Raw genomic sequence first — 144,179 nt, 5'->3', positions numbered from 1 at the left:
CTCATTTTTTTCCATTCCTAAGACCTCACCTCATTACTCATCACTATACCTTTATGCCATCATTACTTGCACTTACTTATTTTTTCCCATTTCTAACACCTCACCTCATTGCTCCTCACCATACCTCTCACTTTTTTCCATTCCTAACACCTTCCCTCTCCTCACCATATCTCTCACTTTTTCCCATTCCTAACACCTCACCTCATTACTCCTCATAATTAACCAAGGCCATACCCTCACAATTAACCTTAATTAACTTCATAATCCCATTTTTGACTTTGCACAATCCTCAAATATCGAATTAATAATTATTAAGATACTTAAAATTCAAGATTGAAATTTCAATTTACTCGGTAAGTACGTTTTTGCTTCAGTGTCCACACAAGACTTTTGTTTCATCCCAATATCACTTTAGGATTGTTCCTTACATAAAACTAGAACCTTTTTCGGGTTCCGTTGACTTTTTGAAAGTCCCTTATAATTATTCGATTTTTCAGGCTATATCTTAGCAATACCAAAAACTATCTCCGTTTTGATTGCTTTCAAAATCATAAATCTCGTCTCAACACACTCATCAATGATATACCATTTTCTTTAGACATTTACGTTCCGGGGTATTCCCTTTCATTGATTCAGCTGTTTAAAATTATTAAACTGTCTTCTAAATCTTTGACTTGACTCTTCTAACATCACAAAATATGAGAGATTACTTATTTTGATTTAGGATATTACACTTCTTGTCAAAACAAGAAAATACTATAGAATTGATTGTTGATTCAAGGGCATTCGACCACATGACTGGGTCATCTGCTCTCTTCTCATCATATAAACAGTGTAATGAAAAGGTAAAAATTAATATGGCTTATGTTAGCTCTTCAATTGTGGCTAGAATTGGTAATCTAAACCTATTCAATTTAAAATTGAAATCTCTCTACACATTTGGAGCTTAAAGTATAATCTCATATCTACCAATAAATTAACTAAAGATCAACACTATGTAGTAATTTTTTTTCCTACTCATTGTGAATTTCATGATTTTTCTTCGGGATGATGATTGGCATTGTTGAGGAATGAAATTGCTTTTATTATTTCTGTAATTCTCCTTTTAAGACCTAGTTCACTAAAAAAAATTCTTTGTCCAGTGTTTCAGATTCCTATGTTTTCCTTTGGCATAACCACCTTTGTCATCTTAATTTTACTTATTTAAAATACTTGTAGCCATACTTATTTAATAATAAAGATGTTTCTTTTTTTCAATTGTGAGCATTGTATTTTTGCTAAACAATCTCGAAAAATCATCCAAATCATTCTTATCGTGCATCCAAACCATTTCATCTCATCCACAATGACATTTGGGGGCCATCTCGATTCTCAAATATTATAGGACCTTAATGGTATATTACCTTCATAAATGACCATACACGTGTGTTCTAAATTTATCTTGTGAACGAAAAATTTGAAACCAACACCATATTCAAACAATTTCATAAGCTTGTCACCAATATATTTTAGTCATCTATTCAAATTCTTCATACTAACAATGGCAAGGGTATTTATCACATGAGTTCAATAACTATCTGGTTGAACATGGTATTTTTCCTCAGAGCTCTTATACTCATAATCCTCAACATAATGGTATTGCTAAGAGGAAAAATTAGCATATTCTTGAAGTTGCCCACTCTCTTATGTTTACCACTAATGTTCCAAACCATTTTAGGGGTGAAGCCATTTTAATTGCTACTTACCTTACCCTTCATTTTCAAACTCTTCTCAATTGTTTGAAAAAAGTGTTTCCTTCTGTCAGGATTCTTGATTCTCTTCCCTCGAAATTTTTGGGTGCACCATCTTTGTCCATAACCCCAATCCTACATGAGGAAAACTTTATCTGGAAGCTCATAAATGTATTTTCCTACTCAGAAAGGGTATAAGTGTTATTTCCCTACTTTTAGATGGTTCTACAACTCCTATGATACCACCTTCTTACAAAATCAATCTTTCTTTTCCAATGCTTCTCTTCAGAGGGAGAACTTAACCAAAGAAAATCATTGAGATACATATATTTCTCTTCCAATCTCACTCTGATTGTCTATCCCATCACAAAAAGAATTACTTGACCAACAATCTAAATTTGAACTCATATAAATGACTAGTTAAGGGAGAGAATTTGAGAAAATATCCCAAGATGAACTTATAGTTTTCTCAACAAGAACACGAGTTCCTATGCAAAGCCAACCATCGGACCTGGAGCCAAATCAAGTTGAAGACACACAGTTTGGGAAAGGTAATTGTGCAGTTGATGATCTTAATGTGTTTATTGCCCTCAGGAAAGGAGTAAAGTCTTACACTTAGCATTACATATCCAGTTATCTTACTTATTCTAAGCTCTGTCTCCCAAGTACAAGCCATTTACTTCAAAATTTGATCACATGGAGATTCCTAATAATGTTTATGAAGCACTCTATGATAAAAAATGGAGAGCAACTATAATGGAGGAAATGACAACATTGAATGAGAACAAGACTTGGGATATTGTTAATTTGTCACTCTTCCCGAAGGAAAGAATGTTGTAGGGTGCAAATGGATCTTTATCACAAAACTAGTTATCGATGGGAATATAGATAGATACAAGGCAAGGCTAGTTGCTTAGGGTTACACTCAAACTCATGGTATAAATTATGAGGAAACCTTTGCTCCTGTTGCCAAGCTGAATTCCATTAGAGTTCTTATTTCTCCTGCTACCACTCTAGACTAGGAACTACACCAAATGGATGTGAAGAATGCATTCTTAAATGGAAGCTTGGAACAAGAACTATATATGAAACTGGCTCTGAGATTTGAAAAAGGCAAAACTAACATGGTATGTAAGCTGAAAAAATTCTTATATGGACTGAAGCAGTCCCTTAAAGTGTGGTTTACTCAATTTAGTATAGCTATGAAGCAATTCGATTACATGCAAAATCAAGCTAACCATACTCTCTTATAGTCTATGTGGATGATATAGTTATTATTAGTGATGATACCAAAGAAATTATCAAACTTAAAAGTTGATTGCAAGCATAATTTAAAGTAAAATACCTTGGGCACCTACAATACTTTATTGGGATGGAAATAGCTAGAAGCCAAAAAAGTATTTTTATTTCCCAAAGAAAATACACCCTTGATTTGTTGAAGGAGATAGGCAAATTGGGGTGTAGACCTGCAAGAACACCCCTAGATTGAAATTGGAAGTACAAAATTACGAAAGAAGATCCACGAGTTGAAATAAAGAGATATGAACACCTAATAGGGAAGTTAATCCACTTATCTCTCACCAGACCTGATATTGCTTATAGTGTTAATGTGATAAGTCAATTTATGCACTCTCTCAAAAAGAGACATTTAAAAGCAATAAGTCAAATTCTTTGCTACCTAAAGAATACTCAAGGGAAAGGTTTACTATTCAAGAAAAATGACTATTGAAGTTTTTAGTGCTATGTAGATGCAAATTGGGCTTGTTCAGTTGAAGATACAAAATTCACTATTAGGTATTGCACAAAAGTACGACAAAATGTAGTGTGACCTAGAGAAGCAAAAAGTAAACAATTGTTGCAATAAGTAGTGCTAAGGTAGAATACAGGGCAATTGCTCGAGGAGTTTGTGAACTAACTTTGATAAGAAGGTTATTATAACATCTATCTATTCCACTGGAAGAACTTATGAAGTTATACAATGATAGCAAATTTTCCATCAACATATTTCATAACCCTATTCAACACGACAAGATGAAGCATATGAGGATTGACATAAACTTTATCAAGTCAAAAATTGACAATGAGATATTCACCTTACATTATGTGTTAACAAAATTACAAGAGGTTAACATTCTTACAAAAGCCCTGCTGAAGTCAAATTTTGAGTAAAATATTATCAAATTGAGAATGTTCGATATCTATTCATCAGGTTGATGAGAAGAGTTGGAAAATAAGATTCTGAATAATTTGGAATTTTGACATCCCATGATTTTGGGATTAATATTAGAGATCTATTTCTGTTTTTTAGTTGTTTTCCATTTCTAGTCTGTTTCCTTCTTTCCGTTGTTTTTTAGTTTAGAGGTAGAGGATTTATTATTTTCTAAATCAATTTCTTAATTTTAGTTTTTTCTTTGGTTATATACTGTATCTCTGCCCATGAATAAAAGTAGATTAGAGGAATTGCTTCAATAAGTTTTCGAAAGCCCTTAAAAGTAATCATAATGAGCTGTTTTATTGATTTGAGTCCGAGAATTTGAAAAGTGAATATTATGATAAATTTTAAATAAGTTTTAAGTAATTATTTCTTTTAGTTTCAAGCACCAAAAGCATGAAGGAATTTCAAATCTGTGACCTATAAATTCTCCAACAATGGAAGGAGCAACTCCACTTAATGTACGGATCAAAATGCATTTGATGGTACAATAAAGAAAATACGGAATGCGATGATTCAATGAGATTTTGCAGTGTTATCCTCATTCATGTAGGAAGATTCAAGCATGGAAGGCAACACAAGTGGAGATAACAGAGGGATCGGGTCTTTACTGTGATAGTAAGCAGCAAACGGAGAAGAGGAAGAAGAAGAAGGCGGCAACGACTTCGAAGATGGCGGCGGTGGCGGCGACGAATCTAAATTGCGTCTCTGCGAATTTGTCGAACTGTTGGATTCAATAGAGCCGCCGGAAGGCTTAAGCTGGAGAGGCGGAGGGGCTCGCCTCTGCAACCGGCTAATAGGCCTTCTAGATACGAACTCATCCTTCGGAACAGCGGTCTGGAAGCCTGGAAATTCATCGTCAGATCGCGCCTTTAACATGGCCAAGCATTCAAGGTCAAGTCTACTTGCCTATGTACCTAGAAGATGAACATGTCAAGGCTCTGAATCTCAATATATTCAACCAAATCTGGTCAGTATCCTCTGATAATTCCAGCCTGTAACAACTACATGTTAGGGCTAGGGGTTCTTCGAATTAAATATGGCATGAACGAGCAGCTCATGTGAGGAGAAGTTACTGATTCTGCAAGAGAGTATGATATCTTGAAATCTAGCAATTCATGTGATCACTGCATAGATTCAAATAACAAGGTTTTCAGTGACAGAAGCTGCAGAAGCACATGCCACATCCTTAATTAATTTTATCTGAACAATCAAGATCAAAGTTCAAGGTTGTTTTTCAATTTTTTTTTTTTTTTTGTTGTGTGTTGAGAGTGGCCTTGATTTTGCCAAAGAGGGATGCCCACTTAAAACCATTAATTGGGTTTGGGATCTATTAAAGAAACAGCAGCAAATGGGGAACCTCATTGTCTATTGACTGAGGCACGGAGTGCATTTATGGTTTGTTAGATTCATGCATATCTGTCTGACGCATTCAAATTTCAGAAAGCATCTTCTTGTAAAATTCGTAGTTCACCAACTAATTTACAGCTACAGGACATAATTTGCCTCTGGATTAGGCAATGTCACTCTCCGATGAATTGAACAACGAACAGTTTTGGCTTTGCCATGCCTTGAATTCATTTTTGGAGGATCGGGCAGTTTGACTTTCGCTATTATAGATGATAATTTAGTGTTCATCCGGACCAAGTGGAGAGACTTTCAGCATCTTCAATGAATCCTTCGACGTTGTATTTAATCAAGAAGACACTCCAATGGTAGAAGTCAAATAAAATTAAGGAGAGAACAAGTAATGCTATTAGTTACAAAATAACAATCACGAGGAAGAATTGCATCTTATACTTGTATACTAGAGGAGATCTAGTTTGATGGGAGTCAAGTCTCCAAAAGGTCTAAACGTCACTCCCTTGTTTATTGCTTAGTTTCCTCATCTTTTAAGTAGATTGACCCATATTTTGAATTGTCATTATTTAGTACATTTTTATGGAGCAAGTCCCAAAGGCGGTTCCCTATTTTTCTTTGTAGCCTTGGGGGGTGCCAATGGGATTGCGGCACACCAAATCTTTAGGTTTTATCATTCTTGTGTGCACATGGTCATGCTTGTGTACTTGGGCAGTGGGTCACTGTTAGGCCTATAAACGTATTTGAATCAATATTTACCATATTTGTTATCAGATTTGAACTTAGTTTTGGGTTTGTCTATTAATCGAATGTATTATGGAGAGAGATCAAGAGAATTGATTGAATTTGTAAAATGAGAAGTTATAAATTATAATATAGAGAAAGAGGAGAGGGGAAGACTATATGACATTAGGGTTTGAATTTCAAATGAAATGGATTTAAGATAAGAGATAATGACAATAAACTTTTTTAACGAGTTAAATAATTAAAATCTCTTTTAATTATTTATAATTATTTTTTTTTTCTATTTTTGTTATACATTTAATTTTAAGATAAATTTCACATGACACCTCTTGAGATTTGTTTAAAATACACCAACTTTTCTTATATTTTTTAAAATGTACTAACATGTTAAAAACTACATCAAATTGATGATTTGAACACTATATTTAAACCATTGCTCTCTTTCTTTCTATCTTTTCTTTCATTTTCTTTTCTTTCTTCTCTTCTTGTTATTTTTAGTTGAATCCCTCGTTGCCAACCACCACTAACTACACCATTGGTCATCATTGGTTGGATAATCCAAATTTTGGATTTGAAGGAGATTGAGAGAGAGAGAAGTTGTTTTCATCTTCATCACTATTATTTACATTTATGGTTCTCCTCATTGTCTTCAACGATCAAGGTTTGTCGATCGTCAATCATTTTTTCAAATTAAAAAGTAATATGTGTAATTTAGACAAACTTAGAGAGTGATATATGAGCCGTTTATTATATTATAATTAAATCTAAAATGGGTCCATACTTGTTCTCCAACAGACCCATTCTATTTTACAAGTCTAGTCATCGGTCCATGTGCCATATAATTAAATAGCAATGACTTTCACCACATTAATGAACAATTAGGTGCCTGTCATCAGTCCATGTGCCATATAATTAAATAGCAATGACTTTCACCACATATCTGAGGTAATATTTTTCTTTTCTTTTTTTTTTTTTTCATTCAAGTTTAAGATTAATTGTGGTAAGGGAGAACACTACCAAAGAAAATTACTCAGAAGGGTTGGCTTTGGCTATGTTGCTCTCAAACAGTTGGTTCAGAATTATGTTAAAAGCCGCCAAAGTGCATCAACAACAACTTGATAAGCAGTTCAACACCACATTAATGAACAATTAGGTGCCTGTCCCATTCACAAACAATGAGTCTTCAAGGCAATCAAGGCCATGAATGTATCATTTAAAACACACAGCCGCCTTGGCAACCTCATAGCTTTTCAAATCTTTAGGGGAATTGGTTGGTCAAGTTTGGCAGTTTTCACCACGGGACTTCGATGACATCGATCCTGGACATTTCTTAGATCATATTCGACCCCCCCTCTCTCTCAAGTCACCATCATCCATTCCACAAAGGATTGTATTGAGCAATCAAAGGACTGTACTGAACAACTACTTCCAAGTCTTCCCATCAATACCAAAAGACGATGGCAAAATAACAATACATCAATCTTTTATCAACGAATATAAGGTCAGTCAGCTATATAAATTTTAGCTTGCTAGTCGGTTTTATCTACAGTCCATCGAATGAGGATGACGATAAAAATAATAATAATAATAATAAGCAGCAAGAAACAAAATGAAGAGATTTGACTAGAATATAAGGCCATAACATTAGGAGCTACGATGTACAACTATTTTGCTCTGAAAGCATATTGCAGCCCAAATGAAGCGGGCTTTGTGGGGAGATCCAACGTGGCGTTGGATTCACACTAACAAATAAGGCTAAGGCAAACGCAAATGGGAGATATTTACAGGCACTTCATTCTTTTAAGTCTACCTTCACATCCTGGGAAGAAGGGGCTTTCGCACCTATCTTCCTGGGTCACAACACATCCTACTACTAAAGAAGTAGGACTTAACCAAGCCACGATTAGGCTCTAAGAGTAGGACTTAACCAAGCCAAAATTACAAAAAGATCTGGATTTGAAGAAACTGCCAAAGAGGAACCTGGTTGGTGATTCTTGTGGAGATTGGCTCACTTCTTCAAGGCTGCCTTTCACCTGCAGTATGGTCTGGCCAATTTCTTGCCGAATGGAATCGATTATCTTGGCATCAACAGGGTACCCTGATGCCTCCCGCACGTAAAATGTGTTAACGGCTTTGCCTGCTCTAGTTGTCACTTCTGCTCTGGTCACTGAGAGGCTATTCTCACGGAAGATGCGAGTGACGTCAGATAGCAGCCCTACTCTGTCAGTTGTGCATAGTTCCAGTTTCAACCCCTGCATCATAAAGTTAGAAAGACAACTGTAAAGAAAAGAAAACTTGTGTAGAAAATCATTTTTTCTAGCAATTTAAAGATGAACGGTCCTAGTTCATCCACTGAAGACTATGAGACCTTCACGCCAAATATGACAATACATCTCTTAACTCCCAACCCAATTGGGGAACATCATCTGTTAAGCACAAGAGGTTAGATAGCACTAATAACATTGGTAATAATCGTGGAACCACAAGCTCAACAGATTTAGTTAAAAGTAGGTATCATTAATATATTAAAAAACACAGTATTTAGAAGAGAAGCCAAAACTGTTCAACCATGAGACAAGAATTTCGGATTTGGGATGGGGGGTTTAAAGTTGTTACCTCAGATACTCTTCTTTCTATTGCTGCTTCAAGACAATGAATCAGCCGCTCTCTCTCCGGCACGGAGTTAAGCGGGGAACCATCAATATGTCTGATACAGTATTCCTTCAAATACCACAAGAAAAATATTCCAGTCTCTACAATTAAACTATCAGAAAGCCCATTTAACAAAATGCTCTGAGATGTGAATGGATTTTCTTGCTACACCTGCTGCTTAACCATATGGAATTGTGGAAGATGTACCTGATAAGCTTCTGGCCCCTCAGCATCGACATGTCCATGGAAAACAACATATTGCATGTCTGTCAAAGTGCAAACTGTGTCGAAAAGAAGTTTCGGTCTATCCTTACACCTGATAGTAACTACTGAGTAGTCTCTGTCATTCCAATTAACAACATTAACTTCAGGTCTTTGCTTTTCATCTAAGGCTTCATTGGCAGGTCTTTCATAGTCCCGGTCAGCAAACATCAGCTGGTGAAGCCTTCTTTCGGTATGGGTAATTCCATGAGACACAACAGTCTTGACTTCTCTGGAAATGTTGCTACCTTTGAGCACATTGCAGAGGAGTTGCTTGATCATGGAGAGCCTCTCCGGATCAGTAATTGCACCTCTAGTTTCCTCATCTGTGACTTGCATCACGGCTGCAGCCCGAGTGTTGTGAGTCCACACCTCAGCGTTTACGACATTGCATCTAAGGTCAGTAAGAACAGCACTCACTTCAGAAAGTAATCCCGGCCTGTCAGTTCCTATGAGTTCAATTGAAGTGTGGTCCATTGACGGTTTAACCCCAACAGATCTTCTGACAGAAGAAGTAAAGCACGAATCTGGTCCAAGAGACTGAACATAAACCCAAAAGATCAAGTCAGTTTCTACATAAAATTCAAGGAGATGGAATGGTTAACAAACCAAACACACCTTCTGAATATAATCCAGAACCTCTTCATCTGTAATCTTGTTCCCAGTTTGATCAGTTACATTGAACACTGTCAAAAGCTTGCAGCAAGTCATTTTCCTTCCTCACAGAAACGAAAAACAGGTCTAAAATAAAAAGAGGTGTTTATTACCATCCATGAACCAGCCTCCATCCGACGAAATATAAGCTTTAGTGATGATGAGATTAAGATCAGTGAGGACTTGAACCACTTCCAAAAGTATTCCATGTTTGTTAGCACTGTCCACCTGCCTCAAATGAATAGAAGATGTTCACCCAACAAGCTCACAAAAAACAGGGAAAATCCATTGAAGATAATTTTAAAAAGACAAAAAAAAAAAAAAAACTTAAGATACCTGAACAACAGTTGCATTTTTGCAGTAGTCATTATCGACTACAACTCTGACCAAACAGATAAAAGCAACATATTAATGACCAAACCTCCAAGATGTGACGCTAACATTCATGGGACAACCACTATCAGAAAGATCTAGGTACCTCGGTGGATTCATTCTTTTAATGAATTTCTCGTACTCATCATCTTTGTTCTGTGAAAAGCTCGTGGTAGATTCTGAGGAAACAAACACAATATCCAAGATAAAGCATAAAGACATAAGGAGCCACCATTGCCAATCACAAAAGTACTGAAAGTTTGACACTAGAAGTGTGAAGCAAGTAATCCGAAAGTTTCAAGAAAAGAAAGAAGGAAAAAAAAGAAAAAGAAAATGACGCCAAGGAGAATCTAAAGAAAGAAAGAGGTCCAATTAAGAAGCCTAGACCTAATTAAAGACCAGAAGACCAGAACGTAAACAGAGATTAGGTAGACCAAACATTGAATCAAGACAATAAGGACGAAAACACAATAAGATCAACCAACCAACCCACCGCTACAGAAAAACCAAATCCCAAGAAACATAACCCAGAAAATGGTTTTAATCCTCAACTCTTCTTGGAGCAGAAACGAAACATGGAATCACTCAAAACCAGAACAAAGAAATTAACAAAAGGAACAGGGAATTTTTGAACGCCCAGAACCCCAAAAACAAGCAAAAACGAGAACCCAGAACAGGAAACGAGAAACAGGAGGAGGAAACGTGGGACTTACCCATTACAGTTCTTGTTGATTGGTGATCTGTTAACCCCAAAAAGTCTCTTGATTCTCTACAAGCTGGGCCTTAATAATAAAGTCAAATTAGGACTAAAATGGAAGAGATCTCACTCTCTCTATATCCCCTAAATCTAATCTCCCTGTATACTAACAAGAAAGCAAGAAAGGGACTTTTCTCCAAACCCAGTGTTTCTTTCTTCTGATCTCTCGCTATATCTCTGCAAATCTAACCGTTCCCTGATATTTATACAAGAATATACTAGTAGCAATCAAATCTCTCTCTCTCTCTCTCTCTACTTTCTAATTTCAGTTTGTTGAGTAAATTAAGATTTGGGGGATTAAAAATAGGCCCTAATCCGAAGATCAAGAGAAAGGGCAAAAGGAAGAGGGATGGGCGCATCTCATGAACTGTCCAGCGCACTTTACCAACGATCCGACCTGGCAGGGAGCAGTAATCCACCGGCCGAGGGTAAACTGCGCTGGCAGTGAACCCATTTTACCCGGGGGTTAATAATAATAATCAATCTCCCAGGCTTCTGGAGAGAGGGGGAGAGAGAGTTTACGGTACAAAGATAAGCAGTCAATGCAGTGTTGTAACGGTATTCATTTTACTGAAACCGACTCCAAAGAGGGAAGGATATATAATCAGAAAGAAAAAAAGAGAGGAAATAAATGAATTAAGATATATAAGTAGAGGAAATATTTCTCAGCATTTGGGATAAAAATAGTTTTGTAAAAATTTAAAATAAATTATTTAATATAAACCTCCTCTAAAATTATAAACACGTTTAACATTTAAATTATATGTTCCAATTTTTAAATTAAAAAATTAATTTCCTTCACTTTTAACATTTAAACACGTGATGTGATGAGGGAAAAATTTCGAATATCACAGCTACCTTAACGTCACCGTGAATTAGTCAATAGACAAAGGACACCCAATGGACAATTGAGAATTACTATCTAGTTTAAGATGGGAAGGGTGTATCCGAATAGTCTTAGAGAATACCCAAAATTCCAAATCTAAGTTTGATGAGCGTATCCTAGTATCTTTGGCCTTTGTGATTCTCCTAAATCCTCTAAAGGTGATTGTTGTCCCGTGATTCTCAAAGATGATAGGCATATTTGTTTCTCCCAAGATCGTGGTTTCTAAATTAAGGGGATCATTTAGGGGTGTGCGTGGTGCGATTTGATCGATCTGAATCATTTTTAGCACGCCAAACTGTTGGTGCAGTTTTCCAATTAAACTAGACCGATCCGGTTTAGGTGCGGCCAAATCGCACCGTATTTGCGATCTGGTTTGATGCGATTTACCGTGATTTGAAATACTACTTAAAACCACTAAAAATGATATTTAAAAATGATAAATAAAGACATAAATATTGATAAATAAAGACAATCAAAGGTAAATAAATAAGAGCAAAAAATAAAAACAAAATAGTGTAAAAAATAAATAAGAGGGGGCTGCCGATTATTAGATTTTTATAATAATAATTTTTTTATAATTTTTATTATTATTTTCTTAGGCGGTTTGGTTTGAAACCGAACCGCCAATTGTCCAAACCGCAAACCGCAAACCGCGCAGTTTGGACAGGATCCAAACTGTTTTCGACCGCAAAAAAAAAAAAAAAAACCAACCGGTTTGGTTTGATCTGACCGGTTTCTGCGATTTACCGATTTTTTTGAACACCCCTAAGATCATTATCCCAAAATGCTCGGAAGATAACTTCTCCTTTACTTGTGGAAACAAACTCAGCAACAAATCTCTCCGCAATAGCAGGAAGTTTCCAATGGAAAAGAGGGAAACTCCTATCTCTAGCAGATGACCCTCGCTTCTCATAAATATGAGTGAATCCACACAGGTAAAGGGGATCATTTCTTCTGTTTCTACTAAATACTTCAATTTTGATAACCTTATAAACTGACTTGAGCGTTAGAATGATCATGAGGGAGTGAGTCCACGACTCATTTTGCAAGTACTTGGGTGAGAGACAAGAATGGTGATCGTCCCCGCATCGTCAACACGTTTTTCAAATGTTATATTAAAACTAAAACAAAAATTTAGGTTTAGGATTTAATTAGTATAATATCCAAAAAGGGGTTTCATTTGTGACATGAAAAAGAGTTATTTTTTGTATAGTCAACAAGGATTTTTGTTTATTTGATTTATGTAAAGACCTCAAAAGACAATTAAGAAAGAACACACTTATTAATGAACTTGAAAACAGTATACAAATGTCACCCAAAAGTTTTATATTTTTGAAAACATTACTTACCTTTTGTTTACCCAAGTCGATGCGGCATAATATATGTAGAGAGTTTTGTGGGTTTAGCGCCTGTGCCGCCACTTGGTGAGGCAGGCTGCCGGCATGAATAAAATTTCGCTGATGCTGAAGAGTGAAGACTGAGCGAGTGGCGGAGCACCACCGTGTCTTACGCTGGTGCTGCCCCATTGTCCCTCCCACATGGACATGCTCACCCGACCCATCTTATTTCTGCTCTCTTGTTTTAGGGTTATTAATTAGTTTTATATATATATATATGTTGGCTCTCCAATTATTAACAAGTATGATATTTTGTCTTTTATTGATTCATATTTATCGTTAGTCTTTAAATTAATATTTTTAATTTAAAAATTAACGATTGTTAAAGCATATGAAATCGTGCTATTCAAGACACATGAAGGATTAGATTAGTGTTAATTAGACAGTTTGAAATAGTATGGGTGTAAATTTTAAAATATAAAGTATTTCAAACTACGCCCTTAAAATAAGAAGGCATATGGGGGGGGGTGGACTATCAATACAATCAAATTTGAGGGCAGATTTGAGTGGGACATGATTTTATGACTGGAAAATGTACATGGCTGTGATTTAAGTGGGCATGTATGTCATGGCCACATCCGCATGCATCCATTAATTGCAATTTGCAGCCAGCCAGTGACCTCAAATACTGGAGCAGCAATGGCAATGGCAATGGCAATGGCAATAATACCGCAAAAATCCAGGAATTTGTCTGTGCGATGAATAATGAAGTCTTCACCATTACCTCTTCTTATTGCTTCCCATTTCCATGGACATCATCATCCAAGTGACATCCTCATCACCCCTTTCTTTTGGAATCTGATTGACATGCATTGCCTCATGACCCATCCCACATCGCCCTCCTCCTATATTGGATGCTTGCCTCAGCCCTTTACCCATCCACTTTAAATTAAATTTAACCATTTTTTATTTTCTTTACTTCGTACTTACGTCATAAATTAATGTAACATTTATAATTTTGTGATTACTAAGAGTTTCATCATTTGCTCATGATCTAAATATTTATATTTATATAATAATAATGGTAAGCAAAGATAAATTCTATTTTAAACTTATCAAAATCACCAACTATCACGCTAAAAATAACTCTTTATCTTAAATATAATTATTATTCATCAATAATCCACTTCTCCGAACCCAAAGGATGCCTTAGGTAAGAGTTAATTAAACCCGTCCGTCTTAAGTAAGTCAATGGTCAGACGGAGTGCAGTGGAGTGGAGTGGAGTGGAGTGGTGGGGACCAAGGTGAGTGAGTGAGTGAGCGACTGAATGTAAAATGTGCTTTCCAAGCCTTGGACGGAGTACCCGTCGACGCACGTGACACGTGACAGACAACCCCCAGGTTAGATAGTGGTGCCAAATGAGTATTTGCCACGTGTCAATCCGGCCCACTTTGTTACCTTCTTTTCCTTGCCTTTTACCCTTCGCTTTTGGAGTCCCTGCTTCAGCTCAGCCTCTTGCCTCTTTGAACTACCCAAGGGCCATTTGGGGACAAGTGCCGCCACATTTTTTTGTTTTTTTAGATAAGGAATTCATAAAATAAAAATGGCTACAAATTAAGGTGAAGACATATTCTAAATCATCAAAAAATTAGGGGCAATAACACATTGATGATCACTTTCTGGGTCAAAAAATAAAAATAAAAATAAAAATAAAATAAATAAAATAAAAATAGCATATGTACAAAATATACACTAATTATAAGATAAACGAATAAAGACTCATCAAATGACTAACTCGAAATAGAGGGGCAACAACAAAGCATAAGCACAGAAGGAATTGACACAGAGTATGAGACTTCAAGATCATAGCAACCAACCTCCAAAGACAAACAAATGGCATCTCAATGGAGCGTAAAGGTCTGGTCCATTGAAAGTCGTCAAACATGACGAAGAGCATAACTTTGAAGAGATGACCTAAATTGGACAATCGTCAAATGGGCTCACATAGTGCACTGAATCTGATGTGATGTGCCAACCGTGAGACAAATCTCTCTTGATCTTGAAAGTACCCGTTGATGCGTTCACTCCAGATGAAATACACCAATATGTGAAGAACCAGCTTATTCGCCACTTGTCACGAGCTCCTGCCACTTCATCTCGCAACTGCCCAAAGCACACCAGTATCTCATCGATGCCAAGGCCGGTTGAATTTCTTCAATCTGCAAAAAATGGTCAGCACCTCTCGAGAATAGGGGCACTCGAAAAACAGATGGTTATGTCTCTCTGTATTCAACTTGCAAAGAAATCATCTGTTCAGAAAAGATAAGAACAAGTTAATATGGTCAAAAGTTGATAAGCGCTCCCAAATCGCTAACTAGAGAATGAAGGAATGAGTAGGGATTCCCACAGACGACCAAATTAATCAATACCAAGGAACCCAGGGGCCCTGGGCCTACAATTCTTGGAAAGTGGCCCTAATTGAAAACACCTCTTTCGAGGCCGAGAGCCAACAAGGCTCATCACAACACTTAAAACAATGAAGGCTAAGAAGATGATTTCGAATAAGATCTAAAGGTAGAGAAAAAAGTCTCCAGCCAAATCCAAGAACTATCCTTAATAAAGTCCAAGACCTTAGCCAAGGATGAAATGTCGAATTGTCGAGGCAGCTGGCAAGAGAAACGATCAATGAGTACTCCCAAATGATGCCACTAATCCTACCAAAGGAATGTGCTACGACTATTCTCAGTCCTCCACCCAAATCGAGATCTCAGAGTCCCCCTTAATGAGAGCAGTTTTATCCAATACTATGGGTAGGCATAGGGTACTTTAAAGAGCCAGAAGCACTCCCCATTTACCCTATAGGTATGCACTTATTTCACCCACAAGGACTCTTTATCACCCACATGTGAACGCCAAATAAGCTTGGCAACCAAGGCTTGATTCTAGACATAAAGAGACTTAAGACCCAAGCCTCCCTGTTTCTTAGGGCATCAAATCTCTCTTTAAGCAACTTTCACTTTATTGGGTTCGTCTCATTGCTATTCCATAAGAAATTATGAATAAGCTACTCAATCTCTTGAACCACCATCTTTTGAAGGATAAACATAGACGCTTAATACACATAGATGGTAGAGAGAAGAAACTGAGCCAACTGTAGGCGCCCCCCTCCCCTCCCCCCCAAAGAGAACAACTTGTTATGCCAAACACTGATCATATTCTTCATTTTATCAATGATGGGCTGTCAATTCCCATATATGATAGCTTGGTAGAGAGTAAAGGTACTCCCAAATATCTTATAGGTAAAGCATCTCTTCAGAACCCTGAAGCATTAAAAATATCCTCTCACAAGAATTCATCCTTACTTGAGACGAAGTAATCACTCTTTGATGGATTGGCTCTAAGGCCAAACAAAAAAGAGAATCTCTCCAAGAATGATTTCAAAATACTCACCAAAGCAAGATCACCATGAGAGAACAAGAGTAAATCATCCGCAAACATAAGCATCATAAGCCGAGTTTGCTTTGATTTTCAATGGAACTGGAAATCAAAGGACCTCAAGTGGTGGCTTACAATACCATGCAAGATCTGCATCACGAGAATAAAAAGATAAGGGGACAGGGGATCCTCTTGCCTTAAGCCCTGACCCTTGGGACTTTAAATAAATGTGTAATGTCGACCAAATACTTTTACATGGGCTACCACACATCATCAATGTTCATCACTACTGGAGATAAATAGCATTACTCAACAAAAATATTAGAATATAGTAATTAGATATAATAAATACATAATATTTATGCATTTTTAGACAATATATATATGTTATATCTTATGCCACTATCCTAACATTAATCCTTTTGATATATATCCATTTTAAGTTTTGCACATAGTAGGAGTTAATATTATTTGATTAAAATTAAAATTTTAAACTGGAACAATTAATTTTAATTTGGGTTTTATTAAATTTTATAAAAATATTTAATTTTTGCTTCAATTTTAACACTAATATACAATATCTCTGCTTTAACTAAGTGAATTGAATTGATTGAAATATATAATTATTTAAAAAATATTATTAAATTTTAAGTTGTCTATGAAATTGCCACCAAAATAAATTTAGGTTGATGTTTATCACAATAATTGCACAAAATTTCTATTGAATATTCTCAAAATCGGTTATTTTAATTAATTTACAGGGACTTTAGTTAACTCAATTTTTAAAAATTTTAGTTAACTTCAATTTTGTTTTTATAAGTTTAATTAATTAGGTTCAATGGATAAATTACTCTACAACAAACTAAAATACTAAAATAATCATATACTCACTCATAAGGTTATGTCTTGGAGGGGAGGGAAATAAGGGGTTTGTAAAATTAAAAGAAGGGAGGGAATGAGGGGGAATTAATGAATATTTTTCTTATTTGAGAGTTTAAGTAAAAATGGTTATAATATTATAAATTTTTAATATAGTGCATATATTTTATATATCAGTATATAACACAAAAGGTTAAAAAAGTAAAATTTTAATTAAAAAAATCCACACAAAACTTATATTTTTTTACCCTTTACATATAAGAATTTATTTCTAGAAGGTGAAAACATAAAAATACTCTTGTACTTTGTTAAAAAAATAGTGTGGCACTCAAAAGTCAAAACTTTTAAAACATCTAATTAGACTATCTTACTCTAAATAAGTGAAACTATTAAATATTTCATTAAACAATAATTAAGAATATTGCCAAAAAAAAATCTAAGAGGGGAGGTAAATTGGGTTTTTTAAAAGTAATTAATAATTTTAACTTTTTTAAAAATTCTTAAATTTATTATCTTAATATGTGGTGATTGCAGTAAGATTAATAAGAATAAAATCACACAATCATAAGAAACAAGAAAAATTTATAGAGGTTCGACTCTAAAGAGTCTAATCTTCTCTCTCAAGATTTAGTTTGAGGTTTCACTAAGGAGAATCAATACTAATTTTTAATTAGAGCTAGAACCAATATACAATCCATTGTCTAAGCACGAACCACTAGCATACTACTAGCAAATATAATCCCATCACACAACAAGTGAGTAAAAATAACAAACTTACAACCAGAGACAATTGCAAATAAGTCACCAACGATTGAGAATTCTACCAGACAGCACATTTCTAGCACTCCAAACATTCTCACTCTTATTTGAATGCTCTATCAAGTTTGTTCTACCTTGAGCCTCCATACTTACCATATATATATACATATTCTAAACACACTAGTCATTAAAAAAATGTTAATATGAAGTTTGAAATTCAAAAAATGTTTAGACTTTCTCAAACAATAAAAAAATATGTTTCACCTTTAATTCAAAATAAATTTACTTTTTGCATGAAAAATCAAGATTTGAAAATTCAAATATAATCTTTTGAGACATAAATTATTAAAATAAGAAAACATGTCTAAAACAATTCTCTTTTAATTCAAAATAAATTTACTTTTTGCATGAGTAAAAGAAAATATGTTTAAAAATAATTTTCCTAAAATTCAAATCTAAGCTTTTTAGACATAAATGATTAAATAAGAAAATATGTCTAAAAGTAATTTTCCTTTAATTCAAAAAAATTACTTTTTGCATAATTAAGAGAAAATATGTCTCAAAATAATTCTTCTTTAATTCAAAATAAATTTACTTTATGCATGAGTAAGAAATGCATTTATCAAAATATGAAAATTTAAACATAAACTTTTGAGACATAAATGATCAAAACAAGAAAATAAATCTAAAAACAATCCACCTTTAATTCAAAATAAATTTACATTTTACATAAAAAAAATACATTTATATCATAAAAATATTTTTGTTAGCATTAAAATCATATTTACTTACCTTTGAGCTTAACAAAGAATAAAGTCTCAACGTGAAATAGACGCACGTAATTAGGGAGCGTGAAAGCATAAAAATACCCCTGTACTTTATCAAAAAAATTGTGTGGCACCCCGAACTTTCAAAACGTCCCATTAGATACTTCTACTCCCAAAAAAAGTAGAACTATTAAACATTTCATTAAAAAATAATTAGGGATAAAGTCTCAACGCGAAATGCATGTGCGTAATTAGGGATATGCTCTATACTTTAACATTTTTCTATTCTTTTCCTGTTCTAGAATGTCGGAACTCGTCGAGTCATTCTATTTCCGTCGTCGAGCCCCATCGAGCCGTTCCACTCTCTTTGTTGAGCCATTCTTGTCGAGTCGTTTCATTCCTGTTATCGAGTTGTTTTGTTCTCGACATCCAAGACAATTAAAATGTCATCGAGCTATTTGGTTCCTATTGTCGAGCCGATCCATTCTTGACATCCAAGACAACTAAAACGTCATCGAGTCGTTCCCTATTCCTTCAATCAACTATTGCTCTAATATCTCTTTCAATGTCATCATTTAGTCAATGACTAATCTCTGATATCTAATCTCAAATCTCCTTGTTGTTCAAATTGAAGCAAGAATCGACTATAGGTATATATTCTAGTTTCTATTCCTTGTTGCTCAAAATGGTGAGTTTTTTGTTATTAAGATGATAAATCTAGGGCTTTTTTTATTAAAGTGAATAGTAAACACTTTTTTTAAATAAGTAATATAATATGGTAGTAATGTGGCATAAGCAATACAAGTGGCATTCATACAATCTAATAAATTAAAAATATATATTTTTTAAAAATAAATGCTATTACTTTTTAAAACATAAAAAATTAGTACATATTTATTTATAAAATTAGAGTTGAAAAAGATATTTCCTAAAACTAAATGTAACATTAGTTTTTTTATTTTTAAATTAGAAATTTAATTATTTAATAAAAATTTAAAAAATATTTAATAAATTTATTTTTTAAATAAGAATATTTAATAAAACGTTTTAAAAATTTAAAGTCGAGAAGTATTTAGATATACATATATATGTAGAGGACCCTTTATATTGTCCATTTTCCTATGGCTTGGGGAGCCGTAAAGATGAGGCAGCCAAGTCATGTCCCACAAAGCAGGGAAATCCCAAGTTGCTCTTGAATTTTGTTGGAGGGACAGCCAAAAAAAAAAAAAAAAAAGGAAAGAAAAAGCACAAATGTCAATGTTGATATGATATTGCATCAACATGAGGTTGGGCGCACAATTTGTCATGGGCCACGTCCGACAGAATTTATATCGGGTAATAAGTTGATTTTTTATATTTTATTTTTTTGTTATTATAATTATTAAGTTTTTGACTTTATTATTATTTAGTTATTTATTTAACAATTTTGTTACTTTGATCGAGAGGCTTGTTGAGAGACAATCAAATAATCAAAAAAATACCCTTCATTCATTTGTAAATTTACTTCTCTGTTACCTTGGCTGTCTTCTTTCTCCTCTCTCTTCTCTTCCTATGACTGTCTCCAGCAATCGCCTTTCTCTTATTAGAGACGACTAAGAAAAGAAGAGTAAATTTGTAATTGGGTGAGAAACATTTTTGTCATTTAAGCACCTCTTGGTACGTTCCTCGACAAGCCTCTTGAGCAAAATAACAAAATTGTTTATTTAACTTTTCATTTATATCTAATAGTGAATTTGACACTGGAAATAAAAAATAAAAATAAAAGCAAAAAAAAAAGTAGATGACTCAAAAGAAATAACCATACCTAGCGTACGTTTGTTTTGAAAATACTTTCTGTATTTTTTTAGTGTTTTCGGAGCAGGAAACCATATGAGTCACTAAAAACACTTTTCAGACAACAGATAACCAGCTTTTCAAAATCCAACTCAACACTGCCACACACTTGTTCCAGCTCTTTCGACTCAATTCTTTTCTTCGTCTCTGTTCGTCTGCCTCGACTTTCGTCATCTAGTGTCCTCTGGAGCTCTTTTTGTTTGGTCTCTTTCTTTCTCGGGCTGTATGTGTGTGTTCTGTCACAAGTCACAACAAGTACCAAAATCCTCAAGTGGATCGTCGCAGCCACCAAGCAGTATGTTCTGACCACCACAGCAAGGGGTAATTAAGAAATTGTTTTTATTCTCTCATCTGTTGTTTGAATTGATGATTTATGCTTTGGGGCTTGAAAATTTTAGGCTTTGTTTCGGTTTCATTGCTTGACAAATTTATGATTGAAAAATTTTGTGATAGGTTTGTTTCAGCATCTCTGTTCCATTTCTATTTCATAGGTACTTATTCAAATTGTGATTTTTGAGAATGAATTTCTTGGGGGAGATTTGTAATGTTGTTGTTGTTGCTACTAATGCTCCATACTTCTTGTTGATTGTTGTTGATACTCCATTCTTGCTATTAGTGATATGTTCTAATGCTAGATCTATATAACATCTAATTAAATAGGTATTTTGATGTGTTTTCGTACATAATAAAATGATAGTTTATCTTCATTCACTACTCTCTAATTTTATATGAATGAGTTTTTAGATTTTTTGTTAAACATCTCATTTTTAAGTCGTTAAGAAAATATGGATGAGATTTTTTAGCATAAGAAATCTTAATTTTTTTAGTTCTTAACTTCCTTAAATGAGGACTTTAATCAAGTGAGTACCACTAACATGAATTTACTACTTTAGTATAAGAAATATTAAATTTTCTAGTTCTTAACTTCCTTAAATGTGGACTTTAATCAAACGAGTGTGGACTAATGGATATTTGTTACTTTGATTAGTATGAGATATTAATGATAAAGAGTGATGAGTCACATGACACAAAATATGAGATACTCATAGTAAACATATGGGTGATTGTTGGTTGAAGAACGCATCGAACATGAAGTTGATAACAAATTACATGGCTAACAAATTATTAGTTAATTTTGTGCAACTGATTCTCTAACTTAAAGCAACACGGTTGTCTTATGTATTGGTGTGTGAGATTTTTCGATGATACGGACTCACCTAAATGTGAGGTGGGAATATTCATTGTGTGGTCTCATTCAACTAGTATATGGAGGCATATGTTTACCAGATAAGATCTATTACCTCCAATGTGAGTCGAACATTCTGTGCAATCTTTTGTTAGTCAATGATAAGGGAAGTCCTTGACCAATGCATGAATGATTGAAAATGAGTTTTCAATGTATCGTCTTATCACATCAATTGAGATTTATCGCATAGTATTGAGTTAGTGAGTTTAATCAGTTCATGAATCTTATTCAGTTGGGACGTTAGTAATGGAATGATTGAATTATACGATAATCATTAACAAAATAACTTCACTCTGAATTGACTTCATTATCATTTAAATTATGTTGAGATGTTGTTAGATATCACTCAAAATCATTAAGATGTTTTGAGAAACTATAGAGATTCTCAAAATAGATAAAAGAGTTCGAGTGACATCAAAGGAGTTTGATGTTTTTGATTGTTATTTGGCAATGAACCTAGAAAGTCGCACTCTCAAAAGCAAAGAGACCGAAATAAGAATTATGAGACTTGTGTTATGATCTCGATGCCATCAAGAGTTACTAGAGAGTTTAATTGTCATTAAGAGATAATGTTACATTTGTATGCAATTGAGTAAGGGCCTTGCATTAGTGATTTTTGTAACTACTATATCTTTTAATATTTGATTTCTTTGTGAAAAGCCTTTTCTTGTTCAAGTTGTAATACCCTAAGTTATTATGAATAAAATTAATACTATACTTAGTTATACTTTTATTTAGATGATGCTTATATGATATATTTAATTAGCTTAATATGATATATAATTAAGTTATTAAAGTGTACTTATTATATAGGTATGTGTAAGTATGTCAATATGTAAAAATATGTAAATGAAAATAATATGATTTAAGATGATTTATGACAGAAATTATAAGTATCTAAAAATAAGTATAGATGTATGTATGTCGTGTATATATGGTATATATATGTAAAAAAAAAAAAAGGAAATCCAAAAAATCCGGATTTCTACAGAGCAGTGCGCGGCCAAGGCATGGTCGCGCCTACAATCGGATTTCAAGGGTGAGGGGGCCATTAAATGGCCGAAGCGACGCCGGAGTGACCTGGGGGACGCGTGGCCATCCATGATAGGACAAGTCACGTCGGATTTGGGCTATAAATAGCCTCGTTCGAGTGAAGCAAAGCATCAAAAATTTTAATTCAAAGATTGGCCGATTGGGAGAGAGTTTGACAGATTTAAAAGTGGGGTTCTGATCTCCAAGTCGTGGGCATCATTTCTGTTAAGTTTGGTGGCCAACGGAGCAGTGAAGCGAAAGACCCAAGCATCACCAAAAAATTGCGCCTTCGCCGGAGCCGCGCCTTCGATCGAAAAATTAAGGTATTTTTAATGTTTTTTTCTCGTTTTTAATAGCAAATTTGGATTCAGAGGGTCGAAGATAGGGGGGGAGAGCTTCGTTTCGAAGCTCAGAAGCTCGGAGGGGCCGCCGGCGGCGAAATGGCCGTCGGAGAAGGCAACTGCAATCGGGCGCGTGGCAACACGCGCCCACGAGTGGGAAGAAGGTGCTTGCTGTTCACGCGCCCGACAGAAAAAAAAAAAAAATAGAAGAAATAAAAATTTTGAAAATTTTTTATTAAATCTGGAATATTGTTTAAGATTTATTGGTGAAGAAATTTCCTGAAAATGCTAAAGTTATTAATTATTTAAGTGAATTTTTCTATTATGGAAATAAAGAAAAAATAGGATTTTAATTCAAAAAATTTCAAGAAAATTTCAGAGAGTTATAAGTATTATTTAAGAGATATTAGTGAAAAGGAATTAAATAAAATGAAAGATTAGGTAATTATTATGTAATAATCACATATTTAGCTATTTTGAAATAAGGGAAAATAGGAATTTAAATTAGAAAATTCCAAAAAAAATCCAGAATACTGAAAATATTACTTAAGGAATATTGGTAAAAAGAGATTAAATTTTTATGAAACCAGGATAATTATTATGTGATTTCGAAGAGATAAAACTTAAAAACAAAAGAAAAAATGGAAGAAATTATGAAAAATAGTAAATGGTGTTCTAAAAATAAATTTATGTTGTAGGAGTCCTTGTGATCAAGGAGATTAAGGAATAGCTGCTCGACACGTTGTTCGAGATAAAATAGCAGTAAGTGTACCGCATGAACTTAGTACAGTTATAAATGTTAATGCTTTTACCATATTGGCATGTTATGATGTGCAATCAACACGTAGACTGCATCAATGACATGATTATGAAATGCATACATACACATTGATACTGTTGATCACACGCATATGAGGCCGTAGAGAGTACGAACTGGCACCGCTGTCTTATCAAGGGTGCACCCATACACCCCGACTTCGAAAAAGGTGGCAGCTAAAATGGTAGGCAGCATGAGGGGTACAGTTGACACCTACGATTAAAGACATTGCATACACACATGACATGACATTATGTACCTTACTTAGATGACTCATCATCTAACTTAGGTTTTCGCCCCTGGAACATTCGACGTTCCAGTCGAGACTTGCAGAGATGATTCCGAGATTGGTGATGAGTAGTGTCGCGAGACGACAAGATACGAGTATATGTACCATGATATGTTGTAATATGAATAGTTTAAAGAATTGTGTACATTGTATTTATCAGACGCTTATACCTTGTAATGAACGCCATGTCCAGTTATTATTATCGCCATGAACAGATTCGATTCAGCTTCCGCTTTGTATTTATTCTCTAGTATGGATATCCCATCTAGCACTAGATACAGTCTTAAGGAATTTAAAAAGAAAAAAAAAATATAGACCAAATTTTCTAAGATATAACACGCCCGAAAAGGTGGGCTGTTACACAAGTGCTATATTGTATAAGTTTTTCTGAGTGATCCAACTATATCATTTCTTAGCTTGTTTAAGTTGTAAAAGTTTGTGCTCGAGCCATTAAAAGACACCTTATAAAAGTTTCAACTACTCCATGTAAAAGTTGTGTAAGAAGTTCTAGCTTATCTTACTAAAAGCTAAGTAGCAAGTTGTTTGAAAATTCTTTTCAAAGAGTTAAGGTAGTGAACATAAGCAGTTGAGGCCGAACCACTAAATGCATTTAGTGTACAACATAAATGAACATAAGCAGTTGTTTGAAAATTCTTTGCATCTCAAATGATATGTTATTATAATATAAGACTACTCCTTGTACTTTGATTTTGACTGTTCTGATTACTTGTTCCCCATCTATTAATGACCTTGATTTGCAATTTCACTTGCAAATAATCTAATTAAGGGGAATACAGAAGTCCTCAAAGGAATTCTTATCACCTTAAAGGAAAGATCACAAAAACTGGGAGAGTGGATGATTTCTTAAAAAAAATCATCCACTTATTCTTTTTGCTAATGATGAAAAAGGGAGAGAAAATGGAACATTTGGGTTAAATGTTCTAATCACATTAAAGTTTTGTCATCACAAAAAATGGAGAGATTATTGAATTTGATTTTGAGAATGTTTTGATGATGTGAATCCAAATATAAGACTTTAATAAATTTTCTCCATTAACTATTAAATACTTGGAAGACACAAGTTTCTATAGGATTATATATAGGCTTTAATAGGATTAACTTTAATGTATTATTCTAGGTTTTCAAGAATTAACCTAAGTGTCCATCGCATACAAGTGAAAACAAATGACTTGTGATGCTTAAAGTATACTTGAACTCGTTTGAATGACCTAAAATGATATCCTAAGTGTTCAAATATGTGTTAATTGAGTAACAAAATAACATTACTCGAGTAATCATCTTAATACTTGAAGTTTGTAAAACTTAATTAGCTTTAAGAAGGGGTGAATTAAGATTTCACCCTTTAAAAAAAATTAAATAACTTAAAATTGAAAGTAAAAATAAATTATAAGATAACAGTACACTAGGATTTATAGTGGTTTGGGTATACCTACTCCACTACATTGGCTCCTTATTAAAGATTTAGTCAACCAACCTTATTTTGGGTAGGTTTTAAAATAGGCTCACTTACAAACCTTTACAATTGATGATTTTTAAACAAGATCAGCGACAACCAATGTCTTTTATAAGAATCAAGCTTAACTTATACAATTTTACAAGAGAATGTGAATAAAGAATGTAAAACAAGGTATAAAATAATACAAGATTAAAAACACTTCTTTTGGGTTTACAAAGAGATAGACATAGAGAAAATGATGTGCTTAATCTCTTTTCTCTTTTGATGGATGTAAAGTAATGAAGCACTCTCGAAGGCTCAAGATTCTTAAGAAGTTCTTTTTGTTTTCAAAATCTCATCTTTTTGTTTTTCTTCAAACCTTCAACTCCTTATATAGTATTCTGGTCTTAATTGCCTTTTTTTTTTTTTCTATAACATTTTACAAAATAGTTAGAGCATCAAATTTCATGTACAAATTTTCTATATCTATCAGCATTTAATGTTTTGAAAAGTAGAGACTGGTTGCATTTAATGCTCTGTAACGATTATAAAGTTCAAAATCTGCTAAACATTACTTGATTAAAAATTGTCATTTAATCGACTAAGTTGAATGTTTAATCAAGTATAGAAGATTTGTACTCGACTATTTTTCTGACTTACTCGATTATAAATTGTTTTCACTCGATTAAAACTTTGAGATAAAAAATTGTAAAGATTGCTCGATTGAAATGGTTTATTTAGTCGAGTATAACTAAAATTTTACTCGATTATAATTTCAATTACTCAACTACATCAAGGTGCTTGATACTTAACAAATTTCTGAAAGATATATACCCAATTACAAAAGAGGTTTACTCAAGTACACTTAGGTGATTACTTGATTATAATTTTTAGGTACTCGATTTATTTTGTTCGGTTAGAAGAGTACAAAAGCATATTTAGTCGAGTATAGTTTTATGCTTACTCGAATACACTATAACTTGTAATCGATTATCTTTTAGACATAATTAGCTTACTCAATTACAAATGAGTTTTACTCAATAAAAATGATATGCCATAGTTGAATTGGCTTTAAGGCTTCTTTAAAGATATCACTAATTGAGTATACAATATTGTTCCTCGAATAAAAGACTTAATTTAGAAAGATACTCGATTAGATAGAACTTTATACTCGATTACAAGAACAAACTTTCTGACTTAATATGATTAACCGATACATTACTCATATAATATGGATTTGTACTCGATTAAGAAAATTGATTTACTTGATTGATTTATAGACATTACTCGATTATTTTTGTTGACATCTACTATCCCATACACTGTTTTAATCATCATCATTACCAAATATTATCCTATTTCTTCCTCAATTCAAAACTTAACAAATTACTCAACAAGATTTAAAAGAAGATTTGAATACTTTGAATATTTGAGCAAAATCATTTTGATATAAAGGTCTTTAAGAATGAATGAATGCATACTTAAGTGATATAATTCATTCAATATAATAATACTTGAGTTTTGGAAGACCATTTGAAAGTTTAAGGAGTTTAAATTGACTATTTGATGTTTAGAAGGAAAAACATCAAGTATTTAATGTAACACCCCAAATTTTTTAGGCGTGTTATAGTTTAGGATTTCAAGAATATATTTTTTTTTCACACTGCAATCACTGACATATATCACACAAATTCTCAGAAACCCTAATTTTACCTTCTCAACATATCAAACCCCATAATCATATAGCTAAGACAGGTGATAATATTACAAATGCAGAAGTTAGATCGAACCTGATATGGTACATAACCATAATGATTTATTGATCATATAGGAAATCATTTCAAGATGTCTACAAAATAGATTACATGGATATCATCTCTCAAATGTGATACTCAAACGCCTCAAACATAATCGAATACATACTAAGGTTCGCATCAACTAAATTTCTCATACATACATAAAGACATGCTAAACATGCTACCAACAGCAAAATGAGCTTATTCTTCAACTACCTCATTTCCCTTAGAGCTGTTTGTCGAACCTGAAACGTTTGAATATTCCAGGAACATAGTCCAATTAGAAGATGAATCTTCTAGTGAGAAACTCCAAAACAATTTATATACATGCATGAACAGGTATAAAACGTATAAGGAAACAACGAGGACTATTCCGAAGTGTCTCGTGAACATGTCAGCCTTCTCCAATGAGAGTTTTCTCAATGGCGCACGCATAGCGCCTCTCGGGAGGTCCCTAACCATGTCACCTCGGCCCGACCTCATAGAACTCATGCAAGCACCACATCCGTTGTCCTTTAGGCTCATGGTCTTCCCCATGAGAGCCTTCTCGATGGCGCACACATAGCGTCTCTCGGGGGATATCCGACTTTTGCCTTTCGGCCAACAACAAATAAGTACAACAGTATGACCACATGAATTTTATAAATGTAATAGTTAAAAACTAACAGCATGTATTTCCAAAAAACACATTTCATATATGCAACATGATTTCATGTAAAAGAATAATAGGATTTTTTGTACCGGATTCTTACAAAACATGTTTCATGCGATAGAAGTCTCACATAATAGAACAAAAAATAGGATTTTGAGTATAGAAAGTTTCACATAAGAGAACAAAAATAGGATTTGCAACATAGGAGTCTCACATAAGAGAACAAAAATAGGATTTGCAGTATAGGAGTCTCACCTTGAAGGTTTATCTCTTGGAAGTTACGGTCTCACTGCAAACGACCTAGGTTTTTGCAGAAAACACGATTTTTTGTAAACTTAATCTCCAATATTTTTGCATAGGGTTGAGAAGCATTAAATATGGGTTATAACTCAAAATTTTCAAGGAAAATGGGCCCTACACGCACCCTGGGAAGGTGCCTTATGCTCAGTTTCTTCCCGGCGCATGTATCTCATGCGTTTCCATAACCGCACTACATCACTTTCGTATTTCGATCATATCTCCCTCATTTAACTCTAATTCGACCCTCATTTGAACGAATGGGTCCCTCTCTTCCCCCTCTACAGGAATATTAAAAAAAATCAGACATACCTTGCCATTGTTCTGACTATTTGGGACGAATTCCAACAAACATCCGAAACTCTGACGATGCTCGTTCTCCTTCGAAGCCTTTCCTTCTTCTTGTAGAATTTTCTCCCTTCTTTCAAGAACAAACTCCTCACCTTAGAATCCTTCAAGCCTCAAAGTCCCTTTAAATGATTTGAGAACAACCCATGTTCCTTATTTATAGATTTCCTGGACCAATCATGTGTCGCCACTTGTCCCTTGATAAGCTTTGGATTCCAAAGACTCAAAATTATAATTAAATGTTGCTTGAAATCCAAAGGCATTTTGGATTGAGTTTTGAAATCCAAAGGTAGAATGGAATAGATTTGAAATCCAAAGCTAATACCCCAAACTTATTCCAAATGCCATTTTGACCCTTATTTTAAGTCTTCAAATTTTGATATTTTACCACATGAACTCCTAATTTAATCCTTATTTTGCTTGGGTAATTCTTTAATTGCAATTACATTCTCAAACATCAAATTAATTTGTATTACGATACATAAAATACAAAATTAATAACTCCAAGCTTGCTTGATAAGGATGATTTCATCTATGCACCCTCACAGGACCTTTGTTTCATCCCGAAACCACTTCAGGGTTGATCCTTACGTAAAACTGAAGCCTCTTCAAGGTTCCGTTGAATTCTCGGAGGTCCCTTACGATCATTCAATTTTTTTTAGGCTTAATATATATTTTAGTCCCTAGACTAATCAAAAAATGGTTTTAAGGATATCAACTAAATTGTGTTCACTATTCATCACTGGACTAAATAATTTTATACACTTTTAGTTCTTGATTTAACCGACGTTAACTTTGACTTGTCACTGACATGTCACTCCTCTACACTGCCACGTCACCACGGCTTAAGACATTTTTTAGTCTCTAGACTAATAAAAAAAATGGTTTTAAGGATATCAACTAAATTATGCTCACTATTCATCCCTGAATAAAATAATTTTATACACTTTTAGTCCCTGACTTAACTGACGTTAACTTTACCTCGTCACGCTGCCACGCCACTACCACGTCACTCATAATATCCACGTCTATTGTCCTTATTTTTATTAAAAAAAAAAAAAAAGTCTCCTCAATTAGGCTCCCCGACCACGGCCATAGGGACGCTGAGTTCCTCGACCCAGCTATGGCCGGGACCAGGAACCTAGCGATCGGGCAGTTAGCCACCATGGTCGTCGGCTGTTGAGGGTTAGGGAACCCCAGAACCTTGGTTCCCGACCGCTGGGTTTAGGGTCCCCGACCCTCAGTCGTTTCGAGGCTACCGACAATGGCTAAATCGATAACGGGTGCAGAGGCAAGAACGGTCCAGAATGATAAGAAAGGGAGAAAGGGGGAAAAGGGCTCCCCATGGTCGCCGGCAGCCATGGTTGGGTGTGTGTAGACATTTTGTTTTATTTTTATAAAAATATGAACATTATACGTGGATATTATGAGTGACGTGTCAGTGACGTAGTAGCGTGATGAAGCAAAGTTAACGTCGGTTAAGCTAAGAACTAAAAATGTATAAAATTATTTTATCCAGTGATGAATAGTGAGCACTATTTAGTTTTTATCCTTAAAGTTATTTTTTTTATTAGCCTAGGGACTAAAAAATGTATTAAGTTGTGGTGGCGTGGCAATGCTGAGGAGTGACGTGTCAGTGACGTGGCAGCGTGATGAGGCAAAGTTAACGTCGATTAAGCCAAAAACTACAAGTGTATAAAATTATTTTATCCAGGGATGAATAGTTAACACAATTTAGTTAATATCCTTAAAATCATTTTTTTTATTAGTTCAGGGACTAAAATATGTATTAAGCCTTTTTTTTAAACTCGAATTACAATTGTACCGAAAATTGTCTCAGTTCTGATTTCTTTTAATACTATAAATTCCACCTTGAGACACTTGTCAATGCCATACATTTATCCTCAAGTATTTACGCTCCAGCGTGCTCCCTGCCGTTGATTCGATAATTTATTTTACTATTAAACCACTTTTTTAGTATTTTAAACTCACTTAAAATACGTGGCAATCTAATAAAAATATAGGGTATTACACTTTAAGGTTCTTAATATTCTGATAAATTCATTCAAATGTTTGAAATTTATTGATATTGGAAAAACACTTGAAAAACTTAAAAGGTTAAGGGCACAGGTCAAGTGGTTGGATCGCGATAAGTTGGGATTCGCACTAGTAGGTCGTGGGTTCGACTACTTGCCTTGCACAGTGAGGCAAAGTCTCCACCTGTAATTTACCTTCTTTGTTGAAATCGAGAGCACAAGCGACGAGGGACTGCGTAAGGACGGTAATTCCAAGGTTAAGGACTTGTTTCTTGATAAACAAATCATTTAAGTGTTTCAAGAATTTAAAACATGAGCTTCAAAATAATAAACATGTGCTTAAATATAATAAAAATATAATTTGGTGAAATAAAACTAAAAATAGAATGTTAATTGAGTAATAGTCTAAGTTAATCCATTAACATGGGGATTACCCGATTATAACATCATATTAATTGAATAATTATATTAGGAAAAATCAATTTTAACTGACATTCAAATATTATTTGAGTACAGCTGTGTGTTAATCGAGTAATTGTAGGTAATGTCAGTTTTAACTAACTTTCAATAATAAATATTATTAATCAAGTAAGGTATATTAGGGTTTGAAAGTTTAAATAGATTAATCAACTAACATAATTCATTTTTAAGAGTAAAGGTCACGTATTTTATTTTGTAGATAAAATATATATTATTTTTATATATAAAGTGTATTTAGTTTCTAATTATTAATCATAGAAGCAAAGTGATTTTAAAAAAAATAATTTTTCTTAATAAATATGATTTTTATTAATTTTTTAAATTTTATTTTTATAATAAATATATTTTTAAAACTTAAATTTATACTTTTAATTTCAAAAGTTAGAAGTTACTCACTTCCATAATTCAAATGTAATTTAGCCGCTAATTTATTTATATAATTCAAATATAAATTTGATTCTAATTAAATTATGGATCGATTGATTTTTACACTTATTTTAAGATAAATTAAAATTTTATTTAAATTTAATTAAATTATGGATCGATTGATTTTTACATTCAGTTGAATATAAATTAAAATTTTATTTAAATTTAAAAATAAATAATAATAAGAGTCATGATTAATGACGTGAGTTATATGACGCATCTTTATTGTCTATTCTATCTAACACCTTTTTTAATGAGAATACAATATATGACTGATGACAATAATAATTTATAACATTATTCAAATAATAATTAATTGTTACATTTTCTTATTTTTTTATTTTTTCTCAAATCATAGAAGTAAAGAAATCCTAAAAAAATAAATTTTTATTTTTCTTAATAAATATAATTTTAAAATATATAATTTATTAATTTTTATTTTTTATAATAAATATATTTTTTAAACTTAAATTTATACTTTTAATTTCGAAAGTTAGAAGTTACTCACTTCCATAATTCAAATGTAATTTAGCAACTAATTTATTTATATAATTCAAAGATGAATTTGATTCTAATTAAATTATAAATCGATTGATTGTTACCCTTATTTCAAGATAAATTAAAATTTTATTTAAATTTTAAAAATAATAATACTAGAGACTATGGTTAATGATGATATCATCAGTCATATGATATTTCTCAATTATTTTCTTTGTTTAGCACATCATCTAATAAAAATGTGACACATAACTGATAACAATCATAACTCCTAACATTACTCAAATGATAATTAATTATTATATTTTTTAACTTTTTTCTTCTTTTTTTTTGTCCTCAAATCATCCATTCGTGTCGCTTTTATTCAATTAAGAGTAAATTTAGTATTTGTATGTTTATAATTGTTCAATTAGGGTGCTGTTGTTATTTTATTTTTACATACAAAAACAACAATAAGCCAAAAAATAAAACAAACTACCATATTTGTAAATATTAGTATTTTCAATTAAAGTGGAGATAGCTTCTAGAAGCTTTCATAAATAATAATAGCTTTTAAAATTCAAGTAGGAATAAGCTTTTCAATAATTGATTAAATTGTAGGTGCAAATAAAAATTGAAAAACAAAAATTATTAACATGGGAAAGGGAAGTAACTATCAAATAAAAAAAAAATACTATAATTTATCAACAAAATAAAGCCCAATTCAAATTTAAAAGTGGTATATTTTACATAAATTATTTTAAAAAATACCATACTTAATATCTATATGCATTTATAGTTCAAAAAATACCATACTTAATATCTATTTGCATTTATACTTAATATCAGGGAGAAAAGACATGAATAGATGAAGTATAAATCTCGAGAAGACCATTCAGCAGAAGGTAGCTTAGTTAAGCTTTCCCCATCACAGAATTATGGAAATGGCTGAAATGGAGGCGGAGGGAGGGATGGGAGAAAGTAAATACGGGTACATACTACAGAAGAAGTAAAAACAGGCTTCCAGGAGCTGATAAGTGGTACCATATGATGTATCATTCCACGTCAGGCACCCCCATTGAGGAGTAACTCGGGACGTCGTCAGATCCAAGCAATGGAATACCCTCTGATCCTCTCACATGGACGCTGAAACAGGCTGCAGAATAAAATTGAAAGAGCAAAATGAGTGGTTCACCAACAGAAAGAAAGAACTGGCCTTATCAGGCAAAAGTACGAAATTGAGATATCAACCACTGATTCACTTCACAGCTTAAAAAAAATAAAAAATAAAAAATAAAAACCAACCTATTCACTAAACTATACCTCTTTTAGGAAGGATTCCTAGAACGCTGTGCAACTGAATTTTTCCTTTCTCTTTTCAGATTCCATTTTCAAGTTAATTCTGATATTTATCAGAGTAGTTGGCTTTGGCTTTTGAGTACTGGGGTTTGAGATTTAATTAGTAGATTAGTTAGCGAAGTTTTTTTTAACTTAGCTAACAGACTAACTACAAACAACATGCTTGCATTTTGTTAAATAATGCAACTACTAGCAACATACCATTTTCTATCTTGATGACACTTTGGAGCATGGTATCCATCTTTGTTTTCATGTCATAACTGTCATCCATAATTGGGGCAAGAAGGATCAGCTCCCTGTGGATTTCACGTACAAACCTGCATATCTTCTTAGCAAATTCAATTTCACCATCTGAGATTCGACCAATTGCCAACCTCATGAGCTCACCAGTCAAGTCTGCAAGCTAAATCACACTATTTAGCAGTTAGCACCGCCTCTAACTCTAGTACAAGATAATACTACTAATATAATGGAAGGCAAAAAAGATGGGGAAAAGACTGAAGATTATTATGCATGAACTATGTTAAATATTCTTTTGTTCTAATTAATCACAACTTCACAAGGGATGTAGAGGAAGGCTAAGGGAGAACTAGAATCAAATACTATTCCATGTCGAGTTATCTAATTTTATTATCATGGAGGAAGCTCCGACCTACCATGCACAAGTACAACACCAAACTATTGAGTCCCCACCCCCCAAACCAATATATATGTGTGTATACATACACTATCTTTTCTAGCTATCGTCTCATCTAAAAGGTTAAACTATTAAATAGAGAGTTAACTGTATTTTTAATATTATTATTTTTTTACTCTCACACACCCCTCAAGTGTGCCCAGATGAACTTCACTACATAACTCGTCCAACCACATGCAACAAATTAGATATTGGGCTAGCAGTGAGATTTAAACTCAACACATTTGTCTGCTTTAATACCATGTTAACTTATTAACCACCATCTCATTTAAAAGTGTGAACTGTTAGATAAAGAGTTAACTTCATCTTTTATATAATTATTCTTTTTACTCTCAACAGATCTATTAGATAAATCAGATGGAAACTGGATCAAGGTTGAGGTAGTTACCCCCAAGATATAGTCAAGAACATTAATCTGCAGTGGCTCCTGAGAATGATCACTCAATGGTAACAAGACAGCATTAATCTCATCAAGATTCAAAAGATTTCCAGTTTTGCAGAATTTATATAGTGTGGCAGCCTCAACATATTCCTGTACCTGCAAAGATCCCAGAGCAATTTAATTAGCCACAGTTTTCTGCCTTAGCAGGAACAGAACAAAGGCACAACCCCTGGAGAATATGCTCGCCGTAGCTTCCAAAAATCAGTTCCTCCCAGTTCCTTAACTAGCCTGGCCACATATTGATTGGTCACAGCTGCTAGGTCCTTTTCTGCCTTCTCAAGGACCTCTTCTTGGTTGTGTTTACTTATTCTGTTGTTGGAAAGAGCAGCAACATCAGAAGCCTAGCAAACCTTCTTTAAGGCAAGATCATGAAACTGAACTGAACCAAAGTAAATGTAGATTAAAAACACAGCCAGAAAGGGAACAGAAGGTAAGACACACAGCAGCAATAGCAGCATATCATTGATGACGAACAAAAAACACAGGTGACATTCACTTTTAATGATTAAATTTTTATTGGAAAAGATACTGTGCAACTTTCAGAATAAAGATGAGAAAATAATCAGGTCAAACCGACTTGTGGAATTGATTAGCAAAATTAAACTCAAGAGATCATTTGATAAAGACCTATAAAAAATGTATAAGAAGGGAAAAATCCTTTGCTACCTGTGCACCTGAAATATGACTTTTTTGCTATTCATGGTGATATCCCGACTTGCTTTTACGATCCTTTCCCGTTTGTCATTCTATAAGACAAATTCATAAAGATATAAGTTCCAAAGTATAATTTTAATACATGCCAAGCACATGACAAATGAATGGTACCATAGCAGCAACTTCAACCAACATTTGAGAAAAACATAAAGAATGGACAGCCAAACATACTGCAGGATTTGGGAAGGTCCAAATGTGCAACTCGACAAGAACATAGCATATCTAAGCAGCTCGTTTTTTTTTTTTTTTTCCTCTTTGTTCACATTCACATACAAAGATGTCACCAACATGAAGCTGGAATTCTGATGATTGATATGTTGGGCAACTTCTGTTTATTGATGAGCATTGTTTAAGAACATCAAAAAACTGGCTCATGCTTTTATTCTTTTTGTTCACGTCCAAATACAAAGGTGTCACCCATGTGTAGCTGGAGTTCTAATGATTGATAATGTTGGTTGACAAGCATTACTTGTCATGGTCCCAATGAACCATGGCACCAAGCAGGTCAATGGAAAATGTGGTCCTAAAAGAAGCAGGATGGTGATCAAATTTTTTTTAAATGACCCCACAAATAGGATAAAGTGAGTTTGATCAAGTTAAGACGAGAAAGCAGTTAAATACTTCATCAATGATTATCGTGAATGAAATTAGATATTTTTGTTTTGGTAGAATACATAATTATTACTTTAAACCCATTCTTCCAATTGGCTCCATGTCATGTATCTAGGGTTTAGAATGGAATTTGGGAGAAATCGGAAGAGATCAAACAGCAATATAGGGAGAATTAGAGCAGAAGAGAGATAACAAACAAAATTGAGAGGGAACAGAGGTGATCGAGAGAGAATTGAGAGGGAATGATAGAGAAATCAGAGAGGAATTTGAGAGATAATTGATGAGAGAGAAGACTAAAACTCAAATACCATTCAACAACATACATTCTCTAATTACTCTAGCCTATTTATAGGCTATTCTCTCCTTTCAATTACAATATAACCGAAAGGTACAAACAGGAAAGCAGCAAAGCACAACACAGTTTTGAAAGGCGCGAGGCGCAGCGAGGAGTAAAGGGTCCTGGAGCCTGAGGCGCGAGGCGCGCGAGACGAGGTGCACCTTTGTGAAGCAAGGGGCACCTTTTAGAAAAAAAACTCAAAATCTTGTAAAATCATAAAAAACTATCAAATTATCAATAATAACACATGCATATCATTAATGATTCATTATCTTTAAATTCTAAACTAACATCATCAAAGTTGATTCATTCATCATGCAAATTCTAAACTAAAAACATCATCAAAGTTCAAACTTAAAGTCTCAAACTCAAACAAGTACCAATCATCATGCAAAGTTCTAAACAAACATATAAACACTACAAGTCCACAATCAATAAAGAAGTTTTAATCAATCATCATCAAGGAGATCATCAACATCAAGGTCAATATCTCCATCATCCCCTTCAATCAAGAAAATGTTTTCATTTTGAAAAATGCAATTTTTCTAAGTCCGGAAGATTAGCGCATTATAAGGAGACATATAAGAAAATATTTTCATTTTGAAAAACTATCTCTCAATATTTTGATAGCTAATATTCATTGTTGTTAAAATTATTTTTAATGAATTTTTCAAGAAATAGTAGGTATGTATTTTAGGGGTGGTAAAATAGCTAAATCCTAAGTTTGTACTAAAATCAAAATTCTATTTTCTTATTCTTATGGATTTTGATTTTTTAGATATTTTTATTGAATCCAAATGAGGGGTACTTTCTTATTTACATTTATGTATTAAAGTAAATGGAAGGTAAAATATAAATAAAAGAAAATGTGGACATTTACTTAAGCTAAAGAAATGTAAATATGTTGTAATGTATACATGTTGGAACTGAGAAGAGGGGAGGAATTGGGCTACCTAGATTTTAATTAAAACCTAGGTTTCATGAGGTGCGCCTCTCGCCTCGACGCCTCACCGTGCAAGGCGCACGCCTCACTGAAATCCCCTCGCCCCGGCCCAGGCAAGGCGTTGAACTAGCGCGTTAAGGCGCCTTATGCCTAGGCACGCCTTTAACAACTATGGTACAACAAGAAGAAAATACACGTATTATATAATTCCTAATATATCCTTATATTGTGACAATTCTCCCCTCCTTGAGAGAGTTCTTGTCCCCAATAACTTACAACGATTGGCCACAATTCTTCATTCAATCCCTGCCTTTGCTATCTGATTTATCCGTCTTTCTTTCTTTCTCCTTCTAAGCCTCATCCTCTTAACTTTTATGTTCCTTCTCTTTTGTTTTTCCTGCAATATAAAATGCAGTCCTCAAAGATATCCATGATAAAGCTCCCTTCACCAAATGATCTGCAAGTTCCAATAATTTCATGGACTTCAGACAAAAATTACGCCTTTCTTTAGCTTCTTTCTTTGGTACAACTTCATGCAGTCATATCTCGATTTAGACCTCCTGTAATAATTTTCTAGAGTACAGATGTACAAAATTCCTATTTAGACCTCTTGTAATAATTTTCTGGAGTACAAATGTACAAAATTCCTATTCTGAAGACTTCATCAGCCTCTTGCAAATATAAATTGCGATCCTCACAGATCTCCTTGTTCAATTTCTCTTCCTCACCAGAGTCTTGAGTTACCACTGGCTGGTCTACTTCCGATTGTGTCAAGCCTCAAGGCTGAGACTTGGATAGTTTCCGGAATTAAAGAAGAACCGAAAGGAGAGGATTTGATAGGAGGGAGAATTAAAGGAGAGAAAAGAGAGGGAAAAAGAAACTTTGTATTCCTTTCCAAAAAAAAATCCCCTCATCCTCTCTGCTTAGCCTCTTTATAGGCTTCTTTTCAGTTATAATGTCTAACTAAAATGTACAATCATTTCCAGCACTAACTGAAAGGAACAACATAGGTTAGGTATTACAAGCATAATGACTAGGTTACCCCTGGGGTCGTGACAATTCCCCCCACCTTAAGAAAGTTCTAGTTCCCAAGAATTTGCAGCGACGAGCTACGGCTCAACCAATCCCTACTTTCACTACTTGTTGTATCCTTCTCTCTTTCTTTCTCCCTTGCTTTTCCTCATTGAGGAGTTGAAGTGTAGCAGTGTTCATAGCCTTTGAATGTTCTTCATTTGCTTTAGTCATTTCTTTGAATTCAACAGCCTGTATGGAATGCAACGATGACTTTTGAGCCCCTTTCTATAATAATTTCTACAACTTCTTCCCAGTGATCACCTTGCACTCAGCAATTTCTTCTTGAAGAACAACCTCTTCGTCTTCTTCTTCTTTTTCATCTAGTCCTTCCATGTTCAATAACAGTCTTCTGCATTGGTGGCCTGGACAAAATTTGGCATTTATAGCACGATCCTAGCCACCACCTCTATTTTGGCATATAATTTTTTATTGCATTAAGGTTAGAGTAAACCTCAGGTTTTCCTTCCAACTGCTAACTAGTGGCAGGATTATAACTCGAAGGGGATTCCGTGTTTTTTAAAGATTGCTTCTAGAGCAAGCTCCTACTTCCTTGCCTTCTGTGCCGCCTCTCTCACCGTAGTAGGCATCATCATCTTGACCATGGACCTTAGTTCATCCTTAAGGCTACTGATAAAGCTTGACACAAAATATTGCTCCGTGAGGGATGGTTTGGAGCTCCACATTAGAGCCCCTATCTCCTCAAACTTCTCCTGATAGTCAACCACCGATCCCTACTGCTTCAGCTTGTTGAATTCCTCAATTACATCCGTCATAATTCTCTCTCCAAAACGTTTGCAGAGTTCCTCAACAAAATCAATCCACTTGGTTTTAGTCCCTCTAGACTTGGTCCACCCTTGGTATCAAGAATCAGTCATATCATTCAAATAGGCTATTGCCAAGTTAATCCTTTGGTTTTCAGCCACATTGTAAAATTGGAAAAAAACGCTCACACCAGTAGATCCATCACCTTGGCTTTGATCCATCAAACAACGATATCTCCAACATTAGCATAGGAGTGTAATTGGAAGTATGAGAAGTTAATTCCCTTACCTGAACTCCTTGCTCCATGTCTGGCATCTCCTCCGTCCTTGTGGCCTAGGGAGGATGCCCTGACCGGACAAGCCTGAATTAGAGACTACTCGGGGAGGAAATTTTGGTGGTAACCAGAATTGAGGGAGGGATGACAACATATTAAACATGTTGTTAATCCTATGGTCATACTGCTCCATCATCTCCTGATGCCTCTCCAATTCTTGTTGCATACTCTCTCGTGTGGCCGTCAGATCCTCACGCATGCTCTCTCTAATCGTAGCCACATCCTCCCTACTTTGGGTGACTGCCTCATGCGTCTAAGTCATTCCAAACTTCAACACCGCCATCCTCTAACTCCAAATGCCTCAACCTTGTTCCTTCTACCATAGTTTTGATTCTGGTCTACTTGTAGGTATCGCCTCCAATCACAATCGAAAGTCACTTAGCTCCGCTTCACCTTCACATTTCAAACAAGAATTGTCAAAATTCTCAGCCAAGAATCGTTGGCCTATTGCCAAGTTAATCCTTTGGTTTTCAGCCACATTGTAAAATTGGAAAAAACGCTCACACCAGTAGATCCACCACCTTGGCTTTGATCCGTCAAACAATGGTATCTCCAACATTAGCATAGGAGTGTAATTGGAAGTATGAGAAGTTAATTCCCTTACCTAAACTCCTTGCTCCATGTCTGGCATCTCCTCCGTCCTTGTGGCCTAGGGAGGATGCCCTGACCGGACAAGCCTGAATTAGAGACTACCCGGGGAGGAAATTTTGGTGGTAACTAGAATTGAGGGAGGGGTGACAACATATTGAACATGTTAATCCTATGGTCATACTGCTCCATCGTCTCCTGATACCTCTCCAATTCTTGTTGCATACTCTCTCATGTGGCCGTCAGATCCTCACGCATGCTCTCTCTAATTGTAGCCACATCCTCCATACTTTGGGTGACCGCCTCATGCATCTGAGTCATTCCAAACTCCAACGCCGCCATCCTCAACTCCAAATGCCTCAACCTTGTTCCTTCTGCCATAGTTTTGATTCTAGTCTACTTGTAGGTTTCGCCTCCAATCACAATAGAAAGTCGCTTAGCTCCGCTTCACCTTCACACTTCGAACAGGAATTGTCAAAATTCTCAGCCAAGAATCGTTGGCCTATTCCAATTTTTGGAGTTCTATCACCCAAAATGTGATGTCTACAAGCATTTCTTACCAACAAATGCTGCAAGGTTAATTGAATATAGAGAGCATCCTATTTGGGTCCAAAAGTATTGCCCTTTTCATGAATTCAATGGGACTCCCCATTGTTGCAGCTGTGAGCGAATGGAACCTAGGGAAACAAGATTTGTTGTCCCAAAAGATGGTCGGAAATTCTGCCTAGAGTGTATTGATTTGGCCATAATGGAAACTCATGAAAGTCAGCCCTTCATTCTGATTTGCAAGAAATTCATGAAGAAATTGAAGTAGAAGAAAGGATGATAGAAGAAAAAGATGCTACAGGGATAGGATGAAAAAGGTGTAGCCAATGACCATGATTTCTTAGGGACAAGAAATCTTTTAAGGGGGAGTGAATGTCACAACCAGCTTGTTATTTTTATTTCCATTTTCACTTATTTTGCTGAAGTAGTTAGTTATTGCTTTAATTATTTGATTATTCTTAGTTATGGAGTAGTGGGGAGGTAGTGAAGTAATTAAAAGAGCAGTTACTAGTAGTGGAAAAGTGGTAACTGCTCTATAGAATTGTGGGTTGCTTATATATAACAATCATGACCCTCATGGCTCGTTATCAATGTATGAATTATCAAGTTTATAGAATTCTCTTTGTTCTCCCTCAAGTTCTGTCTATTTTTCTCTCCCCCCCACCCCCCCCAAAAAAAAAAAAAAATTCTCTTGGATTCTCCCTTAATTTCACTCTGTTCCCTCTCAATTCTTGCTATTTCTTCCTCAATTTCTAGTGCTATCTTCTAAAGAAACATCAATTAGGACTAGGGTCTTGACATTTCCATTCACCCTTTGCCACTTAAGAGTATTTCTTCCTAAAGCATCTAAGTTTGTTCAGAATCAAAAAGTCATCTAGCTTTCAATTGAGGATAGTGAATTGTCCTTGGATTCATATGTCCATTGCTCATCTCAGAAACTACTTCTAGTACTTGCCTAACCCTTAGTTCAGCAAACACAAACTTGGATCCACCTCAGCCACTGCTTCAGGGAGTCGCCTAGACCTTATAGGAACTTAATCCGCCTCAGAGATTGAATCCACTAAGAGCTAACTGATAATCAATCGCCTCACAAATCGACAACCTAGGATCTGTTGTTCTAATTAATTTATAAGGACTACCTAGATCAATCCACAGAGAATTGTCGGCTCTGTTGCAGTTTTTTGAGAATTCAATTGACTTTAATAGCACCTCTTGAATCACCTGCGGCAACTGTTTCCTATACTCACCGGGATCAACACTCAATTGATTCTTGTTGCAATCTTCTGAGTGTTCGATTGACTTTGTTGTAGCTTCCTGAGAGTAGATTGGCTATGTTGAGCTTCCTAAGGATCGATAGACTCTTGTTGCAACTTTCTTGAGAATCGACTGCTATTAAATGCAACAACTGAGATCCGGTCAATCTATATCAAGAACTGAATTTCACCTTAATCTACTTCGCCTTCAAATTCCGAGCCTCAATTATCAGTCGAGAATCAATCTCCTAATTCCACTTGCTGAAAATTCGATGCACTCTGTTGCAGCTAAGTGAGTTTGCCGAAATCGCCTAAATGTTATCTAAAAATTGCTTTGCTCACAGCCAAGAATCGATCGGCTTTGATACCAATTTGTCATATACCTAGGGTTTAGAATGAAATTTGAGAGAAATTGGAAGAGATCAAACAGCAAGATAGGGAGAATTAGAACAGAATGAGAGAGATAGCAGACATAATAAGAGGGAACAAAGGCGATCGAGAGAGAATTGAGAGGGAAGAATAGAGAAATCAGAGAGAAATTTGAGAGAGAATTGAAGAGAGAGAAGACTAAAATTCAAATACAACATACATTCTCTAACTACTCTAGCCTATTTATAGGCTATTCTCTCCTTTCAGTTTCAATATAACCGAAAGATACAAACAAGAAAGCAGCAAAGGACAACAAGAAGAAAATACATGTATTAGATAATTCCTAATATATCCTTGGGTTGTGACACTCCATTGCTAGTGGAAGTAAGAAGGGAAAGGTCATCGACTCATTGAATGCTTCAAGGATCTAAGAAAACCTTAGTTACAAACATGGAAGAGATAATAGGAATATGAATTATTTTATCCATTTTTTTACATCATAATACCCTTATATAGGTCATAAGTATCAAGCTATTTCATTTAAAAACGAGACACGACCTAGAAATCAACCAAAAGCAAGGAAGTTATTAACATTATTGCTTCAGTTCTAATTTATAGAAGAAACCTTTTCCTTGAAGAGTGCACTCCAAAATGATCATTCCTAGAAAGAAGTGCATTTGGAAAAGAAAATGCCACCAACAAAGCCATGAAAAAGTAATTTATCTCAGCTTGCAAAGCATGCTTAAGAGTTCCACCAACCTTGGCACTTTTACATTCACCTGCTTCAGTAAGTACTTATTAGCGAAAATATATAATAAAACTGAACACCAACTTATGGAATGGAAATCCCCAGTTTCCTTTCTATGATTCTCCATGAAAGAAATAAAGTAGTAGAAGAATTTCCCTCCACAAGGCATGGACTCTGAAATTATCACTTTTAATGGTAACTTCACGTTGCAATAAATCCCCTTGTTGAAAATATAGCTTCAAATTACATGTTCAATTTCCCCAATCTAGTTTATCTAAACTCATTTCCACTGTAATTATATTTTGCACATCCAAGGGAACTTTTAGGTTCTCTCAAGCTACAATCCACCAATGCATCTGTTTGACCTTTTGTTGTACCCTAACACTCCATCTAGAACTATGCCCAAGTACATTATAGAGACATGGCAATATGTCAGGAGTAGTAACGATAACTTTTTTGTGAAACAGTATCCAGTTACACAACCAAAAACAAAACAAAAATATGAACGTTGTTAATTTGCTAGTCAGATCTAGCATGCCAGCCACACCTTTTTCCACTTCGGTGTATTCCATAAGATTCATAGAAAAAGGCAAATGAATACAATAAAAGAGATAACATATAAATCTATCGGTGCATTTCTTAGTCTCTCGTACATATAGAATATCAAATGACAAATAAAGCTGTCATCTAACACTTGAATGTTTTCTCTGGACCTAAGACCTGTCAAACAAAAGGGGGGAAAAAACAATAAATTACTTATACGCTTACATTTGTTATAGATTAAAAGCCAAAAATGAATTCTTTTTACAGTTATCGATTATCTTCTTCTTATTTTCTAATCCATGCATATAAATAAAAGGCACCAGCATCCCTTCATCTATGCATTCCTCTCTTTTTTCCTTTTCTAAATTTGTCCTTCACAAATGTTCCAAACATGAAGTTAGCAATCCTAAAACCAAAAATTAGAAAAGAAAAAACAATGAAGTCCCCAGTCGATTGATTGCATTCGACTTTCGAATTCCCCCACATGATATTCCAGGGAGAACTAAACCAATTAATTGAAAACTCCAAACAAATATGAAAAGCGAATCAGCGAATTGGGGACACTGAAAAGTGAAGAAAGCTAACAAGGTCATTGAGGTAGTCTGCGTATTCGGCGAATGCGCTCCTCATGGAGGAGGACTCGGCGGCTACGGTAGTCATCGTCCTCGGCCTCTTCGCCGCGCTTTGCAGAGTCGTCTCTGCAGCTGCCGATGTATACACTCAAGGCATAAATGTGCGTGATTCGATGTGAAAATTTAGAGTTTAACAGTCGGTGAATTTGCACCGACTCCTTCAAATAAACATGTAGATATATTATACTAAGATATGAAGAGGGAAAGGGAGAGAGAGAGTACCTCGATGAAGGCGGTGGGGTTGCTTGGGTGCCATGAGAGAGATCTTGGGGAATGCTCGAGCGCTGAGCATCTGCCTCCGTTCCCAGACAAATCAACTCATCAAGACGGTGAGGGCTTTTGCAATTTTTACTTCGTAAAATTTGGGACAAAACTACCCACCGCTTTTGAATCGGGAAGCGGTGGCAAAGAGGATGAGACGGTATATAAACAAATTAAATAAGATAATAAAATAATAATTTTAAAATATATTATTATTTATTTGTTTTTATATAACATTTTAAATAAAATAATTTATAATATAGTAGTAAAGTTGGTTCATAAATTAACTATTTTAATGATATTAGGTTTAAATTTTGTTAACATAATTAATTTTTATTTGTTATTCTTTAAATATATATAAATATATTTAATAATAATGCAGAAAAGTGATTTTCACTTTTGTTTATGTAATAATGTACGAGATAATTTTAAACCAATCACTAAGTTATAATACATGGAAACATTTTGGAGATGTCGTTTTAGCATTTTTGAAATATTTTCGTATTCAAAATGCCAAAAATCGTTTCCGAGCTATTTCTGTAATTTAAAAAACGTTTTAGACTGCATCGTAATATTAGAAAAATATCATAAATAAGTTTTTGATTTAGAAACGCATTTTTGTCTACGAATAAGTTAGAGATGGAATATTTTATGTCTCTAAGTTAGAAATGAAATTTTTTCTATCTCCATTTGTAATAATTCGATATTTTGGAAAAAAAATAATGAAATTAAATAAGTCAATTGCTTCCATTGTGACTCGCTAGCTATTTGTGGGCTAGGAGGAGGATCGCATGTTGAGTTTGAAGATTTAAGTAGTTAATTGTGATGTCAGAAGTTCTAAGTTTAAGGAGGAAAGAAATATAAGAAAGCCAAGCAAAAGGAAATTGTAAAAGAGTGGGATCTAGAGTAATAGAAGGCAAATAATGAAGCAAAGATGTTGAATGTTGAGGGGTCCAAGTTGGAGGTGTTGGGAAATAGGTTGCTAAGGACGTTGAAGGAAAATAGGATTAGTCGGTCGACAGATGGAGGAAAGATTATCGATAGATTGGTGAAAATGATTATGTCTGTCGACAGATGGGAGTAATCTGTAGACATATTGCAAGGAAATGAAGGAATCTATCTACAGATGGGAGTGGATCTGTCAACAGGTTAGAAAGACTAGCTTTTAGTAGTCAACAGTTGTTTTCAAAGCTATCGACCGATTATGGCTAGACACGATTTTCTAGGCCATTTAGCTTATAAATTTAAGTGAGATGGGGGAGAGAAGTCGGTGGAAGCTTGTAGAAGGTGGGAGAGGGGCGAGAGGCGATGAGTTATCTTCTCTTTTCCTCATTTGGTTATTGGTGCTTCAAGAAGGGATTTTAGGGAGAAGTGACTAATTTTCCATCACCTTCTTCATTCTCTTGGGTGGTTTCTTCTATGTTGGTGAAGATTTGATTCTTATAGTAGCTCTTATTGAGCTTAGATTAAGGGTGAAGTATAGTAAAGCAAGTTATTCTTCCTCTTATCCTTTTTTATGAGATAAGATCCAATCTTTCTTTAAGCTCATTGACTCTTGAAGCAAAGATTTTTTGTGATTTAATTACCAAAACCTCATAATTTTTTAGAAGAGTTATTGGAAAGTATGATGTGAACTGTAAAAATGCAAAGTTAATGGTTGTCCAAGAGCATGTAATTTCAAGTCTTGGGCCAATTACTTGTTCAATGGCTAAATAATTTCAAAAGGAACTTGAGTTATTTATTGGAAATACTCTAGCACATTTGGAAGACTTAGAATTCAAAGTAAAAGAGTTAAAGTCCAAATTAATTACATTACTCACTTGCTTGGAAGCCCAAGACTAGAATGCAACCTAGGTACTTCATGATGAAACCCAAGCAGTTAGCCCATCTGTCAGGCCCAAGTCTTTCCAACAAGCCCAAGTCTCCTAACTAATATCATGCATGATGTCACCCTTAATTTGTCATTTATGTTTGAGGGTGTTTTGTCTTTTATATATCATTATGTTTTATCATCATAATTCCCTTTGTCAAAAGTGGCATAATGATGTTTTTCTACTTTATACTTTTTGTATGTCTTTTATCATCATTAGCCCAATTTTGTCAAAAGAGGCAATTATGTTTGTCTTGAATCATTGTAATTTGTCAACAAGACTAGTATTTATATACGTGATAGTATAATGTTTTAGAATGAACATTTTTATGAATAAAGTGCAAAGAACATTTTTATCTTAATTCTTATCTACGCAATTCATTTGTTTAGTAACAAATTTACTTGATTTTTATCACTCTTCCTTCTTCTATCTTAGAGTGTGGCGAATCAAAACTAGTATTTTATTGTTTATAGTAAATTTTCTTATCAAACAATGAGTGCTAGTTTTTCTTTTGTATTTTGGGCACATCAAAGTATCTATGTAAAAAGGATTGTAAATCTCTCTCAATCTTTGTTTATTCTTGTTTAAGTGTTTGGGAACTCAAAATAAGGTTTGTTCTACCCTATAATCATTCGGAAATTGTGTGGTTTTTGTTAGGGCGTAGATCATATAAGCATTTTTTGAAAAACTTGCATATTGGTGTGAAATTTCAAGTGGCATTCTATCGGTCGGCAAATGTCTAGGAATTGTCAATCGATTGGCCAAAAATCTTAAAATTGCCAATCGATTACAAGAGGCTATCGACCGATTTTGCTTTTGTTTTTCTATAAAAATCAAGTTGTTTTATAGGTGTGTAGGTGAGAAACCCTAAGGCTTAAGAATTCGAGAAACAAATGAGAGAGAAACTAATGCACTAGAATCTTATTAAGAGAATGAATTAATAAAATCTAAAACAACTAACATAAGTTACTTATATATGCAACTTAAACAGATAAAAGGCATTACCAGCTCATACTAATAATAACATAAAATAAAAAGCTAATACAAGTTAAACAATCAAAATTGCCAACAAACAGCAAGCCGAATACTATCTCAATGTTATGTTTTCTTCAACAAGGTGTTCTCCTCTTGAATATATCTCTTGGTTAGATGTATTTGGAGAATAAATATGCTTGTTTGGGCATACCATCGGATTAATATTAAGGTCATTATGAGTTATGAAAGGCATTTAATGTGCACGATTTCATTTGTTAAGTTTTACATGATATGACACATATATGCTATGATATTGGACCGTGGGTTACATTCATTGGGGTTATGCTTTGTATTTATTGGGAGAGTGAGCATTAGCATGAGACGGTTAGCCTGTTGAGTGTTGATTCGTGTATGATAACCGAACATATGCATGTAGAGCATTTGCATGTGTGAATTATTACGTGGATGTACCATGGCCCGATGCTTGGTTTTATGAGGACTCTGCCATCACATTTATGCTGCAAAAACCATTACATTTTCTTATGTATTGCACTACATGGTTAGCGATACGTGCAACAGATTTATCCGAAGGGTACCCGCAAGCTTGGCTCGTTATGTTATGATGATATTATACGAGCATCAGCTCGAGTTTATGTTGAGAGTTCGACTCATGCTTCTATTATGGTGTTGCAAGGGTTGTGGTTGTTACAGAGTTAGTGGACTTGATATGGGGGCTTCGACTAATGATTTTGATATGCTAGCTAGTTCATGGCAACTACAAGTTTGTATTTCGAACCTTGGATGCCATTGGATGTGTACCTTATGTGGACCTCAAAAATTATATATGTGCATTTCTGCATCTATACCGTTGCTTTGATATTGTGGTTCATGGTATGGCATAATGCATTGATCATGACTTTAATTGAATAAGGTTTAATTATTGAGTGAGTCAGCTTCTAACTCTGTTATATTTTCTTCTATATACACTTCTCGGGTCTTGTGGCTTTGCTTATCACCATTCTAGGTGTAATACCCGAGAAATTTGGGTTAATTAAAAATAAGCAATTTATTTGAGAAATGGGATTTCAGAGAAAATTGGTATCTGAATAGCCCAAAAAATTGACCAAGTCGACTACTGGGAGTGCCCTGGAGACGAGATGCCAAAGGAAAATGATGTGGCATTATCAAGCACCCCGAGATAGGATTTATGGTGTCAAAAGAAATTGATCGGGAACAATTTTCGGTACAGCAAAAATGCAGCTGCCAATTAGGCTGCAATACCAAATTTTTGTAGACAACTTCCCGAAGTCAAGAGAAGCTTGAGGGGGCTTCGATTTTTCATAAGGAACAACCATTCAGTGGTTTCAGGAAGAAACAAAGAGGTTTAGGGCCAAAATAAAGATTTGGGCCTAAGTGTAGTTTTTTCGAAATTACTAGAGGGAGGCCGAAACGATATTTTTTTCAGAATGCTCAAGGGTCAAATGAATGTTTTAGGACTTGAGGGACTCAATGACAATATTGGAAAGTTCAAGAGTTAAGTGAAATGGGCTAAAGTGATAATAGCCAAAACTTGGAGGGGCCAAAGTGCAAAAACAACAAAGTTTGGCCATAGGATTCGATCAACCCACCAAAAGTCGCCGAACGACCAGCTGGAGCACCAGGGCTGCACGAGCAATGGTCGGGGAGCAACTTTTGTAAAGGAATGTCTGACAAAAGCCATCGTGGTGGCCGAATTTTGAAGAAAAAGCAGCTGAAAGTTGGCTGATTTTGGTGCGCCTGCAACTTGCAATTCTTGTCGGATAAAGCTCGATTGAGGGCCATTTGAGAGAGGTCAAGACTCTAAGAGGCATGGGTAGGTCGGCCAAAGGCATTTGAGGCATCGAAGATGCCTATAAATAGAGGTTTCATGAAGCCGAAAATAGGGAGAAATGGAGCTTCAAATCGAGGGCTTAAACGAACGAATTAGGCAATGAGAATAAGGGGCTTTTGTTACCCATGAGAAGAGGAAGATTTCTGGAAAAAATGAGCCATTTTGGTCGAGGTTTGATGGTCGTTCGAAGGTCATCGGAAAAAGGGGGCAGTCCGCTGACCGAGCTTTCAAACGGCCGGTTGGCCGTGCTCCGATTGTCCTTTGAAGCCCAAAGTGGTGCCATTCGGATCGAATAGAGGTAGGCTTTCGAGTGGTGGAGCTATCTCATATCGTCGGCGTCGCCGTGGCTGGAGAAGACGACCGGCGCGTGCCGATCACGCACCCCCTTCCACGCGCGCCCACTCGCCCTAGCATGTTGGGGCGCGTGTGGGCGCATGTTATGCTAGAAAATTCGGGAAAAAATGCTGAAAATAGAGAAAAATATTTTATGAAGGTCCGTGCAAAAAGTTTTGAAATTAGGATTCCTAATGTCTCGGTTTTACCATCAAAGAATCTCGTTTTGCGTGAAAACGCAATATTCGAGTAAGTCTAGTATTTTTCCCTTGAAGTTCATAGCCTATAATGAATTTTTGTGAAATTAGATTTGAGAAAATAGTCTCGAGGTATTTATTGAAATTTTCGGAAAGGAAAAATGAAAGAAAATGAAGGAAAAATGAAATAAATGGAATATTGAGGATATTTTGTGATTAAATATTATTTTATGATTGAGGTGATCGAGATGAGGTGATTGGTGTAACTTTTGAGAGTTGGCACGAAAATCGAGGTGGGACATGCATATCGAGGCGATGCACGCTTTTCGAGAAAATGCAAGTTTATCTCAAAAGGTGAGTTGTTCTATCCTAAGTATGATTTGGTGAGTAATTTTATCCTAAACATGGTTTTGTGAGTTATCCTACCCTTATATGATATTTATGTGATGATTGTTTATATGCATGCTATTTATGAATGCAATATTAATTTTGCCATATTGTATGGAAAGTCGTGATAATTGCATGGCACGATATTATTGTCATATTGATATCTGTGCATGGGAATGGGATGTCGCCCTCAGAGTGTATCCGTAATTCCCCTAGGGCAATGATGGAATAACGTTAGGTTTATCCTGTAGAGATTTGTGATTTGCCTAGGATTCCGTGCAAGGCTAGTGGGCTTGGGAAGTTACATTAAGGGCAAATGTTGTTCATGTTATTGCATCATCCATTCGTATATATATGTTTTGGACCCTCACTGAAAGTTTCATCTTTTAATGGGTTATGCCACTAGAACATTCCACATTCCAGTTTTAGACTTGCAGTTAGGGCAGGGAGCAGGTTGAGATATGACGGCACGTGATGGCGTGGCCGATAATTCAACAAGCTGTCTCGGAGAGGTTTTAGTTGATGCTCTATTGATGATTAGCCTTGTTAGAATATTATAGATTCTTCATGTATTAAGGCTGTTAAAGTTATGATGTAATATATGGTACGAATTCTTTATGTTATAAATAAAGTGATTTGATTATGTACCATATCAGGTTTCAATTATCGCTTTCGCATTTTTAATGATTTGCTGGGGGTTTTTGTTCGGGACTCGGTACTTTAGGTTTAAGTTATGTACCGTGAAAGAAAAAAAAATGAATTATATATATTTTGGGCCCCAGCATAGTGACACGCTCAGTAAGAGAAAAAGCGGGGTATTACACTAGGTATTGGCAAGGGTAAGGATAGGAATGGCCTGTGAGGAGTTAGATAGTTGGGGTAGCAGTGTATAGAACTCACCAGAACAAAAGACACTGAGGTGTCATCTTGTTATTTTTAACGAGACTAACTGATCTTTTGTGATCTAGGCCAATTGTACTCTATGTTTGGAGCCTAATATGTTGTAAAGAATGTTATGTATTTTATTTCGAATGTCAAAGGTAGTACGTGAAAGAAAAATAGTGTTGGATTTCTAATGTGTATTATTATAAAGTTGAATGTTCTTGATAAAGTTCTTATTTATGTTTTCATTCTTTTAGCGTTCCCTCCTGAATTCCTCGCTTATAGAGTCTTTGGGAGTGGGGTCGCTACACCAACTCTAAATTTTTAATTTTTTTGGAATTTGTTTGAATGTAATATGAAATTTACGATATTTTTAAATTGAATAATTATTGTTTTATAATTTTTATATTAAAAATTATATTTACAAAAATACTTTTATATTTTTTTATTTACATATTTTCCTAACATTTTTATTTCCTATTCTTTTAAAAAATAATAAGTATCTATTTTTTACTTTTCTTCATGCTCAAAAAGAATGAATTAAGCTTTCAAATAAATGCATCCAAATTATAATGAAAAAATATTAAAGTAGTATTAGCCGGTACGATTGATCAAGCATGCGATGCTGTGGTGTAGTGGTTATCACGTCAGTCTTACACACTGAAGGTCTCCAGTTCGATCCTGGGCAGCATCAATCACCAAAAGATTTTTGGCAATTGATAATAAAGAAAAAACTAATAAAAAATTTATGTTGAAAAACTCTAGATATAAACTATAATACTTTATAAAATATATAAGTATTAATAAAACTATGTGATAAATTAAAATTCACATAATTAATCTCAGATTATAAAATCAAGATATCCAAGTGTGCAAATTTTGGTCTACTCGTAATGACCAAAATGAACTAATCGAAATTGTAGATTAAGTTTTTTTTTTTTTTTTAGAAATTCAATTTTTTTTTGATTTTTTATATATAAATTTCAATTTTTGGTTCCGGTTAGGTTTTTTGATTAAAATAATTTTATCGACCGAAATTATAAAACAATATCATTTTTGGCCTAATATAAAAGAATAATAACAGGAATGGAAGAATCAAACCAATGCTTCAATCATTTTGCCTTTCTCTTTCTCTTTGTCTCCCTTCGCTGTCTCTAATCCATCCTATTGCTCCCTTTGACATCGACGTCAACCTTTCTCTCTACCTCAATGTTAATAGCTGTCAGTCTTATCCCAATTGACTATCGTTACCAACATTTCTCTCTCTATCTCTCTCTTTCCCTCCGATTGTTTCCTCTTACCACAAACCATTGACTCCGTTGCACGATTCACACCACTATGCTTACCCATGCACACCACCTTAGCAGTCGCCATTGCCTCAAATGTTGCCTCTATTTTCTTCAGCGATTTATAACATAAGGGCTTCGGGCCATTTGACAAGTTTTCGATGATCTTCATGTGGGTGGGTATTATTATACATTAAAATTTATATCTACTAAAATTTAACCGTTAAATTCTTTTGATTTTCAAGTATGTGGATCGCTAAGCCAAGGCTAATTTGATGATCAATTCTGATTGTTAGAATCCACCGTAGATGATGGCCGACAATATTTTTTCAAAAACGAGTTTTGACAATAAAATTAATTTTAGGTCTACAAAAAATTGATCATGATATCAAACTCATTTTTAGATATATGAACTATCGTGATTAGGGGAATTCGATGACCGATTCTGATGGAATCACTGATTGGCGATAATAGTAAGGTTGAAAATTAGTTTTTTTTTTTTGGGTTCGATTTTACAAATTTTGTTCAATTTTTTCAATTTTTGGTTAGTTCAGTTTTTTAGTTTATTCAATTGGTTTAATTCAATTTTGTACAACAATTTAGTTTTTTCAATTATTGAATTTCGAACCTACTTAAAAAAAAATCGAACCCCTAGCCATGGTGTTGTATTATTAACATATTAGTTATATTTATTAATTAATTTCATTGTTGTAGCCAATAATAATACAATAAAATTATGAGGAAATTACACCATTAGTTTTTATTTTTTTTAAGTTTATAATAAATTAATTAATATATTTTAATTTTGATCACTACAATTATTAGATTTTAATTTATCTATAATTTAGTTTTTATTAAATTTGATTAACAAGTTGAGTAGGCAAATACTAATGTTAACCCTAAAATTACTTTAATTAACTTAAATTTCATAACCAACAAATTTGAGGGTTATATTAATACATTTTATTAGTGTTGTATGCTTTGATACTAGATTTGTATGACATATAGCAGGTTTGTTATTTTATGTATTTATTGTATCTTTGTATAAATCTATAAAATATAATGTTTGATTCATTTATATTTTCTTTAATTAATTATATAAATAAATCCATAGATTTTTTGTGTGAGAATCTTATTCTCGAGGTGTTGAGAATATGTGACAGAATTTTCTAATAATAAAACTTCTTAAATTATTTATAGCCCTTGGATTATTTGGATAAGGACTTTGATTAATTAAGTATAGACTAGCATATGGGTTACTACATTGTTCGGTATGGAGATGCCGATGAGAAGATGGTGTGTCATATGCTATATGACATGAGATGTTGCTAGTAGACCTGTAGGTGATCGTTGGAGAACGATTAACCGAATGTGACATCGATGACTGACCATATGACCTGATGGATAATGGTCTCATCATGTTGTGATAGTGTGTTGATCTAACATGATGGTGTGTTGATCCTTAGACTTGAACTAACATGGTTGTTTTGTGTATTGGTGTGCAAGATTTGTTAATGAATCGAACTATCTAATTGAGAGGTGGAAACGTTCATCTATATGGTTCTGTATTAATAGTATATGGAGATAGGTGATGGGAATAAGATCCGTCGCCCTTGTCGGTATTTGATGGGTGAACGTCTTATGTGGTTTATTATTTATATAACGGAATAGTCCCTAACCATGGTAGATTGAAAGTTGAGAAATGTGTTTCTTGAGGTGTCATATAGTTACATTAATGAGATCTGACACATAATTATTAAGTTTGTAAGTTTTTCACTCCATAACTCTTGTTTAGTCGGGATGTTAGGTGATAGAAGAATTATAACACATGATAATTGTCAATTATAATAAAATTTTACTTGAACTGAGACTTTACTACCATATATACTGTTATAAACTGTTGTTAGGCGTGATTTATAAACTCTCGGAACGTCGTTGGAATTTGAAAAAGTTTTAGTGATGGGTTAAGAGGTCGATCGATACTGAAAAAGGTTTAAGTGTTATCTAATTATTAGCGGATAGTGAATCTAAAAAGTCACACACCATATAATGTTTCGTTTGATATTAATATTGTGTGACTAAAATGTCTCTAAAAGTGATTGGTTAAAAGTTGACATTTGGCCCACATGTTAATAGTGCATAGTAATGGTACATAGTATATAGTGCCATGCATTATTGCACTACATTATTAAAGGGGGTAGATGTGAGAAAAAAAAAAATTGGGAAAAAGGAAGGAAAGGAAAAAGAGAAGGGGAATTCCTTTAATTGAAAGAGGCAAAGCCCTTAACTTCTCTCTTTTATCTCTTCTTTACGTTGCTCTTTTCTTTTTTTCTTCTTATTCTTTTGCTTCCTCAAAAAATTTTCAGTTGTCATATAAATTATACGTGTAATTGTTATGTGTTTAATTTTAAGACACGAGCACTGATAATACGTGAAATCTCTGTATTTAGCATGGGAAGAGGTGATCGTAATAGTACCATTTAACATACTAGGTATTGACCAACTAGGACCACTATATTTTGAGGTAAAATTCAGTTTCAATACAAAAATCGTCTTTGTACTCTATTCTTACATCACATTGGTATGTATTTACTTATATTCAATTATTAAATATGCGTGCTGCTTGAATACCTAAGTTATTATATAATGTGTATGTTATATTTCACTGCATATATTTGATATATAATAAAAAATTTATTTTTACCCATAGTACACGTGATTCACTTTGCATACCAGATTAATAATTTACATGAGTTTGACAATAAACAAACAAACGTGGGATACAATTATAACAAAATTTAAAATTTAGTAATTATAGAAATAAAAATATAAAGTATAGCGATAAAATTATTGTGTAGTACAAGTTTAGTGATTACCCTTAAAATTACATTACAGTTATATAATTTATTTATCTAAAATGTTCTTAGTTATTTTATTTTTTGCATTGATATTTGTCGACGTTCGATTTCGGCTGACTGTGATTCGTTTTGGGCCGCGATGAGTCAATCCAAAAATACCGAGAAGGAAGGAAAACCCCTCCCCCAAAATTCCAAGCGTGTACACCAGAATCTTTTACGTGGTTCGGCCAGAACTATGCCTAGTCCACGGTCGCCGTCTGATTATTCTATCAGAGTGGCGGTATCTGATTATTCTTTTCGCCGCTGCCCTTCATGGTCTCTTTGATTCCCATTTATATTGAGGGGCTTTTACAATTTAGATAATATATAAAAATACAGTGATTGTATAATGGGGGACAAACAGTTCTTATTGCCTTCAGTGAGATTCTCATTACGAGGGGCATGGGCTGTTACAGATAAAGTGATCGGACCCTACTTCTGATTTCTCAGCAGCTTTGCCACTCATGCGAGCTGGAGGTTTTAGGACAGCGACCTGGATGGGCCAGCGATCTGGAGGATATTTCAGGAGCTCGTTAGTCGATTGCTTGGAGCTCGTTGGGGGATTACCGGGAGCTCGCCATATGCTCGCTTTACGAGTTCCGGATCTTTGGTGGAGGCTGGACTTTCCTTGACGAGGTCGTCCGGGCCTTCTTGGCCTTGGGTGATTGGGCCGGTCTATCGGACCGAGTCTGGCCCATGCGGGGTGATGCGGGAAATACATATAACAATATTTAATATGAATATAGGGAGTAATGATTTTGATAAATAGAAATATTAAAGTTATAGATATTATTAGGTGCTGATTTTTATTTTGACTTCTAGAGTTTTTTGATTTTTTTCCAGAATACATTTTTATATTTTATGAATTGAATTTATTTATTAATTAGTCTTAAAATTAAAATAGACAAAATTGTAATATATAAAATACATTTAAAAAAATTCAAACATTAAAGTGACAAATCAAAAGGATAAAGAGTCAAAGTTAACTTTTGTTTTTATTTGCATAGGGTGTCCGAGCTTCGCTTGACAAATTTTCAGGAGCGAGTTGCCTTCCTTTTTATGCATTTTTAGGTAAATTTAGATATGAATACAGTTATATACACTTAGACCTTAGATATTCAATATAGTCTATATATGATTTAAATCTTTCAATAAGTCTTCACATTAATTCGAACTCTGATACTTTATGTAAAATTTTAAATATTTCATCACTTTATTATTCTTGTGTCAAAGTTAACCTTATCTTTATAATTTTATACTTACCGTAAAAAAAATAAAAATGAAAATGAAAATGAAGCAACAAATAAAAATGGAGTATGAAGAGGATGAAGAGAGAGGAAAGTAGCCAGCGGAATTGCGAAAACAAGCGGCGCCTAAAATTTAATCAACGGGCTTTTAAAGGGCAAAGCTTCCATTTGCAGACAGCTGCCAGTGTTCATCTTTACCACGGCTTGTGTCATTGTGTGTTGGATAGAGGGCAAGCGGAAGGCGAAATCTGAGAACAGCATCAGTGTGGACGGAGACAGAGAGAAGATGGTGAAGTTGGTGGTGGCGACAACCACCGATCCGGCCTCGATAGGCCCGGCCTCCGCCTTGCTCGCCATGCCAGGATGGCAGCCCGGTCCCTCTTTCCAGGTTTGAATTCCCCTCTCATTTGATCCATTTTTTCTCTTGTGGATGCTTTCTGATTCAATTGGAAATCCGGAAGGGCATAAGAAGTTTCGAAAATGAGACGTGAGATTGTTGCATCACGACAAAGGCATAGTGGAAGAGGATCACCTGGAAAGGCGTTGGGAAGAAGCCACTTCGGAGTCCGTCGAAGAGCTCATTTTCCTCAGCAAACACACCGCCGTCTCCAACCGTCCAGCCCTCACTGTTCACCCTATCGGTATTGACTATTGAGTGTATCTGTTTGCTTTGCTTTATTGTAATTGTTAGGGCTATGAATTTTATTGTTTTTGTTATCTTGGATGTGCAGGAGTTCCACATTTGCGTGAGGGGGATGTGCCACCGCAAGGCGGCAAGCCTGGATGGGCGGCGCCGCCAAGTCCTCGGATTGGACCATGGCTCAAGCTCTTGAATAAAATTGCCAAATCTCATGGCTTAGTTCCCGAGTTTGAGGTATACTTGCATTTCGGTATAGAAATTTGAAGCAATGAGAAAAGCATTACTTATGTCGTACATTCAGCCCCGTCATGTTAAGTTTTGTCAGTTTCTGCCCCAAATTATTAATTTGGAGTTGATGAAATCTAATGCATGATAAATGGATATCCTTATTCAATACAAATTTAGTACGATTTTATGGTGTATTGTCTTGTTAACCTAGCATTACTTGTAGTTTCTAGCTCAGTAATCAACAGATGATATTCCCATTTTCTAGTTTTACCTCACATAGTAATGTTGTGTGAAAATTGTGATGTAGAGGGGGTACTCAAGCTTCATTATGTGTGTTCCTTCCATGTATATTTTCCTTTTGGAATTCATGTAGTCTTTATTTATCAGAATTCTGCAAAGTAATACAGCTCAAAGAAAACATTCAGAAATCAGAAGTGACCAAGAGGTCCTGATGCATGTGCTTAATGCAGTATATTTGTGATTACTGACATGCTTTTGTTCAACATAGGTTACCTTGGAGGCTACTCATCATGGACCAGTTACAAATAAACCAACATTGTTTGTGGAGATAGGTAAGCTGATCACACTTTTTATGATGGTTTTCCAATTGTAAGTATCCTCACCTAGTTGCTCGATAATTTTAACATTGCATATAACAATTTTACTTAAGAAATATCTGTTCATTTTCTTTTACCTTCCTCAACTTTCACCTAGATGACATTGCACATAAAATGTATGATAAAAGTAGCAAAACAAGTGATAATAGTTTGTCTATTTATGGTCTTGCTTGTTTTTTCTTTCAGGTGTGCATTGTTACTCTGTCTTGGTTCTTGATCTGGTCATTAATATGGAGTTCTTATTGAGGATGTACTGTGCATCAAATAAAATACAAGTTCAAGCTCCTTCAGCTCCTTTCCCTGGGGGCAGCTTTGAACAATAATTATTTATGCCAGTGCAATTTCGAAACTTGTGTATTTGGTATCTTTGCATTGTTTTGTTCATCATATGAATTATTACCAAAACTGCATGTCTGAAAGTTTGAAATTCTAGCTCTTGCAATTGAATATGTCCTATGTTTTTGTAAATACAAGGAATACTGAAATAAGCCAAGTGAAAGTTTTGCTTCCAATCTCCCTCTCTCTCTCTCTCTCATGGAAAAATGAAAAAAGAGAAAAGATTTATCTAGTACTTATCCAGGTGTACTAATTTCCTTTACACTTCATCCATATCATGAACACTCAGTGCTTATAATTATGCAGGTGTATGATTGATTATACTTCTTGAATTCATGATCATCCTTGTTAGTACAGTCTAAGCTATAGTCCTCTTTCTTATTCCAATTTCCTTTTAGTTCGTTGATATCATCCCTTGTTGGCTAGTTATTGGTCTTGCTTTGCACTACCACAGCCTCGAGGGAATGTACCTAACCAAAGTGTAGAACAGCTATACTGCTAGGCTTCCCTGCCATGTTGGTTGTTGCACCAGCTTCTACTTGGAGCAGGAAGCATAAGTAATTCCAACTGGAGGGTGAAAAGTAACACTACACCTCAAGGATGGAATGGTTGTAGTGGTTGATGATGGTTAGGGATTTTGTGCTACAAAAGTAGGCACAACATAGGAGGGGGGGATCATTGCTAATGGTTGTTTAGGTGCTGTAGAATTGCTTGTTGAAGTTTCCATGACAGGGTGGTGCTGCCCCACAAGAACGAGAAGTCTGATTAAGTCTAGCTTCTTGTTGTGTTGACATGCTTGAAGATGTTTGGCTCTGTATGGGAACCTTTCCTTTCTCTCTTCACATGATCAAGAAGTGGATACGTGAACCATGTGAAGTGAGAGGTTTGATGGAGCAGCTGTTGATGTAGTGGACTGGATAAAATTCCCATCATGATGGATCTTACCTTTGTAAATGAATTCTTGAATAAAATGCCTAGATGCTGTGCATCTTTTAGTGCCCTGCACAAAGTCACAATCAATTTTGCAAAATTCATTGGGATGCTAGCCTAGCAGCTACACGATGCAACATTATTGCTCATTTATTCTCAAGTTATTCCCCTGTGGTGCTCTGCTGAATCTATGTGAATGCTTTGATTTCTGTTTTCATCATTTCTTTCCCTTGGCATAACTCATACTTATGCCAACATACTTGCTTTTGGCTGCTAGTGCTCAATCTCTTTTATTTATTTATTTATAAGAATGTACCACTCGTGACCTAGACGGGGAACAACTGAGGCTCACGAGACTCAAACTCAAGACCTCAAGTTCACCACTGCTACCACCTACCACTAGGCTGTTTGGTCTCATTTTGTCCTTGGTGTATTTGTTTCTAATTGCTTCAGGAATGGATTTTTTTGCTATAAATGTCTTGGGTTTGGAGGTCTTTTATTCATTATGGATTATGATGATTTGTTTATTTCCCCAAAAGGTTGTATAGTACTACGTGTGGTCTGCTGGACATGAATGACAAACATCAATAAAAAATGTAGTACATATGAGTTTAGTATTGTTTATTGTAAAATTGACAACTTGTGTTGTAGTTATGTCTAAATTATTTTTTCTTGATATAGGCAGCACAGAAGAGCATTGGGGGAGGGAGGATGCAGCTCGTGTCGTTTCTCTAGTTGAGTAATCTCTCTACATTTTTTAGCTATGATCTTTAGCATCTTGGTGTCTCAGTCTTGTTCTTATTATGTTTTTCTTCAATTTGGGGATTACCCATGATGTTAGATCTGATTTTCCTTCACTTTGACATCAATAATTTTACGTAGAAGTATTATTACCCCTTTTGATATTAACTTTTCGTGGAAGGGAAAGCTGAATAAATTGGAATGTAGAAAAACACTAAATGCAGCTAAGTTTGGCATGCAATAAATACTATAGCAATCTAATAACTACATTTAATGTTCCATATTTTCAAAATTCATCTTGCACTTGAGTATTCAACTTAATTTCTATATGTTGTCACTCTGCAAATTTGACAGTAGAATTATGTTCATAAATTTGATGCATGCTTTGCACATTGTCATTCATTGATGTTTTGTATTCCTAATTATAAAGTTCTCAAGTTTGAAATACGAGTCAGGAACACTTCATCATGTGTATCCAAAATACTATGTTTTGCAGTTAGAAGTGCTTTTCAACTTTTCCCCTTTCTTGCCTTTTTGCCCATACATTTCTTTCTTTGTCCACATAGTAATTGTTTTTCTTTTTCACTTTCTTTCCTTTCTCTCATCCGCCTAACAGTTTGAGTTCTTGATTTTTGAAGTTACTTTGGGAAGGACTTGGGCTTGGAGGAGGCAATCCTGTTGGAAACTGGACCAGGTACCATTTGTAAGGTGGATTGCCATCATTCCACTCTTTGCTCGAGAAATTTTGATCGTAGATAAGATATTTGCCTCACTTTGGAACCAAACTCATCAATTTATAAAAGAGGGTTGCTTCCTATTTGACATCTTTGATATGCATATTCTCCCCACAAATTATATCAACCTCCTACCGGTGTATTGTATTCACTTTTCTGTGTTATCGCTAAGTAGGTGGTATTCTATTTATTTTTTATGAACAATACTGTCTATTTTTGTTAGTTCTATCTTCTTGTGAAAAAATATCTTACAATTCTCTGAATTCTAAATCACTTTCCTCTCATTAATGTTTCCTTGACCACTGTTTGGAGTTTTTGATATTCCAGCAATAGTGATAACAACAAAGTTCTTTTGGGGATAGGAGGTGGACATTATGTACCTCGGCACATGGATATAATTCAGTAAGCAATTGACTTCTTCATTTCTAATTTTTTTTTTTAATCCTATTTCCTTATATTCCCATCTTAATTATTCATGTTTGGGAGTACTCTTCAAGTTTTCCTGAACACCACCTCTGTTTCTGCCAACTTATATATGATATCAATTATGTGAAAATATCTAGAGTAAACCCTAGCAACACCCAAGTTTTTGAGCTACAGTTATTCAGTTCTGGATGTACTTTTAGATGCACAAGGAGAAATTTTCAGGCAGGAAAGAAAAACATTTCTGTTTCAGTTTCTAGACTTATCTATTCCTTGTTAGGGGAAGCCCATATCAAGTTAGCAATTTTTTCCTATTCATTTATATTGTTTGATGAAAAATGGTTTGTTATCTGTGTTGGTTGTCTAATATTTTTTATTCAGTCCCTTTTTGCATTTAATTATACCATTATCCTCACAACAACAATCCCATCTTTATTCCACTAGGTGGGTTCAACTATGTGAATTATAGCTTTTCAAATGTATCTATCCATACCTTATCTTCTATAAGGCCATTATATTCCATTTCACATTTTAGGGTTTTGTACGAAGTTTCTTTGGACTTCTTCTACTTTTCTCTTGCTACAAACTTCTTTCGTTCCATCCGCTTGCCTCAGAGGTGCTTTTATTTGTCTTCTTCACATGTTTAAACCATCATAACCACTTCGTACATATCTTATCTTCAATGGCACCACTCTTATCTCATTGTTATTATTTCATTATTGAAATATTTTATTTCTCCTAATATTTCCAAAAATATTTGGTAGTACTTTTGTATATCTACTTGTTTGTTAATTTTTGGAAACTGAGATGAAAACGAGAGCTGATTTCAGTAGAATCTAGATGGGCTTTGTGTAATCTGATAATAAGTATATTATTTTCATACTTGTAGGAAAGATGGTGTTTGGGTGGGCCATCTTCTCTCTGGATATTCTCTGCCAATGGAGGATCCATCCCAATCAAAAGTAGAAGTTAATGCACAAGGTATTGGTGGAACTTGGAAACAAGCCATAAAAGCTGCATTTGAGGCCACAAAATCAGCCTTCCCTGGTGGGGAAATTCTAGCACATCTTGATTACAAGTGAGTTAGCTGGCTAAACTTTAATTTTGTTTATTGTGTCATCAATAGGTTTACTAACATATTTTATTTAATTTATGTATGGACTTAACCAAAAATACTTATACTAAAATATGTCGTTTAACTTATGCCATGGACTTGGTTATACAAATTTAGGTTTCCAGCAATCATAACTTCTTATCTGACCTGTAACTTTCATCATAAAGGAGTGAGAATCAGTAAGCACCAAAGCCAATTAAACACAATGATAGTAACAGTGTAAGTAGAGAGACTCTGTTCACAATGATAGCTTAATGCTGTATAACACTGGGCCAAAGTTAGCAAAGGAGATGCCTCTCAGTGTTTCCTCTTAGTGGCATTGAAGTTTGTTTCAGCATTTTTTTATAGCACCAAGTCTTAAGGTACCTGGATCCATTATCATGACATTTTGACAAAACAGGGTAAAATAGGTTTGTGTGACATGGGCTGTAAAGTAGGAGCCAGTGCACAAACAAATCCAAGGTCTGGAAGATTTTAAGTATTAGTGTGTTTAGGGATCTACTGCTCCTGTATATCCCTATGTCCCAATTAAAGGTGCTTCTTTTTTTTGTTGGGGGTGGGTTTTGCACGAGGATTGGTGTTCATATGAGGATTTTGATGAGGAACGCCATTGATAGGTGTACCAATGCAAGGGTTTAAGTCATTTTCAAAAACGTTTTTCGAAAACATCAAAGATAACAGCGGAAACAAGAACGAAAAACACCTTGCAAGACTCGTTTTCAATGTCCATATATATATCAAAACCAAACCATGCCATAGGGGGTTTAGTTATTTTACCTTTCAACTGTTAAAGGCTGATGTAGAGTTGAAATCCACCCGAGGCAGCAACACTTGCTCCAAAAGACAGCTCCCGAACTCCTTTTCGGTTAGACCGAAAGAAATCGTCCCCCGAAGCTACGAGGGGCCTATTGGGTCCACGCTTCGATGAGATAGTGAATCCCACTACTCTCTCTTTGTGCTAGACAGAGAGAGTAAGGAAGATAATGGCTAAAACGAAATGGGTGAACTCCCAAGCTTGATAGTCTCACTATCAAGAGAAATGAGCTACAATAGCTAAGGAAGAATCAAAGGAGCAATGGATTGGGGAGCTAGGGTTTCTGGAGGAAGAAGAAGAGGTGTTGGTCGAGAGAGAAAACAAAACCAACAAACTCCAATCGCCTCCCTTCCTCAGTATAGAAAACTAAACATATATACCCAAATTGGAAACCCTAGGGCATACAAATCGGGAAAACGAAAAGGGGACAGGAGGGGGACAAGGGAGAGAGAAGGAGACGCGTTAAGGACGCACGCCAACCTCTCTCGTCCTTTCGTCGTCCGCCGTTGCCATGTGCCCTTAGCTTTTTTCGTTGCACAAAGCGACATGCAATTTGCCAGCTTCTGGATTAGAAACTGTCGACAATTTGCAAGAAACTATCGATAGTTTTCGCTCGACATTTCAAAGAAAACTATCGACAGTTTGCTGCCCTTTATGCCAACTTTTCATAAATTACATCTAGGCCCCACCATTAACATTTAATGACACTTTCGCCATCTCATGATGAAACTGAGGTCCCCATTAACTCTTAACAGCATGCTTGTCAACTCTTGACGATTGCTCCTTATTATTAATTATATAAACCCAGCCCGTTAACTCTTAACGGTAAACGTTATTAACTCTTAATGACGGTTTCAACCTTAATCACGTAGTCAACCATCACACCTGGATATGCGTGTGACCTTCTAGATTCACTATTAAGTAGCAATCAGGAAATGTCAATAGCCTTGACATTGACCAAACACCTGTCTACAACGAGGATCTCTCCATCTCCTCGAAAGATCTTGAGTGACAACTAGCATTATGTCAGGGCGATCCTACTAGTAATGAAGTCTTACTTCATGAATAGAACCTATTTGGACTTTCGATTCCCGTGTACTATAATCTCTCTATTAGTTATTATCCTGATCGAGTGAGAGTCATGGACTGATCAAATTCACTAACTTGATGACTATGTCAAAATCAATGTGGTGAGATTGAGATGATACATCGGAACTCTTTCCAATATTGGAACACTTTCCAATCAAGCGTATCTTGGTCAGGGGTTTCTACAATTTAGACCACCACTGATCGCGTAGGATGTTTATCTCACGCTAGAGGTTGATGAATTCCATTAGTAATCATTTGCCTCCATATGCCATTACACAGGGACCACACAGTGCATCTTCCACCTGGTAACCGGATGATTCTTAGCAACGGCAAATTCCTGGCATCGACACACAAGACAACTGTGTTACCTTCGGTCTAAGGACCAGTAACACAATTGAAGCCTTTGATAGGCTATAGATCATCTCAGCCATGTGATCTATCACGTGTGTCACATTCAGTAGATGTTCCACTAACATCTACCCCCATATGTATACTATATCCATCTCATGGATTATAGCATGCGACTCACTATCCTTTATCATTAGCATCTTATACTAATCAAATGTAGTATCTCATGTGCTAGTCCAACTTGACTAATCATAGTTTATATCTGAGAAGTCTAAGAACCTGAAAATTATTATTAAGATATCCTTATTACAAATGTCAATTGTCACATATTCTTAACACTTAAGAATAAGACCTTTAATAGGAAATCTAAGGATTCATTCATATATAATGATTGGAGAGTTATAAATGAATATATGATCTCAAAATATGAAAACACATTTTGTTATGTATTGTAAGAATTACATCATTAGTTTCATAATTATAAATGCCAGATGCCATCTAAATCTAGCATTAGGACACAAACACTAACAGATTTATAGACAAATGTGCCTCTTCTTATTATCTTAATATATACTATACGCATTATTAATACTTTATTAGTAATTGATCTTAAAGGTGTACGTCACAAGTTACAATATGATAGTAAGAAAAAGAAGTATTATCTATCATAACATATAAATGCAAAATAATTTGTGTTTCATTAATATTTTTACTGTTGATATCATAAAATATATTGTACTTATGTACAACCACGTGAATGTTTATCTTAATGCTCTTTATATGATGGCTATGCTGCAAGTACTTAATTTTAGCATTGAATCTCCCTTTTCTTCAGACATTGAAGCATGCAGTTTTGTTTCCATTTCCTTATCCATCCTAGCCAAATATAGTATATACAATTCCATATTTCCATGTAGTGGCATGGTATTTTCTTTCACTCCTGTCATGTGTGGTATTATTTGACCATCCTCATTAACTCTTAACTAAGAAATGTGGACTAAGAACTTGCTCTTATATTTTTGTGGCAATGTCTGGGCTATATTAAGTTGTCTTCCTGTAGTGAATATTTGATCATGTTTTCAATAAAAAATTTTGTACCTGTAATGAATATCTGATCATTCTTAAATAAAAAAATTTTAAGAGTAAAATTATGATTCTTAATCCAAAATTCTGGTTTTACAGTCCTGAAGATGTTATTATGTCTAAATTCTAAGTACTGTACATTTAGATACAATAGTTAATTGGGCTTTTGTTTAGCATGACTCATCTCGGACCGTTTGCTGTTCTCTTGCGTTGTGTGTGTGTGTGTGTGAGATCTAGAGAGAGTACATTGGGATTTGCTATGCAGATTGTTTAATTAAATTACATTTAAGGTTGAGGTTAGAATGCACCTTCCGTACTTAAATCAAATTCATGTAGGCCAAAAAGAACATATGGAACGGAGAATGTTAGCATCGGACTTGCACTAAGCCACTAACCAATTATTTATTGGTTGCAGGAGTTTCAAGGGCTGGCAAAAAAATGCTATTACGAGTTATCTAGGTGAACAGAACATCAGAATTGGCAAGCCAGCTGACTTCCGCTAATTTGGCAGATAAGTGTCGTGGATAATTTACTTATGGTAGATACCTCGACGCCTCAAGCTTGGGATTATGGCATACAGTAGGTATTAATCTATTCAATTTTAAACAAAATAAAACCACCCAATTCTGGTTGATCTTTTTGGGTGACTTTTTGCTATAGGCTACGGATAAATGGAATGGCAAGTGAAGCTTTGCCTGAATCATTGTAATCGAGTCCAGCATTTGTTGCTTGCTTTTATTATTATTATTATTATTTTGCTCATTGACTGGATTTGAACAATTACGGGACAAGATGATATAAGCTGGCTACTGGATATATGTAGTGTTACAATAGATGAATTAGCTGTCTTTTCCTTTCTAAGTTTATGCTCTACCTTGCTTTGTAAGAAGAGTATGAGTAGGTGCTGTGGGCAAAATTGAAGTTTATAGAACCCAAGTATGGTTCATATCAGCTGCAGTTAGTCCCTACAAAAGTGACACATACATTGGTCATGTATGCAAAATGTCTCATGACCCAGAAGAAGCAAATCAGGTACCATTTGAGAACATTAGAAACAACTACTTGCTTCTGCCCATCTCATGGGATTGATTAAATGAATTTTAGCTTTCTATTTACCTCTACCCATGGCCTTTACCTACCATTTGAGAACACATAATTGACGCAATTAACCAAAATTACAAAGTTTATTTCGTACTATTCTGTTCTGTTACTAGTTTAATTCAACTAATTATGTAATTTTAGTTGTTTTTGACCGTGACAGGTCGTCTTCGTACTAGTTATCTGAGAAATAAACTATTCTTAGCCTGCAAGAATGTTGACATAATAGAACTATGTTTGTGGCCTTTGGAAGAATGGTTAGGCTTCCCTGACTTTGCTTAATGGCACTATATTCAACTTAATTAAGTCTAGATAAAGCTGGAGCCAACCCATGACCGTGCCATACGTTTCAAACATGTCAACGACAAGAAGAGAAAGCATGGGTGTCACATAGAATGAAGAAGACATGCTCTGAACAGTTGGGGGCCCAATGATGGATAAAATATTATCAGGAGACTAGAAGCCACCAATTTTACTTCTATTTTGTTGGCCCCAAGTTGACTAACTAAGAGTCATGTATTTGAGTTTCAGAAAACATTCTATACTTAAGTTCTTGCCTTTTAATTTTAGAAATCCCTAGAACCACTACTTTTATGTATGTATATATATTCAATAAATAAATTAGAGTGGAAGACAATATGGTTGGAGCTGAGGTTTGTATTTAAGCAAGCAGGAGCAGAAGCAGAAGCGCTGGTCCCTATCATCAGGTAAAAGGGGGGGCATGTCCACTTGTGAAGAACACTTAATAATATAGATATGTCTAAAGTTGGGTGAAGCCTGCAAGGGAATAGGGGCACATCAGGGTCCCCCCCCCAGCGCCCAAAGCCACAAGTTTTGACAATGGACATTTGGTTTTGGGCATTATTTAGCTTGAACTCGGATTAGAAAATTAAGAGCATGTTTGCTAAATATATAAATTTCAATTTATTCAGTTAAAATTCAAAATGCCACTGTTAAGGCTAAATAAAAAAAATTAAATAAAATTCTCATATTGAGCGAGTGCTTGGTGTAATTTTGTTTTTCAAAAAGGATTTTGTTTTACTAACGAGTGCTTTTAATACATTCTATTCTTAGCATTTAAATATTTTTATTGTATTTATTATTAATCAATAGAAGTTCTTAGTGTTAAAAATAAAATACATTAAATTAAATATATTTTAACGAGTGTTCGTTCGTTCCGAAATCCTTATAAGAAAAAGCACATTATTATTATTATAAGTTAAAAGAGTGTATTAAACTCAAAACCTATGCTGATTTACTAAATTGTGTGTATTTCAGCGTAAAACTTGAATGTAGCCCATCCCAAGTACGGCGAATTGTGAATGGGGGCCCACTGGGTCCTGCACTTGACGTTTTGCATGTAGATATGGACACACACGTGCCCCTGATATCGATACCATCGCGCGCGGGTCCACATTTTTTTTACAGCTCATGCGATCCACCGCTGACGCTCGCTAACGTGAAAGCCTCTAAATAAACCAATTTAAAAATAACAAATCATTTTATTAGCCCTCTCTTTCTTTCCGAGAGATTTCTTACTTTCTTAGGATTCGTATATCCCATTCCCATCCCATGAATCTTCTCACTACTTTTCTAACTTAAAAACAAAAAAATATTTTTTTATTAAAATAACTAAAATAAATTTATTTTAAAATAAGGTCAAAATATTTTTTGAATAAATGATTAAAATAAAGTTAAGAAATATTTTAATATTTTAATTAATTTTTTTAAAATACATTGGAGGATATATGATCATTTTTTTTATTTGTAAGATTTCAGATAAATTTATTTAAAAGAAAAAAAGAGATAAATTTATCCGAACAATCTTAAATAAAAAATTACGTGATATATTTTTAATGATTTATTAGATAAATTTAATAAATAATATTTTTATCTAAAATACTTTTTATATTCCACTTTTGTCAATCCAAATCTTAATTAACACTACCCAAACATATAAAAATTTCGATACAAATTAGATAAAGAGATTTTAAATGATGTCATTTAAAATAACATCTAGACGTCATATCAATTTTTTGAGTTGATTGGGACTCAAATTCAAATACTTTTAATACTTACATATCAAAATAATTAAAGACCATGGCACATGAAACTTAACAAACGAAACCATATCTTATGGGCAGACCACAAAATATGGACAACATATTGTTGTTTTAAGACTAAATTTGTCTAAAACAAGGGGACGCTCTTACTTTGACCATATTTCTCACAGTGGGATGTTCAATCAAATAAATAAATAGTAGCAGTAGGGAAGATTGTGTTTATGGCTAATGATTTGTTTGTTTTGTGGGTCTTTACATTGGATGTTACATAAATATTTTAATTGCCTGACTGTCTGTCAATGGGGGATCTCTATATGATGATGTATGTAAATGAGCCTCAACCAATTAGTTAAATGCTCCTTTCATGGATTTTTGATGGTTAGAATGTTAAATTCGTATCTTTCAAATAGCGATTTATAACGAATTGGTTGATTTAATTAATGTTTGGTGGACAACTATCACCTTCTTGGTGGGTATCCAAGTTGTGTGACCAAATATGAATTGGAGTTAGAATTTGGTAATTTTTGGAGATTTATAGCGTAATATTAGAATATTTTTTTAATTAAGAAATAAAATAGTGTAGAAAAGATTGAAAATAATTTTAAAATTTTTATTAAACTGTTTGTTAAATTTTTTAGAATAAACCGGAAGACCAAGATAATTTTATTTGAAGGATAAGGGATAAATTTATCTTCTACTATTTTCCATTAAATGTCCATAAAAACAAATTTAAAATACAATTTTATCAAATATCTTATCTTTTGGTCCCTCATTTTTCAACAATAATTTTGTTGTTTAAAGCTCAAGTTTAGACTCTACCAACCATCAAAGTCATTTGACTTGTAACAAAATCTCTTTTTAAAATTAGAGTATTTTAAAATATGTCTAATTTATTAACTATAAGATGTTCGTTTGACTCTTTTCAAACAATATAGATAGGTGTGTATAATTCGTTTATAAGGGAGAGTTGTCTTAGTTGTCTTTTATTTGCCTATTTTGTGATTTTATGTGGTAAAATAAGGATAAAAAAAAATAAGATTAATAGTCTGTTAGCCCGTTTCTCAATTATATATATTTAATTAGTGTGAGTGCTAAATTTAATGAATAAATTGTTGCAAATTAAAGTTTTACCCCAAAGTGCAATTGATTTATACTCATTTTTGTAGATACTTTGTTCCCAAATGTACCCACACACATGTACATAACATATTCATATCCAATAGTTTTTATAATTAACAAAATATATATGTTTCTAAAATTAGAGTATTTTGAGATACATTACTTAAAAAATAGGTCTTGCCAGTTGGCAGTTGAAACCAATTATCTAAGCCTATTCTCATCATTAATAATAATGACGCTAAAATCCTATAAGGGTTACCCCACTGGAGCTGATTTTGCAAGATGCTTATTAAAGACTAAACGTGCTAACTAAACCGTGTTAGAAGCAGTAAATGGGGGGGTGGCTGATGGCAACCTGCACGGGCGGTGGGCGCCAATTAATGGTGGTTGCGCTTTACAAAGCAGCCCCCCCATCCCCACTTTCCAGTTTTCACCCTCCTTTTTATATTACTTAATTACATTATTATTATTATTTATTTTTTTAAAAATAATAATTTTTTTACCGACCATGAATAGTAGACTTATAAAAAAATAAATCAAAACTTATAGAGGAAAAACAAAATAGAACGTACACGGGAAGTTTTTATATGGTTTGGTCAGAACGATGTCTATTCTACGATTATTCTTTAGGTATTCCGACAGAATAACAGTATATCATTCATTCATTCTTATTTACAATGATTTTTGACCTCTATTTATAATGTGGGGTGTTTATAATTTACATAAAATCTAAAATAATAGAATAATATTATGAAGACAAGATGTCATTATCAGTTCCATAAAATTGAGAGTGAGATCAGTATTATCAGGGATCTGACTTGCCTTAGATAAAATAGGTGGGTTCCAACCTTTGGTTGTTCTGTGATTTTGTTGTTATGCCAGCCGAAGGATTAGGCAAACGAGCTGGAAGTGTTGCTGAGAGCTCGGTCGATTAGGCCAGCGAGCTGGGAGTATCGTTGGGAACTCGTTTGGTTTCACGGTTTGAGCTTAGGTCTCAACGACGTGTAACTTTATTTTGACGAGTTTGGCCTTGGGCCCATTAGACTTTTGACGATTGGCCCGACTCGCTGATTTATGTCGAGTTCATAAAAAATAGTATAGAAAATACCTATAACACTTTTAATCACTATCTTTTAAAAAATAATAATTAGTATTATCTTTTATTTATTTTTATAGTAAAATTGAGGAAAAAAGTTACAATAATAGAAGTAATTTAATGAAAAAAATTATTATATTATCTATCTCGGATAAATCTTATATTATTTGATATGAGATTGCTAAGATTGTGTGGATTTCACCTTCCATGAGTCCCAACGCCACCTCCCCAAATTTGCCCTTGTTGGCGTTGGATAACAAAGAAAAATTTATTTAATAAATTGTGTCTTAGGAGTTGGTTTAGTAAGGAAAGAATAGGAGCAGAGTGTTCACCCTCCAACTAAGCATTTTTGTGATCTTCTAAAAACGTCAACACGCCTGATGTCCTTCCTTCCCTCACAGTTTTCATGAATCAACTGGGCAGTCGCTTGTTTGGCCACGGAGGAAAAAAAAAAGAAAAAAAAAAAATCATTAGAAGCTGACGCCAAGCAGCATTATCCATGACTTTTTGATTTGGTACAGGTTCACAGCCTTGGCCTTTTTCGCAGCCCGGAGCCAACTGTGCTCCGGCGGCAAGAGATTTCAATAAATCCTTTGACTTCTAATAATTTATTTTTCTTTCGTTTTGTCTCTTCCCATCATCATCAAAGATCCTGGTCTCCACCCTTTGCCAATGTGTGTGTGTACAGGTTGTTCGGGATTGACGTAGAAAAAGAAGAACCCCCCCCCTCTGTTGGAGACCCAACAACCGGCGATTCTAACCCGAGCCCAGTTCTGAGTTCACATTTGAAGCCCACGGCGGAGGGGGCCCGGCCGGCGAGGTTGTCGCCGTGTAAGGCGGAGTAGGAAGCTTTTACGGGTGAGGATTCAGTGAACGGAACAAATCTTGAATGTTTATTTCTCTCTGACTCAGTTTTAACTTTTTTGGGTATATTTATTAACTTGGAACTGACTATTTATTAGGCTTTTTCCATGACGTGCTGATCCTCTTTCATGTATTAATTACAGAGACGCAGATAGCTATCTACATATATTTAGAGAGAGAGAGAGAGAGAGAGAGAGAGAGTTAAAAGTTGACCTCTTTTTTTTAAGTGGTTAAACTGTTAGATAAATTGATCTCTCTCTCTCTGTATTCCATTTCTTTCAACGTCTCTCTCTCTCTCTCTCTCTCTCTCTCTCTCTCTCACTGTTAGATAAATTGATCTCTCTCTCTGTATTCTATTTCTTTCAACGTCTCTCTCTCTCTCTCTGAATTCCAAACCCTCACTTCTCTCTATATCTCTCTCTAAATCAGCTGGTATGTTTCTCGTCTTTTTCCTTGTGAGCTTATTTTTCATCACCAGTTTCCGTTCCACCCCTCTCCAGTCTCTCTTTTTTGTAATGTTACCCATTGATCTGTGACGCATCCGGTTTGAAACTGTATATTTTGTTTATTTTTCCTCATCATCATAATTTTAGTTTTTGGGGTGTGTATTAACTTTAACATATTTTTGTGCTATTTTCTGTCGTTTTTGATTGTTCTGCAGGGAAAAGCGAATTGATTGTCCCTTCTGAAGCGATAAGGAACTGGGTTATTTTTCATTCGTCAAATTAACCAGGTACTCCAATTGTTGTTTAGTGAATTCTTATGAAAGACCCTTTTCCACTGTCCCTTACTTTTGGACTTTTTTGGACTTTTGGGGGGTTGTGATGATGTGAAATTGTTGGGATCTTATGCTGAAGATCTCTTATATTATGTGATCTGGCCTTTAAACTATTTGACGTGTCACCCATGGATACAAAAAAGGGTTAGATCTGGAGAGAGCTAAGAGACAAAAGAGAGGTGGTGGGATTGCTGCAAAAGGAGGCCACTTAGGTTTTTGATGCAGAAGCTATGTTATACTTTAGTGGTTGAAGGGTTTGTGGCAGTTGTTGTAAAGTCTGACTTTCGTGGTTCTCTTTTTCCTTTTCTATAAACAAATTGAAGCTAAAATGTGAATGATTAACTCGTACTATTTTTAGGGGATTGTTTGGAGTGTGTTTATTAATTATATATATTTTTTTCTGGTCATTTCATCGGACCTTGTATGGCCACATTTATGGGTTGGTGGCTATATGTTATAATGGACCAATTGATCCTACATCTGCAATTGGCTTGCACTTCAGACCAGGAAATAAGTAGGTTTTATTTCCAACTTTGTTTATGATAATGGCAAGCAGATTATGGGCCTTCTGCTATACTAACTTTGTTGAAGTCGCTAAATAATTTGCAGTAGCTTTCGATAGAGCTGGGTTTCTTTGTAAAGGTCTCTGAGTTTGACTTATTTCCCAAATTGATGCACCTTTGTTAATGGGTCTTCTCATTCTGAGGCGAGTCAGGCTTCTATTTCTCTGTTTTAGTTTTGGTGGTTTCTTTCTCTTGTATTGATGATTCTTCTACTGTTTAAGTTATTGGATAATTTATGAGTTTCCCCGCAAGTAAGATATTTCATTTCTTCGCCACTCATTGACAGGCTTGTACTCATTTGGTATATAGTTCCATACATGTATATGTTTTGCCGCTTTCTCTGTGCTAAAACTATGCCCATTCCTTGTCTGAAACGGAGTAACTGCACACACCAATAAAGAAACCGTTCTCCCATTTGTTTAATGGTAATTTGAACGTGTGGAAACTGCTTATTTACTTTAAGCCATGTTCATTATGATAGGTAAGCTCTTTGAGTTGGTAAAATCCACCAGGGAGTGGATGTTTGCTTCACAACTGTTACGGATTCTCCAAACCCTTCCTCATAATGGAAACCATGGAACCTGGTAATGCTGCTGCTGCTTTCTTTCCTACAAAGTTTGTTTTGACAATGTAGTAGGGGTCGGAAGGGCTACAGATTTTCTAGTCTTGTAGATGTTTATTCTATGTCCTGACTGAGAGGATAAGAACATTATTTTTCTAAGGTCTATACAACCTTCTATCTGAGATATGTCTTCCTCGTTTCTCTGGATACAATGAGAACTTGATGTCCTAGACTCATTCATCACTTTCAATTGAGAATAAAATACGAGGGTACTGAATATTCCAGAGCTTTTCAGATTGGATTTTCTTTATTATTCTACTTTCAGTTTGTTGCTACTTTGATTGAATGAAAGCCAAAGTGCAATGCTCTTCAAAATTTTATGAACCTTCGACTATAAGTTATTGTGCATTTCGAGAGGGAATGGTCTGGATTATGTTTCTCTATAGTTTTAAAATGTTACATGAAATGAGAATTTAATTGTACCTGCAGATAACAAACCTCTGTTTTGTCATTCAACTCTTGTCTCTAAGCTTGATTCTAAACCATTTGAATACAACGACAGTGGTTTGGACGCAGGGGAGCTGGGGGGAATCATGAACAAGAATCAGAATGGGGTCTTAAATGATCTAAACAACTGTGAGAATGATGCAGTTCCTTTAGCATCCAAAACAAATAACAAAGATGGATCCTGGAATAAGCCAGAACTTGAATGTGCTGTGTTTTTGGAAGATTCTGCTGGCTATGACAATGAAGCCAGTGATTATGTCATCCCGTGCACTATTACTCCTTGCAGAATAGAATTATTTGAGGAGAAGCATTTAAGCAGTGAAAGGAATAATAATGAGAATGAAGTTAGAAATGAAAATGAATCGGAAGATTCTGCTGCTCCATGTACCATTCCTTCTGGAAAAATGGAGTTTTCTGAGAAGAACACAGATCTATGCACTGACAAGAAGGTTGTGCAATGTGAACTACCAGAGCTGATAGTTTGCTACAATGAGAATTCTTATCATGTTGTCAAGGACATCTGCATTGACGAGGGGCTGCATTCTACAGACAAGATTTCTGGTGAAAGTGAACCTGAAAATGATCTTTGCATCACCCTTCCTTCCAATGAGAACAAACATGTTGCTATGACAAAAGAAAGGAAGGATATTGAGTTGGATAGACTTGATGCCTCAAAGATATTATCAGAAGATCATAACAAGGCTCATGAATCAGGGATGAAAGAAAAAGTGGAAACTGAATTGACTAGTACAGGCGCATGTAAAATTCTATTGGGAAATCAATTCAATGGTGATATTCACGGTCGATCTCTCACTCCTGTGCAGACAGTTGAAGCAAATTCTAATGTGACTGACACGATAGTGGATGATGTCTCAAAAGAGAAATTTGCTATGAGTAGCCTCCCTTTCTCAGAAAATTTCAATGAGCAAGAATTGCTTAAAACCCCCATTGAGTCTCCCGACTCTGATCTCAAAGAAGATGGACAGGGATCCTTTCAGGTGTGTGTCTACTAGCATATATCCTTCTGTACATGAGATATGGTATATTTGAGGTAGCTTGAATTGAATTGGCTACAGGAAGGCAGCGTATGCTTCTGCAGTAGATTTTTCTAGTTTTTACCTTATATTTCAACATGCTATTCTCTCATGAGAAAACCCTAGATGCAACACTGTAATTACCCGCTTGATGGACAACTTGAAGGAGAAATCAAATATTGGAGGATCCTTATATGTTCTTTGATTTTCTTTTCTTGATAATATTTGTCTACTTTGTTTCTTCTTTGTTTGTGAAAACATGAGCAAGTGGGAAGGCCCCTTTTTTCAGTTCCCTACTTGTGTAATTTGTTAATAACGATTCATCTGAGTCTGAATTAACGAGAGTTTGACCGATTCAATTATTTCATCATAGATTCCATGTTCTGAAGCAAAGTGTGAAAGTGGTGCCATGGTTTCAGCTCCTGAAGAATCAAACAAAGGCAAACCTGCCAATGGCTTATCTTATGATGGCAAAGTGGAGAATTCAACAATCAGTTTTGGTTTCAACTCTTCTAAAGCTCAAGCTAGTGGGAGACATGAGAACCCTGATGATGTTGACCGTGAACGAACCCTCAAGAGCGACAGTGAGACTAGGCTTGAGGATGGCATTTCTGGGAGATTTTCTATTGGAAGTGATGTCCAACATGGTCAAGGCGATTCAAGTTTCTCAATGGCAGGCCCTGGATCAGGTCTAATCACTTTTTCAGGGTCAATTCCATATTCTGGTAGTATTTCACTCCGCTCAGATAGCAGCACAACCAGTGCCAGATCCTTCGCCTTCCCCATGTAATGCTGAAGAAACTTGTTTCAGTAGTCTTATTTTTCTCCTAGATGCACTAATCCAAGCCATGACCAGCAGTCTGATAATTGTTTTTCCTGTTCTGCAGACTACAATCTGAATGGAACAGCAGCCCTGTAAGAATGGCAAAAGCTGATAGAAGGCAATACCGAAAGCATAGGGGTTGGAGGCAGGGCCTTCTTTGCTGTAGATTCTAAGTGCTTCTAGATAATTCACATAGGTTCCTAGGATACAGATATATACATCTTCAGATTTTTACATTATTGTCACTGAGTATCGTATATATGCATCCCAATCTTTCTTTGGCCCAGTGTGTCATGTGCATTAGGGTCACAATGTCATGCTCTTGAGTTATGGTATGAAGCGTGCAGATTCAGATCTTAATGGTGTTTCCAAATTTTGTTCTCAGCTTGATTTACTTGTTTGTGCTCATATGTGTCCATTGTAGTTACATTGATCAATACAGCAATACCATCAACTTCATTTATTTGTTAAGAAGACTAGCTGCAGTATTAGCCCCGTTGTAAAATGGATAACTAGCCCTTTCTGGTTCTCTCTTGTTTGTGCATTATCAGAAGGCTTTAGTTTTCTTTTCAGTGAGCAGTAATGGATGTGACTTTTCTCCATCTGGACGGGTGTAAGGGCTCTGTATTTTTTGACCTCATTTTGCGACTCCAAGAATCCAAACACAAAAACATCCAAACCGCAAGCGCTCGCATCCGTTTGATTTTGTTGTCACTTTAATTTTCTATGTATTCCTTCTCATGTTTCATTTTCAGATTTTTGTTAGATGAAAAGTGAAAACAAAAACAAAAAGTCATTTGGTAACTATTTTCAAATTTTGTATTCTGAACTTTGGGAACAAACACAAATTAAGCATTTTGGCGGACAAAGAAGGATACAGATTCAGCCACTGTTATTCCTCTAACAAGTATAAAGCATTTTTGGGCTGATGGAGATGTGTGCAGAATGAAGATATTGTTTTTAAACAAGAAAAGGAGAAGACGTTGGCCCTACCTGGGTAGGTGACAAAACCAACCCAAATGGTGTGTGCAGCCTCCTAAAAAGCATATATAAATTATATTATATATGTATATGCATGGATGCTGCTGCTGCTGTTTTGGAACTCTCCATTTTGTGCTTTGTGTATGCCTCTCCCTCCTCTCTTGCTTCTGTTCAGCCTTTAATTCCCCGTATAATTCCTATATAAATTGCAAACCAAAATCCTTCTTCCAGGCATCTAATTGAAGCCAACAATGGAGCTCGTAGTTATCACTACACTATGTCTCTGTCTTTCGGCTCTCCTCCCTCTCTGTTCCTCTCAACAATTTGAGGTCCCAGAGGCTCAAGCGCTTCCAAAGAGGCTCAGACTCACTGAAGAGTTGGCGACTGTGAGTACAATTCGCTTCCGATTCCGGCGTTGCCTTACGCAGTCATTAGTCAACACAACAAATTTGTCAATATGTAACGGGAAGGCTAGACCAACAAGCTAAAATTTATATAAAAAACTCTACACATAGTGAAAACGTGAGATAAAAACTTAAATATGTTGTTCTTCTAGTTATGCAGCCTCTTCATCTTGATTTTGGTATAATTTTTTACAGGCAAAAATGAATGGCGATGAAGAGTTGATGCCATACAACCACCAGAAGGCAGATCTCTCACGTGATCATCTCTGACTCTTTCGTGTCACTTATCTAAAAAAAGAACAACTTTGGAAGATGGCAAGGATCACCATAATATCAGCTGTGATTTTAATGATTCTGTTCATTCGTTTAGGTTAAAAGTCACATTATATGTTTGACATGTTCAGGGAAGCATAATGAGGAAGAAAGCAGAGTCCAAGCAAGAGTGGGAACATGGCGAGAGTGGTCGGAGATGGGGGCGGGCTCGTCGGAGTTTTTCACGATGGATTATTCCCACGTCAGAAGACGACGACCCATACACAACAAGAACAAGCGTCTGCGGGCAGGTCCATGAAACATGCATGGGCATGGGTTTAATTTCGTCGCCAGGGAAACTTGTAAAACACAGATTTTGGGGAAAGGGAGCCACTCTGTCGAGTCTAAGGTCGGCCATGGCCGACATTTTGGAGCAAAGCTCCAAAGCCTTTTGCTGCTAACTAGGAACAGCTTGCTCTGCTCTCGATCTTGTATTTTGAAATTATATTATATATATATATATATATAGAGAGAGAGAGAGAGAGAGAGAGAGAGAGAGCATTTTGGAAGCTGATTTTGTTTCTCCGTAAATCGATGCACGAAGTCAAATGAGGGTTCCGTGCCCCGATATTCCGTAATCTCATCTCATCACACAAATTACGGAAAATCATCATGCATGCATGCTCTGCACAGTTAATGTGTGCCCAAATTCATAAGGTTTTATGGATTTTTTCATTCCTGAACTAATTAAAAAAATAACTTTTAAGAATTTTTACTAAAAAAATTCACTATTTATCCCTAAATCAAATTAATTTATATATTTTTTGTCCCTAACTTAACAATCGTTAAAAGATGTGTTAAATTTACCTCATCAACAATACCACATCACCACACACATATATATACACACACACAACACACCCAGCCATAGTAGTCCCCATAGTTGGGCTCCCCGATTGTGGCCATAGGGAAACAGTAGTCGGGCGGCTAGGGTTGGGGAACCAAAGGTTCCCTGCCGGAGGCCATGGTCGCAACCATGGATGCAGGTTGTTGGGGGTCAGGGAATCCCCCAAACCTTGGTTCCCGACCCCCTGTCGTTTTCTTGTATCAAGGAGAATTAGGGGAGTTGTAACGCCCCGCTTTCTCGAGCGCGTTATAATTTGAGACAATTCCGAAAAATAAAATTTTTCTTTCAAACACTAAAGTTAAACTATATCATTTCTCGAATCCGTCTCAGAATTTTCATACATTAATCTCGAAAGATAATCATTATACACATCAAATGCGAAAACAAAGATCGAAACCTGATATCTTAACATTAATCATAAATAAATTCAACATTCCTCAAAACGTTCAGAATTCAAAATAGCAGAACTTAAATACATGGGCTACATAACATACATTTCATTTTTCATGCACCATGTTAAGTGCCATTTCATGCTTCATTTATCCTCGAATCTGCTACAATCTCCACCTGGAACATTTGAATATTCCAGGGGCAAAAACCCAAATTAGATGATGAACCATCTAAGTAAGGGTACATAATGCTATATCATGTGTGTATGTAGTGTCTTTCCTCGTAGGTGTCAACTGCACCCCTCATGCTACCTACCATTTTTGCGGCCACCTTTTTCGAAATCGGGGTGTATGGGTGCACCATTGATAAAGCAACGGTGCCAGTTCGTACTCCATATGGCCTCAATGCGAGTGATCAATGATATCAACGTATATTTATGCATTTCATAGTCATGTCATGTATGCAGTCTACATGATAGGTACATATCAGAGTATGTCAATATGATGAAAACATTTTCGAGGAACATAAATAACTTACAAACCAAGCATTTTCTATAAAACTAACTTTAATTGGGAAGTACCACTTACCTCAATATTTGTGCATTGCCTCGATTTGCGTGTCAATCTCAAAATTCGCACAAATCACTTCAACTTAAGGCTCAAAGCATTCTAATCACCATAATTATTTAAATAAACATTAAAACCTATTTTTTCATAATTTCTGGCATTTTCTTTAATTTTCTTTTTATTTGTTCCTAATTTTCCTCAATAAATCCAAACTAAATATTCTTAAAATATTTTCTCAAATATTCTTCTATGAAAATTTATAAAATAATATTCTTGAATTTCTGAAATTTTCTAGGAAATTTTACTCACCTTAACTTAGCATCTCCGATTTCCTCTGTATGCGTGTCATATCCTTGAAACGCGTGCCCGAACCGTTTTTCTCCTCAAAATCTCCGGGATATTATCGAAACATAATTTCCTATTTTTCTAGAACTTTTGGGATTTTCTGATATTTTTCCCAATTTTCTTTCCTTTCTTTTTTTTTTCTTTTCTTTATTCTTCTTCTCCTATTCACCTTATTCTTCCCTGCTTCCACGAACCAGCTTCTTCTTCCTCTCTCTTTTTCTTTTTCTTTTTCTTTCTTCTCTTCTTCATTTTCTTCTCTTTTTTTCTTTCTTCTTCTTCTTCTTCTTCTTCTCCTCCTTCTCTTTTTTTTTCTTCTTCCGCACCCTACGCACAGCCACTGTGCGCCATCACCGCGGCCACTCGCCGCTGCCAGCCGCCACCGCGGCCTCCTCCAGCTGCCACCAGCCAGCCGCGTCGCCCCTTACCACGATCGGCCTTCTCTACATCGCTTGCTGTCGTGTCCTCCGCCTGCTCGAGCTGCCATGGCCACAGCTTGCGGCCATGGTTGCTGTCCGCCCATTACGACCAGCTTCGACTGCGTCCAGCCATTCTTCTGGCCATCTCTCGAGCTCTAGATCAAGCTCCCATGAGCTAGCTCTCTCACTCTCTCTCCCATAAGCTCTTGGCCATTTGCTCTCTCAAACTCCCTACTTCTCTCACCTGTATTTGCTTGCTATTTATAAGCTCCTTGGTCGCTCCCTCACTGCCATGCCCCTACCTATTTGAGTAGAAGACACTCCAATTTCCATAACGCTTGCAAGTTGAGGAGATTACAAAGGGTGTGGGGGGTTGCATGTAAATCGCTGGAGATTTGCAGGGTATGGGCTATGGATTTGCAGGGAATGGGAGAAAGTTGCAGAGGGCAGACTGTTGCGTGCTGCATATATATAAATATATATGTATAATTATATATTATAATATAATAATAAAAATTACACATTTAACCTCAAATTCCATCTCTATTTCACTAGAATTAAACCTCAAATTAATTCGTATTTCAATACTGAAAATTCAAAATTAATAATTTTAAACTTACTTGATTTGGACAATTTTGCCCCAGTGTCCTCATCGGGTCATCGATTGATCCCAAAACCATTGAAGAGTTGTTCCTTACGTAAAATCAGATCCCCCTAAGGTTCCGTTGATTTTTAGGGAGTCCCTACGACAATTCAGTTTTACAGCCTAAATGACAGTTATATTTTAGCTGTACCGAAAACTGTTCTCGATCCGATTTCTTTTGATACCATAAATTCTATCTTGAAACGCTCATCGAAACCATATAATTTTTCTTAGACAATTTCATTCCGAGGCATTCCCTGCAGTTGATTCGGTACTTATAACTACTATCAATTCAATTTTTCAGTATTCTAAACTTATTAAAGTTACATAGCAATCTTATCTAGACATGAGGTATTACAGGAGTGATGATCTATACAGGAGATCTGAAATGGACAGTTGAAGAAGAAACAAGAGCTAGGTACAACCTGGTTGATCATCTAATTGAAGATATAGGGAGACTACTTTCTGAACACAACAACAACTCAAACACTACAAAAGTTTGGTTAATGGCCATTGCAAACTATCAAACCTACATGAAGTGTCAGATAAAGCAACCTTCCTCGGAGATCCAATGGTCTTTCCAAGATGTTTCTGCTCCATCAGCTGGACTTGGTTTGAGTTTTCAGGCCACAAGGTGAGGAGTAGCCTTAATTATTTTGCTTATACTGTCAGTTTCTTTAATTAATTATATAATTTAATTTCCATACAAATTAAACCACTTTTTTTTCATAACTTGTCTGGTTATACTCCTCTTGGTATACATTTATTTCTGGTTTCTAAAAGCCCTAAAAGATAAATACTAAAGCAAATTTATGGCCTAAGAGGGTGAGGTTGACCGTTTTTATTTTAGAAAAGAAATATAGTTCCACTGAAAGGATGAATAAGTTAACAGAGTTGTTCTTCACGAATACTTGCAGTGCCCATGACTATGGAAATCCATATGAGTTGTAGGAAACAAAGCCTTTTTCCACAAAGAAGGATCAAGGGAGGCTTTCCTTTCTATTCCATAATTAAGGAGAATGGCTGGGGGTTGGGGGACCATGGTTCGGGGGTTCCCCGACCCCCAACAGTCGGAAACCATGGTCGGGGAGCCTAGCCATGGCCCGTGTTGGAGAACCTTGGGTTCCCCGACCCCCAACTTCCCCATGGCCACGGTCGGGGAGCCCAGTTGTGGCGACGACCATGGCTGGGTGTGTTGTGTGTATATATATGTGGTGACATGATGGTGCTAACAAGGATAATAGACGTGACGTTGCAGTGCTGATGAGTCAAATTTAATGTCTCTTTTAACGACTGTTAAGTTATAGACGAAAATTGTATAAATTAATTTGATCCAAGGATGAATAGTGAGCACTTTTTCATATAAGTCCTTAAAGCCATTTTTTTATTAGTTTAGGGACGGAAAAATGCATTAAGCCAATTCATAATTTAACCTTTCTATTTTAAATTTTTTTGGTATGGTAACTTATTTTTTTTGTTATTTTAATTATATTTTTAAATCAATTACACATCTCACTAGTGTGACAATTGACGCATAAGTAATACGTACTTGCTGACAGTGTGACATAAATAAAAACTTACTTCATGACCTAATGAGAGAGCGTCGTGTCACATGTGGTAGAAGGCTGTAAAAATTTAAAAGAAATTTTTGTCTTTAGTGTCTCATCTTTCTCAAGTGTCTCCTCAACTCAACCTTTTTCCTTCGACGACAGCTCCTCAACTCCCCCATTCTTCTCTGGCGTCATCTCCTTAGCTCCCCCATTTTCCTCCGACGTCATGTTCTCAACTCCCCATCTCTCTTCAGTTGCGTCTCTTTCAACGTCTCATCTTTCTCTTCGGCGTCTCCTCACCTCCATTTCTTTCTTTGACGACGTCTCCTCAACTCTCTCTCTCTCTCTCTCTCTCTATCCCTGGTAATGTCTCCTAAGCTCCATTTCTTTCTCCAACGAAGCTACATAGCTCTTACATAGGCAACTAGAACAGTTCAGAGCAGATGATAAGCATCTAAAAAGGAAAATGGAGGAAAATGTCAAAGCCAAAGTTGCTCAGACTCTACACATGACTGATTGTGAAGAATCATCTTATTTCTCGTGCTCAGAATCAAGTGATGGTGTTGCCCACCTTTCCTGCCTTGTTGTCAGCTAGGGGTGTTCAAAAAATTGTTAAACTGTGAAAATCGACCCCACCGCACCGTGTAATTTTTTTAGGGGAACGGTTTAGCATGGTTTGAGAAAACCTCAAATCGTACAATTTGTGATTTGAGAAAAATCGGTTTGGTTAAAAATTGAACTGCTTGAATAGTATAATAATAAAAAAATTTAAAAATATAAAACATTAAAACCCTAACTAGCTAACCTAATATTCCATTTTTCCTCTCTACCCAGCCTTTGTTGTATTAGACTGACGACATCCATTCTTCCCCTTGGCCCTTTTCTTTTAGTCTCTACTTTCTAGTTCTTCAACATTGTCGACACTTCGCCGACTAGATCTCTTGAACCGATGACATCTATTCCTCATTTTGGCCATTTTCTTTCAGAGCCGACCAGATCTCTTAGACTACCTCTTTCATGCTGTTGTCTCTCATTGACGTTTCGATGAAGACGTGTGACGCCCCGTCCCCACTACTGGGTGTCACTGTAACCCATGGTTACGTCAGTAGGTCCGACTCATGAGGCCGGCTATGCCCTATCAACAGGAGGGATAAAATAACGTGGGCGCCCTGGGTGGGGTCCAAGTTTCGTCGCCTCTGGCCATCGAGACTCGAGGTCTGAGACTCATTTGTAGCGGAAAGATACTCGAGTCTCGAATCTGACCTATGCCTGATGAGCAGATTAATAAATTGTAATCATGGTATAACATAATTTACTCACACAAAATACTCATTAAAAGTAACAAGTCCAACTGGGAAATACAACAGCGTTCAGCACAACCACAAAATAATTACACAACAGACACAGATACTAGGACACATTCCTGTCATGGGTTGCCATTCCCATCATTTAGCTGGTCTTCGGCGTACACCACATTCCCTTTACCGGACCCCGAACTATCTGTGCAGTTAGTAGGAATGGAAGGGTGAGTCCTAGGACTCAGTAAAAGTAATATGCAATATAATAAATTATTAAGTATGACATCATAGATAAACATGAAGTACAACATGCATGCAAGCCCGTCCACTGCACCTATCTCAGGTTCTAGGTGGCCCCTAGTGGTTTCCTTTAAGACCCAATCTCGAGACTTCCATGGTCAGAAATCCACAGCCTTATGTCTAGGCACTTCCCCGACATCTTATGCAAGCCATGACAAAAAATAATTTACACACACAAAGCATATTAACCCTTACCTCAAAATATGTGTTGCCTACTGATTCGTTAGTCGTACCGTCAATGCACCCCAAAATCCCTTAACAAAATATTTGAACGTAATGTCAAGAAACTAATTTAGCAACCCATAACTAAATTCTATTGGCTACTATGGTTTAGCCAATTCATTAATTGACTAAATTAGTTAACCAAGTAACTAACTTACTAATTAATTGCTAATTAACTAATTTAGGCAGATTATTTACCTCAAGATGACGAACCCTTCTTTCTGCCTTTGCTTCTCTGCCTTCAATTTGCTTTCACTTCTCCACGACCAACTTCCCTATTTATACTAGATTTCCATGAGCTATTACATAATTTATTTATTTTATAGCCATCATTTGATAACCCACTACAGGTTACATATTCTTTCAATTTTCAAGGCCATCACATAATTTATTTATTCCATAGCCATCAATTGGTAGCCCATTCAAGGATACATTATCATTATTATTCTCTTCAAGTTTCAAGAGCATTTGCATTATATAGTATATTATATAATATTCCTTATGTCAAGTGAACCCACTGAATTCACCCACAGACATGGCCATGCATATACATATTATAAAGCTTACTTGCACACCCACATACCATATACCTCACTGCACACATGCACACATAATTTATTATATAATAAAAATTGCATATAAATTCATAAATTATATTCATACTCTCACTTCAACCTTTCACATTACAATTACATCCTCAATATCAATTTTATTTAGATTAAAATATCAAAATTCTAAGATTAATAATTCAATATTTACTCGATAAAGGTCGATTTCGTCCGTGCGCCTATACGGGATCTTTATTTCACCCGAAAATACTTCAGGGTTACCTTATTGGCAAAATTGAACCACCCCTAGGGTCCCCTCAGCTTCGCAGAGGCCCCTCATACTACCATTCGGTACCAACATCCATTTGGGCTTATACACAAATTATTTATTTTCGATTTGATTGTTTCCAGCATCATTAGCCTCATCTCGAGATGTTCACCAATCTCATGCTCTCTTCCCTGAACATCCAAGTCCCAAGGCATTACCTGCCATCGATTCAACAATTTATAAATTTCCTCAAAATTTCACCTTAAAATCCATATACTAATTATTTCCAAAATCAGGGATGTTACAAGACGTCTTCCACAGTGGGAGATCTCGAGAGGTTTGGGGTCTCGTCGAAGTTTCATCAGAGCTGAAGGTAACTTTTTGAGCCATGTTTCTCTTATCTTTTTTTCGTTATGTTTGATTTATGCAAACATATAGCAAGAGAAATGCAACTCCAATATTGATTTGGTAATAAAATAATCAGTTAGTGTTAAGTATCCTCTTATCTGGATTGCTATTTTCTTTTCATTAAATTTCTTAGTTATTTTCACTTCTATAGGGGTAATTTTTTTTTTATGTGTGAATTGACATTGAGAACTAAGTTTGGTATCATGATTTATTGCCAAAAGCTTTTACTTAATAAAAAAACTAAGTTTTAGGTCATGTTTCATTACTTCTAAGGGAAGGTTGATTTTTGCAATCAAATGTTTTCTACTTTGAAGGTTCATGTAATTCTTGCTTACATTAGTTTATTTGATGTATTAATTTTTTTTCATACAAAATAATGGAACTAAATATAAGTTTAGTTGTCATTCACTCCCTTAGGCCTCTTGGACTATTAATTCATAATTGGTTTATGTTGTCCACTTCAACATTTGTATCCTAAGAACCATGTGCACATGTAAGGAGATGTCATATGGCATCTCTAGTTGTTATAGGACTTAAAAAAGAGGACTGACAAATCATAGGAATTCCTCCCATCCCTTGGGCTCTCATTTCGTTTGCAGTATTTTTCCTTGAGATTTAGATAAATGCCTCTCTCTATAGAATCAATTATTTTAGTGTTGTTGTGTTTGTGTGGTATGTGAATATGTTTTCAATATTGTTGTGATTGTTAGATGAAAAAAGATAGTAACACCAATTCATTTGTGAGAAATCTCAATCAAATGAACAATACCATTGATTAAAGTAGTGGTTCTAAACCTCCAATGCCTCCTAAGTCTAAGGCCAAGGTTGTGAAAAAAAAAAAAAAAAACTTGGACAACTATCTGAAGTATGGATCATTTTACAAAAAATGATGATGACTCTTTTGACCTTAGAGCTGTGTGCAACTATTGTGGTAAAGATTATGCAAGTGATAGCAGAAAAAATGGGACAAGTACTCTTTGAAACCATGTAAACAATTAATGTAAAAAAAATCCTTACAGATTAGAAGATAAGAAGCAAAATATTTTACGTTTTTAAAAGAACAATGATAATGAGGATGAAAGTGTTGTAGGTAGTAATCTTCTAGCTATGAGATTTAGTTAGGCAACTTGTAGGATTGCATGTGCCAAAAAAATTTGTCACTGATGAATTGTCATTTAGGTTTGTGCAGCAAGAAGGTTTTAAATTATTTTGTGGTACTGCATACCTTAAGTTTGTCCATCTTCACGCACTACAATTGCTAGGGATATAATTAGTTTTTACAAAGATGAGAATAAAAAGTTGAAGTCATTTTTTGTTAAGAATTCACAAAGAGTCTCCCTACGCATAGACTTCCATTCAAAATGTGAATTATATGGTGCTTACAACTCATTTTATTGATTTTAAATGAAAAATGTAAAAAAGAATCTTGAACTTTTGTCAAATTTCAAATCATAAGGGAGAGATAATTAGTAAAGCAATTGAGGCATGTTTGAACCAATGGAATTTTGAGAAGGTTTTCACAATCACAGTTGGCAATGTTGCTTCTAACAATGGGGTTATTACACATATGAAGAAAATATTGCAGATTTAGAAGAATGCTATTTGTGATAGGGAATTCTTTCATGTGAGGTGTTCAACTCATATTCTAAACTTAGTAGTAGGTGATGGCTTAAAGGAATTGGACTTCTCTCTTATGGTTGTACGTAATGTAGTTAGATATGTTAGAGTTTCTCCTTCAAGATTGGCAAGATTCAAAAGTTGTGTGAAGAATACTTGTAAAGAAGAAAATGCTCTTGTGTGCTTGGATGTGCCAACAAGATGGAACTTTATTTATTTAATGTTGGAGCATGCACTGAGATTTGTTGATACTTTTAAATTATTGGAAAAAGAGGATTTTTTCTATTTGTAATATTTTTGTGAAGAGGATAAAAATGGCAAAAATGCCTATTGTGCCACCAAATTCTAAAGACTGGAAGAATTGTGTAACATTCTGTAAGTTCTTGAAGACTTTTTATAATGCTACCCTTAAGTTTAGTGCTTCTTTGAATGTTACTGCAAATAATTATTTTCATGAAATTTGTAATGTGCTTGGGAGACTAATCAAATGGAGTTCATCTTACGAATCAATCTTGAAAGATATGGCATCTAGCATGAAGATAAAATTTGATAAGTATTGGGGCAACATTAAAAAAAGAATATGCTTCTTTATGCAGCGATTGTGCTTGATCCTAGGTACAAGAAGAAATATGTGGCATTTTGTTTGCGCACACTTTATTTTGAAGATGAAGTTAAAACCATAATGGATTTTATCAAGAGCACTTTAAGGAAGTTGTTGCATTTTTATGCAGTAAATGACTCAAATTGACAATCACCAGAACATAAACAGGGTAGGATAACTTCTGAACAAAAGTTTTCAATAGTGGATTCTGATGATGATGATGTTGTTAACATGTTTGAATATGATTTTGAGAAAGAATGTATTGAAGATAATGCTTTTGAAATGAAAAATGAGCTTAAAATGTACCTAGCTGAACCTAATGAGGATATAAGAAATAAGACTTTTCATATATTGGCATGATGGAAGGTAACTTCATAAAAGTACCATATCCTATCACAGATTGCTCGAGATGTTCTTACCATCCAAGTATTAATAGTAACTTTCGAGTTAGCTTTTAGCACTGGAGATAGGGTGCTTGATTGCTTTCGAAGTTCATTGAGTCCATCTATGGTAGAAGGTTTGATTTGTTGCCAAAATTGGTTGAGAGCCACGTCTTTACCATTGGATATGACCTCAGTATTAGAAGAGCATGTTACTTATGAATCAGTTGAATCTAGTAATTTTTTTATTTACTTCTCAAACGTATTTATTATTTTATTTGTATTAACTTAACATTTTAATTTTCTAACTTTACTGTTTCCTTTAATATTACATATAAGTCCACTATGACAACATATATTGTAAACCTTGATTAGTGATGAAGTTGCAGTATGCTTGCTTGACCATGAATTATGTTGTGGACTTCTGTGTTATTTTTATATTATTATGGACATGTGGTTGTATTGTAGACTTTGAACTTTTAAGCTAGGTTGTACGGAAACAGAAATGAGAGACGTTTCCGATAGGAAACGGAAACGCGGAAACGCGGAAACGGTATTTTTCCAAAAAGGTAGGAAACGGAAACTCGGGGTAAACTGTAAATTTTAAAAATATAAGGGTTTTTTTTTATAAATATAATTTTTAATATAAAAAAATAAAAAAATTCAAATATAAACAATAAACATAACTTAAACACCCAACACACAGAACAAAATAACAACTTTTCAAATACGAGCATTTCTCTTACTGTAAGGTTTCTAATTAAAGCATCAACCAATTCTTAACTGCATATATCAAAATTACATACAAAACTCACTTAAATTAAATATATAGAACAGAATTGCCAACCCTGTAATTGCACATACAACACTGTAATTGCATACAAAACTCATTTAAATTAAATATACACAACTATACAAGCCATTAGCCACCACTGTAATTGCACATACAAGCCACAAAGAGGGAAGCAGCCAAGGAGATTACTTACAAGAGGGAAGCAACCAGGGAACGCCGAGTAGATGGCGACGGGTGCGACGAAACAGAAAACAGCGCTACGGCGAGGGTGACGACGGTGAAGGCAACGAGGAAGATGACGAAGGCGACGACGAAGACGGCTAAGGCGACGAAGCGAGGGGCTGAAGGAGACGGCGAGGAGCACCGAAATGAACCAGAGGCGAGTGCGACGAAGAGGATGGCAGAGAGAGCGACGAAACAACCAAACCGGAAGCAGGTTGCGGCGAGGGTGAGGGCGATCGAACTCAGAACTGGAAGAAGAAGAAGGAGAAGAAGAGGAGGAGAAGAAAAACTTAGGGATTTAGGGCTTTTTTTCAAGCAACGGCCCGCTGGAAGCAATTGAAACACGTTTTCAGAAAAAAATTTTAATTACAGAAACGTCCCATAAGTTTATAAAAATTACACAAACGGCCCGAAAATGTTTCGGGCCGTTTTTAACCGTTTTCAAAACGAAAAACGGTTCGGAAACGCCGAAACGACGCCTCCGAGCCGTTTCCGTGCTTCATAGCTTTTAAGTTCACATTTTTGATTGGATTGTAACTGTTAGTTCTTGAAAACGTGAACAAGGATAAAAACAAGTAGAAATGAAAAATCAAGTACACACAAGATTTATAGTGGTTCGGCACTTGCCTACTCCACTACCTTCAAGTTTACCCACTTGAAGGATTTGCAAACCACAATCACTTTTACTAGAGATCAATGACACCAAGGGTTTTACCACGGTTTATCCTAAAACCTTACACACTGAGTTTTTATTGGCTCAACTCAAACCTTACAACAAGATAAATAACACTTATCTTTTACAACCCAACAATTTGAATGTAATTATAACACCTTACCAAATAGTTATAACAAACATATTGGTATGGAGTGAGGAGAGCTTGAAGGAATGAGAGCTTTGGATTTGGCGAGCTTCTCCTGTTTGTACCACAATGCACACCAAGGAATGATTGAAAGGAACTTCTTTAAGAGTTCGATAGAAGAGATTTGTTCACTTGTGCTTGTGGCAAAAATCTCTTGTAGATGTGTAAAATTGTGTATGCTAGGGAGAGAGAGTTTTCTTATCTTCAAAGAGTTGATATATATAACAAACGGATAGACTTTTGGCTAATTATAATCGTTAGAGACAAGATAAGAAAGTAGGTTTCGAAATATACTTATCAGGTTTTGAAACAACATATTTTTACATAGAAGTTTCGAAACATACATAACATGTTTCGAAACATACAGCCTTTACAGTTGGATATACACCAAGAGACAAAATGAGTGAAAGACTTCTCTTTAAAAAACAAAATGATTTGGTTTTATTATCCACTTAAAACATATCTGAATTTTGAACATCAGGGTATAGGTATAATTTAAAAAATAGACTTTTAAAATAGCTTTTCAAATAAAATGCAAAGGCATGACAGATTTTTGAAATTCTTCTAACAGAGTTAGATGTTTCGAAATATGAAAAATAGGTTTCGAAACATACTTTACAAACATGTTTCAAAACATGTTGAACAAGGATACACTGCTGACAGAGATTTCGAAATATACTAAATAGATTTCGAAATATAAGCTTAGATTTCAAATAGATTTCGAAATACATCATATAGATTAAGCAAAATTTGAAACCTTTTCAATATACATCTCGAAACAAGTTTAGAAACATGTCAGACTGATGTTTCGGAACATGGAAACTATGTTTCGAAACATGATGCCTAAAATTGAATTTATTCAAACATATTAAAGAGCATTTCGAATATGTATAGAAATATTACGAAACATGATATGATAAAAATTGGATTTTTAAAACATTTGACCTTTAGCGCCAAAACACTAATTATGCATGTTTCGAAATATGAAAAACTTATTTCGAAATATGAGATTTTCATATAGTTTTTCATCAAACACATTTTCTCATATACTAAAAAAAATATGATACAACAGTAACTTATTTAACTTTGAACTCCATGGCTTTAAATAATTGGTTATGATTGGTGTTTGGATAGTTAATAGTTAATGGGCTCCAACAAGATATCGTAAGAATTTGAAAAGTGTGATTTTATGCATTGAATTTATTATTTTACTATAATAGTTAATAGTTGATTGGTGTTTGGATAGTTAATATCATTGATTTTATGCATTGATTTCTTCTTGCTTGCGTTTGGTTAATTGCATTACTGAATTGGAGTAGAGGTATTAACATCTTAGGTATTGCATTATTGAATTGTGCTTGATAAATTTAATTTATCACAAGCCTTTCACACTCTGCTAGCTAGTTTCTAGTTTTATTTTAAATGATATTCATTGTGGAAGCTATTGCATGTTTTGGACAAACTGTGGAAATCGCACCAGATTACATTGCATTTTGCGGTGTGGTCTAGTGAGATTTTCACAGACCAAACCAGATTGCATGGTTTGGAATAACAAAAAAATAGCACATGCGATTTGGCATATTAAAAATGGCTTAAACCGTCCAAATCGCATCGTGAACACCCTTATCGTCGGTTACTTCTTGTCTTGCCACACCACCCACCCAACCTTGTTGTCAAGCCCCATATTCGTTACTCTCTTACCCTTTTTGTTTTAACTTATTTTCTTCTTCATCCTCTGCATTCCAATCATTGCCGGCCACTAAAGGAAGAAGTTATGGTGGAGATGGTGGTCAACAATGAGGATTTATTGGAAATGGGTTATAGATGATAGTGGGATAATTTGGTTATTTTAGCATGTGTATATTTCACACTCTAACTCAATTCTGGCGAGATATGTAATTAACTCAAAAATGCATAGTTTATGGGTGTACTCAAAATAATAAAAAAAATTGGATTGTCACATAAAAAAAATAAAAGTATAGAGATTAAATTATAGATTTGACTATTAATTAATTTATTGTTAAAATTATTAATTTCATTTTTTTAATTTTAAAGTTAATAGTAAAATTGAACTTAACTAACCGAATTTTGTGAGTAATTTAACATCTAAATTTAATTAATCGGATTTTACAAAATAATTGAAACTAATTAAAATAATCAATTTTTTTATCATTATAACTAATACACTACAGTTTACCCTGAGTGTACACATCAAATGCAAAATTTGAGTTTTGAGTTGGCACAAGAGACTCGAATAGTTATATTTATATTTGTTGGAGATTTTAAAATAATTAAATTTTATTTGAAACCATGCATGGTTATATAAATTTTAGTAGGCATATAAGATATTTTAGTAAATGTAATTATTATCCACTTAACCATTAACTTAGTGATATTTGTGTTAGTGTTATGTGCTCTAATGCCAAATTTAGATAGTGTTTAGTGGGTTTGTAATAAATAAATTTATTATATTTTTGTATATATTAATAAAAGACAAGTTTATCTTCATTCATAAACTCTCCAGTTTGTTCTATGAATGAGTTCTTAAATATCCTATATTGTGAGTCTTATTCTTAAGGTGTTAAGAATATGAGACAATGTTCTCTAGTGATAGGACTTCTTAAATTATTCCTGATCTATAGATTAATTGTATCGGAACTCTAATTAGTCGAGTATGGACTGACATATAGTTTATTACCTTAATCAATATGAGTTACTGATGGTAAGGATGGTAAATCACATACTATATGACATGGGGATGTCTTTAGTAAACTAGTAGGTAGTTGTTGGAGAACAACATATTGAATGTGATACAGATGACTAACCACATGACATCGTAGATAAGGCTTAATGCATTTTTTTCGTTCCTAGACTAATAAAAAAAATGACTTTAAGGAGTTATACTAAAAAGTGCTCACTATTCATCCTTGGATCAAATTAATTTATACACTTTTCGTCCCTAACTTAATAGTCATTAAAAGAGAGATTAAATTTGCCACATCAGCACTACCATGTCACCACACACACGCACACACATATATATATGTATAAATATACATATATATATATCTATACACACACAACACACCCAGTCATGGCCGCCGCCACAGTTGGGCTCCCCGATCGCGGCCATAGGGAGGTTGGGTTCCCCGACCCAACCGTGCTAGGTCCGGGAACCCAGTGGTCGGGCAGCTGAGGGTCGGTTCCCGCCAAGGGCCATGGCCGCAGCCATGGCTGGGCTCCCCGACCATGGACATCGACTATTGGGGGTCGGAGAACCCCCGAACCTTGGTTCCCAACCCCTAACTGTTCTCTTGCATCAAGGGGAATTAGGGGAGTGATGATCTATACGGGAGATCTGAAATGGACAGTTGAAGAAGAAACAGGAGCCGAGTACAACCTGGTTGATCATCTAATTGAAGATATTGTTAGAACAGGAGGTGCTATGGCACACACCAAGAGGGGGGTGAATTGGTTATTTTAAAAACTTAATTGAACTTGAAAAGCTTTTTAACACAAAATGAGGTTTTATGAAATAAAACGTGAAGTATATAAAAGTGACAGATGAAAGTTTACAAAAAATAAATATGTGAACCAAGTGAGGAAAAATGAAATGCTTGGAAAGATAAATAGATCAAAGAGCACAAGCACAAGAAACACAAGGATTTATAGTGGTTCGGCTTAACCCAAGCCCAATCCACTACCTTAGCTCCTCACTAAGGATTTTTCAAACCATCCACTAAAACCCCCTACTTAAACCAAGTAGGTCCTCTAGTCCAAGACTAGGAATTACAACCTCTTGCTTATACAAGCAAGCCCTCTAGCACCTAGCTAGGAATTAGAGCCACTTGCTTTAACGAGCAAGTCTTCTAGCACAAAGGTAGGAAAATAAGAGTGATACAAATGTAAACAAGATGCTAAGAGTTGGCACTCTTAGTTACAAGTTCTCTCACAATAAAAAACAAGGCTTGAATGAATTAATACAAGTTAAAATCAAAGCCTTGAAGAGAGAAAAAAATTGAAGCACAATCACTGTAAATACAAACGAGAGTAACAGTAAGATCAAATTAATTCATTCTCGTCCATTGGCCTTCTCTTGATCATCCATGACATGTATATATAAGTGCCTCACAAAGTTGAAGAGAAATATAGCCGTTTGGAGCCATTGGGATTTGAAAAAATAGCCGTTGGAAGCTTTCTGCGAAACACATAGTCGACAGAGAAAATAGGTTAGTCGACTATTTTATCAAATAAAACTAGCCATAGTCGACAGACAGAAAAGCATAGTCGACAGACAGAAAAGCATAGTCGACTATCTTATAACACAAAAATCTCATAGTTGACAGATCCTTTTACATAGTCGACAAATAAAAAATTATAAAGAAAATTTTAAAATTCATGAACAAACATAGTCGACAGATGAAATAGCATAGTCGACTATCTTTTCACAATAGTCGACAGACGCAAAAATAGTCGACAGACTGAACAAGCATAGTCGACTATCCTTATGCATAGTCGATAGCACTAAACAACATAGTCGACTATTTTCTTGGAAAATCTGGAAACTTAACAGATAACATGTAGAAGCACACTTGATTAATAGAAAATATCACCACATATTTATATTTCTTTAGTTTAAGTAAATGTCCTCATTTTGTTTAATTTATATTTTACCTTCCATTTACTTTAATACATAAATGTAAATAAGAAAGTACCCCCATTTGGATTCAATAAAAATATCTAAAAAATCAAAATCCATAAGAATAAAAAAGTAGAATTTGGATTTTAGTAGGAACTTAGGATTTTGCGATTTTACCACCTCCAAGATATACACTTTCTATTTCTTGAAAAATTCGTTAAAAATCATTTTATCACTAATGAATGTTAGCTATTGAATTACCGGGAGTTAGTTTTCTAAAAAAGAAACATTTTCATATATGTCTCCTTATAAGGTGTTAGTTTTCCAGACTTAGAAAAATTTTGAAGCGTTATCAAAACGAATTTCAAGACATGATGCATGAACTAAAGGATTTTTTCATACGATTAAGTTTCAAACCAAAACTTTTCATGCATGCTTCAAAATATGAAATCTTATTCTGAAGAATGAGATTAACATAAATGATTTTTCATACTTAAGATTGAATTTTCATCAAACACATTTATGTTTAAGTTGGTCTTTTGCCTTAGAACAATTTTAGCTCTATGTTGACCAATGACTTCAAAGCTAATTTGAAAATCATTTTAGGAGATTCTTTTAAGACTAAAAACTTGACTTTACAAATCTCTAACTAAAATAGAAAATCATAAATCTTTTTGGTTTTCATTTTAACAATGCACTTGAAATTGATTTTTGTTGAAAACCACCACCTTGATTCATGACTTAGGTGTTAGAACAGTAGGTTCTATGGCACACACCAAGAGGGGGGTGAATTGGTTATTTTAAAAACTTGATTTAAAACTTTGAAATCTTTTTGATTGAAAGTAAAAATTCAATGCAAGTGAGGATAATGAAATGCTAGCAATGATAAATATATCAAAGTACACAAGCATAAGAAAACACAAGGATTTATAGTGATTCGGCTTAACCAAGCCTAATCCACTACCTTAGCTCCTCACTAAGGATTTTTCAAACCATCTACTAAAACCCCCTACTTAAACCAAGTAGGTCCTCCAGTCCAAGACTAGGAGATACAACCTCTTGCTCATACAAGCAAGCCCTCTAGCACCTAGCTAGGAAAAATAGCCACTTGCTTCAACGAGCAAGTCTTCTAGCACAAAGCTAGGAAAAATTTAGAAATATAGAATATGAGAGAATCTAAGAGATGAATCTCTTAGTTACAATGTCTCTCAAGATTAAACAAGACTTAATTGAATGAATTTACAATGATAGAACAAAGCCTTGGAGAGAAAATACAACAGTGAAAGCGCAAAGATTGTAAGCTTCGAGTAAAAATGATTTGAACTCTTTAGATCAACTCGTTCCCATCCATTAGCCTTCTCTTGATCATCCATGACTTGTATTTATAAGCTTCCCAAGAGATTGAAGAGAAATGTAGCCGTTTTTGACCGTTGGAGTTGAAAAACTAGCCGTTGGAAGCTTTTTGTAAAAGATATAGTCGACAGAAGAAAATGCATAGTTGACTATTTTTACAAATAAAACAAAACATAGTCGACAGACAAAAACGCATAGTCGACTATCTTATAACAAAAATCCCATAGTCGACAGATACATATGTATAGTCGACTATTGCAAAAATGTGAAGAAAAATTTAAATTTTATGAACAAAAATAGTCGACAGATGAAAAGCCATAGTCGACTATCCTTACTTGATAGTCGACAGATACAAAAATAGTCGACATAAGGCTTAAATAGTCGACAGATCAAATCAGCATAGTCGACTATCCTTATACATAGTCGACAGAACTAAACAACATAGTCGACTATCTTCTTGGAAAATCTGGAAACTTAACATGTTAAGTAAATGTCCTCATTTTGTTTAATTTATATTTTACCTTCCATTTACTTTAATACATAAATGTAAATAAGAAAGTACCCCCCATTTGGATTCAATAAAAATATCTAAAAAATCAAAATCCATAAAAATAAAAAAGTAGAATTTAGATTTTAGTAGGAACTTAGGATTTTGCGATTTTACCACCTCCAAGATATACACTTTCTATTTCTTGAAAAATTCGTTAAAAATCATTTTATCACTAATGAATGTTAGCTATTGAATTACCGGGAGTTAGTTTTCTAAAAAGGAAACATTTTCATATATGTCTCCTTATAAGGTGCTAGTCTTCCAGACTTAGAAAAAATATTGAAACGTTATCAAAATGAGTTTCAAAATATGATGCATGAACTAAAGGATTTTTCATACAATTAAGTTTCAAGCCAAAACCTTTCATGCACGTTTCAAAATATGAAAGCTTATTTTGAAGTATGAGATTAACATAAATGATTTTTCATACTTAAGATTGGATTTTCATCAAACACATATATGTTAAAGATGGTCTTTTGCCTTAGAACAATTTTAGCTCTATGTTGACCAACGACTTCAAAGCTAATTTAAAAATCATTTTAGGAGATTCTTTTAAGACTAAATATTCGACTTTGCAAATCTCCAACTAATATAGAAAATGATAAATCTTTTTGCTTTTCATTTTAACAAAGCATTTGAAATTGATTTTTGTTGAAAACCATAGACTTGACTCATGACTTAGGGATAAAATAAGGTATTATTTTTCATCATCAAAACTAAACACAAGGGTAGAACATCATTAGGGATTTAATAAAATATGTTTTTCATCATCAAAAACTAAGCACAAGGGTAGAACATCATATATATATATGGTGACGTGACAGTGCTGACAAGGATAATAGGCGTGACGTGACAGTGTTGACGAGGCAAAGCTAACGCCTCTTTTAACAACTGTTAAGTTATGGACGAAAAGTGTACAAATTAATTTGATTCAGGAATGAATAGTGAGCACTTTTTTACGAGAAGTCCTTAAATCCATTTTTTGATTAGTTCAGGGATGAAAAAAATGCATTAAGCCTTGTGGATAATGGTCATTCGTTTAATTGTGATAGTGTAGCTGATCTTTAGATTTGAACTGACACGACTGTCTTATGTATCGGTGTGTAGAATTTGCTAATGCGCTGAACCATCCAACTGCGAGGTGGGGACGTTCATGTATGTGGTTCCATATTACTAGTATATGGAGACAAGTATTCAAGGATCTGTCACTTTTGACGTTATTGATGAGGTGAACATCATACGTAGTCTATTGTTAGTGTGACATGACAGTCCTTGGCGAAGATAGATTGATTATTAGAAAATACGTTTCTTAAGGTATTATCTAGTCATGCTGATAAGATTTGACATATAGTTACTGAGTTTGTGAGTTTATCATTCTAAGACTCTTACTGAGTCTGGACGTTAGGTGACAGAAGGATTATAATACACGATAATCATCAATTATAATAGATTCATTTGAAGTTAGACTTCATTGTCTTCTATATTGTCTTGGACCATTGCTAGGTGTTTCACATGACCTATAAGATTATCACCAAGATATGGAGATATTCCTATGATGCGTCAAAGAGTTTTGGCCAGTGCAAAACGGGTTTTAGTGTTATCTGTTTGTTAGTGGATAGTGAATCTAGAAAATCGTACACCACATAATGTTGTGTTTGATATCGACACTATGCACACATTGTGTCTCAAATATATCATTAAGTGTTAATGACGGTGGCGTGCCAATTGTTGATATTTCAAAGCGTTGAGAGTCGATTACCTCGGTAATTGACTAGCCAATGGACGAGAGTCGACTCCTAGTGCCGCCTCAGCCCTCTCTAGTACGCTCCATGTGGTGCGAAATTGGGTGGGGAAGTGGAGGTGACCAAACAATCTTTTGGACGAAAAAATTGGAGATTACAAAGGCTATAATTTTGCTTTTGCTTCCTTTGCTTTTTTTGTTTTCTATTGCTCTGCTTTAGAAAATTAATTGTATATGAGTATCACGTGGGAAATTGACTCACGAGTATTGGTGATACAGAATCATTTGACTAGCATAGGAAGAAACAAGGTCAGGCCTGAGGGTAGGTGACCAAGGCGACACCTAAGGTCCCCCAACCATAGAAGACTCTCCAAAAATTAAGTTTGAGTTTTGAATATATATTTTAAATATATAATAAATACGTATTAAATATATAATTTATATCAATTCTATTTGAGTTTAGTTGATAGAATGGTGGGTTGTAAATCAAAAGTTTCTTAGGTTACTAGTTCAGGTTACTCCACCAGATCAAACTCACAACCCATTAGATTGATATTGATATATCACTTGTTTGATCACTAAATCTATACTCTGAGAGCCATAAATGTTTTTATCTTGAGATGTCCTCTCTTAGGTCCGATAGCTCAATCTATACTTTTATCTTAATTTAATTAGGAGATGATTTGAGTAGAAAAAGCAAATCCGTGATTGACGGCGGAAAAAGAAAACAGAAGTCACGGGCGGGTGGCCTTAACTTACCCTCTACTCCTGCCACAAGTCTCCACACGACAGAGAGTCCAAGCACTGGGTAGTCGGTGCAAGGAGGGAAGAAGCAGCAAAGAACCAAATCCATCCCATTCATCGAATTCGACGCGATGGACATATGGCAAAAGGCCAAGATTTTCGCCGAAGAAGCGGCGAAGCGAACCCAAACTATCGCGTCCCCGGCTATGATCGCCGAAGTCTTCTCGGAGACCGCCAAGAAGTCCATGGAGTTGGCCGCCGAGGCCTCGAAGAAGGCCGAGGGGATCAGGGCCGTCGCTGATCAAGGCATCAAGTCCCTCGCCGATCAACTCCCCTCGACGCTCTCGCTTGTCGCCTCCGACTCGCATTCGCCCTCCGAGCTGGAGAAGTTCGGCGTCACCGACGATCTCATAGTCTTCGTCAAGGGACTCACCCTGTCCACATTCCACAATTTCCCCATTTCAGGTTTCTCGAATCTCTCAGCACCTTTTCGCTCCTAGTGCTTCGATAATCTTAGGGTTGATCTATAAGAATTTATATGCTAGCTCATCAGAATAGTTGATGCAATTTTTGCATTTGTTTTACTAAGTATCCGTCGAAAGTATAAAATTAATTGCAGGAATCTAGGTCTTCATTTTCTACTAAATTTAAGAGTATGCCCTCTGGTAGTTCATTTCTAGTTCAAATGGACCTAGGAATAATTATTTTAGTCACTTCTGCGGACTAAGCTAGAAATATATGGTCTAAATTTTCTTTATAAGTTTTGTATTTATGTTTATATTTGTAATTTTAGTGATACTTTTCTTGGATAATTTCAGAATTTGAAAATTGGCCGGTGGAAAGCAAGTAAGCATACAGAGGGAAAAGAAATTGAATTTTAGTTCTGTAGTTTGGAAGATAACTTAGAAATGCGGATGTTTCTGCATTTTTATTATAACTTTCATGTGTGAGGATAAATTCAGGAAATGTTGTTATAACTCATTTGATATAACGTTGCTACTCTAAGGACTTCCGTTATTGCAGTCTCTAAATATTTATTTGCAAATGTAGGGTAACTTCTTATGCTTTTCAAAGGGACCATGCTTGATGGAGTAATTGCCATTCTTATTTTCACAACAAAGCTGTTGCTATGAGTTTTGAGATCTCTTGACATGTTCTTTACTCAATGTACTTTCTGTAAACTTGTTTGCTTCTTGTGCAGATGGTGTACCGGTATCTGATGATGTGCAAACTGTCTCAAATGTTCGGCAAGATCTCACAGAGTGGCAGCAAAGACATGCTTCACTTGTTCTTGATTCTGTGAAGGTAAATTGTGTTTGTTGTTATTGCCAACTTTTTTTAAGTTATCAGAAGTTCCATGTTTTTTCTAGATGTGTGAGAAGAATTGGTGAATTTAATTCTCTCTTTTCATACTGTTCTTTTATTTTACTGTTTCAGGAAATTTCAAAATTAAGATATGAGCTATGCCCACGCCATATGAAAGATAGGAGGTTCTGGAGAATATATTTTACACTTGTGAGCACCCATGTAGCTCCGTAAGTTACTAATTTAAGGAGCTCTTAACATATTCAATATCTGAAACCCTTTTTGTTAAGAGTACTGCTGACAAACTCTGCACCCATTAGTTTGTATGCAGAATTTTAATACTGAATCCTTTTTAAGCTTATCTTTTAACATTATAACTAAATTTATTTCAAATTCTAATTTAACTAAATTGTAGGTATATTTATTTATCTTTATAATGAGTCAGGCTTTATGGGCTTTGTATCTTCATGACAAGAAAAGAACAGGCTCCTGTTTTAGGATTCACTTGTCTTTATCTGTTTCAATCAGGTATGAGAAGAAGTATATGGAGGAGATTGAGCTAACCAAAGAGCAAACTGAAAATGATACAGTCAAGAAAACTGATGACCCCCATGCACCAGTAACGAAGACTACCAACAAGAATGGCATTACTTCAACTTCATCAGCTGAACAGGACATAGATACATTCCTTCTGGGTGATCTTGACAGTGATGTTGGTCCAGGTAAATTGTTTTATCAATATGTTGTGCAGTTGCATGTTGTCTTGTGACCTGCAGAACTTTTACTTAGGCAAATCCAACTGTCTTAATAACTAACTAGATAAGTCATATACCTAAAAACCCATTCATGATGATCATCTACCAATCATTTGGTGGATTGGCATTCTTACTAATAAATAGGTGAAATTCTGTTGGTAGTATTATCTGTTAAAGTGAACGAAATTGTGCATAATGTCTATTGTAAACCCTCCAAAACAAAATACCTATGTTGGATAAAAGAGAAGACATTTTTGGTGGTTCCCCACCCCAGCCAAGTGCCAACAAGAGAAAAAGGCACAAACAAGGGCAGGGCATGTATCATTGGCCATCTGGCTACTCTCACCACAGAACATATATTTATAGGCATCTCCAAGCACAGAAAGAGTGGATTATTATATTCTTACCAGACAATTACACATTGTACTATCTTTTATCTGCTGTTCTTGCATATATCCTTTCATTAGTAATAAATGCAGATATATATATGGCACACCATGTTCATTGTTAACAGTATTATATGATTTTGTAATTTTTAGAACCTGTGGAGCTATTTGTATTTCACTAATTTCTCATTTGAATGACAGACTAAATACCTCTCTTGAAATTTAGTGCATTCAATACTGCTGTTAGTGACGTTCACTTTCATTGGTCTATGCATAAATCTGATTAAAATTTGTTTTAGATTAATGTGAAGCATGGTTGAATTTTTTTTTTTTTATGGGAAGAAATTGCATGCCTCCTCCCTTTTGTGGGGTTGTAGCTTTCTAGAATGTTGCCTGTACTGCCCTAGGTAAATGTGGCAGTACTTTTTTCTTTTTGGTGGCTAGAATATGGACAGATTCAGTTCTGCTTGAACAAGTCAATAATGCATCTGAAATTTGCAGCTAGGATTCCCTCTAGTTTTCTGCACTAAGCAAGTTCATACATCTAGAACTGTAAAATTTAGTTTGTAGATTGGCATAGATAATTTTCTTCTTAATGGTTTCAATTGGAGTGATATTGACTTCAAACTTGTTTGTTTCATGTGTACTCAGATGATGGCAATGAACCTTTTGATGATGATTTTGACAAGATTGACAATTCGGTAAGCCTAAATAACCTTCTGTTTTTTCATTTCCTTTACTTTTCTCACATACCATCCTTTCGTTTAAACTTTCCATCGATTTCACTAAAGAATTATGGGAGGTAATTCCTGAATAGTCACTAACATGGAAAATGCTATCCGAAAGAGGAAAAATATATGGAATAGTTCCAGAGTTGTTTGAAGGTTTGCTTTCACTTGCAGGATGTTGAAGATGAAAAGCAGTTGTAGAAGACAGATTTTGCATTGACCTTGAGTGTCAGATGGAACCATGCTTCACCGTTACATGGGTTGGTCATTATAGAGCAAAGTTGCAGTTTAACTGCGTTGGGGGTGTTGAAAACTTGTTGGCCCTCGGTTTAAGGTGGTTTGTCACGAGGAACCATGCTATGCAAGTGTAATTGCTAATTTTCTTCCAATGCTTTATATTGTAATTTAATGGGCCATCCTGCCTGTTTCTTGAAACCAGAACGTATTATCTTTTTCTTTGTATAGTTTGTTTTAATTCATTTTAAGACAATTCTGCTTGAGCAGAATCAAAGGGATCTTCATATTTGATGCGTACGCATGTATTTTCCAAGTTAATACTGATGATGCCATACGTGCTTGATGTGTACTATCTCATTAAGTTGATGCATCACTTACTGTAAAAACAATACATGAAGCTTTACCGTCCTTTCAATTGTTTGTTATGCTGTGAGAGGGATAAATAGGCACAGAAGTTCCAAGTTTGGTCATCTTTTTCGCATTAGACTAATGAAAATCTCTTTCTAGTATTTATTTTTCAACAAAATTAATTTTTATAGTTCGTACAGAGAATGTATCCTTCCACCAAGCATCCGTTTGCCATATCTATATATGCTCAAAGAATTGTCAATTGCGGTTGTGTTCCAGGATGGTGAAGAAATGGCAGCCGGAAGCAAAGCCCAATGTGCAGTTTGCGGATAAAATCTTCTTCTACTTCTTCCTCCTATGAGAAAGAGAAACAGCGAAAAAGGAAAAGGGCCCATCAGGTAAATGGCGGCAACCCAACCTTTCGGGCAAAGACTCAAATTATATGATTATATTACCCTTTGTCCCCTCTCCTATTATTATAATAAATATTAAAGGTTTAGCCTGAGTAACAAATTGTAAAAATAAAATTGCAGGAGCTTATGTACCTTTTAGTTGGTGCAGAGCAGAGGGTAGACAGATTCCGACCATCTTTCAGGTAATCAACAATTACACCCTCACAAAATGAACTGAAAAAGAAAAAAGTCCTCTAATCTAGTTAAGAGACAACACCAATCACATATATGAACAGAACATGTTATGACTATTAAATAAGTATAAAAAGCATCAGAGATGCTTTTTTATGTATGGCTCAACCGATAAATATCAAAGCATTCTTGAACACTTGTGATTTTATGGTAAAGCAGAATGGGTTCCCCAAGACAAATTCGAAACTTCTGAATATGAACATGAATTCGATATGCTAGTATGCGCCGGGGGGGGGGGGGCATGCATGTACAGGCCACAAGTTAATGGAAGCATCGAATGTTTGGGGGGCAGGTGTAATGTGAAACCAACAACAGAGTTACATCTTTAGCCTCTTTTGCGCTTGATCTGCACCCTCACCATTCCTTACATCATCCCTAAAATGGCCCATCGGTTGACCAGAAAGAGTAGTATTCTCAGGATCCTGCAGAGAAACGTAAAGGTAAATTATCAAGTAAAAGGGTAGAAGGGGAGAGAAGGATATCACTTAAAAAGAGTGAAATTATTAAGCTCCACTCGATTGCTGACATTGCCGGACTTGTGAATAAATAGATATGTGAATCATAAAAAATCTGTCAGTTGAGACATCTTCTTTTAAGAACTGAAACAAGCATAGACAATGACGATCCATGTCCAAATTAAAGAAGACAGCAGTAAAAAAACCTAAATAATGATACCAAGGAAGTGGAATATATAATGAAACAAAACCTTGATACACGAAGGGCGTATAGGCTCCTGTTACCTTATGAATGGATACACCGGGTGTCAGTCCTCTATTTGCTCGCTTCCCTAGATCAATCTGAACTGAGACAGTGGCTTGGGATAGATCAATACCCGCACTCTGCAGTGCTTGAGTCAGATTATTAAGTAACCTGTTTAACACAAAATCACACTAGTTTAACCCGCTTACAAATTGGTATAAATATGATATACTTGACATCTGAACTTTAAAGATCCTCCTGAGAAGGAAAGTATTATGTTGATGCCAATGTTTTTTTAACAGATGAACTCTCCTTAATGGGCTGAGAATATTATTCAGATCTTGCTTATCAGCACACTACAATTAACTCCACCTACAAGAAAGATCAAACCAACTGAACATATCCACAATACCCTTGTTTTGAAAGTAATAAATCAATTGTCCTGAAAAGCATCAAAACAATGCCAGCCATATATAAATCGCCTTGATTCTTACATAAGATTCCGTGCACACGGAAAGAAAGTGCTGAGAAAAAAAACCCATTCAAAAGCATCTCTGAAAATTTCTAATGGGTTAAAACAGGTAAATTGCACTTGGACCCCTTGTGGTTTAAAAATAGTTCTAGTGGCCTTGGCTGCATTTTTTGCTCGGGGACCCCTTCCATCACTAATACTGTTAAGTAAACCTTAATTAATCAAATTAAACTAAATTTAACTAAAAAATAAAAAAATAAACAAAAAAATGAAAAACCCATTGCCGATGGGCAAGAACCATCAGCAATGGTGCTGTTGGCAACGAGCACATCACAGGTGTGCTCATCACCGACCAGAACACACACACACACACACAGAGGGAGAGAGAGAGAGAGCGAGCTGGTGAGGAGTTCTAGCTGCGATAAACCCATCGGCAATGGTGCTGTTGGCAATGAGTCCATCACAGGTGGACTCATTGCTGACCAGAACAGAGAGAGACCATGTGAGGAGTTCTAGCCGCAATGAACCCATCACGGGTTCCAGCAATGGGTATGTTGCAGTTCCTCCACCTCCTTCTTCATTGTCTTCACCACCCTTCTTCACCTTCACCTTCCTCTTCTTCTTCCCAAATCAACAGAAGTGGCAAGAGACAAATTGGGGGGTTAGTGCTCTTCCTCTTCATCTTCTTCCCAAATCAGATTCATTATATATATAATATATCTATATCTATCTATATACACATGGTTGGCGACTGGATTTCTTCTTTCCCACCGCTGCAACCAATGGCAGGCCATATGACGCTGAAACTGAAGCAGATCTCATCACGCCAAAGAGAAATAAGGCCTTTCCTCTGTTGCTGTGACTGGAAAGAAGTGGCCGCCTGCCAATTGAAGAGGAGCTTAGTCTTGCCACCATTAAGAACAGAGAGGAGTTCTGGGGGGAGATGCGTTGCTGGTTTTGGGGGGGCAGATTTATTCTTCTTATTCTCTCTCTCTCTCTCCCTCACACACACACACCCTCTCTGTTCTGGCCGCAGGAACCTCCTCAGCCAGAACTCAAAGGCTGGTGCACCCGCTGACTGGTGCATTCCAGCTGGCAGAACCCAAAGGCCGGTAGATTCCAACCGCTGGATTTGTAAATGGTTTTTGCCCTTTCTTTTATTTTTTGAGTTTATTAATTAAATTTTACTTAACTTAAATCTTGATTTAATTAACGGTGTTAGAGAGGGAAGGGTTCCTGAGCAAAAAATACAAACCAGAAGGACCTCTAGAACCATTTTTAAACCACAGGACTCTACTTAATGATCCAAACCACAAAGGGTTTGAGTGTAATTTACCCTTAAAAACAAAGAAAGAATTGAAACTTGTGTTCAAAAATAAAAGAAACAAATCCTGTAAATTTGAGAAAGCCTCCTCTAACTTGTTGAAGCACCATGAAATAATGTCCCAAGTGTGTTTCCACAACCTTCAAATGAATACATGCATGAAACTTTTTAGTAATGAACCCTACAGTCCTATTACCTAGATATGTTCAACCTGGTATCACTAAACAACAACAACATATCCAGCCTTTATCCCACTATATGGGATCGGCTACATGAATTCTAGACTTTCATGTATTTTTGTCATATTTTCATTTAGATCCATACACTTCATATAAGACTTTAATGTCTCTCTCAAAGTCTTCTTGGGTCTGCCTCTACCTCTTTTTTTAACTAATTGCTCCATTTCATCAACTCTCCTCACATGAGTGTCTCTTGGTCTCCTTCTCACATGACCAAACCATCTTAGTCTAGTCTCTCTCATCTTCTCCTTGATTGGCACTATTCCTACCATATTACGAATAACTTCATTTCTAATTTTATCTTTTCTTGTATGGCCACACATCCATCTTAACATCCTCATCTCCGCTACACTCGTCTTTTGCTCATGCTAGTATTTAACTGCCCAACATTCTGAACCATATAGCAAGACTGGTTTTAATGGGATTTTACCATCACATAACACCCCCGATGCATTTCTCCATTTTAGCCAACCTGCCTTAATTCTATGTGCGACATCCTCGTGAATTTCTCCATCTTTTTGAATCACTAATCCCAAATATCGAAAATGATCTTTTCTTTGTAAGATTTGGTCTTCTAATTTTATTATAACATCATCCACTCTTGCATTCTTACTAAATTTACATTCCATATATTCTGTTTTCTTTCTACTTAATTTAAATCCCTTAGATTCTAAATTGTTTCTCCACAACTCAAGCTTAGTGTTCACTCCTTTTGTTTCATCCACCAACACTATGTCGTCTGCAAATAGCATACACTATAGCACTTCTGTCTGAATATTTTTAGTGAGTTCATCCATTACTAGAGCAAATAAATATGGACTTAGTGCAGAACCTTGATGCAGTCCTATTGTAGTTGTAAACGGTTCAGTATCCCCTCTGCATGTTCTGACCTTTGTCTCTGCACCATAATACATGTCCTTAAGAGCTTGTATATAGGCTATTCTGACTCATTTCTTCTCTAAAACACTCCATAATACTTCTCTAAAGATCCTATCATAGGCCTTTTCTAGATCTATAAACACCATATGTAGGTCCTTCTAATGATCCCGATACCTTTCCATTAGGCGCCTCAGTAGGTATATAGCTTCCATTGTTAACCTACCGACATGAAACCAAACTGATTTTCCGAGACCTTTGTTTCTTTTCTGAGCCTCTGCTCTATTACTTTCTCCTAGAGTTTCATGGTATGGCTCATTAACTTAATTCCTCTGTAATTTTCACAATTTTGAACATCTCTTTTGTTCTTGTGTATAGGAACCAAAGTACTCTTCCTCCACTCATCTGGCATTTTTTTTTATTTAAGGATCGCGTTAAATAATTGCGTTAGCCAGGAGATGCCCACTTCTCCCATGCATTTCCATGCTTCTATTGGTATATTATCTGGTCCCACCGCCTTATGATTTTTCATCTTTTTTAATGCTTGCCTTATTTCATTTGAACTTATCCATTGATAAAATGTATAGCTTACGTTCCCTTCGGAGTTACTAAGATATCCCAACCTAACTCTTGTGTCGCCACCATCACTGAATAATTTTGTGAAATACTCCTTCCATCTCTCCTTAATCGCTCCCTCATTCACTAATACATTTTGATTTTCATCTTTTATGCACTTCACTTGATTTAAATCACATGTTTTTCTTTCTCTTGCTTTAGCTAATTTATATATATCATTTTCTCCATCTTTTGTATCAAGTCGTTTATATAAATTCTCATATATTTTTGACCTTGCTTCACTAACAGCTCTTTTTGTTACTTTTTTTGCTTCTTTGTAATTTTTTTGATTTTCTTCATTGTTGCATTGATATACAGCCTTGTAGCAAGTTTTCTTATTTTTAATTTTCAATTATACCTCTTCATTCCACCACTAAGACTCCTCAAGGTTAGGGGCTCTACCATTTGTCTCTCCAAGGACTACCTTTGCCGTGCAGGGCGTTAGTCATTTTTTTTCCACATTTAGTTTGTCTGTCCTTCTTCATTCCATTCCCTTCTACCCCTTAATTTTTCTTTGAAGATTAGTTGTTTCTCCCCTTTTAAATCCCACCACCTAATTTTTGGATTTTGTTTTATGTGATTTTTTCTCTTCCAATTTCTTACTTGTACGTCAAGTACTAGAAGTCTATATTGAGTAGTCAAACACTCTCCTGGTATCACCTTACAATCCCTACAACATAATCGATCATCTTGTCTGATGAGGAAGTAATCTATTTGGGTGCTTGATGTGATATTTTTATATGTGATTAAGTGTTTGTTCCATTTTTTGAACTTAGTATTGGTTATGATGAGCCCATATGCCATAGCAAAATCTAGAATAGACTTACCCTCATTATTAATTTTCCTGAATCCATACCCTCCATGTACCTCTCTATAGCCGTTGTCGTCTCTACCCACGTGCTCATTTAAGTCACCTCCTATAATCACTTTCTCTCCTCTTGGTATCATTTTTATGAGTCCCTCTAGGTACTCCCAGAATTTTTCTTTTATCTCATCACCTAACCCCGCTTGTGGTGCATATGTACTAAAGATATTCATAGTCATTCTTCATAGACTAACCTTCACCATAATAATCCTATCCCCTATTCTCTTTACATCCATTACCTCATCTACTAAGCTTTTATCCATAATAATCCTCACTCTATTTTTCGCTCGATCATTTCCTGTGTATTATATTTTATATCCAGTTTCTGATAAAGTTCTTGTTTTTTTCCCTACCCATCTCGTCTCTTGAAAGCACATAATATTAATTTTTCTCCTAATCATCACATCTACCACTTCCATAGCTTTGCCTGTTAATGTTCCTATATTTCATGACCCAATCCTTAATCTATGATTTTGTTTTTGGCCTTGACTTTGAATTTGATTTTGTTTTTTATTTTGATTTTGGTTTTGGACTAGCTTCTTTACCCACATCTGTCCAAGCAAATGTGAGGACCCTTGCTCATTTGTCACTACATCCAGGCGCCGATGCAACGGCCCTAACTCACTTGACACTACACGCAGGCAGTGTAACGCGTCGATATGAAGGGTTACACCCATGCCTAAACGATTTTTCATAATTTGTCTAGAGTTCATGTTTTGGATCCGACTAAGTTTTACGTTGGTTGTCGGCTACCTAATATAACCCTCCTCCTTTATCCGGGTTTGGGACCGGCAGTGGATAACATCCCCAACCTGGTATCACTATGATGTCAAAAATGATTAACAGTTGTTACACTCCTCGTTTTGCAATCAGGTGATAAAAATACCCGTCACCTTGTTGAAATTACAGAATCAAAATAAGAAGAACAACTGCTGAGACAGTCAGAAGGAAGATTGTCTCCTAAGCTTTAACAACTCACTGAACAGATGAGCACAGAATAAAATGGATCATGTAGACAAGAACCTTAAGCAACTGCATGACTTTGATAGTTAGATGAGACTATCCATACCCCTGGCACAGCATGCAGAATTAACTCAGACCCCAACCCCAATCTTCCTTGGCCCTTGGAAGGAAAAATTTCTGACCACAGTAGCTCAGGTTATGATGATCTGCCTTATTATGCAAGATAGTGAATATCATGTAATGTTATAACACTTTAATTTGAGGCCAGAAAAACAACTAATATATGACAAACTAAACAAATAAACAAATAGATAAACTAAAATAATAGATGTAACTTAGCCCCATAACAATGATGTAACCCAAATTTCACTAGTTACAACAGCTTTTATGGAACAATATGTCAACATCAAAGCATCTTCGATAAGTAAAGCAACAGTAAATAAGTATTCAACTTTTTGAGGCCCTAGAGATTTGAGGTGACAATACCAAACCAAAGAAAAAAGGACTCAGTTCAAAGAGTTTTACTGAGATATTACTAAAAGGTTCAGAGAAAATTTCCTGAAACTAAGGACACATCATACTTTTATTACCAAACATACAATAACAAAAATTGCTGGTTTCTGTAATTACTCACCCTTCAGAGTAAACACTTGTTATGCTGATTGATCCCCCTTCAATGATCAAATCCTCTTGTTGATTTAAGCTATCAGTGGTGACTGGACTTTCAGTTGATTGTGCATCAGAAAATGGTCTCGGGACAGGATGGAGAAGAGCAGAAGCACCTTGGATAGAAGTGGGCACACTCACTTGCAAAGGGATGGGAATGCCTACAGATTTGTTTGCTAATTCATCCACTGTTTTCCCAGAGGTATCCCTACCAGAATCAGATTCAATGGGATTCTGTTGGTTTGGATGGATGGCTGGAGGACTACTGATGTTGCTATCATCAAATCTCCCAGCAAACACTGAACCACCAGAACCATTCTTTGTTCCCTGTGGATGTCCAGAAAAACTCTGGACGCGCCAGTGGCTATTTCGCTGATTCAAGCAAAAGCAGTGACAGAAACTTAATATGTTAAAGAGGAATAATTTCAACAGAATGTAAAACAACATCCAATGTCATTCCCAGAGGCTCATCACCTCTGGAAATACTTTGGAGACAGTGAAATCATCACCCACCAAACTTGGCCATTGCCTCTTAAGCAACCAGATGCAGGAAATAAGGGGAAAGGGGCTAAAGAAAATGTGAAAGCAGTAACCCAAATGCTCTTACATATTGGGGTGCATGGGACTAAAAGCCCAGTCATTTCTGACCCTAAAACAGGTCTATGAGAACATTAATCACTATGCTAATAACAAAAATAAAGGATAGCTCCCTCCCTCCCTGCCAAAGTTTCTAAAAATTTTACAAACAAGTCATGAAGTCACAAGCGATGGAGTTTTTCAAAAAAAATTATCTTGATATTTGTCATGTTCCTAGGAAGATTAGAAGGGTAATATTGTGATAGGGATATAATAAAGGGGTAATATTGTAATAGGCTTATATTAAAGGGATAATATTGTAATAGGCTTATATTAGTTTGTTAGGAAATATTTGATTGTTTGTTAGGAGCACATGGGTGCTGTTAAAAATTAGTTAAGAGCTACCCATACCTATAAAAAGCCCATTGTAAGAGAAGATGATTATGCTTGATTTGAATGAATTCTTAATTCTCATTTCTCTCTAAGACTCTCTCCAATCTCCCTCAAGTTCTCCCCCTTTCTCTCAATATCTCTCCCTCTTTCAACTGATTTCCCCCCTCATACAATTCTGATTTCTTCTCTCAATTCCTATCACAACCCTAACTAACCCTAGGGTTGTGACAAATGGTACCTAGAGCCAATCTTTCCTCGGTTGTGATTCCTGCGAACTCATAACAATTTGGTTTAATGACTGCATACCGACAGTGGTCGAAACTGGGGGTTCTCAACTCTTGATAGGTGAGTGCAAGCAACAATTCCGATCAGATTCCAAGATTCAAGGACAAGTCATAATCGAGAGAAAAAAACAACTCTCGGTACGAAATTGAGAAGCTAAGTGCAAGACGGTTTCAGAAGTCGGGCATCATTCCAGCGAATTCAAGTAGCACCGAAGGCGACGCGAACAGAGGAGCATTTGCGATTGGAGTGAGTCAATAGGTGAGCTAACCTGAGGCGACGCAAACAAACAACGTTCGCGATTGGTGTGGGAGTCCGTTGAAGGTGGTGACACGGACAACCAGGAAGGTTGCGACTAGAGCGAACAATTGGAGCAGTGAATTCCGCGAGTGGATTTGATCAGCAATTCAATTGCAGATCAAAGACACTCCTGTCCGAATTCTAAAGACGAAGACGCCCATTGAATTTCGGAATTGATTCCAAGGCACGAGGAGGTGAGATACGGCCACGATTCTCAGGCAACCCACGCGAATTCAAGGAGCTGCCATCTGCTAGTGGTCCTCAACCCAGAAGGTCGTGACTGAAGTGGGTGACACGGGTTGGTCAGACAACTGAAGTGGGTGACCAGAGGTTGACGCAAACGGCCAGGAGGTCGCGACTGGCGTAGCAGTTCCAAGCGATCGCGATTGTGTAGTGGGTTTTGAGCGATCGTGGTATGGTCGGTGATTGGGCAAAACCTGAGGAACGAAGCGTTGATGCATCACTGGTTGGGTTATCATTGGCAAGAGGTTCACGACTGGAAGTGACCGCAGGTAGAGCAAAACCGGAGGAAGGAGACGAGAGGCTAAGCAAAATTTGCCGATTGGTTGGGTGCGAAGCTTTCCATTAGAGAGCACAAGTCTAACTGAACCTAAAGAACAATCACTGAACATCAACGAATGCGATTCAGTCCAGAGAAATTTCCAACTAAGTTGATCGAGTAGAGTATTGGTTGCCAACTCCTTCTGTTTGATTTAATTGAGTCCAGAATTGAAGGCGAGGCAAACCCAACTGTTAGCAGTGTTATTAAAGGCCCAAGGCGCACAAGGGTCTTGGAGCCTGAGGAGCAAGGCGCGAACTTGGTGGAACTAGGTGCAAGTTAAAAAAATAAAAATATATGTCCTCGTTAAAGAAAAAGGTATAAAATAGGTCATAACTTCTAATAATATTTAACAAATATTATAAAAAAAATATATAAAATTCAACATATGCTAACTATGATATTTACATGCTGGATCTTTTCTTCTACCAGCTGAGCTACTATCAGGATTAGGATCAATAGTGTTGGATGACATTTTAAATTTTGATTCCTGCAAGATTCACACATGTCAACAACCTATGAAGCACGGAAACGGCTCGAATGAGCCATTTCGCCGTTTCCGAACCGTTTCGCGTTTCGGAAACGCGAAGACGGCCCGAAACCGTGTTTGGGCCGTTTCTGTAAATTGCGAAACGTTTCGGGGGGAGTTTCGCAATTTACAGAAACATGTTGGAAATGCGTCTCCCGCAGGAAACGCGTTTCCAGCGACCAGTCACCTGCAACGAGGAAGGTCACCGAGAGGCAAGGCGAGATATGTAGTGTGCGACGACGGTTGACGATGAGGCGAGAAATGGTGTACGATGGCAGACGGCGGTTGGCGATGAGGATGAGAAGCGAGCGACGGTGGCAGAGACATGTCGACTGTGAGAGAGGCGAGATCGAAGGCGAGGGTGAGGGTAAGAGAGTCGTCGATGGTGAGAGAGGTGAGCGATGGTGGCAGAGATGCGTCGACTGTGAGAGAGGCGAGATCGAAGGCGAGGGTGACGGCAAGAAACTCGTCGATGGCGAGAGAGGCAGCAACGATGGCAGAGACGCGTTGACCGTGAGAGGCGAGATCGACGGCGAGGGCGAGGGCAAGAGACGCGTCGACGGCAAGAGAGGCGGCGACTATGGCAGAGACGGTTGAAGCGGCGGCGATCAGCCATTGAGAGCGAGCAGCGAGATAGGGCAGCGGCAGCAGTCCGCCATTAACAGCAACCATTGATGCAATTTAGGGTTTACATTATTTATAGTATATAAATTATAAATTTAATATTATTTATATAATTTAATTATTTAAACTAACAGCAACCACTGATGTTGTTATATAAAAAATATTTAATTTAAATTAACCAATAACCACTGATGCAATTTATAATATTTATATAATTTAAATTTATAAAAATTGCATCAGTGGTTCCGTTTATACATTATTTATATAATTTAAATTTATATTATTTAAATAACTGTTAATTAAATTATATTATATAAATTATATGCAATTAAATTTAAATTATAATTTAATTTCACATACACCCCTATATTTTTAAAAATTACAGTTTACCCCGCGTTTTCGTTTCCTAACTTTTTTGAAAAATACCGTTTCCACGTTTCCCGTTTCCGTTTCCGTGCAACATAGTCAACAACAATACCACTCTAAAGACCATCTTAAGAAAAACAAAGAGATAATACTCAAACTCAAACAAGTACGAATCATCATGCAAAGTTCTAAACAAGCACATAAACACTGTAAGTCCACAATCAATAAACACTACAAGTCCACAGTCAGGAAAACGTTTTCATTTTGAAAAATGTTATTTTTCCAAATCTGAAAGATTAGCGCATTATAAGGAGACATATAAAAAAATGTTTTTATTTTAAAAAACTATCTCCCAGTATTTTGATAACTAATATTTATTATTGTTAAAATGATTTTTAATGAATTTTTCAAGAAATAGTAGGTATGTATTTTGGGGGTGGTAAAATCGTTAAATCTCGAGTTTGTACTAAAATCAAAATTCTATTTTCTTATTGTTATGGATTTTGATTTTTTAAATATTTTTATTGAATTCAAATGGGAGATACTTTCTTATTTACATTTATGTATTAAAGTAAATGGAAGGTAAAATATAAATTAAAGAAAATGTGGACATTTACTTAAACTAAGGAAATGTAAATATGTTGTAATGTATACATGCTGGAACCGAGAAGAAGGGAGGCTGGAACCAAGAATGGCAGCTGGTTTATTTAAGTATAATTTGAATTAGGATTAGATTTGATTAAAATATAGCAAGAAATCAATTCCAATTTAATATTTTCTTAAAATCTGAAAACTAATACTAAAATAAATCAGGCTCAGCCTTGGCACGCCTAAGCCCAAGGCTGTGCCTGAGGGCCTGGGTGCGCCCAAGCGCGCCTGGGCAGATCTCGCCTGCCTGATTTGTTGCTAGGCACCAGGCTTGCGCCTAGTAGGCGCGCCTTTAATAACACTGGCTCTTAGCTGGTTCCGTTTGAGGCAGATTAAGTCATAGTTCTGAAAGGCACGAGGCATAACTTGGAGCCTAAGGCGCGAGGCGCACCTTTTAGAAAGAAACTCAAAATCTTGTAAAATCATACAAAAAACTATCAAATTATCAATAATAACACATGCATATCATTAATAATTCATTATCTTCAAATTCTAAACTAACATCATCAAAGTTGATTCATTCATCATGCAAATTCTAAACTAGAAACATCATCAAAATTCAAACTTAAAGTCTCAAACTCAAACAAGTATCAATCATCATGCAAAGTTTTAAACAAACATATAAACACTACAAGTCCACAATCAAGAAAATGTTTTTATTTTGAAAATTGTTATTTTTCTAAGTCTGGAAGATTAGCGCATTATAAGCAAACATATAAGAAAATATTTTTATTTTGAAAAACTATCTCCCGGTATTTTGATAACTAATATTCATTGTTGTTAAAATGATTTTTAATGAATTTTTCAAGAAATAGTAGGTATGTATTTTGACAGTGGTAAAATCGTTAAATCCCAAGTTTGTACTAAAACCAAAATTCTATTTTCTTATTGTTATGGATTTTGATTTTTTAGATATTTTTATTGAATCCAAATGGGGGGTACTTTCTTATTTACATTTATGTATTAAAGTAAATGGAAGGTAAAATATAAATAAAAGAAAATGTGCTGCCCAGGTTTATGTAAATATGTTATAATGTATACATGCTAGAACCGAGAAAATAGGAGGAATTGGGCTGCTCAGGTTTTAATTAAAACCTAAGTTTCATGAGGCGCGCCTCTCGCCTCAACGCCTCACCGTGCAAAGCGAGGGCCTCACTGAAATCGCCTTGCCTTGGCCCAGACGAGGCGCCGAACTAGCGCCTTAAGGCTCCTTGCGCCTAGACGCACCTTTAACAACTAAGGATTAAGTCTGGGCGACTTCTTGAAGCAGTGGGTGAGGTGGCGCTCATTAGCCATAAGCCGCAGATTCGTGTGAGAAGTGGATGCTTCCAACTCATCCAGCTCGTTGATTGTTGGTGCTTGAGGCTGTGAGAAAAGGGAAACAAATGCTAATTTTGGTTAACTTGTTTGAAGAAGAGCAGTATGTATAGAACCCCTATCCCTTGGTCTTCCAAGTGTCATGTCCGTGAGATGTCGACCATGGGAAGCAGGGCACACATGAAACAAAAGGGGTCTCAATTGTAGTCGAATGATGCTGCATTTTCAATGGTTAATTTTCAAGCAAGAGATCAGCCTCAATTGCAGCGGAACAGTGATGCATTTTTAGTGGGATTGTCCTACTCGGCAGGTTTTGGGAAGCAGTCCCACATCAGACAATCAGATCCTCAATGGCAGTAGAAAAATGCTGCATTTTCAGTTGACCAAAAGCATCAAACATGGGAAAAGGATTTTGAGAAGGAGATCAGCCAAAGGGACAAGGAAAAAAGAAGTGGGATTGATGAAGAGTGCGAGAAATTTGGTCGTATGTTCCGCGAAGCTGCAGGAGTTTGCAATGATATTAATCAAGAAGTATCATTACAACTTCCGCGCTGAATACTTCGATGATTATTGTGGAAGTTTTAACAAAGACGAATTCCTTAAAATAGAGCTATTGAATGAGAAATTGAGGAGGCGAGAAGCAGATTCATTGCTCACCTCCAATGTTGAGCAGAAGAAGTATATCGGTTTAGGCGAAATTGACAAGAAAGATGCCAACTCATTACCCTCGTTGGCTAGTGCATGGGCTAAAGGATTTGGGGGTGTTTCGGATCAAAAGTTTCTAGGAAATGGAATAACATTGGATCAAGAAAATCTAACTGAAGGACCCTCAATCTACACAGATATTAGGGCTGGAATCCTTCCTCCTATTTTGGACCTACCAAAAGCTAAGGATTCTTTGGCTTGGGCTAAAATGGGCAGCGAGAAGATGGAGAGGGCTGAGGAGTACATGGAAGAAGAGGTTGAGGAAGGCTGTCTCTCAAGCACTCTTATTAGTGCTGAGACACTTGATGCTATTGATTTTTGGAAGTAACAGAAGGAGCCAGGAAAGCCCCTTCACCAAGTACTTGAGGAGAAGGAACAAGGGATTGCACCAAGCACCTTACTTGGAACATCTCACATGTATGTCATTGGCACGGGCACACAAGACAAAGCAAAGGTAACATTGTAGCAAGAAGAGTTGGAGGTAATGTACAGATTTTTACCTACAGAGAAGATTAAAATTCTGTCCATAATTGAAAAGGATGGGGTTGTAGAGCTGACGACACATTTGAAACCATTTTTAACAGCACTAAGGAAGAGGCGGATGGCTGAAATTGGTGTGACAGCAAGACATAATGATGTTGCTGTTGAGGAGAAAGAAAGAAAAGACAAAGAAAAGGGAAAAACAAGACAAAAAAAGGAAAAGCAAAGAAGAAACCAGTGGGTGAAAATGGGCATTAGATAAAGAAGCAACGGCTAAGTGGTAATAAGTTTCTTGGGGACAAAAAACATTTCAAGGGGGGAAATTGTCCCTAGGAGGATTAGAAGGGTAATATTGTGATAAGGATATAATAAAAGGGTAATATTGTAATAGGCTTATATTAGTTTGTTAGGAGATATTTGGTTGTTTGTTAGGAGCACATGGGTGCTATTAGAAATTAGTTAAGGAGCTACCTATGCCTATAAAAAGACCCATTGTAAGAGGAGATGATTATGCTTGATTTGAATGAATTCTTAATTCTCATTTCTCTCTAAGACTCTCTCCAATCTCCCTCAAGTTCTCCCCCTTTCTCTCAATATCTCTCCCTCTTTCTACTGATTTTCCCCCTCCTACAATTCTGATTTCTTCTCCCAATTCCTATCACAACCCTAACTAAACCTAGGGTTGTGACAATATTCATGCTTCAGCTAGTGCTCATAAACTGGAAAGATTGGCAGTTTCTAACTCAGATGATTGACATATTCATAATTGGTCATAGGCCACTAACCTATTATATTTTATATTTATTTATATATATAATACATATAGGCAACATACCAGAAGAGATCTACAACACAGAATGAACAAAGATCATACTGAACCATGAAAAACCTCTTTTAAGTTCAGAAATTGTTTCTCTTTTCCCTCTTTATAATTTACCCAAAAGTTTCTTGGAGCTTTTATTTATTTATTTTTATTTTTTTTAGAGAGCCGGGGGGGGGGGGGGGGGGGGGGACACTACTGTAGAATAAGCATGGAAGCTTCAAGTTGAAGTTAACCACATATAATGATGTGGGCGAACCTTATCAATGGACAGTTTTTAAAGCTGAAGTGCATAAATTACCCATGGCGTCAGCTTTGTAGGCTCTGAACTCCACCCTTGATATGATCCCTCATACTTCTGTACCTTTTCTTGCAAGTATTGGACATACTCAATCACCTGCACTAGGACAAATGTGAACATTCAATGTGAATATTCTAGAAAAAAAAATAATGTATGCTTCGCGTATCCGTACATTAGAGCTACCTCCAACAAGAATGATGCTGTATCTCTTTTCTGATCACTATGAGGTATGAGATCCCGCAACATCTGAAATCTGAATTAAACTAGAAGTCAGCAGGTTTTCTCAACCACATCCTATAAGACATTAAGTTTAAAAAAGAAAAAAAGCTGACATCACATTCAAACATCTCAAGACCAAGTTTCAACCATCTTTGGTGGTCTTTGCTAAAGCAACCAGTAGGATTCAAAGATTGCTTAAAATTTTGAGGGCATGGTAGATTTAATATTTAACCCACTTTATATTTGCTTGGATTGCCCTTTTACATCAAATCTTTAATGTTTCCACCATTAAAAGAAAAATTCAGGGTATTGGACACTTGATATACAAGCAGAAACACCATACTTCACAAATCCTGTCTGATTTTCAGAGAAAACATGAACACGCCCAAAGTGCCCCAGTGCTTTCTCTGAGCGTTTAATCCAAGGTCCAAAACGCTGTTCTTCGAGAAAATGCAAGAAAAAGAAAATTCCAAACTAGTTTGACCAGTGGTTGGCCACATCATGTGTGAAAAAGGAAAGAGGATCAGTGAACAGGAAATTGTATGTTAAAGTAGAGGCCTTCTTTCAGCTGTTTTTTTTTTTTTTAACAGATTTCTTTGGATAATTGTAACTTGATATTTTATCTACTACAGTTGAATTTTAGCCTATAAACAAGCATTAGTGATGTACTATGGAGATATAGTTTATATGACTAAAATATTGATCTCCCAACAATAAAAACAAGCTCAAATTGCAAAACTTGTCCAGAATTATGAGTTGGACTCTAAACCAAGTACAAGAAGCATAGGAATGACTACCCTCATACGAACCATACCTCTACTATGAACAGTAAATATATGCAAAGTGCTCTTTCCCCATGTATGCCACCTCAAAGAAATAATAAGGATAAAGGAGAAATTAATAGAACTTCAGATACTGTCTCACAACTACAGTACTTCAACTGTAAGGTTTTGCCTTTTGGTTACTTATCTACTAATTGCTCAATGTTGACCCTAATTATTGAGAATAGTGAAGGAGTAGATAAAAAAAAGTGCACTTAGAATATGCACATTTTTATGTCCTCCACTCCTCCCCAAATTATGTCCTACTCTGCCACAAACGTAAAATCATTCTAGCTATGTCTACACCTTACTCTATAGCAGTGTTCAAAAAGGTGGCCGACAGCCCCTAGCCGCTGCGAATCCATGCCAATTGGCATCCTAGGGGCCGGCCCCGATTAAGCCCCACTCCCCCTCCATCCCACTACCACCGGCATTGTCAATCCGACCGTTGCCGCTGTCAGCGGAGCTATCCGAGCTTCTCAACGTCCATATAAGTGCAGAACAGATCATCTCCAATCCGATCTCGTTGAAGCTCCCTAACGGGCCATCGAAGGGGTCATAGACGAGATCCAAGTCGTTAGGTAGGCAGAAGTTCACCTCGGAGTGGGCTCACCCGTGGTGAGCAGCCCTGAAGCCGTCAGAGGGGTTCCAAAAGGTCGTCGTGGGAAGCTTAGGAATACTTTGGGAGACGGAATTAGGGTTTGAATTAGAAGGATCTTGCATTTTGACAGCCCCGCCTAGTTGTTAGGCCCTAGTCTGACGCCTAGCACATTTTAGAACACTGCTTTATAGGTCTCTGTTCTTTTTAGCCAAGAACCCCAAGTCTAGATTTGAAGACACGAAGAACCAAAAGCATTTTGACACCATAGAAGCCCAAGCAGTCAAGCCTAAACAAACCATATATTTTACTCATCCATGATAACCCAAAAGTGTAACAACAGTTATAACCCAAATATATTATCTTGGTTCGCACGAAAAGATTATATCACTGGTAACACTGTGACCATTTACCTAAAAAATGCTAAAAGTTAAAATTTTGGGCTTCAACAACTAAAAGTACACTTAAGATGTCCCCCAATTCAGTCCATATGAGATTGGGGTGTGACATATATAAAAACAGTTCTTTAATTAAAAAACAAAAATGAGTGACAAGAAGCTTGGGGGTGCAAAAAGAGTAATAAGAAAAAAAAAAATTACTTTCCTTACATTTTGAACATCTATCCAAACTCAGAGAGAGAGAGAGAGAATCTTTATGAGGGAAGGGGAGCAGAAAGTATTGATTCTTAGGCGATTCAATCTTAATAGTAGAATTTCCACGGACCAAAATATTTACTGGAGTAGAAACTTCTATCATAAAATCCTTTAGTAATTGATATAAGAAGCAGCCTAATCAGCTCTATTTTTCCAATCCAACAACTAGTTCAGAGAAATGATCAAACACCAACAGGTTGAGTAAATAACACTATTATTAACATGACAGAGGCCCACTTTTATTAATGGTAGAGCAGGGAATCATCCAGGAAGGAAAAATGGGAGGATGCCTATGAGGTTGTGGGGCTACTAGAACTTGGTTGCAAATACTAACTGATTTTATAAAATGAAACCAAATAGCTCGAAATATTCATGCCCTCTTGAGATAGGTACCCAATGTCTTTCTTGACCAGGGTAACTAGCAAAATCAATCAAGATATAAGAACTGCAGATACAGTACATTTCAAAAGGAGCTGGCCCTAAACTATGTAGTATGTTTCAAATATTTGGACGTAAGCATACAATATAAGAAGTTCTTTAGAACCATGACTACTAAAAAGTATCTTACTCTCATAAGGGTATACACGAAAGACTTCCAACAACCTTCATGACCTTGCAAATAAAGAAAGGTAATACAATGAACTTCTACTACTTACAAATCATGTCTAGTTTCATGATTTTAAATTATTCCTCATAACTGCCACCTGTCACATTTCTAGTTCCTTTTACCTTAACTGAAGCTATGAATTTATTTCATAGTGAGACTGATGCAGCTGCATGCATGGGCATGGTTTACATGGAACTAGTGGATGCTGTAAAAAGGGGAAATGGCTTCAATGGTAATTAGCTTGGAATGGCATAGGTTTTGTCATTTTGAAGATGTAATTGAGTTTCACTAATTATGGCCTAGTTGAGATTGCCAAATCCAAATCTATACAAAATACCATCATATGAGCTTCCAGTGTAAGGGATTTTGACATTTCACAGATTTTTTTTATCTTCCATAACTTTTGTAAAAAAGAAAAGGAGTGGGGGAGGGGATTGCACAGCGTTGACTTGATTTTGGCACAATTTAATTTTTGGTATTAGTTAATTTTTTCAGTAATTTTCTTAATTTCATCCTAATTGTTTGTTAGGAATAAAACTGCAAATAAATGCTCATTTAATGACATCAAACTAAAAGGAACAGTTTCAATCGGAATTACAAGAGTTGGATGACTTTTCCCCGTTTGATGCCTAGAAACAAATTGTTTACGTTATACTTAATTCTTGGGTACTTTCAGAATTGTGCTCGCTGTATTCATGTATCAATCAATGCATTAAAACAACAATCTCAAGCCTTAATACCTCTATGTGGGGTTGGCTGCATGAATTCTAAATCTCCAATCATCTCTATCAATGGCTATATCTGCTATGAGGTCATTATATCCCCTGTCATGTCTGAGCCTTTGAGGGTTACCTACTGGATTTTCCTTGGTCTTCCTCTCCTTTTGCTACAAATTTCCTTCTTTTCATCTGCTCATATCACAGGTGTTTCTATCGGTCTTCAGTCAATGCATTCAAGTAAAAAATTTCTTTATCACCTATTACTCATCCATCAACTGATGTATTCAAGTTAAAAATTTCTTATCAATTATTATAAGATTCTTGTATTGTAAGCACATGCTTACAAATTAAAATATCAGGAATAAAAACACTTTTTCTACGTTAGCAAGTACAGGAACTGCACAAAACAGTTAAGTTACAGCTATGTTTAAATTTTAATTGCATGAGACAATTATAGGCCAGTAAACTATGAGAAGAAAAAACACCTCTACAATTTACGCAAAAAAGAAAACTTGCATATACCATGGAATTTGTTAGCTTGATTTAATATTTGCTCCCTAATTCAGTTTAGGTTCACTAATTGAAGCATTTTAGCTACAAAATCTGAATTAGAGAAGAAAAGCTCAATTCTGTGCAGAGAGATTGATGTTTGTATATAGTCTTAATGTCAACCATTCATCTGTTTATCACAAAAATGAATTTAATAATACGTGCCATTGTGCCTTTTGTTATTGGTTGACTAAACAATGAAAATTCATTTCTAGTAAACAAGTATATGAGGGCAAGCCTGGAAAGTAAATGTAAGGTTACACCTTTGTGACTAGTATGTCACACGTTTAAGTTGGGAAAACAACCTTTTTTCCAAAAAAAAAAAGAAGTAGAAGGCTCTATAAAAATATGACACTCCTCCAACTCTTCCAAAGTGGGAATCTTGTACACTAGAGGCGCTCTTAGTAGACAAGTATATGCATGGTCGAAAGAAGCTCATGGCCCAGCTAATGGCTTCTATGTAGTAATTGGCTAATTAAGACTGTAGTCAAGTTAGCTATGCCGTCAAACCATTTGCAATTTGATGTATCAAAATAGATAGTCCAGAAAGGGGGTACAACAAAGAATAAAAAGCAAATGATGCCAACTATTGAAAATAGACCTCTCATTTATCTTGCACCTCCGCCGCTGCTCGGTAACAGAATGCTTCGAGCGCGTGGCACTAGCCTTGTCATTGTTCTTCCCATCTGTTTACACATAAAAACCCAATGCAAATGACAGACAATTCCAAGCTTAACAAAAGAAAAAACAAAATGCAAGCAAAAAAACCAACGGTTAGTAGCAACTTGAAGTCTACGAAATGCTTCAACAAGAAATCAATCCTGACCAACAAAAAATTATCAAATGCTTCAACAAGAAAAAAGGTCCTGCCGTAGTATTTCAATCAGAAAAGAAACCCATTTTGGGGGAGCAAGCATCAACCGGTAAACAGTCTCCTTTACGTATCAGACAACAAAAACAAGCATTATACCTCTAGAATTGGAAAGGGGAGCGTCTTTCTTGGAAACAAACTTTTGGTCCTCCTCTTCTTCTTCCTCCTGGTGAACAACCCTCGTAGGTTGCATCATCTTGGCATCCACGAATTCGACAAAATCCTTAAAACCCAGTCGACGATAGCGAAAAACAAAAGCACCCCAATTGAAATCAGAGATAGAAAGAGATATGTTGCGCAATATCTAAACTAGAGGGTCTTAAGATTTGAAGATATCTCTTGCCACCAATTGTTGGAACCTTCAAGAGATGAGCTCTAGAGGATTTGGTGTGGAATTGAAATCCACCTCTCACCAGTGTCAATTCCACCACCGCGCTCCGTTGCAACTACGCTCCCCCGCCAATTGAAGCACTTCCTCTGTTTCTTTCAAGTGCTTTTCGTTAGGTTTTTCTTTTTCCCCTTTTTTTTTTTAACTCGAAGACTATTCGAAAAACAACGAAAACATATTAAAATCAATAATTTTACATTTAACATTATTAAAATTTAAAAGTCTTTCTTTAAATATTAGAATTTTGTATGTTATTTATTCTTCCATTCTATTCTATTCTATAATATATATATATATATATATTAGTAAACATAAACTTATGTTAACAAAAATTTAAATTCTTAAAATATTTTTTATCTATTTTATTTTAAAAACTCAAAAAAATAACTATAAGTTGCTAATAGTATTTGCACTCATAAATTTAAAAATAATTTTATCATTATATCAAGATTTTTTCATATTTAAATTTTATCAAAGAAAAATAAAATCTTATCATTAAATATCACAAAACAAATATTTATAAAAAAAGTATTTTTTTTTTTAATTTAGACATACATGATGATTCAGTTATGTTTATTCAGGCATGTTTAATTTACTTCTGTTTGTTTGTAAATATGTTTATATAAGTGTAGCTTACATTTTTATTTTCATTTAGTTTTAAGGAAGGTATTTTGATGATGCTGGAAATTCATCAATAATAATAAATTTATAGATTGACTCGGCTGACTGACTATGTATGTATAGCAGCATCTTAGTCAAAAATACCTCCTCAATAAATATATTAAATAATACTAAATATATATATTACCTACCTAGAGGTATAAATTATTATTTTATGTTTAATGTCTCTCACATTGTAAATGAGCTATTTATTGTCAAATAACCTATGAGGTGTGGTCTTTGCTTTCTGGAGGCCAGGATTGGCCGTGATCGCAGCGGATAAGACACAGCCATGGAGACGTCAGCTGTGGTGCGGTGCAGCAATCAAAATATCGAAGAGGGAGATTAAGAAGGCAGAGGCGAACTGGAAGAAGAAGGCAGCCAAATACAGATTTGGAAATCAAATCTGGAAAAGAACAAAAAAAAAAACATTAAAATGAAATCAAGAAGAAGAAGAAGTAGCGGTGGGTCGCAACGAAAAGTAATGGCGGAAGAAGACGACAAAGCGGCCGGCGGTGGTGGGGGTGGCGGAAAGTAATGGCTGAGAGGAAAATCAAGCGTAAGTGGGCAGTGGAAATTTGGCTGGGGACTTGGAGATACAGATTTCTTGGTTGGCTTCAATTGTCAAGAAGCAGATGAAGAGACAGACAGTGTGATGTGGAGTTGCATAATGAAGAAAAAGAACATTTCTTTATATACACGCAGGGAGGGTAATTGTCCAAAGCAGACCAAAGTTTAAACCCCCCCGCCCGGAGAAGGTATAAATAATAAATTTCCCACATGATGCAGAAGCAGTCAAAATGCGGCACTGCCCCCTTCAACCCTGTTAATACCATTTTTTATTGACAGCAATCAAAAGATCCATTGTGTTTCTCATCGTTAAGAGGAAAAAGAAGAATAAAGCTCCATTGCCCAGTTAAAAGTTGACTGCTTCATAGAATGGGGATTATTAAAGGTACAACCAAAACCCATGCACTAATTAATCATTAAAAACACCTTGTCTGGATCTTTACATATTAAAACAAAACAATATATTCAAAAGTATCCTAAGTCAGTCTGATGTTGATAGTACATACAGAATAGCTACAACTAGTGAGCCAAATATCTCAGCATAAATGGAGGGAACTAAGGAAAAAAGCAACAGGTTATGCATCCATGACAACAACTTCCTTCATCTTCAAATTTCACTAAAAACCACCAAAAACCATAGAACGTGCTAGAAACTATGGTACGCATGAGATTCAACTTCTCACTAATCCTCGCACTTCAATAAATTTCTGTTAAAAAACTGTGTAACACACAGATCAGTGATGCCAAATTGCATGGAGAGGCCAAATTGGAAAGGCTAAAAAAGATTAGGAAGGGATAAAGATATTTCTTTACTCTGTTATATTGAAACACAACTTTGCCTCATCCCAAGGACCATTGATCTCAAACTTGTACTCCTGAATCCTTATAAGCCAATAAGGACACACCATATTGACAAAAATAAACAAACTGAATAATAACACGAAAAGTAATCTGTGCAACCTATACGCAAACGCCAATGTAACAGCCATCAACCCAAATGAGAAGAAAAGGTGCAGCCGGAAAGAGTATTTCTTAATATAGTAAGTCACTAGAGGAGAAAAGAGGAAAACTTGCAAGGAGAATAGGATAATAGCGAAAACGTGAAGCCTGGATGGAAGGCGAGAAGCAATTAAAAGAGAGGCCATGATAGAAGCATTTAAAGAGATATTGCCGGTAAAAGTTGGTTCTGGAGTCCCAGGAGCCCTTACCATGGATCCAGAGTAGTCATGCAGGAAAAGATGGAGGATGATTAGTGTAGTAGTAAGTGCCCATATGGAATCTGAACTTATGGACTGAGTAAGTGTGTGGTAGATAGGAGACAGAAGGTATAACCCAGCTATAAAAAATGAGATATTCAGAACATAACACAGAAGAAGATTTAAGGAAAGCATTTCTGCAGTTAAGAGTAGAACAAAGAAACCCAATCCAAGAAGGCTTATGTCAAGGAGCAAGAGTGAATTTTCATTAATGGTTGACCCAAGTGTATATGTCCACACCAAGACAACAAGGGTGACAATGCAAAGGTATTGGGATATGGAAATGGAGTCCAGCATCACCTTAAGCATGTCTCTTTTGACAACATTGGCATTCATAACCATACCTGCAAGGAAGGACTCGTCAGTGTGATTATCATCAAATCCAGGTTGCATTCCTCCATGTGCTACTTTTTTCCATTTTGGTTGGGTTGGAGAAGAGTTTCCACTGGTGTCAGCTTCCATTGATTGCATAACACTGCAACAACCAATGACCAGTTGTACTGAAACTTGCCAAAAGGAATGGAATTTATGATTAAGCAAAAGTCGCTTTCACTTTGAGAGTCTAAGGTAGCAGAGAACTAATACATCACATCACTGATTGCATAATGTTTCATCACTCTAAGGACAGTTGTGGACAAATCCATAAATAGGTTAATAACTACATATGGATTCACAGAAACTTGCACACTCAAAACTAACAATATTATCATCATAAAGCAGCTTATCATATAAAAACACAATTTTTGTTATTCCTAACAACACAGATATTATTTCTATGAAAAAATAAAAATAAACTTATTATAATGAGAAAAGTTTCAATGGGTTTAGTGGAAAGAGCATAGATAAAAACTAGAGGTGAGCATTCCACCTGTTTTGTAAATACTAAAACTGAACAAACCGAAATTTTAGAAAAAACCGGCCCAAAACAAAGAACAAACCAAAAAAACAGAACAAAAAAAAAAAAACGAACTGACTAAAATAACCGAAAAAATGAAGAAAAAAAAAATCGACAAAAATCGAACAAACCAAAATAATTTTCGACCTAACTGTTGCTGTCCACCGAGCTAGGCTGTGATTCCAATGATCGGAGCCGGTCATCAAGACTCTCCCAACCGTGGTGGTTTATACATCCAAAAATGAATTTGATCCAATAGTTGATTTTTTGTACATCTAAAATTAATTTTATTGTCAAAACTAGCATTTTTTGAAAAAACGTCGCTGGCCACCGTCCATGACGGATTCCCACGATCGGAACTGACCATCAAATTAGCATTGGCACAACGATCATCAAAAGGATCCAACGGTCGAATTTCAGTAGATCTAGGTTTTAATGTTCAGAATATCCACCCTCTTCGTGTGTGTGTATACCAAAAAATTGAGAAGGTCGCCGAAAACCTTACCTAAGGGGCTGAAGCCCAAATCACGTAAATCGCTGAAGGAAACAGAGGCGGCGTTTGAGGCAATGGTGATTGTCGTGGTGGCGTCGATGGCTGAGCACGGTGGTGTGATGGAGCCAATGGCCAATGGGGGGAAATAGAGATGTTGCTTGAGATGGGAACTGGGCTAACCATCAACGTCGGAGGTAGAGAGGAGAGGTCGATTGGTCGAGAACTCGAGATCAGTCAGAGATGTCGACGGGAGACGAAGGTGAAGGGTTGCCTTCTTCTGTTCGATTCGGTTTGTTCCGTTCTACTGTTCTTCTTTTTTTATTCTAGGTCGAAAACGACATCGTTTGGAAATTTGCCTACAAATCGAACCTGTTGGGTAATACTCGAGATTAGAGATCGAAAGAGATCTATTCGATGTAAATACGACTTACTACGTAGGAAGCCCTTTAGACCAGTTCAAATTCAATAAACGAAGATTGTAAGATTTGAAGATATTTCCTGCATTGATCCTTGGAAAGATTTAGGAGATGAGTGGGGGAGGGTTTGGTGTGTAATCAACCTCCTCCAGCATCAATTCCACCACCGCACTCCGACATAACCATGCTTCCTCAGCAATAACTACTTTCTCTATTCTTTCAAGTGCTTTTCATCGTTTTCCTAAACCATAGTCGTTCATATATCATCAACCACCCCAGGACACGATGACTCACATTCCCCAAAGTAAGACGATCCATCGACTCCTTTGTTGTAGATCTAGCCTTTATTTTTCAAAAAATCCCCGCCCTAAATGCGTCTCTATATGTATATATCAGGAAACAAAAAGGGTCGTCTAATGTTCTTACTGGCAAGGTTGAAACCTAGTCACTATTCATTAACGGAAAATGGTCGGAAGCCATCTACTTGCCAATATGAGGTGAGAGATTATACAAAGGGAAATTCTATTTGCAGTCCGATGTTTTGCTCTCCACAACCATATCTTAGGATGACTAAAATAACCTTAAGCAAAAAACCATTTTTGCCCTCTGTTTGCAGCCATGCCTCTTTTCCTCTCATTGCTAGTTGCCCCCCATCTTTTTCTCCGTTCATCATTGCCGGTCGCCCCATCCTCTATGTTGTCATCATCAATGGGAGTGACGCATAGCCATGCCACGCGCAACAAACGGGTGCCGACAACTCACATGGAGAAGATGGTGGCCATGGCAAGGAGAAGACGACAACAGCAAGCGGGCGCCAGCAACCTCAAGGAACACTGTCGCCCATCACTAGTGGTCCTGTCACTCCCATCGACGGCCACGACCAGGGGCGGATCTAGGAATTTAGGTTGGGGGGGTTGAAATTTAAAAAATTAATGTAATAAAATTCTTATGTAACCAAAAAGTCAGTATAATAAATTTTCATTAAACTTGTGCTTGACGAGGTTTTGAAACAAAAAAATCATTAAACTTGTGCTAGTTTGATTTTGCTCACTATGAATTGAAGTACTTTCATTAGTGTGATGATCTCTCTTTCTTAAAAAAGATAACAATGTTTTTCCTTTCTCCGCGGAAGTTTGTTGTGTCATCCTAAATTCTAAGATAAACAAAAAATAGCACAATTCAATAATTGAACAATTAAAATATTTAACTCAAAATTTGAGGCAAATGCTAGGCCCATACAACAGATTCACAATAACAGATTCAAATATTCAATAACAGATTCACAATAACAAATTCCAGGCTTCCAGCCACGCCAATTCCTAAGTTCCTAACTAAATGCAGTAGTCAAATAGGCAAGCAGACACAAAGTTAGCAGAAAATCACTTACTTAAAACTTGCTGAAAAAAGGCAGCGATTTCAACAACAAATCAAGCATAAACAAGGAAAATAAATATGGGCGAAAAATAGAAAAACTATCTAGATTTAGCTGTCAATCGACAGAATCAAAGAACTGAAAGAAGAGAAAACATACCTGGGCTCGAATGAAGCAAATCTGGAAGTTTGGGGGGGTAAAACGAAGACCTGAATCAGAGGCAGGGCAGCGAGCAAGAGGGCGAAGCCGACTGGCCGAGCGAGCGTGGGGGCGAGGCCGAGAGCGAGGGCGAGAGGCAGTCAGGCAGAGAGCGAGGGCGAGAGCAAGAGAAAGGCAGCGAGAGCCGGAGGGCGAGCGAGAGAAAGAGAGGCAGAGAACGAGCGAGAGCAAGAGGGGCCGAGCAGCGAGAAAAAGAGAGATACAGCAAGGGCGAGCGAGAGCGGACGAGCAAGAGAAGAGGAGGCAGAGAGCGAGAGGCAGCGTGGGTGAGCCGTGAGCAAGAGCGAGGTCGAGAGAGGAAGGAGAAGAGAAGGGCTTCCAGGCACGTGGGGTGGGCTGGGCTGCGCTGCGCTGCGCTGGGCTGGGTTGGGTTGGGAAAAATTAGGGTGGGCTGGACTGAGTTTTGGTTGGGCTAATACTAAATAATTAAAAAATTTATACTATAAATTTAGAGCATGTTCTCATTATTATTTTTGACCGATTTTTTGTTTTCAATTTTTAAAACACCCAAAATACATTTACTTACCCATTTTCAAAAATACATTTTTCAAAACACAAAAAAAAATTTCACAGAAAACCCAAAACAACAAAAATGTGTTTTGGCCATTTTTAGCCAAAACACGATATTAAACTCAAAACATGGAAAATACACGCCTCTCCTCTTCGGTATTCTCCGATCTCTCTCTTTTGTATTATTTTCTCTTCTAGAGAACACCAGCCACCATCGCCTCCTCCAACCATTGAGATGGATGACGGTGCTGCCTTTCCAACCACCGTCATCCATCCTCTTCCAGCCACCATCGCCTGAGATTCGCTACATTCTTTAGCAACTAAGATCGGCCATCTTCGACAGCCATCGTTCATCCTTAGCCACCACAGCCGTTTGTCATCCAGCCACTACCTCCTCTAGCTAGATCCATCGTCCTCGTCTCACCATTCTACTCTTCCAGATCCGCCTCTACGAGTGGGTTCTAGCTTTATTTGTTCCTTTCAAAGTTCCTTATCTGATCTCTCAAGCTTGTCATCTTGGGTTGCTTCCTATTATCTTCCTGTTATTTCAAATTTCTCTCACTATTGTGTTTTTCTTTCTGCTCATTTGTTTGAAGTTGTTATGATTTTTTCCTCATTTTTATTTCTCTTTTTACTATTTTTTACCAAAATTGTTTTATTTCTTGTTTGTATTTTTTTTTATAATGAAAAAAAGATATTGTAACATTCACTAACTTCAAAATGTATATATTATTTAATATTATACCAGCATTAAATTATTTCAATTAAAATAATAATCAAATTTTTTGAATAAAATATTTTTTCTCAAAATTTCAAAGTAAACGCGTTTTTCAATTTTCAATTTTGAGAAATAGTTTCTCATAATAACAAAAAGAATGCATTTTTAGAAATTTTAAAACAAACACTCAAAACACAAAACTCAAAATAAATTCAAAACTCAAAACTCAAAACTGAAACACAAAGAGAACACCACCTTAATTTTTGTTGTGGGCTTCAACCCAGGATAGCTCATGCATAAATCTGCCCCTGCCCACGACGAACTCAACTGCCATCATTGCACCCGGACCCCAGGGTTTGGGTGCATTCAGGCAGTCCCGAACCTTAGGGTTCAGGTGCAATGATGGAAGTCGCATTCCTCGTGGTCGTCGACGCCCCCTTGCTATTGTTGTCTTCTCCTTGCCATGGCCACCGTCTTCTTCATACAAGTCATTGGGGTTTGGGGTTTGGGCTTCTATCGAAGAAAACGTTAAGGCCATTTTCTCCAGCCACAGAAGATTGTTGGATAAGACACACATATATACATACACAGACACACACATATATATATACACAGACACACAATTGGAGAATCGAAGATCGCTGAGGAAGCGATCGGATAAGAGGGTCAGCCATAGCGATCATGCCAGAGAGCATGGTGTTCACAGTTGAAACCCAGCGTTCAAAGGCGTTTCAACACCCCCGAACCCATGGATTCGAGGTCGTTTAAAGTCCCCCGAAGCTCTAGGTTCAAGGGCGTTGCTAACTATGTGTTTGGTTGTGGTTTTGGATAGTAGATTGGATAGCAAAGTGCAACTTCTTCTGGTGGACATGTTTTTCTAGTTGCTATCCGTGCAACAGAGAGTTGAACCATTGTCGAGCTTGTCGTTGTAATAGAGATGAAGGGAAAGCGAGAGAAAGAGAGAGAAAAGAATAAGAAGAAAAACCAATGTCGAGCTTATCTACAATTGGTGTGATATATGTATATATATTTATGTATATATAAGTTGGAAACCCTAGGGTTTAAGAATTCGAGAAACATAGGAGAAAGAAACTAATGCACTGGAATCTTATTAAGATAATGAATGAAATCAAAACAACTAACAAAAGCTACTTGTATATGTAGCTTAAACAAAATAGAGGCATTACCGCCTCATACTAATAATAACATAAAACAACATAAAATAGAAAGTTGATACAAGCTAAACAATCAAAACTACCAACAAACAGCAAGTCGAATACTATTTCAATATTACATTCTCTTCAACAATATATATATATATACATATACAGCTTGAACGCTAAACACATCCATGAACGTTGAAATTAGTGGGTGATAGCCATGAACACTATATACATATATATATATATACATATGCTTAAATTAGTAGGCGAGCAACCATGAACGCTAAACGCGTCCGAATCTCAGGGTTCGGACGAGTTTGTGCATCTTTATACCTCGGGGTTTGGGGGCCAATAATGAGTTTGAAGGCCTTTGGGCATCCGCGAACCCTAGGGTACGAGGACTAGTAATGAGTCTGAACCTTGGGGTTCAGACACCAATGAATAGATAGTGTGTAACATCCCGCATTGAGATATAGGAAAGATCAGAACAACTTACCCTAATGGGGCTACGCGAACTTCCCAAAGGGTCACCCATTCTTGAGCTTCCCCAGCTCAAACACGCTTAATCCACGAGTTCTTTGCCTACATTTAGCACAAAAGGTATCCAGTTGGTGTTATTTCCTTCCTCACTTATCATCGATATATACTACTCTTCTTTAGGCTCTTGGGGTAATACATAGTGAGTCTGGCGGGAGAGGCGATGGGCGGGTGAGTCCGGCGAGAGAGGCGACTGGTGAGTCTGGTAAAGACTATGTGTATGTGATGGTAAGGGTATCTTTGAAAAATAATAGATGCAAAAAATAAAAATGATGGTTGCGAATAGTAAATGTAGAATTTTAATAAAAAGTCAGTGTCGAGAGCAAAAGACCAGGCTGCAAATAGAACTTCCCTTATAGAAAACGGTCGATACCCATCTGTTTACTTCATCCGGTCTCCTACCCTTTGTTTTTTTTTTTTAACATTTTTATTAAGCTAATTGAAAATTACATAAACTAAATAAATAAAGGTTCATCTTTATTTTTTATTTTATCCATCTTTCCCATTACATTTAATTTCGAAAAAAATTAAATTCCCTTATTTAATAATTTGTTCTCATAAAAATATCAATTTCAAATGTTCAGAGCACCATCTTTAATGTAACACCTTATTTTTTTTAAAACAAAAAGTATTATTATTTGAAAAAAATTATACTATAGTAATTATCACTACTCATATTTTCAAAAATAAAACAAAACACATTTAAGGAATATATGAAAATTTAGTTACACAAGAGGTATAAATGGAAACATGGTTAGGGGTGCAATCGGTTCAATTATCGAACTGATTAGAATTCAATAACCAGAAAAATTAAAAGGCTATACAAAATCGAACCGATCCGATCGAACTAACCAAACAAAATTTATAAAAACTGAACTGAACCGAAAAACCACAAAATAACCGAATAGACTAAACTAATGTTTGGCCTTACTATTGCCGCCAGCCACCCAATCGATCAATGATTACAATGATCTAAACCGATCATCGAATTCTCCCAATTACGATGGTTCATATACCCTAAAATAAGTTTGATCAAATGGATGATTTTTTATATATCTAAACATTAATTTTATTGTCAAAAAAAACTCAAAACTCGTTTTTGGAAAAAGGTCGTCGGCCACCATCCACAACGAATTCCATCGAACGGAATTGACCATCAGATTTGCCTTAGTTCAGTGACCCATGTACCAAAAAATCAAAAATATCCGATGGTTGGATTTCAGTAGATCTAGGCTTTAATATTATATACCCACCCACAATAAGTTACCGAAAAACTTACTGAAGCAAGAGTGAGATGTTTGTAGCAACGTTAAAGGTAGAGAAGAATGTCGACCTCAGAGAATGGGATCGTCGGAGAGGAAGGGAAAGGGAAAGGAACTATATGAAAGATGATGAACATAATGTTTTAATAGGTACCTGATATGGAAGTGATGAAAAAGAACAAATCTTTAGGTTAAGATGTCGAATTTGAGAGCTTCATGAGGAGGAGGGATAGTTAGAAGCGCGATTTCTTCAAAACTACAATGCAAAAAAGAAGGGTTGAGCAAAGGCAAAAGGCCATTTTATGAGTCTGTGACTTCTCCTCTTCTATTCACTTTCTTTGTAATTTCGATTTGATTTGTTAGTTCGATTATTTTAAATAAAAAATTAAATCAAAAATTGAAAAGTGAATTAACTGAAAAAGGTAACAAAACTTAACCACCATAAAAAAAAATATAACTAACAAATTCGATGAGTTTAATTCTATTAGTTCGATTTAATTGAATTTTTACTTTCTCCCTAAACATGGTTGTTAAATCAACATTTTTGAGTAATGATGATCATAATGTTCTATTACTAATATAACATAAGAGTCTCAAAAATACACTCTACCTTTTTTGAAGTATCTAACAATGTATTTTGAATATACTGAATTAAATGTTAAAACATTTTGTAAGGTTTAAAAGGAATTTTCTTGCATGTCAAATGCAATGGATACCTCACATGAACATCATCGACCATATAAAAATAGTTAACACTAAAATGTCAAACTATCTTTTTCAACTTTTCACTCACATCGGAATCAATAAACATCAAATCTATCCAATACAATAACAACCAACCTTATACATTATACATCATCGTATCCATGTTGAGATTATGTGAGCATGAATAAACATCACATCATAATGTCATGAGTCAAATATATATTTTTGTCCCTATATTTATATTTTTTTTATTTAGATACTCAAATTTTTTGTTATTTCAATTACACCTCTTAACTATGCAATTTTAAGTCAATTTAATTCATGTATTTTGACATTTTTTCATGTAAACAATTAAATTTTTTGGTTCTTCAATTACACATCTAAATTATTTATTTTTAAGTCAATTTAACCCATTATCAAAAGTAATATTCTATATGATTGGTTATCTAACACTAGTATTGATTAAACATGCAACAAAATACACAAATACATAAATATTACATTAAATGTCACTTTAAAGTGTCTAAATATCATTTTTTTATAAATCATTGTTTTAAATATGTTTTGCAAACTTATGAATTAAATAAATAATTATATAGTACTAACTTTTTTTCAGATATAATTAAAGAATAAAGCATTAAAATACCAACAAATAATTAGAGAAATTTTTTAAAAAATCGACATATAATAAAATTGAAACCTCAAACCAAATGAAATAATTGAATACAGATATGATGCCACCGTAAAATATAACAAGCTTTGAAACTTTAATGTTATGCCAATGAGCTCTCAATTGGTTTGAAATTTCAATTTTATTATATGTAGAATTATATTTTGAAAATTTTCTCTAATTCTCTACTGGTATTTTTATGATTAATTCTTTAATTATATATGAAAAAAGTTAATATTACATAATTATTTATTTAATTTATAAGTTTGCAAAACATATTTAAAATAATGATTTATAAAAAAAATAATATTTGAACACTTTAAGGTGACTTTTAATGTAATAATTATGTATTTGTGTATTTTGTTTTGTGTTTAATCAATAAAAGTGTTAAATACACCAATTATAAAGAATATTACTCTCGAGGAGATGTTAAATTGACTCAAAAATGCATATTTTAGAGGTATAATCGAAACAATAAAAAGTTTTGAGTGTTTATATAAAAAAGGTCAAAGTATATAGGTTAAATTGATTCAAAATTGTATAATTTAGGGGTGTAATTAAAATAACAAAATGTTAAGATAAATGTTATATGTACAAAATTTCGCATCAATAACATGACAACAAATATGTAAGCAATATGAAGAAAATGGCTTTGTTATGTTGCTTGTGTCAGACAACTCTTATGTTGCCGAACGGGGTTTGTAGGGAGGTAAGTGTGTGAGTCCCACACCCCTTTATGGGGCCTACGCTCCCCTCTCATTTTACTTGTGTCGAGCAACAAAAAAATTGCTTGACGTGGACAACATAACAAAATTATAAAGAAAAATCAAACACTCTTAGGGGAAGAACCATTCATTGTTTTCGAGAAGTCTTATGATCTAGTTATTCGGGTATGGGTATCGATGTAGGTTATTTATATTCAAAAAATTCATGCATTCTCATGAAGAATTAAATCAAAATTTAAGTTGTATTATTTTTGTATTCATTTTTTACATTTAATATTTAAATATTTTTTTTAAAATTGTTGGCATACCATGTTTTTGCACTCGCCACATGTCGCACACATGCTGTTACCTTGCCTTGCCACCTGCTTGTCTATTTCCTAATTTCTCTACTCACCGCTTCGTCGAAGCAACTCAAAAACTTTCCCTTATTGAATGTTATAATGTGATTCTAACAAGAGAGAGTTTTCCTATAATTCAGTGAGAATTGCGTGCGAACTGGTAGATTAGAAGGGAAGAAAGAATTGAAGGAGATAAATAAGGAGAAAGAGAGAGAGGGGGAGAGAAATTGAATCAATTGAATTCCCAAACATATTTTTCCTCGTTGCGAATATTGGTTATATACTTACCAAACCTTGGCACCAATATTTGGATTATATTTGAATTGAATCCATGTGTTGTAACTGCCTCTCTATTCCCTATTACAATAGTACCTATTACCTTTCTATCTTAGTAGTCTCTTTATTTACATTATAGTCTCGTGACATTGAAATGCGAGGATTCTTATCCTCAAAGCTTTTTAAAATCAGTCGTTGCAGTACCCTTATTTATAGGTCTTCTTTGACAGACTAAGCTCCCTAATCAACCAATAAGAGGCTAGCTAGGATTTCGTCAGAAAACATAGGATAGGGCATTCAAGAACCCTTCTTGCACCTCATCGTTGAGATGTGAGCATCACCATCTAGTGGAGGAGGAACCCATCATTCAGTTTTCTCAAATTCTTATTTTAATCCCCTAAGTTTTTCATGCAATTCCACATATGCCCCATTCTTATTTCCAAAATCTCACTTGGTCCCCTTCATTTCTCTTTATTATTCTTCTGATGCCCTTCTGAGATAGGTACCCAATGTCTTTCATGATCAAGATAACTAGCAAAATCAATCAAGTTATAAGAACTGCAGATACAATACGTTTCAAAAGGGGTTGGCCCTAAACTATATAATATGTTTCAAATATTTGGACATAAACATACAATATAAGAAGTTTTTTAGAACCATGACTACTAAAAAGTATCTTACTCTCATAAGGGTATATATGAAAGATTTCCAACAACCTTTATGACCTTGCAAGTAAAGAAAGGTCATACAATGAACTTCTCCTATTTACAAATCATGTTTAGTTTCATGATTTGAAATTATTCCTCATAACTGCCACCTATCATGTTTAGTTTCATGTCTAGTTACATGTCCTACTCCGAAGGGAACGTGAACTACACATTTTATCGACGTATAAGTTCAAAATAAATAAGGCAAGCATTAAAAAAGATGAAAAATCACAAGGCGGTGGGACCGGATAATATATCAATAAAAACATGAAAATGCAGGGAGAATAAGGCATCTCTTGGCTAACGAAATTATTTAACGCGATCCTTAAATAAAAAAAGATACCAGACGAGTAGAGGAATAGTACTTTGGTTCCTATATACAAGAACAAATGAGATGTTCAAAATTGTAAAAATTATAGAGGAATTAAGTTAATGAGCTAGACCATGAAACTCTGGGAGATAGTAATAGAGCAGATGCTCAAAAAAGAAATAGACGTCTCGAAAAATTAGTTTGGCTTCATGCCTGGCAGGTCAACAATGGAAGCTATATATCTACTGAGGCGCCAAATGGAAAGGTATCGTAATCATCAGAAGGACCTGTATATAGTGTTTATAGATCTAGAAAAAGCCTATGACAGGGTCCCTAGAGAAGTATTATGGAGGATTTTAGAGAAGAAATAAGTCCGAATAGCCTATATACAAGCCCTTAAAGACATGTATCACAGTGTAGAGATAAGGGTTAGAACATGCAGAGACAATACTGAACCATTTAAAATTACAATTGACTGCATCAATGTTCTACACTAAGTCCATACTTATTTGCTTTAGTAATGGATGAACTCACTAAACACATTTAGACAGATGTGCCATGGTGTATGTTATTTGCAGGTGACATAGTGTTGATGGATGAAACAAAAGAGGGAGTGAACACTAAGCTTGAGTTGTGGATAAACAATTTAGAATCTAAGAGATTTAAATTAAATAGAAGGAAAAAATAATATATAGAATGTAAATTTAGTAAGAATGCAAGAGTGGATGATCTTATAATAAAATTGGAAAACCAAATCATACAAAGAAAAAACCACTTCTGATATGTGGGATCATTGATTCAAAAAGATGGAGAAATTCACGAGGATGTCGCGCATAAAATTAAGGTAAGTTGGCTAAAATAGAGAAATGCATCAGGGGTGTTATGTGATAGTAAAATTTCATTAAAACTGAAAGAAAACTTCTATAAGACAGCTATAAGACCAGTTTTGTTGTATGGCTCAGAATGTTAGACAATTAAATACCAGTATTAGTAAAAGACGAGCGTAGTAGAGATGAGGATGCTAAGATGGATGTGCGGCTATACAAGAAAAGATAAAATTAGAAATGAGGTTATTCGTAATAAGGTAAGAGTAGTGCTAATTGAAGAAAAGATGAGAGAGACTAGACTAAGATGGTTTGGTCATGTGAGAAGAAGACCATGAGACGCTCCAATGAGAAGAGTTGATGAAATGGAATAATTAGTCAAAAAAATAGGTAAAGGAAAATCCAATAACACTTTGGGGGAGATATTAAAGTTTGATATGAAGTATATGGGCCTAAATGAAAATATGACAAAAGACAGAAATACACAGAAATCTAGAATTCATGTAGTCAACCCCACATAATGGGATAAAAGCTGGATATGTTGTTGTTGTAACTGTCACCTGTCACATTTCTAGTTCTTTTTTTAACTGAAGCTATGAATTTATTTCATAGTGAGACTGATGCAACTGCATGCATGGGCATGGTTTACATGGAACTGGTGGATGCTGTAAAAAAGGGAAATGGCTTCAATGGTAATTAGCTTGGAATGGCATAGGTTTTGTCATTCTGAAGATGTAATTGAGTTTCACTAATTATGACCTAGTTGAGATTGCCAAAACCAAATCTCTACTAAATACCATCATATGAGCTTCTAGTGCAAGGGATTTTGACATTTTATAGATTTTTTTTTTTTTTTTATCTTCCATAACTTTTGTAAAAAAGAAAAGGAGTGGGGGAGGGGGTTGTACAACATGGACTTGATTTTGGCACAATTTAATTTATGGTATTAGTTAATGTTTTCAATAATTTTCTTAATTTCATCCTAATTGTTTGTTAGGAATAAAACTACACAATAAATGCTCATGTAATGTCATCAAACTAGAAGGAGTAGTTTCAATCGGAATTACAAGAGTTGGATGACTTTTCCCCGTTTGATGCCTAGAAACAAATTGTTTAGGTTATGCCTTATTCTTGGCTACTTTCAGAAGTGTGCTCACTGTATTCATGTATTAATCAATGCATTAAAACAACAATCTCAATACTTAATACCTTTATATGAGGTTGGCTACATGAATTCTAAATCTCTAATCATCTCCATCAATGGCTATATTTGCTATGAGGCCATTATATCCCAGGTCATGTATGAGCCTTTGAGGGTTTCCTACTCGATTTTCTTTGGTCTTTATCACTCTCTTTTGCTACAAATTTCCTCCATTTCATCTATTCATATCACAGTGCTTTTATCGATCTTTAGTTAATGTATTCAAGTAGAAAAATTCTTTATCACCTATTACTCATCCATCAATTGATGTATTCAAGTTAAAAATTTCTTATCAACTATTATAAGATTCTTGTATCGTAAGCACATGCTTACAAATTAAAATATCAGGAATAAAAACACTTTTTCTATGTTAGCAAGTCAATGAATCACACAAAACAGTTAAGTTACAGCTATGTTTAAATTTTAATTGCATGAGACAATTATAGGCCAGTAAACTGTGAGAAGAAAAAACACCTCTACAATTTACCCAAAAAAGAAAACTAGCATATACTATAAAATTTGTTAGCTTGATTTAATATTTGCTCCCTAATTCAATTTAGGTTCACTAATTGTAGCATTTCAGTTACAAAATCTAAATTAGAGAAGAAAAGCTCAATTCTGTGTAGAGACTGATGTTTACATATAGTCTTAATGTCAACCATTCATCTGTTTATCACAAAAATGAATTTAATAATACGTGTCGTTGTGCCTTTTGTTATTGGTTGACTAAACAATGAAATTGTTTTTCTAGTAAACAAGTATATAAGGGCAAGCCTGGAAAGTAAATGTAAGGTTACATCTTTGTGACTAGTATGTCACACGTTTACGTTGTGAATACAACCCTTTTTCAAAAAAAGAAAAAGAAAAAAAGTAGAAGGCTCTATTCAAATATGACACTCCTCTTAACCCTTGCAAAGTGGGATCTTGTACACTGGAGGCGCTCTTAGTAGACAAGTATATGCATGGTTGAAAGAAGCTCATGGCCAGCTAATATCCAGTAGGCCAATGGCTTTTATGTAGTAATTGGCTAATTAAGACTGCGATCAAGTTAGCTAGGCTGTCAAATCATTTGCAATTTGATGTATCAAAATAGATAGTCAAGAAAGGGGTACAACAAAGAATAAAAAGCAGATGATGCCAACTATTGAAAACATACCTCTCATTTATCTTGCACCTCCGTCGTTGCTCTAATACAGAATGCTTTGAGCGCGTGGCACTAGTCTTGTCATTGTTCTTCCCATCTGTTTACGCATAAAACCTAATGCAAATGATAGACAATTCCAAGCTTAACAAAAGAAAAAACAAAAAACAAAGTGCAAGCAAACAGATGAACAATTAGCAGCAACTTGAAGTCTATGAAATGCTTCAATAAGAAAACAACCCTGACCAACAAAAAATTATCAAATGCTTCAACAAGAAAAAAGGTCTTGCCGTAGTATTCCAATCTGAAAAGAAACCCATTTTGGGGGGAAGCAAGCATCAACTGGTAAACAATCTCCTTTACGTATTAGATAACAAAAACAAGCATTATACCTCTAGAATTGGAAATGAGAGTGTCTTTCTTGGAAACAAACTCTTGGTCATCCTCTTTTTATTCCTTCTGGTGAACACTTATCGCAGGTTGCATCATCTGGGCATCCACAAATTCTATGAAATCCTTAAAACCCAATCAATGGTAGCTAAAAACAAGAGCACCCTAATTGAAATTAGAGATAGAAAGTGTAACACCCTGCCCTATACAGGTGTGTCACTTTAAGGAAATTCCCAGGGTTTCTCTTTTAATTTTTTATTTTTTTTCCTCCAAGTCCGTTACTCGCGACGCCGTGAGCACAATCTTCACATGCAGATGATACACTCGTTGCAAAACTACAGTCGGCACCCGCGGTGATTCAAGAGCAATCTTCACATGCAGATACAAACCCCGAGAGTCCTAGTCTTGCTCGTTTAATTAACAATAACATAATCATAACTGAACGAGACGTTATAAACACAGCGGAATACTTAATCATCAAAATGACGTGGCCTACCACGTGTTACACACAAGATGTTCCCACACCGATATATATATACAACACCGATACTAACGATTACAACACCGTCGAGCGATTGCTCATACATATAACATAATGAATATTAGTGCTTCCAAAATAATACAACAACTATCAAATAAACACCACTGGCTCACCGACCGTGTCCTCGACCTCGCAGCTGTCCCTGACTGGAACGTTGAATGCTCTAGGGGCCTAACCCATGTTAGATGATAAACCATCTAAGTGAAGGCATGAAACAGATATACAATGCATGAAAGACACACAAACATGGCATACTAAACGACAACATGCAAGACACGTCTAACTCGAGATATCTCCCTGACATACTTAATCCCTTGAATGCCCCACTGTGACACACGTTCACCTGGTTTAACGTTAATCCCTTGAGTGCACCGTCGTGACACCCGTTCACCTGGTTTAACATTATTCCCTCAGGTGCCCCAGTGTGACACTCGTTCAACTGGATTAACATTGTCTCAATCTCAAGTAGCCCCTATCCCGCCCCATACGGACCCAACGATGACATGAAATTCGATCCCAACTGATATGAAAATTCACACGCCATGCACCAACATTTTAAAGTAAATCAGTTAATGCAATGTAACAAATGTTGACACGATGATCATAAGTAAAGCCTTGTAAACAATCTAAGTCCAGGAGGGTATAACCGCTCACTAGAACCCACCACAAGCACTTAAAAAAAACACCTCCAAGACAAGGTAAAGCTAGAATCAAACCACTCACCTCGAATCGAAAAAGTCTGAATTTTGCCTCGAAAAACGTGCCATACCTCGAAAATCATGTAATCCTTCTTTCAATGACCCAATTGACTCTTATTTCACCATTTAAGACCTTTGGAATCAACATTTCTATTTTTCCACAATTTTCCCTATTTTTATTTATTTTTCAAACATTTCTACCTTCGAAAATTCATTAAAAATACCTAACATCAATTTTTACAAAATATTTCTCCATGATAATTCCTAAAATAATTTTACCTAAATTCTGAAATTAAAAACAAATAAAAAACCCTACCTCACGTGCCCTCACGTGCCACCCCGAAGCCCTGCGAGTGGAACCCATGTGCCGTCGCACAGTCGTCTTCTCTGGCTCCGGCGACTTCCTTTGGTCAAAACAACTATGGGGCCTTGAAGATCTTGATGAGGCGACCTCAATGGTACCCTCAAATGCCCGAAACAAACACCGAAAAATGCCTTAAATGGCGGTTGCAGGTCGCGGTCCAGCGGCCCTCGCTTTCCGGCCAAGCCACTGAAACCCCTCTAAACCTATGCCAAACGACCCCAAATTTTTCAGAATTAATCCTTAGAACACGAAGAACAAAAGCCCCTTATCCTTGCGCCTCGATTCAATCCAAAATGCCCTTAATTTCACTCGATTTTGAAAAAACCCTCGACCTCTCGACGTCTATTTATACCCTCTCTCGACCCGATTTTCCACCATAGATCAGTTGCCCTTATCCCCTTAACCCTAGATCTAGCTTCTAAACCAATTAAGAAGCACCAAATCGCGAGCCTAAGCCCTCGAAAGATCCGGCCAAATCGAAAATCTTTTGGCCATGATTTTCGATCAAATCAAACCATTTTCCGGCCAATGGAAGCTCCCAACGACCTCATCATCGCCTGGAGGCTAGCCTAGAGCCTTCGGGCGACCTGCCCGATGCCCCAGAAGCGGCCGCCAGCGGCCGATCGATTTCACACCAAGCAATTTTTCAAAAATTATATTTTAGCCCCTAGCCCACTTTTATTTGCATTTTCTCCCTTTCTTAGATACCCCTAAACTATCTAACACATCCACAACGGCCCTCAAGTTCTGTATTTTCCATTTTCCTTTGGAATTTATGAAAAATTCATTGATTTGACCTCCCTCTGATACTTTACAAAATCTGCATTTTTGCAAGTATACCCTTATTTGTGTGCTTTTGACTTCAAATCTTCGAAGATTCCTTGATTGTGTCGAGTATTGCTTATTTGGACCATTTTGACCTTTATTAGCTTGCTTGACACAGTCCCTCACCTTCTGTTTATATTTTGAATATTGCACTTAAGCCCGAAACATTGTTAAATATCATTTTGACCCATATCTTCCCAAAAAAATTCTCTTAATATTTAGTATTAGATATTCCATCCTCCCCCTCTAGAAAGAAATTTCGTCCTCGAAATTACTATTTACAATATTAAATAAATGCGGATAAGAAATCTTCATCTCTTCTTCGCGTTCCCAAGTTACCTCCTCTTCGTCATGGTTGCTCCATAGTACCTTTACTAAGGGAATAACTTTGTTTCTTAGGACTTGATCCCTTTGATCTAGGATTCGAACTGGTTCCTCAGGGTACGTTAGATCATTTTGTATCTCAATGGTCTCATTCTGAAGTACTTGCGCAGGGTCTGGCTCATGTTTTCGTAGTTGAGACACGTGAAATACATTGTGGATATTTGATAATGCCACAGGTAAAGCTAATCTGTAAGCCACTATTCCAATTTTCTCCAAAATTTCATAGGGTCCTATGTATCTTGGGCTTAATTTCCCTTTCATTTTTCCTCGAATCACTGATTTAAATGGAGAGACTTTCAAGTATACCTTGTCACCGACCAAAAATTCCAGGTTTCACCTTCGTTGATCAGCGTACGATTTCTGACGACTTTGACTTGTCCTCATTTTCTCTTGTATTTGCTCGATCTTCTCAGTAGTAGTTTGAACAATCTCGGGTCCAATTAATCTTACTTCTCCAATTTCTACCCAAT

The 144,179-nt window shown here is 35.6% G+C and overlaps 7 protein-coding genes, 1 non-coding gene and 1 pseudogene across 25 annotated transcripts; 5 read left to right on the top strand and 4 right to left on the bottom strand.

Annotated features, from left to right (window-relative positions):
* Nucleotides 1–7,647: 7,647 nt before the first annotated feature.
* On the bottom strand, nt 7,648–11,266 carry LOC127798295 (ACT domain-containing protein ACR4). Of its 2 annotated transcripts, none has more exons than XM_052331762.1 (8): nt 10,698–11,260; nt 10,091–10,163; nt 9,949–9,994; nt 9,726–9,840; nt 9,577–9,644; nt 8,905–9,498; nt 8,662–8,766; nt 7,648–8,297 (listed from the first exon to the last, which is right to left on the bottom strand). In XM_052331762.1, the coding sequence occupies exons 1-8, from the start codon at nt 10,699–10,701 to the stop codon at nt 7,956–7,958; spliced, it is 1,347 nt and encodes a 448-aa protein (XP_052187722.1). In that variant the 5' UTR covers nt 10,702–11,260; the 3' UTR covers nt 7,648–7,955. The 2 variants fall into 2 exon arrangements, 1 of the variants encoding a protein (XP_052187722.1); XR_008022370.1 differs by having other exon boundaries at nt 8,254–8,297; nt 8,662–8,798; nt 10,698–11,266.
* A 21,888-nt stretch (nt 11,267–33,154) lies between these two features.
* Nucleotides 33,155–44,666, bottom strand: LOC127798197 (uncharacterized). Its single transcript, XM_052331581.1, has 7 exons — nt 44,507–44,666; nt 44,238–44,356; nt 35,496–35,575; nt 34,997–35,138; nt 34,776–34,925; nt 33,892–34,093; nt 33,155–33,487 (listed from the first exon to the last, which is right to left on the bottom strand). The coding sequence occupies exons 1-7, from the start codon at nt 44,574–44,576 to the stop codon at nt 33,387–33,389; spliced, it is 864 nt and encodes a 287-aa protein (XP_052187541.1). The 5' UTR covers nt 44,577–44,666; the 3' UTR covers nt 33,155–33,386.
* Nucleotides 44,667–51,681: 7,015 nt separating this feature from the next.
* TRNAV-UAC (transfer RNA valine (anticodon UAC)) lies at nt 51,682–51,754 on the top strand. The gene has a single exon. It is a non-coding gene; the product is annotated as a tRNA-Val (tRNA).
* A 4,841-nt stretch (nt 51,755–56,595) lies between these two features.
* Nucleotides 56,596–66,424, top strand: LOC127798320 (D-aminoacyl-tRNA deacylase-like; annotated as a pseudogene).
* A 5,067-nt stretch (nt 66,425–71,491) lies between these two features.
* Nucleotides 71,492–76,454, top strand: LOC127798316 (uncharacterized). Of its 16 annotated transcripts, none has more exons than XM_052331792.1 (6): nt 71,492–71,821; nt 72,489–72,560; nt 73,650–73,752; nt 74,220–75,235; nt 75,645–76,057; nt 76,159–76,454. In XM_052331792.1, the coding sequence occupies exons 3-6, from the start codon at nt 73,734–73,736 to the stop codon at nt 76,265–76,267; spliced, it is 1,557 nt and encodes a 518-aa protein (XP_052187752.1). In that variant the 5' UTR covers nt 71,492–71,821; nt 72,489–72,560; nt 73,650–73,733; the 3' UTR covers nt 76,268–76,454. The 16 variants fall into 16 exon arrangements, with proteins under 16 accessions (XP_052187752.1, XP_052187758.1, XP_052187757.1 ...); XM_052331798.1 differs by having other exon boundaries at nt 71,493–71,821; nt 74,307–75,235; XM_052331797.1 differs by having other exon boundaries at nt 71,493–71,821; nt 74,293–75,235.
* Nucleotides 76,455–76,595: 141 nt separating this feature from the next.
* Nucleotides 76,596–78,345, top strand: LOC127798317 (uncharacterized). Its single transcript, XM_052331810.1, has 4 exons — nt 76,596–77,216; nt 77,307–77,461; nt 77,675–77,735; nt 77,884–78,345. The coding sequence occupies exons 2-4, from the start codon at nt 77,327–77,329 to the stop codon at nt 78,048–78,050; spliced, it is 363 nt and encodes a 120-aa protein (XP_052187770.1). The 5' UTR covers nt 76,596–77,216; nt 77,307–77,326; the 3' UTR covers nt 78,051–78,345.
* A 20,771-nt stretch (nt 78,346–99,116) lies between these two features.
* Nucleotides 99,117–102,855, top strand: LOC127796671 (uncharacterized). The gene is made up of 6 exons (XM_052328935.1): nt 99,117–99,557; nt 100,294–100,397; nt 100,530–100,627; nt 100,926–101,119; nt 102,190–102,239; nt 102,441–102,855. Exons 1-6 carry the CDS (start codon nt 99,224–99,226, stop codon nt 102,465–102,467), a joined length of 807 nt encoding a protein of 268 aa, XP_052184895.1. The 5' UTR covers nt 99,117–99,223; the 3' UTR covers nt 102,468–102,855.
* Nucleotides 102,856–102,954: 99 nt separating this feature from the next.
* Nucleotides 102,955–126,503, bottom strand: LOC127796669 (transcription factor BIM2). Of its 2 annotated transcripts, XM_052328932.1 has the most exons (10): nt 126,370–126,503; nt 123,251–124,605; nt 122,882–122,966; nt 118,298–118,367; nt 118,115–118,210; nt 110,183–110,586; nt 104,236–104,365; nt 103,817–103,917; nt 103,397–103,477; nt 102,955–103,206 (listed from the first exon to the last, which is right to left on the bottom strand). In XM_052328932.1, the coding sequence occupies exons 2-10, from the start codon at nt 123,345–123,347 to the stop codon at nt 103,194–103,196; spliced, it is 1,077 nt and encodes a 358-aa protein (XP_052184892.1). In that variant the 5' UTR covers nt 123,348–124,605; nt 126,370–126,503; the 3' UTR covers nt 102,955–103,193. The 2 variants fall into 2 exon arrangements, with proteins under 2 accessions (XP_052184892.1, XP_052184893.1); XM_052328933.1 differs by lacking the exons at nt 122,882–122,966; nt 123,251–124,605; nt 126,370–126,503 and adding an exon at nt 121,753–121,934.
* LOC127796670 (phosphatidylinositol N-acetylglucosaminyltransferase subunit C) lies at nt 125,555–126,496 on the bottom strand. The gene has a single exon (XM_052328934.1). The coding sequence runs from the start codon at nt 126,494–126,496 to the stop codon at nt 125,579–125,581; it is 918 nt and encodes a 305-aa protein (XP_052184894.1). The 3' UTR covers nt 125,555–125,578.
* Nucleotides 126,504–144,179: the final 17,676 nt, after the last annotated feature.

This window comes from Diospyros lotus, chromosome 3 (genome assembly GCF_014633365.1).
Source record: "Diospyros lotus cultivar Yz01 chromosome 3, ASM1463336v1, whole genome shotgun sequence".
NCBI lineage: Eukaryota > Viridiplantae > Streptophyta > Magnoliopsida > Ericales > Ebenaceae > Diospyros > Diospyros lotus.
The sequence above is the reverse complement of the archived record's forward strand: the minus strand, read 5'-3'. Positions and strand labels throughout refer to the sequence as shown.

Bases quoted from the DNA above. Each gene is read 5' to 3' on its own strand.
- LOC127798295 (XM_052331762.1), bottom strand. The intron at 9,645-9,725 runs GTAATAAACACC...AGCTTTTGACAG, and splicing joins TGGAGGCTGGTTCATGGATG to TGTTCAATGTAACTGATCAA. The intron at 9,499-9,576 runs GTGTGTTTGGTT...GTTTATGTTCAG, and splicing joins TTCTGGATTATATTCAGAAG to TCTCTTGGACCAGATTCGTG.
- LOC127798197 (XM_052331581.1), bottom strand. From the start codon at position 44,576: ATGCTCAGCGCTCGAGCATTCCCCAAGATCTCTCTCATGGCACCCAAG. The intron at 34,094-34,775 runs GTAACTACCTCA...AGTGTGATTTAG, and splicing joins TTCTTGACTATATCTTGGGG to CTTGCAGACTTGACTGGTGA. The intron at 33,488-33,891 runs GTATGTTGCTAG...TTTATTCTGCAG, and splicing joins TGTCATCAAGATAGAAAATG to CCTGTTTCAGCGTCCATGTG.
- LOC127796671 (XM_052328935.1), top strand. From the start codon at position 99,224: ATGGACATATGGCAAAAGGCCAAGATTTTCGCCGAAGAAGCGGCGAAG. The intron at 99,558-100,293 runs GTTTCTCGAATC...CTTCTTGTGCAG, and splicing joins CCACAATTTCCCCATTTCAG to ATGGTGTACCGGTATCTGAT. The intron at 100,398-100,529 runs GTAAATTGTGTT...TTACTGTTTCAG, and splicing joins TTGTTCTTGATTCTGTGAAG to GAAATTTCAAAATTAAGATA.
- LOC127798317 (XM_052331810.1), top strand. From the start codon at position 77,327: ATGGAGCTCGTAGTTATCACTACACTATGTCTCTGTCTTTCGGCTCTC. The intron at 77,462-77,674 runs GTGAGTACAATT...AATTTTTTACAG, and splicing joins TCACTGAAGAGTTGGCGACT to GCAAAAATGAATGGCGATGA. The intron at 77,736-77,883 runs GTGATCATCTCT...TGACATGTTCAG, and splicing joins CCAGAAGGCAGATCTCTCAC to GGAAGCATAATGAGGAAGAA.
- LOC127798316 (XM_052331792.1), top strand. The intron at 75,236-75,644 runs GTGTGTGTCTAC...ATTTCATCATAG, and splicing joins ATGGACAGGGATCCTTTCAG to ATTCCATGTTCTGAAGCAAA. The intron at 76,058-76,158 runs GTAATGCTGAAG...CCTGTTCTGCAG, and splicing joins AGATCCTTCGCCTTCCCCAT to ACTACAATCTGAATGGAACA.
- LOC127796669 (XM_052328932.1), bottom strand. From the start codon at position 123,347: ATGATGCAACCTACGAGGGTTGTTCACCAGGAGGAAGAAGAAGAGGAG. The intron at 122,967-123,250 runs GTATAATGCTTG...ATGTGTAAACAG, and splicing joins TCCCCTTTCCAATTCTAGAG to ATGGGAAGAACAATGACAAG. The intron at 110,587-118,114 runs GTAATTTATGCA...TGCTTGAATCAG, and splicing joins CTACAAAGCTGACGCCATGG to CGAAATAGCCACTGGCGCGT.
- LOC127796670 (XM_052328934.1), bottom strand. From the start codon at position 126,496: ATGCAATCAATGGAAGCTGACACCAGTGGAAACTCTTCTCCAACCCAA.